General features: G+C 41.2%; 1 protein-coding gene across 2 annotated transcripts; it reads right to left on the bottom strand.

The window, feature by feature from the left end:
- Window positions 1–5485: 5485 nt before the first annotated feature.
- Window positions 5486–90968, bottom strand: RAB30 (RAB30, member RAS oncogene family). 2 transcript variants are annotated; one of them, XM_059708326.1, is made up of 6 exons: window positions 90830–90968; window positions 63431–63515; window positions 27470–27570; window positions 23573–23656; window positions 17421–17604; window positions 5486–15535 (listed from the first exon to the last, which is right to left on the bottom strand). In XM_059708326.1, the coding sequence occupies exons 3-6, from the start codon at window positions 27560–27562 to the stop codon at window positions 15285–15287; spliced, it is 612 nt and encodes a 203-aa protein (XP_059564309.1). In that variant the 5' UTR covers window positions 27563–27570; window positions 63431–63515; window positions 90830–90968; the 3' UTR covers window positions 5486–15284. The 2 variants fall into 2 exon arrangements, with proteins under 2 accessions (XP_059564309.1, XP_059564308.1); XM_059708325.1 differs by lacking the exon at window positions 63431–63515 and having other exon boundaries at window positions 90830–90967.
- Window positions 90969–104450: the final 13482 nt, after the last annotated feature.

Below are 104450 nucleotides of genomic sequence, written 5' to 3'. Positions count from 1 at the left end.
TAGTGGCTATAGTGTCGTGGTTTTCTAACTCAAATCCAATGAATTTGTCATTCCTTATTTCTGTACTTTCTCTACGTTCAAAATAACATTTTCATGGTTTCTGGTTTTTTAGTTTTGCTCTGCTTTGATCATAGCTGCCTACAAGGCAAATGTTTTTTGTAGGACCCTTGTCTCTCTATATGTGAACAATTTTATTTTTAAAGTCTATTATAAAATTTATGAGCCCAAGTAAGGAAAACTTGTTTGCCAATGAAGATATAGAATAATGGATAGAGAAAAGGTGCATGTTTCTTGTCTGATCCGTGCATGTAAATATTTTTTAGAGTATACATGCATCATTTCTTCTTCAAGCCTTGGAAATAGTCTCATGTTCTTTATTATCAAATGTGCCATTTCTAGCTAGTTTCATAATCTCCCACTACAATAAGAGTAGTAATGCTGCTATTACAATGCCATGACTGTATTGAACCATATAGATCTTGCCTCTACAGGTCCTTAATACCATTTTTTAATGCTGGTTACATCATTATTCTTATGCTGTATTCATTGTGCCTGTGAATACTGGCTTCCAATGACTCAAAGGTTGTTACTGTGCTTCATTGATAATCACCAAAAATGCAAGTCTTACCCAGAGTGTGCAGGAAGGTGTGGGTAATCATTTATTTTTTTGTCATATTTACCATTTGAACTTTTATAGCGTAAGTATAGAACACATACTCCAGCCATGTCGTCTCCTGAATGTTTTAAGCTGTAATTACTGTATTCTTCGCCACACTGAGAAGAAAAGGCAAAAGGCTCATGGGTGGAACAAGAAGAGCAGTTTTATTTGTGTAAGAATGTCATTCCTTCATCAGCATATCTTAAGCCAAATTCTGGAGAAAACAGTCACTATCAATTGGAAATGAGAGAGGACATTAATTGGAAGGGGCCAATTGGCTTGCTCAGTCCCTTGAAAGGCCTCAGATGACAGAGGTCTGGCCCAACACAAAGTGTATAACTGGCTGAGAGGAGTAGGGTAATCTCCCTGGTGCAAATGGACAGGGTAAAGAACACTGCCACCACCTCACAAGCCTGGGGGTCTACAGACTAGAGGTAGCATCATAAATGGAACAAAGAAAAGTGAGAGCTAATGAACAGCCGCCCCCCTCCTCCACACACACACACAATATAATCCCAGGTGACCTTCAGTAGTCCCGAATCCTGAATTTATACTATTTCCAATATGATAGTCACCTAAAAGCTATTCAATACCATTCTGGCAGCCTAATCTTGTACAGTTGGTACTGTTCTGTGAAAGAAATATTGCTCAGCTAGTAAGAATGGTCCACTCTTCAGACCCAGGAGAATTCTATAGGCAAAAGACCCCGAGCTCCCCCTGGCATTCAGTCCACACCAAACTTGGGTCAAAGGAGAGAAATGACATCTATTTCACACACCAAAGTGAAACTTAGAAAATCTCAAGAGGTACTTCTGACAACCAGGTCCCCCATGGGACCAAATCCAGGCTCAGGTTGGCTTGCTCAGTCCCAGGCAATGGAGGAGGATTTACAAAATCTTGAAGAAGGCAATCTAAGTCACAAGTATTCCTGACGTGTGGGGGGCTGGGGCAGGATCCCTACTTACTCAGATCTCAAAGGTACTGTCTAACCTCCCCCCACTCATTATCCTTGACTGCCTCCTATTTGCCTTAACTTAGTGTTCTATTATTGTCCCTTCTACATATACTCGTTGGTTGAATTCATTCACTCATCTATACTTACCACCCATAAGCTGTTTAATCTGAAGTCTCTTCTATCTAGACCAGTGATTCTCAACCTTCCTAATGCCGCGACCCTTTAATACAGTTCCTCATGTTGTGGTGACCCCAATTTCATTGTTACAAATTGAACATAATTAAAGCATAGTGATTAATCACAAAAACAATATGTAACTATATATGTGTTTTCTGATGGTCTTAGGTGACCCCTGTGAAAAGGTCATTCGACCCCCCAAAGGGGTCACAACCCACAGGTTGAGAACCACTGATCTAGACTTTCTCCTGAGACTAAGCATGTACATTAGTGTTTGTTATTGTTCAGTTCAAAATCCTATATAATAAAAGCCTAATATGCTAAGTGTCTGGTCATGCAGTCAGCTGTTCAATGAAAGCATAATATGCTAATGATATGCTAAGGCTGCTCAACTGCTTGCTATGACGTGCACTGACCACCAGGGGGCAGATGCGCTGATCGGTAGATTAGCTTGCAGCTGGGGTCTGGATGATTGGGACTGAGCAAGAAGGGCCAGACGCCTGGAGCCCTCCCTAGCTGGTCAATCTCCCGCATCCTTCCCCGGCTCTGATGGTGCACTGGTGCGGTCCCTCGGCCTGGCCTGTGCCCTCTCACAATCTGGGACCCCTTGAGGAATGTCAGAGAGCTGGTTTTGGCCCGATCCCACAGGCCAAGCTGAGGGACCCCACTGGTGCATGAATTTGTACACCAGGCCTCTAGTATTTTATAATTTCCATGTGGATTCTTTGATGTATGAGTTTTTTACAAATGTGCTCCTTAATTCCCAAACAGAAAAGGATTTTATATTATTTCAGCCCTTTGAAATTTGTTGAGACTTGTTTAGTGGCCCAACCTGTAGTCAGTTTTTGAAAATGTCCCCCATGTGTTTGAAAAGAACATGTGTTCTGCAGTTATTGGGCAAAGAATTTTTTTTTTAATCCTCACCCAGGGATATGCTTTCTTGATGTTTTAGAGAGAGAAAGAGAGAAGCATCGGTTGATTGCCTCCCATATGCACTCTGACAGGGCACATACCCAAGTATTTTATGTGTACTAGATACGTTAACCATGTTGCTCAAATTATATATGTACTGATTTTCCCCATTCTATTAATAACTGAAAGAGGAATTTTTAAATCTCTGTGATTGTGAATGCATATTATTTCTCATTTTGGTTTTGTAGTTTTTATTTTATTTGGAGGCCATTATTAGGTACAAATTCAATCTTGTATCTTCCTAGTGGACTAAAAATTTAAACATGGAAGTCCCGTTTCATTACTATTAATGTTTTTGTCCTTAAAACTAATTATCATTGTACTCATTAGCTTTGTTTTGGTTAGTATTTGCATGAGGTTTTTGTTTTTGTTGTTCATTTCTTTTTCTATCTGTATTTTTTTGTCTTAGATGTGCTTCTTGGAAGGCTTGAATAGTTGGGTTTTGTTCTGTTGTCCAGTTTGGCAATCTGTCCTCTTATTGGAATGTTAGTCTGTTAACAATTAATGTAATGATTAAAATATATTTGGGTTTATCATACTTTGTATTTCCTATTTATCTTGTCTTCTGAATGTTGTTTTTGTTCTCTTTTTTCCTGTTGATTATTTTTTTACCATTTCTATTTGGTTTTTTTTTTCTCCTAGGTTTGGAAGTTAAGTGCTGTTTCTTTTTGTTTTCTACCCTAGAAATTAAAACATATATGCTTAGTTTATCAAAATACATATGGCCCCTGACTTATGATGTTTCCACTTGTAACTTGTGACTTTAAGACGGTGTGAAAGTGACATATATTCAATAGAAACCATACCTCAAATTTTGAATTTTGATCTTTCCCTAGGCTAGAAATATGCTGTAAGATACTCTCTCGTGAGGACAAGCCGTGGCAGCGAGCCGCAGCTCCTAGTCAGCCGCAGTCATGAGAGTAAACAGCCCAGTACTCCGTCGTGCACTATGTTGCCAGCTTTTCCTGGATACTATATTCAGTAAAGTACATGAGATATTCAACACTATTACAAAATGGGCTGTTAGAGGATTTTGCCCAACCATAGGCTAATGTAAGTGCTCTGAGCATGTTTACAGTAGGCTAGGCTAAGCTATGATGTTCAATAGATTAAGCATATGAAATGCATTTTTGACTTATTAATGCATATTTCCAACTTACCATTGTAAGTTGAGGAGCATCTGTAATTACAAAACCAACCAACCAGAAATATGAAAATAGATATTGCCCAAGATTGTTAAAACAGAAACCCAAAAATTAGCACTGGCTGGAAAAGCATTTTCCACTCTTTGAAGATCTAACCTTAAAGTTCATGTGATTAGCAAAATAGTCATAAGTCAGCAGACCCTTAACCAGATTACTTTTCTCAAGGCTTGCAGTCCAACTGGTACCAGATGAAGGGATTGGTTGAAAGTGTTTGGACAAATATTAATTTGAACAAGCTTAAATGGACATGATTAAGTTAACTAGAGTCAAATGCCGTTGACAGTGTGTTATAACTCCTTGATCTGGGGGTATTTCAGATATAACAAAGGGAAAGTGGATATGCCTACTCTGCTATTAAACCTGTAACTCTGAGTAGCCAATTGGTCCGATTAATCAGACACCATCTGCTATTGACTGAATGTTTGTGCTCCCCTCCCCAAATTCCTATGTTGAAACCTAATCCCCAATATGATCGTATTTGAAGGGGACGCCTTTGGGAAGGATTTAGGTCATGAGGACAAAGCCCTCATGAATAGGATTAGTGCCATTATAAAAAGGTCACAGGGAGCTCCCTCACCCCTTCTGAGCACCAATAAACTTGGTAGAATGTTAGGCCACATACAGTTGTTAATTCTTATGGTTTCATCTCCAAGATCAAAGTCAGAAAGGCTAGCTAGCCTGTGTCTTTAAGCTTATTTTTACCTACATGTGAAGACATAACTATTCTCTGGGAAGCCTGAATAAATTCCAGATATGAACATTTAGATAGGAGTCTTATATAACTAACATGTGGTTTCCTGCAAGTAATGAAAATAAGATATTTCAGTTCTTGAAATATTCAGAGGTGAGCACCTGGCCAAAAGCACAGGCACATGGTGTGGTTTAAATATAGTTCCAGTTTCTATCTTTCAGCTGCAGATGTACTTGAGGGTATAGAGATAGCATATATCAGGTATAGTTTGTGGGTAGCAGATGTGGAATAATTGAGTCAACTAATGATAGTGATCCTCAAGGTTTTTCAAAACACCGATTTCCAATTTGCCCAGGAATTGCCCAAATGAGAATATAGAACCATATAATGTGTTTTAGCTAGAAAGGATCTTAAAGTTATCTAATCTAGTTTAACACTGCTCCTCAGTGTCAGAACTGAAACTAGAATTTATGACTCCTCATTCTTAGTGTAATAATACTCCTTCCAGTATGTCATCAGATAAAGCATCTTTCTCGCCATTAGAAATAATTAGCACATTACTTTCACATCCTGAGTATAGCAGAGTAGTCTTATTTAGTGTTCTAAGAGGCCTTAAAGATTATTCCGTCCAGCCCCTTGTTTTACAGAGGAGAAATCCATGGTGCAAAATTTTAAATGAATTGTCCAGGTTAGTCAGTTAGAGAATCGACAAACTCAGGCCTCCAGATGGCCAAATCCAGAGCACATTTCATGTCATGCTGAAAGACATTAGTGTACTTAAAGCTTATTTGCTTTTTACGAACTTTGATAGCATATCATCCTCCAAATGTGGGCAACAGGAAATGTTTATTTATATACAAGTACATGGGAGAGCAATTTCCATTCATCTTGTTTAAAAAATTCTGTTACAAATAAAGTTACCGATACACTCATCCTTTGCACACAAAATACATTCTTTTTACTTTGACTCTCAGTATGAATTATGTCTTAATAATAAACACTTAAGCTACAATGGACAGTCAGGTGGTTTGGCTATTTGACAATCTTTTTTTTCCAAGAAGGAAAATCCAAACTTTAAAAGACAGTTGATGTATAAAGGAAATTGTATGTTAAAAGCGCTCCTTCATTGAGTCCTAGAAGATTGAATGAGTATTTCCCTCTCCAGCATGACCTATAGCTGTTCTTTAAAACAATGCAGAGGACTTTAGAAATTCTCCATATGATGACAACTCAGTTTCTATAAGACTGAAGTGGTCTTCATGAAATTATCATATCTAAATATTAGGCTTGTAGAAAAATTCTTATGGACATATGTAGGGGTCTCCTAATTGAACAATTGATTTAAGATTATAGGTTGCATTCCCTAAATAGGAGTTTAAGAAGTTCTGCTTAAATGAACACACGACTAGATTTGCTAGACTAATTGCTTTTAAGAAAGATGTAAAAACATATGCCCACACAGGAAACTTGTACGTGATATCCATAGCAGCATTATCTATAATAGCCCCAAAGTGGAAACAACCTCAGTATCCATCCACTGATGAATGGGCGAATAAAATGTGGTATATACATATAATGAAGTATTATTTAAAATGACTATGACATAAAATGAATGTATTGATTCATGCTACAACATGAAACTTGAAAACAGTATGCTAAATTTAGAAAGAAGTCAGACACAAAAGACCACATATTGTATAATTCTATTTATATGAAATGGATAGGCAAATCTGTAGAGACAGAAAGTAAATTAGTGCTTCCCAGATGCTTTGGCGGGGGAGGTGGAGAGGGTGGGCTGGGAGGGAGGAGGAGGAGAGTGACTGCTAATGAGCATGGGATGATGGTTCTGGAGATAGTGGTAATGATTGTACAACTTTGTGAAACTACTAAAAAACACTGAACTGTACACTTTAAGGGGGTGAACTATATGGTTCTAAGTACTTTCACTATAAGCATCTTTACTCGTCACTGTGTAGGCCATTATAAGGACTAGCTAAGATTTATATATAATACAAAACTGAGAACACTTCATCAATGGGAATATAAAACCAAACTGACGACCAGCTTAAATACATTAAGTCGTAAATACATTAAGGCAATTGATCCGTCAATGAAGAAACCAAACCAACCAAACAAAACCAAACTGTCAACCAGTTATTTTATCTTTTTTTACAGTGGCTGATTTATCAATGGAGAAATGAAACCAAACAAAAGACAAACTTTTTTTATCATTTACAGCAAAATTGCCTTATGAACAATTAGTTGTAGCAAAAATGTTTCCAGCTAAGATGCTACAACAAAGATGTCTATAGCAAAAATGCCATACATAGAATTATATGGTTTGTGAATTATATCTTATTTTTAAAATTTAAAATATTTTGTTTAGATTCCTGTTTCCTATCCCTGCTTTTTAATATTGATTGAAGTTTTCATACACAATCACCTTTCTACAGAATGTTTGTAGCTAATTGTACTCAGGTCATTATAGGCTTATGTTTCTAACAGACTTTTTATTAAGGGGAAAAGAACATGATCATATAAGACATGGTACAATGTACTGCTAATATCTGATATTAACATTTAAAACCAAGTCTTATGTTTGCATTGAAGCTGATGGTTAGATTTCATATACTGGTGTATTCAGATATTACTGAGAGCATATGCTTAAAACCAACAGCCAAATATTAAGAATTGAGTTCATAAGATTTGATGACTAGCATGTTTGTCAAATTGTGTGTGTGCTAAGATCCATGTTTTAATGAAACGAGATAGGAAATTGGGGGGGGGGCTGTCAAGGGTTTTTTAAGTCTTCATAAAACAGTTTCTCTAAATATTTTTACTAGCTGCTGAGAAGACCTCCAGAATGATATATTTTGCATATTATTTCACCCCTGTACTAAAAAAAATCATGCATTAAAGTGTATGCAACAATATATATGGGGCACACTTTTCCCTTTAGATTATCAAAAATCTCTTCTTAACCTTTTATTATCTGAAATTTAGAGGGTTTATTAGTGTTTTCTTTCCTAAAAGTGTGCAATTTTATACACTTACCTTTATGTAAATGTATTGACAAATACATTTATGTAGCTCCCTTACATATTATCAAAGGAGTTCCAACAATCTGGTATGTCTAGAGGACACTTCAATGAGCAGAAATTAGAAGCCAGCATTCTAGTGATTTGAAATTTTCTACAACAGGGGATATGAAAGCCCCAACATGCCTTAAAGGGATAAGAGGATTTTTTTAAATTTTCATTTAAATGAATTAACATTCATTGTCAAATAGCCTACAAGAAAGTTCCACCAGCATTCGGCAATTGTATAGGAGAGGAGAATATTTATTCTTAATGATTACAGTTCAGAAAGCAATGGGTTTAGCAGCTGTTTTTCAGAAGGCTTATCAAGTCTTGCTATTGTTATCTAGTTCAGGCAGAAGTAACCTTAAACAAAAGCTATGCACCATTCAACCAACTAGTGACAAATTATCCTAACAACCCAGATTCATATCTTTTGTTATTCTGTACATGAATTTTTGCTTAATTAGGCGTTTGGTATTCCAATTTTTATTTCAGAATTTAGTGCACACATAAAAAAGGAAAGAAACCCAGCTAAATTTCGATGTTGGTATGTGTGTCCATCAAATAATGTCATTTATGAAATTAAATTCTAAAAGCAGATTACCACTGGAATTATGACTCCATTTTTACCAAGAGGAGGAAACAAGAGCCACACAACCAAAATAATTCTTCAGAAGCACACTTTGTTATCAATTACATTACACAAGGAAGAAAAATACATGGATAATTCAAGAGTTAACCAACAGTAAGAATATGATCTAAATATCATACCAATAAGCTAAGAGTTTATAAATACCTATCCTGACATTCCCTCGAGGAATAATTATTATCACCTTGATGAGCTTTTCTGACTGTCATTTTAAAAAATGAGGCAAAGGGGCAATAATAAATGCCAAACATGGCCCCTTAAAAAGAAGATAGGATCAACCCATTTTTCTTCCCATGAATAGGATCAGGAAGAAACAGGTTCAAATTGCACTGTGAGGTATTTCAGTAATAAGGTTAAGTTTCCTGATAGAAGAGTTTACAACCCTGGAATTACCTATTGGGAGAGAGAGAGAGAGAGAAAGAGAGAATGCCTTTCCTGAAATATGTAAAGAAATGAAGAATCTCTTGGGTAACAGTAATACCCAAAGGCAAACTGATGGATCAAATAAGCGGCTTCTTTTTAAGACCCTTTCAGAAATGGAGCTCTTTTCTTTGAAATCGTAAAGGTTTCCTTATTTTGTCCAAAGGATCTATGCTTGCATGAGATCATCCAAATTCTGCTCTTAATCAAAGATGAGAAACCTAATATTTGAGTGCTTACTGTTTACTAAGCACCATACTTTCAATTTATCTAATTTTCATAATAATCCTACAGGTATTATATGTCTATCATCAATGAGGAAACTGACACTCAAGAGATTGTGCTTTGCATAAAGTTACAGCTAACTCATGTCAGTACTAGGACTCCTGACACCTAGCCTAGTGTTTCCCCTTCTATACAGCTCCCTACATCACTCCCTTATGTGTCAGAATCACAACCCACTAAGGATTCCATCAGGAACTAGAATACAACATCTCCAAAAAATCTGCTTTAACTCAGTGGGAAAGTAAAATTTGACTCATGCACCTCAGGAAGTCAATTAATGAAGAGGTGGCTAGCTTTTATGTTCTGTCTTCTCAGCCAAAGTAATCAAAGGGTTTCACCCAAACTCAAGTGTTCCTATTGATACAAGACCAATGACTTTTTTAAAAAAAATTTTTTTTTATTGATTTCAGAGGGAAAGGGAGAGGAACAGAGGGATAGAAATATCAATGATAAGAGAGAATCATTGGTTTGCTGCCTCCTGCACTGGGGATCGAGCCTGCAAGCTGGGCATGTGCCCTGACCAGGAATCAAACCAAGACCTCCTGGTTCATAGGTCGACAACATTCAACCACTGAGCCACACCAACCGAGTGAAACCAATGACTTTTTAATAAAGGCCAATGAATCTATCAGCGTAGAAAGGATGCATATTATTTTGCAGATGGAATTATTTGGGTCATGGGATTTATTGGCAAATGTTGCTTATAGTTATTTCTGAATTTCAAAGACTGTGTTTTGTTACATTCTATATGAAGCAATTTGGCCTCCTTTCTGTTAAAATCACTTTCAGATCATGGTTGTTGTTTTGTTCAAGAGAATAAAACCGAATGTCATTTGAGATTTTTCCAAAATAGAACTTGGGGACTGTTTATGCCAGTGATCCACCAGCCCATCTCTGATGGGAGCTGTAAAACTTCATGTTGGTATATTTATGGGACCTTCAACTGAAGATGCTGCTCTAACACAAAGGCCTATCCTGAAACCCTGTAGAGACATCAATTATTTACTAACCTGAGTCTGGTTTATTTCTGGCAAGTGACAAACACACAATTTTCATGATTTCATGTAACTTCTACTAAAACAATACCTTTTTAAAAATGTCTAACTCAAGAACCAGTTAGTGATTTCAACAGGACATCAATGGATGGAATGACAGAGCAACCCCAGCCTAGGGCATAATGGCAAGTAACCCTGACCTAACAACATGTAACCAACACCCTTCCTGGAGGGTAGGATTCACTTTTGATAGAAGAGCAAAGCCCTTTTGTTTCAAATTGTTAGCTGTGGGTCAACAAATATTTAACTGAGCATGTTATAAGGGACAAAGCACTAGAACATAGAATCTTAAGTTACTAGGTCATCTGGTCCAACGCCTAATCTTTCTGGGATCCTTTCTACATCATCTTTGCTGAGCTCGTATCTAACCTCTACTTGAAAGACTATTACTGAAGCAGCCCCTTCCACAGTGAACATCTTATATAGAATGTTCTCAGACATGGAGCCCAACTCTGTGGCCCTATGGCCTCTATTTAATGGGCCTCAATACACCCCTTTGAACCAGAGCCTTGCTCTAACGCACTAATTGTATTCCCCCTCTTTCCCAAGCTAAATCTCCCAAAATCCTTCAAATATTCAAATGCCTTAAATTTTCAATTCCTTCACATCTTTGTTATGCCTCAATTTGTTTCTTATTTCAAAGTATGGCTTCCAGGAATGCTTATAACACTCCAACATCTTAGGAAAGGAGATGAAGTGTCATCTCCCTTGGTCTAACATTACTACATTAATTAGTTGCCTCAGGGGATGATAAGTTCTTAATTCAGTATACTTCCTACCCAATGTGAACAATGTAAGAGAATTCAATTTTCCTTCCAAACACAGGCTCATGTGACAGAAATGAGACCTGAAAAGAAAACATCCCTCTCTTATCCCCAAATTAGTGTTCAACTATACTGCTATGACTGAAGGATGGGACACACATGGTTTTTTCACTGCTTTTGATTTTCTAGTTAAATGTTAGAAGTATTATTAGACTTGCATTAAAACACATCTGTCTGGCCTGGCCAGTGTGGCTCAGTGGTCGAGTGTCGATCTATGAACCAGGAGGTCACAGTTTGATTTCCATTCAAGGCACATGCCCAGTTGTGGGCTCAATCCCCAGTGTGGGGCGTGCAGGAGGCAGCCAATCCATGATTCCCTCTCATCATGAATGTTTCTCTCTCTCCCTCTCCCTTCCTCTCTGAAATCAATAAAAATAAAATAAAATAAATAAACATCTGTCTGGGCTATGGTTGAGGAAAATAAGTAACCAATTCTAGATGAAAGGGCAAACCCCAGAGGAGCTCTTCCAGAGCTAATGTGGCTGGTTTATAAAAAAAAAAAAAAAAAAAAAAAAAAGATGTTTGGGTTTTAGTGGGAAGACCAATTCAAAATCACAACTGGTATTTATTCAGAATGATTCATTACCTGAAAGTGGATGCTGCATCTGGAAGAATTATGAGATGGCTAAAAGGGGAAACGAGGCAAATCATTAATCTAACACTGGAGGTCACCAGTGTCTTCCAAGGACATACATTCATGAACAGAAAATGCATCCAGTTTTCTATTAAATTCCCCCTCCACCCTCTCAGAAGTCTTTATTGGCTAAAATAATTCTAATCCAAATATCTAACTTTGGCCAGTGGCTTTTACCAAATCCTAAATCAGAAATTAAGACATCAAATCAATCCATTTGACTTTTCATTTTTCGTTTTCTTGCCACTTTACTCAAGAAGAGATGTGAACGTGAAAGACTAAAAGGGGAAAAGTAAGGCCAGGAAAAGCTAATAGGCTAATCTAAGTAATCCACAGAAAGGGTAATTGGCCCTATATAATAAAAATTAAATGTTAATATAATTCAATACATCTAATAAAAGCATATAAAGGGGAAAAAATCCTTGCATAGGTAAAAGAGAAAGCACAAAATCCTTTGAGGATGCGGTCGACACAAAGCCATAATAAATCATTAATATCAGTAAGCTGTATGATTTCACAGATGTTCCCAAACCTGACTTCATGACATGAATAGGATACATTTTTATTGCAATGTATTTAGTAACTTTATTAAATGAAAAAGGTCACACCAAAAATGGAAATAGACATGGAATCTGATAGTCTTCAAATTACTAGTAAGCCAAACTGATTTATGAGAAAGTAACTCTTTTTCATTCACCACTAAATGAGAATTCATTTGCATTTAAGGAGACTCATCTTAGCAAATATTGCCATGACAGTAAGAACTAGAAGGCAAACCAGTAAGCTTAAGCCCTGGCCTGGATTAAGAAGACCACATTTAATTAGGGTCCTTTCTCTAGGTCTTTCTGAGAAATTTCTATTTAACCAAAAAAGTTCCCCTTGGCACTAAGTTATTTATTCAGCTACACTTACTAAACACCTACCATTTTATCAGGGATTATTCTCAAACTTGAACTACATCAGTGAATAAGTGTCCATAAGGTCTAATCTAGAATTTACACAACTAAAGATAAAAAAAAGAGAAAAAGCCCTACATTCTCATGTGTCCTGCTGATGGGCCATGGATGGGTGACTGTATGTTACAGAAAGGCTAGAAGGTGTAACAGGGAAGAAAGAGGCCAAGAGCAGAGCTTTCTAATCCCCTTCTAAGTGCAGCCAAAGGTAGACAGGGGAGGGTGAGCTTTGGGGAATAAGAATTGCAGATGCTAATGAACAACATAAACTGATGAACAAAAACAGATCCAGAGACAGAGAAGGATCGATTCGACCTTCAAACCTCAGAGGGAAGGCAGGGGAGGGTGGGGGTAAGGGGGAGAGATCAACCAAAGGACTTGTATGCATGCATATAAGCCTAACCAATGGACACATACACTGAGTGGGGTGAGGGCCCGAGCAGGGGGGTGGAGGGGCAATGGGGGAATAAGAACACATATGTAATACCTTAATCAGAAAAAAAAAGAATTTCAGATGCTAGAATGACTAGAAGCTGTTATTTTACATAAATGTGTCCAATCTAATAAGGTCCTATCCTCTTAGTTCACAAAGCAACTTCAATTTCAATACACTTGCTGCTGTGAGACAAAGTTGGGTCATGATGTCCTATGGTAACTGGATGTTTGCCCTAATTAAAAGATAATAAATCTAAATATAGGGACATTTCTGTACAGTTTAAAAACAGAAGTTCTTCCCACCTTGATCAACTTGTTTTCTGAATACCTTTAGTTGTTGGCTTAGTGGGGAAGACGGAGACGGAAAGGCAGCAGTTATAATGATTTTGGTTGGTGTTTATTAAAATTATTTTTCTTTCTTGTAGAGAGAGATTCTAAAATAAAAAACCATTCAAACTTCTGGGATCTCTCTTACCCATACAATCAGGACAAACACAGTAGGGCCAACCAAAAGTTCCAGTCCCTTTAAGAATAATGTATAGTCCCCATGTGCAAGAGGTGGGTCACTCTGAAACAGGCTAGAGAATGCTAGAAATGCTTTATCAATACCGTCTCTACATGACTCATTTCTTTAAAATTAGCTTTCAAACATCAACCTATCAGGACCGAGATTGCCACCATCTACAGAATCAGTGGAATTGCATATTATATCCTTATCCCATTACTCATCCCTCAGTTATGCTAAGCAGCAAGCTACATAAACATCTGACAGCATCAACAACATACAGGTTTAATTATTTTCCCAATTTGCATTTATATCAGTGAACAAATTGGAAGGTATCAAAGTATGGCACTGAAGACATAATACATATTCAGCAGCCTGTCTTCCATTTTTGAATCCTGGTTTAAAATTGGCTAAGTAAAGGCATATACACCTCCATTTGAATTGGAGATTTGCAGTAACACATGCATATAAGGAAAGGAGGGAGTTCGGAAGAGGGAAGGAGGAAAGAAGAAAAGAAGGGAGAGACCAGAAAAGACAGGGAGGAAAAGAGAAAAGAAACAGGAAAGAAGGTATGGTCTGAAGGTGACATTACTACACAAAGGAGGTGACAAATGACAACTGAACCTGCTTCTGCAAGCAGAAACTTTCTAAGGTTATCATTGAAGATACAAAAATGGTTCGTGAGAGTTTTCATCTGTTGCTGTTTTCACTTATCACACTAAAAACCTACAAAACCCCAGGCCTTGGTCTGTCCGAGAAAGATAGTACCAGAAAGAGAAAGATGTGACCCGCTCAAGGGTTGTGCTCTGCTTGGAGCTCTGCACTGCAGTCCATGAATCCACAGTATTTTGGTCAGATCTGGTCTGTTTCCTCACACGTACTCATAGAGTCTTAGAGCTAATCTTTCATATCAGAATATTATATCAACCATTCTTGTTTTTCGTTTTTCCAATTTTTTCATTTACTCAAAGGGCAGGAAAGATGAGAAAATAGAAGAAAATGGTAAGATTTAGAGGGGAACATGAAAGGAAAGTATTCTCTTTTCCAACAAATCCACCCTAGAAAAGGTATAACAAGACTTTGAGAAAGAGTGCTGATTCATGGACTTCCCTTAATTTTTTTTTTATTTCTATGAAATACATTTAAGGACATCAATGTACTAAAACATTTGGTCTGTGAAATAGCGGAATCATTAGCACCAAAAGGAGTCATGAGCTTGTATATATCATTAAAACAATAAATGTTAACTCTTGGTCATGGGTAAAGGTTTTTTCCATCTTTACATCCCATAGTTCTTGAAAGTGCCTGTAGACAAGAGAAATAACACTTCAGAATCTCCATGGGGTCATTGACACGCACCACAGAGACAGTACTTGGCCTTCCCAGTTCTGGTTTATCTGGTGGACAAGAAAACCAAGGTCCCCAGAAGCCCTAAAGAACAGCCCCCACATGCACCCACTGGTGTGCAGGAGGGATTCCCCTGGACTGTGTTCAGGAATGCGCTTTTGCTTGCTTTTTTTTAAAAAACAAAAGCAACATGCTCTGCAGGTCATGGAGCGCCTAGTGCAATCGTCTCCTTGCTCTGACTCCAGACTGCAAAAGGATGAAACCATTATATGTTCTGCTAATCCCGGCCTGTGGACTACGCCCTTGGCCTGCCGTGCTTTGTAAACTCAGGAGTCAGAAGGTCTGAGAGCGGGAGCCACCATCGTCGCCAGATCTCCCCAGCAATTTGCGGCCCATTGGGACAGCTGATGATTCCTCTTGCTTCTCCTTGCCTCGGCCTTTAGTTGAAGTTACAACAAGTCAAATAGCTGATGCTTTTCCCTTCTCCAGGTAAGGGTGATGATACACTGTTCACAAGTGTGTTCTGCCTGGCTTCCCTGATGAGGCGACACGCCAAGTCAAGGAAGAGTTTCTCCACGTTATCCGATTCCTTGGCTGAGGTCTCCAGATAATACATGTCCTGGGCTTCTGAGAATTCTTCAGCTCTCTGCTGGGAGACCTCTCTCCTTTCAGCCAGATCAATCTTGTTGCCTAAAACAGTGGTAAAATCACAGACGGAATCATCATTTGACTTTTTGCAGGCTCGGAAACAGCAAAATTCAATTCCATATCTGAAGTCAAACCAGACAGATGGGCTTGGTAAAGCCAAGTAATAGGAGGATAATTACTGGAATGTTTATTTTAAAATACCAGTGCCATATGTAATGGCAAAGAACTGGAAACAGCCCAAATGTCCATCGTTTAGGCACTGGCTAAATGTACTATAATAGACCCGCAGTTATTTGTCACTGTGAAAAGCAATAAAGAACGTGTCTATATGCTGCCAGGTGAGACACTAGGATATATTGTTAAGTGAATAAAGCAAAGTAGAAAAAAGTGTATATAACATACAACTGTATATCTAAGAACAAGGATGAAAAATATATACACAGTTTGTTTGCTTATTTTTAATGGGACAATAAACCATAATCTTAATTTTAAAGATAATGATTACCATTAAAGGAATAAGGTTAATAAGCCTGGCCAGTGTGGCTCAGTGGTTGAGCGTTGACCTATGAACCAAGAGGTCGATTCCTGGTCGGGGTTGCAGGAGGTAGCCAATCAATGATTCTCTCTCATCATTGATGTTTCTATCTCTCTCTCCCTCTCCCTTCCTCTCTGAAATAAATAATATATATTTTAAAGGGGGTAGGGAGGGATAGGAATGAGAACTCTCTAAATATACCTTATTTTATAAATTTGACTCATAATTTTATAAATGTTTTACATAATTATGTAATTAATGATAACTATACAATTAACATGGAATTAAATTTAAAAAGCAATTCCTAAAATTGAAAGCAAAATTAAACAAGTGAGCCTGTTTATCCTGAAGCAGCACAACCACACAGAGAAACAATTTCATGTGAGTTTAAGAGACCATGATTTAACTATGCACTCCTAGTCACAGATACTCCAAGAACAAAAAGAACTGAAGGAAAGAAATCTTAAATTCTTGCAGTAATCATCTTGTCAGCAGTAGTACAGGCATTGTTATTCTGAGGCTGCTATGTTTGTTGGGGATAAAGCAAGTGAGTGATTATGCAGGTGTCACCGGGACAGGGATTTTTGGCATGAGAAAAAGGATATACAGATATAAGATTAACAAGGTTAAGTAAAATTTCTGAAGTTCTAAATTATACATGGAAGTATCCACATGAACAATTCATGGTGTACTTTATTTTTCCAACAATTTACCTGCAACTGAAATAGGTGCCCTTGACTGGGAATCGAACCCCAGACCCTTTGGTCTGCAGGCCGGTGCTCTAACCATTGCTCAGCCGGCCTGGGCTTAATGGATGTATTTGTTACCATAGAAAATCATGGGTTGTTTTTTGCTTTCCCCCCATGCTAAACAGAGGTTTACTCTCTTACAAAATGAAATAAACTGCAGAATTTCCCTCAGTAGATTCTTTCAGAAAATTAAGAATTTCTGAAGTCAGCATAAATGCAAGAAGGGACAAAATTAGCCACAGTCCATTTTTTAGGCAAAAAACAATTGCTTCAATAATGAATTCCTTATCAACTTAAGAGATACATTTTACTTCTAGACCAGCAGTTTCATGATCTCGTAATTAGGTTTAAAATAATGTTTAGCAGCCCACATAACTTCATGGCAGTCTTATCTTCTTCCCTAGAGCCTACAATGATAGAAAAATCAATCAGCAATATTTTCTACTTTACTTTCCTAAACCATCACCATGGGATAGGACTTATTTAATTTTCTCTTCAATTGCAGAACTGAAATGCTGGCTGACGGCTTGAATTATATAGCTGTAGATTATATTCTTGGAATGTACCAAGATACAAGCTTTATGTGATTATACATTCTCTGATGCCCAAAAATAAATTTCCCTCCTCATTAGAACTTACTTACCCACTAGCACAGTGATGACCTTGTTGCTGGCATATTGTTCTATTTCCCGCAGCCACTCAGGAAGGCAACGGAAGGATTCCTCACAGGTTATGTCATAGGTGAGGATCAAGGCATTGGCACTTCGATAATAACTCTGAGTAATGGACCGAAATCTCTCCTGACCTGCTGTGTCCCAGATCTGAAGCTGTAAAGGCATACAAGAAGGATCAGGTTGGAGAAGCAGAAAAGAAAGAAAGCATTTCTTGACTTTAGTTTAGAAGTGGAAACACCTTCACCCAAATCATTTCATTGTTATTTTCAGCCCTAAGAAAAAAAGCACTTACAATTTATTTTTATTTTTATTTTTTATCTGTTGTGTGTGTGTCTGGTTAGGGATAGGGGTTTGTTTAGTTTTTTGTTGTTTTGTGTGTGTGTGTGTGTGTGTGTGTGTGTGTGTTTTCTTTGTTAGATTATTTAAAAGTTTCCCCTTTATTCTTTTTTAAAAATATATTTTTATTTATTTCAGAGAGGAAGAGAGAGGGAGAGAGATAGAAACATCAATGATGAGAGAGAATAATTGATTGGCTGCGTCCTGCACGCCCCCTAATGGGGATCAAGCATGCAACCCGGGCATGTGCCCTTGACGGAATCGAACCCAGGACCCCTTAGTCCATAGGCCAATGCTCTATCCACTGAGCCAAACCAACGAGGGCCCCTTCATTCTTTTTTTCTTTTCTTTTCTTTTTTATTGAATTTATTGGAGTGACATTGGTTCATGAAAGCGTACAGGTTTCAAGTGTGCAACTCAACAAAGTATCATCTGCACAATGCATCATGTGCCCATCACCCAAGCAAAGTCTCTTTCCATCTCCATTTCCCCTCACCCTTTGCCCACCCCCGCCTACCTCCGCCCCTGTTGGCTATCACCACACTGTTGTCTGTGTCTACAAGCATGTATTATGTGTCAAGCTCCATTTCAAGCACTTTACATGTAATAACTCACTCAATCCTCACAATGACTATGAGGTAGGTACTTGAACTGTATCCAATGCTCACATGACGCACAAAGACATTAATTAACTTGCTCAACATCTCACAGCCAGTATGTTCCAGAGCCAATTCACCCGGCAGTTTGGTCCCAGAGTCCCTGCTCTTAACCACAATACAATATGTAAGAGGCAGGACAAGGGAGAGCTGTCATTCAGTCAGCAATTGGAGAGGGAGAAAATCCAACTTCACCACCTTTTCCAGTTCTAAGTTCAAATGAATGTATTAAGGTATTATCTTTGTTCATGAAAACAGGAACGGTGCCATGGCAGACAAAAATAATAATTTTCTTCTACCACTTTTAAGCTCTGTGACCTTGAGCAAGTCACTTAGTCTCTTTAGGCTTCAGCAGTTTCTTTATAAGAAGAGGTTAATAAACCTGCTGAAAGTGCACATTTTCTGAAGTCATCTATCAGTTCTATGGCCTAATAAAATAACCAAAAAAGAAAGGCAAAACACTTCTCACTTCTCCCCGAATTTCCCTGCACAGAATAGAAGATACTGAAAGACAACTGTCCTCCAGAGAGCCCACTGAGTCAGAACAAGTCAGAAGACCTTGAGAAATAACAATGATAATCTTCCCTTCTAATTGCATAAACTTCACACGTCGAGAAATGCAGTTTCACCCCCTATAAACAGAACATCATTTCCTCAGAGAAGGCCTCTGGCACCCTCGGATGAGGCAGGCTCCCCATCCCCAGCCCCATATTCTCTCCTGCAACCCACCCTATAATTCTCATAGCATCTGACATATTTGAACCATTCACTGATCTCTAATAACTTGTTTATCAGCTGTCTGCCTCACTAAACTGAAAGTTTCATGAGGGAGAAGCCAGGGTCCATTTCCCTCACAGTTTTCCCTGCACCAAACAGCATGTCTGGCAAATAATAGAATGTTCAGCTTTTTACGAAGATGGCACCAAAAGCTAAGAAGGAAGCCCCTGCCCCTCCCAAAGCCGAAGCCAAAGCAAAGGCTTTGAAGGCAAAGAAAGCAGTGTTGAAAGGCGTCCACAGCCACACAAAAAAGAAGATCCGCACGTCACCCACCTTCCGATGGCACAGACACTTAGGCTCCAGAGGCAGCCTAAATACCCTCGGAAGAGCGCGCCCAGGAGAAACAAGCGTGCCCACTACACCATCACCAAATTCCCCCTGACTACCGAGTCAGCCATGAAGAAGATAGAAGACAATAATACACCAGTGTTCATTGTGGATGTCAAGGCCAACAGCACCAGATCAAACAGGCTGTGAGGAAGCTCTATGACATGAAGTGGCCAAGGTCCACACCCTGATCAGGCCTGATGGAGGGAAGAAGGCATGTGTTCGACTGGCTCCTGACTATGATGCTTTGGATGTTGCCAACAAAATTGGAATCATCTAAACTGAGTCCAGCTGCCTAATTCTAAATATAAAAATTTTACACTGTAAAAAAAAAAAAAAAAAAAGAGTGTTCAAATATGAATCGATGCTCTGGCCTAATCCTCACAGCAATCCAGTGGGTTAGGTAGGTTCATAGGTTCATGCCTCCCCTTCCTGACCAGGAAACTCCACCTCCTAATGGTTACTCACAGAGCCGGGAATGAGACTGCAGGCCTTCTCGTTCCCAGCTTAGAACTCACTTCATACGACTGTGCTGTTTGCTCCCAGAGACTGATTTACATGGGCATCGGCATCCAGAGAGGCTGAGGCAGGTGGGGTCACCCACTGCTCACACCAGTTTAGCCGAGGAAACTGAGTGGCCGGTAGCCCCTGCTGCCAATCAGCGGCACAAAGGCTCTCTGATTTGGAGTTGCAGCTGCTCTGTGACGGTGTACATGGAAGTGTGTGCACACTGAAGGCAACCATACAGATGTTCTGGCTTTTGCCGGGACAAAGGTTATTTCTCCCCTGCCCCAAACGTACCGACGTGGTTCCCCTCTGCCAGGATCTTAGAACAACAGCCTATTGTTTTAGTGACTCATTGAGCCTCTAAAAACACCTGTGATGGGATCTAACACGGTCAGTCATTAGAAAGCAGTGTGATCTCATGACTGGCACATCTTGAGAACAGCCTCAAGGATTAAAGCCATTGAAATATTTCCTAAAAGTGTAATTGCATTGCCTTGCCAAGATGCTTTCTCATAGGAGGCTACCCATTTCTAGCCTGACAGTTGATTCTTGAGGATATCCATATTCCATTGCCTTTATCTTTTAGTTCAGTTTTGCTACGCTCTCTGCAATTTATTCATTCCTTCTCAGCATTTATAGCTCATTAATATGTGCAGGACACTGTACTAAGCACTGGCAGGATACAAAGATGAGTAAAACACAACCCCTGATCTCAAAGAGCTCACAGTCTAGAGGAAAGATAAACACAATATTAACTAACCATAATAACATATGAGATGTCCTTTTAAAGAGGCACCCGCAGGAGAAAGTGCCTCCTAGCGTTAGTCTCATGCCAGTCTGTTCTCATTGCCACAGCCAAGGGCTGACCACTCTCACCTCCGGCATGGGGCCAGGCTACTTACACCTCTGTTGTCTCACCGTCACAATAACCTACTGCAATCATTGGTTTACTAGTGTGTCTCCTTACTAGACTGAGTTCTTTAAGGGCAAGGACTGTCTCTTACTTTATACCCCAGTGCCTTCCTAACATAGTATGTGGTACACGGTGGACACATTTGAGTAATGGCTAGTGACAAAGGATTGTGGAATCACAAAAGAAGGATTAATTTTGTGTAGGATATTAAAGATGTTTTCATAGATAAAATGTTTGACCTAGGTGATAGGAAGTTACTAGGGAGCAAGGTGCTTTACCTAACACAGTGCTTGGAACAAAGCATCTACTATAATAGAGGACAGATAAATAAATGGATAGATGGGTGGTCGAATAAGCAAATATATGTGCATGCTTTCAAGACTTTCCTTTCTATGCAAAATACACCTGATTAGAGAAAAAAAAGTCTACTACTATAATTAATCTCCTAAAGATAAAATGTGGTAGGCTGGCTTAGAGTTTTACTTATTATGCATCCTATATAATAAAAGCATAATATGCAAATTGACCAAACGGCAGAATGACCAGTCAGCGGGAGGCAGGGCCAGCGAGCAGGCTGCACCAGGCCAGCCAAGGCACTTGCCAGCAGGCAGAGAGAGAGAACAGTGATGCAGGGGGAGGAAGGGGGAGGGGGGCGCTGGCAACCATCCGTGGTGAATGGGCAATTGGGGGGCCTGCCCAGTCACCTCCCACAGAGGGAGGCCACCAGTACAGCTGCGGTGGGGTGATGGGGCCAGCCCCGGGCTGATCCCACAGAGAAAGGCCAGGGGGAAGCCTCAGTGGGGTGTTGGGGGCGGTGCCATCCCCTGATTCTGATGGGCCTGCCAGGCTGCCTCCCACAGAGAGAGGCCAGACTGTGGCGTTAGCTGTCAGTAGGACATCCCCTGAGGACTCCTGGACTGTGAGAGGGTGCAGGCCGAGCTGAGGGACTCACCGTGCCCTACCCCCCGCCCCCATGCACAAATTTTTGTGCACCGGGCCTCTAGTTTATTTATGATAGACTAAAAATGATCAATGGATAGGAGAAAATTCTGTATGCTTTAGTTATATTTTCTGTGCAAGGTCACCTTCATTAATGCAGAGCACCTTAAGAAAAGGGCCTCTTGCTCAGTTTTGCCTTTATTGGCTTGGCACTTAACTTAATAGCTGTAAGAATCTTTCTAAAACTTTTTTATTTTCTGTCTTCAATCCTGGGAGCCATTGTAGAAAGAATGAGACTTATGGAGGAGCTTGGAGGGTGATGAGAAGTCAGGAGAGAAACCTCGGTTCTGGTCCTGCCCTGCCACTCGTGGATTTCAGGCCGTTTCTGTTTCCCAGAGCCCCAGCTCTCCATCACTAATGTATTTGGTGTAAATGTCTGCAGTGAGGAGACACTTGGGGGAGACACTGGAGAGCTTCTGTCCCTCACTCAGGAGCCTCATCCTCACACTCCTCTGTGTGTCTCTGGAATGCTACAGAGGCACCCTGGAGCCTCTCTGCCTTTCCCCAACCATTTGAGGGCAGGAATGCAGGTGCACACGAGAGATGCAAATGACAGGGACTCAAACTTGGAGTGCTTGGGTTGGGATCTAGCTGGGCTGATGCCACGGTTTCACTCTGCAGCTGCTGCCAGGGCTGTGGAATCTTTCCATGGGCCTCAGCTCTGAAAGACCTGACAGTGGAATTTCACTAACTCTCAGAAGCAAGTCTCTCTACCCTCCTTCCGTGTGATTCATCTCATTTCAACCTTTCCATCACCTTCTTTCTTTCCTTGCTCCAAGGTGACAAGCTTATTCTGCCTTCCTTCCCCTCTTCTTTCATGGCAGGGGAGACCCCGGGGAGGAGTGGGGTGATTCAGATCCTGCCTACCTCCTACCTCTCTTCCTAACTGTGAAGCCACAGATAAATAAGTCACTCAGCCTCTCTGAAACCTATAAAATGAAGATAATTTACTATATTTGCCTCACAACAGTTATAGTAAGGATTAAGTCAAATAGGACGACACATGCAGAATCACCTAGCAAAGGGACTGGCACATACTGGGCACTTGATAGGCACCATCTCCCTTCTGTTGTTGACACCATAGTTCTCACAGGTACCAAACTATCCAGCGACCACAAAGGGGAAGGGAGAGGTCATGCATCCCTCCTGAACCCCTCATAGTATCTCTCCCTTGCTAGGAACAGGGGGTGATGGGAGACGGGAAATGATCCATGCGACGGAATGACCCACACATAACCAGTGTAGGCATCCACTGGCTCTTCATGGGCTGCCGTTCAGAAGAGGTAGCAGCGCCTCCTGGCCCATCTCAGGAGAGAGATCCCAACAAGAAATGTCTGCCTTGTTTTTTAGCATCACCTCTGACGTGACGAAGACAGGACAAACTTGCCTTAGCCCTTCTTTCTCTGTCTTCCCATCTGTAAATGCATCACCTACAGCCCCTTCCTGCTCCCATAAAGGGAATGAGCTCTGTTGGGAAATAAGCTGTCGTGACTGAGTATATTATTTTCAATGAAGGTTTCAATGAGGAGACACGACAAATGTTATGAAAACACCATTTCCTCTCACATAGCACAGTGAAAACCTTATTGAACACTTAGCATCTTACCTTTACTTTTTCACCATTAATCTCCACAGTCTTAATCATAAAATCAACTCCAATTGTGGCTCCTTGACCTGGGGGGAAAAGACCCTAAAGAAGAAATAATGGAAAATAATAATTAAGCAAATCTTACAATTACATAAAATTTTCCCACTTCCCCCACCACCAGTCCCTTCCTTTGGGTAAGTTAACCAGCAGAAAAAAGAACCCTAGTTAGTGTCCCGGGAGCCCTGTTTCATTTAACTTCTCATGTATGTGTGTTTGGAAGGAAACAGAAAAGAGGGAGGAAAAGGGAGAGAGAAATTCTGAAAGAAAAAGAAAGAAATGGGAAGGGGGACAAATAAGGGAGAAGAAGACAGAGGATGAAGGGAGAGAATTGGGAGAGGGCAGAGGTGGGGGATCTGGTTTCAAAAAATATCAGACACAAGGCTAAGATTGAGTTGCATTGAGCCATCGGGATGAGATCAGGATTGTTAGGGGGAAGGCAAAATGGGTGGGTTCTCTAAAAGAGGTAAGATCAAGGAAGATTCAAACTAGTTCTCAATCTAGGGCATGGACATTCAGGGGAGTGGACAACAGAGAAACAACAGGAACGCAGTATGAGAAAAATGAACAAGACAATGAAGCTTTTGGATTTCCCCCTGCCCTCAGGGTGATAACCATATTATTGCATGAGATCAGGGCCAATGATACTGGGAAGATAACTGAAGAAACCAGTCATTCAGGGAGAGAGACCAGTAGAAGTAGCACTAAACCCACGGAGGTAACAGCCTAGGATCTCTGTTGACTTCAGGCAAACTAGTTACCTAATCTGGGCCTCAAATCCAGTGAGTGTGAGGCTGATGTAAGCATTTCAAAAAAAAAAAAAAAAAAAGGTTTATTGCAAACTGGAAGCGACACTAGATTCTGTCAAAATCACGTGTGTAACGTAATTGACTGTTACATAATATTCCTGTAAGCTTAGGGAGGAAGTTCTATCAAGAAAGAACACTTCACCTAGTTTCTCTTCCCTCGTCACTAACATTCCAGAATTTCCAGAAATTACAGTAAAATGGATTTTATTGGCTCTGGCAGCTAAGATTGGGCCATCTTTAATTAAATCCATTCCTTAACAAGAGAAATCTTTAATTAATGTTTAATCTTAAAAGACTGAGCTTCAAAACAACAGAAAATGTTCCATTGCATGTCTGCAAAAGATGCAAACATAAACATTCATAACTTTACTTACAAATATTGAATCAATTTTCTTCTATTTTGGTTTGGCTCAAACACGTGGCTGCCAAGCTTCAAGTTTACAGCTCCAGCTGTTTTGCAGTCTAACAAATGCCACAAAATAAAACAAATCCGTTGCAATGTCTCCTCCCCTCACTTCACTCCCCAACTCCTCCTGCCTCAGAAACAGCTGAATCCAATTCATTTTAACTGTCTACTAAATAACAAAACCACACATCATCCTGACTATGAAATGTGAACCTTAAAGGGGAGCTAAGGGACTGGGAGGGGTAAAAAGTACACAGAAATGAAAAATAAGGGGTGATGTGCTTACTGGTAAAAATCTGTTAAAAAATGCAAGTGTTTGGGTTTGTTTGTTTTTTTAACTCTAATGACAAAGTTTATGCTTTTAAAAAGAAATACAACATGCCTATGGTTTCAGAGGTTAGAACATACAGAAGATAAAAATGATCAGGCTGAGAACCAGGCGACCTGGGTCTAATACTAGCTTTGCCACTAACATTGATATGTGATACTAAGAAGTCATTTCATCCCTCTAGACCTGAGGTTTTCACCCATAAAATGAGAGGAGTGGGCTCTTTAAGGGACCTTTTGGCAATAAGAGATGGTCAAAGGAATGACTGAAAACTTCTCTACATTTCTGCAGTCTTGTCCTCCTGCCAAAAGCAGGAAAGACTGCTAATGTTGGGTGGAAGTAAAACCAGCTGGAGTTTCCAATATGACGCCACAGTGGTTTTGGCTGAGCGTAAGCTTGTTACTTTTGATTTCACAAGGCTGAGATTTAGCAAAAAGCACGAGACCTATTGTGTTCATTGTCATGGGGAAAACCCTGACATTTCCAAAGGTGACTCTCTGTCCCAATCTGTTTGTCTTATCTAATCTGCCTCTCCAGGTTTTCCCAGAACCACGGACTGTTATTGCTGTGAGGGGACTTGAAGATCACCAGGCCTCTCATGTCCGTCAGGAAGGCAGGTGGGGGGTAAACTACCCGGGCTCAGAGATGAGCCAAGGGCAGAGCTGGCACGAGGACTTGCGTCCTGACTCTCAAGCCAATGTCCTTTCCACGGCACCAACTTGCTCTATGCCTCAGATAAAAGAGCTAGTCTCAACTTGCCCAACTAGCACTTTGTGAAAACTGCTAGATGCATGCATGATAATCCCAAAAAGGATGCCATTCATATCTTTTCCGGAAAAACACAAAAGAAGGTCAACCTCAGAACAATTTCCCACAATTTCTGTATAAAACCAAGTATATAATCTCTGACAATAATTCTCAAAAGGGCAGCCCCAAAGGAAATTTGTACTTAGATCATAAGAGAAGGACTCAACCCAGAGCAGACATTTTATTTAATTCAAGTAGTCCTTCACTGTTCTCAATTCATTCCCATTTAACAGATCTAGAGAAATCAACATATTTGGTTCTGAACCAAAACAATTCCCTCCATTTTCTGGGGGACTTGAGAATGCAATCTGATTGGTTTAATTTGTATTTGAGTTTCAACAATTGAATATAAAAATCAAAATAAATGAACAAGAAATCTAATGAACAAAATAAACTGAATAACATAGAATCAGAAGCATGGAAACATGGGACAGACTGATGGAAGGAAGGGGGGAGAAGGGGTGGGAAGACATTAACCAAAGATCTTATATGCATATATGCATTACCTATGGGCATAGACTATAGGGTGGTGAAGGCCTAGGATAGGGTGAGAACTGGATGGAGGGAGGCAATTTGGGTGGGGGGGGGGAGGGGACATCTGTAATCCTCTCAACAATAAAGACTTTTTTAAAATTAATATTTAGGTTTAATTTGATATCCAGATTCATTTGTTTCCTCCTTTAGATTATTATTAATTAATAATCTATCTATTAATCTAATAATTTGTTTTTTAAATCCTCATCTGGGGATATGTTTATTGCTTTGAAAGAAAGGAAGAAAGGGAGGGAGGGAGGGGAAAAGAGAGAGAGAGAGAGCGAGAGAGATACTCAATGTGAAAGAGAAACATTGATCAGTTGCCTCCCATATGTACTCTGACTAAAGATTGAACTCGAAACTTAGATATGTGCCCTGACCAAGAATCACATCCAAAATCTTTTCGTGTACAGGATGATGTTCCAACCAATTAAACCACCCGGCCAGGGCCTAATCATATATTTCTGATGCCACACACTGAAAACAAAACTACCTGCCCCTTTTCATTAAAAGAAGCAACAAGACCATGGGAGGGTGGTGGTAACCCAGAGAGCCATGCTTCCTTGAGGTGGTTTAAAATCTCTAGCCTAGCCCTAACTGGTTTGGCTCAGTGGATAGAGCATTGGCCTGCAGACTGAAAGGTCTCAGGTTCGATTCCGGTCAAGGGTACCTTGGTTGCGGGCACATCCCCAGTAGGGGGTGTGCAGGAGGCAGCTAGTCGATGTTTCTCTCTCATGGATGTTTCTAACTATCCCTCTCCCTTCCTCTCTGTAAAAAATCTATAATATATTTTTTTAAAAAAATAAAAAATAAAAAGCTCTAGCATAGCCTACAAAAGCTGGTGCGCTTTCAAACGGAGAGTTAATAACTGGCAGCCAAGAAGCTGGCGTGGGGCCAGTCACCTATCCTGTTATTTCTCCTAACCCCACAGGCCACACCGAGAAAGCCAATCTTGGACTTCCGAGTTCTCTTACCTGAGTGAATCGTCGGACTAGGCACGTCTTCCCCACACCAGCATTGCCAATTAAAACAATTTTAAACAGGAAATCATAATCTTCCATACTCATTTACACAGCTGCAAGGCAAACAAACACAGGCAAGAGTGAGATGGGGCCTGGTCAGACTTGCCCACAGAGCTGAAGCTGCGCCGGCCCTGTCTCCTCGGGGAAAGCGGGTCTGACTCATTTGAAGAGCAATTTAATGTTCCCCTCTGGTGACTCTGTCGACGAGAGAGGAACACAGGTGTTTGGTCACAGATGGACTTTATTCCTCCCCAGCCACCTCAGACCACAGAGAGTAAATGACACAGATGTTCTTTCGCCTGGTAACCTTTACACTTCCAAGTAGTCAGGTCGCAGGTCGCTCGTGTGATAAGATGTGTTTTCGCATGGAAAGGAGATTACAGGTCTATGTGCAGAGAAGCTGGGGTGCAAGGCAGCAAGGCAAAGGAGAGTCCATCTCTTTCTCTCTGAATTTCTCATGGATCTTCCCCAAATATAAGTTAAACACCTTCATCATTCCTCTGTCCTAAACTTCACTTGCTATATACAGTTATTTGTTCAAATGTCTATCCTATCCTTGAGGAAAGGGCTTACATCTTTCAGCTCTATTTTCCTAGATCATGGGACAGAGTTACACCTAGTAAATGACGACTCTAGAACAAAATAATTCATTAATGGTCATATTGCTTAAGTCAGTGATGGTGGCGAACCTTTTGAGCTCGGCGTGTCAGCATTTTAAAAAACCCTAACTTAACTCTGGTGCTGTGTAACATATAGAAATTTTTTTGGTATTTGCAACCATAGTAAAACAAAGATTTATATTTTTGATATTTATTTTATATATTTAAATGCCATTTAACAAAGAAAAATCAACCAAAAAAATGAGTTCACGTGTCACCTCTGACACGCGTCATAGGTTCGCCATCACTGGCTTAAGTTATAGCCTTAGTTTCTCCAACTGTGCTAAGAAGAATACTATAGCTCTACCTCAGAGGACTGTTGTGAAGATTAAAAAAAAACAAACCCCACTATATAATAGAGTCTTAGAATCCATAAAGCCCCATCCTAGTGAAAATAATTGTGGTCTATTGAGTACCTACGATAGTACTGTGCTAATCACCATACAGAGATCTCTGCCTTCAAGACCAACATGACAAAAGCTAAACAACAACAAAGAAGTTCAATTCAATTCCAATCAGTAACAGGGCTCATTTCATAAGGTGCAGGCAGAACAAGCCTGGTGGACTCTGGAGGAGGAGGGAAAGGGTGACAGCAAGCCATGAGGGGAAGGATGCTTGGAGAGCTAGAGAAGCCTCAGCCAGCTGGGGAACAAATGACTCAGGGCTTCAGAACAGAAGCAGAGCCCACTGTACTGTCACCTGTCAGGTAGCAAGAGGAATAAGTTCTCTGTGTGCAATGGTTGTTCTCTATGGATCTTAATTTCAACTGGTCCTTGGAAAGATGACTTGACAACCAGGCCAAATGCAGCTGGCAGCTCATTTGGGATTCTGTCTCAGTTCAGGGGACCATGAAAGGAAAACATTTCTCTGTCAAGAACCTGGGTCCATAAGAAGTCACTGTACTTGCTATATGCCAGGCAAGGTACTTGGCACCTTATGTATATTTCCATTTGTTCTCATAAGTCTATGAGGTGGGTATTTATTTATGTTCCCTACTTTACAAGTGAGTAAACAGAAGATAAAGGAAATTAAGAGGATAGCCTGAAGTCATCAAAAGAACTCTAGCATTGGAGCCAGAGAAACCTAGGTTCACACCCTGACTGTGCTGCCTTTTAAGTCTGTGCCTTGAAGGCAAGTGAACATTTTTTAGAGTCTTAACTTCACCACCAGCAAAATGGGGTTAATAACACCTAGACCACAGAGTTGTGATGCTTGAAGTAATTAATGAAAAGCCCCAAAGACAGTATCTGGCTCTTAGTCACCCCAAATCCTCACTGTGACTCACACACTTTCCATGGTCTGGTTTCTGTCTTCATTATTGTCAGCACCATCTCTGCCCATGCTGTAGGCTCACTAGATTTTTTTTTTTTAATTGATTTCAGAGAGGAAGGAAGAGGGAGAGAGAGATAGAAACATCCACGATGAGAGAGAATCATGGATCGGCTGCCTCCTGCAAGTCCCCCACTAGGGATTGAACCCACAACCCAGGCATGTGCCCTTGACCGGAATCGAACCCGGGACCTTTCAGTTCGCAGGCCGACCTTCTATCCACTGAACAAAACTGGCTAGGGCTCACAAGATTTCTTCAGTTTCTTAAACACCACACAGAATGCAACCTCCCCTCACCACTCCCAGCTCAGGTAATTTTTATTCCTCCCTTAGCATTCAGATTAAACATTGCTCTCTCTAGTGTGCTTCTCTGACCTATGAGGGGTGCTGGGCACCTGCTATATGCTCCCACAATACCATTCTCCTCTCCCTTTAGTAGTACTCATCATGCTTTACTGTACTTAATCATATACATCTGTCTCCAACAGCATGTCTCAGCACCTCGGCCACATACACACACACACACACACACGCACGCACGCACGCACACGCGCACACACACACACACACACCACAGGACTGTGAGCAGCATGAGAGTAACGAAGTTGTTCAGTCCTGATTCCAACCCGCCCCCATCATCGTCATTTCACTCTATATTATTAATTCATTTCATCCTCCAAACGATCCTACCTGGTGGACACTATTAACAGCCTAACTTGACAGATGGGGATACTGAAGCAGAAGAGAAGGTAAATAAAAAGTTGTTAAGACCTCACTTAAGTTGTTAAGACAGCCTGGGATCATTTCCCTGAACTACTGCCCTGTAGTGCCTTTCACAGTACCTGGCTCATAGTAGGAGCTTAAGAAAGATCTGACACAGTAAATGATGAAGGTTAAGCACTTAAGAAACATGTGATTTCGTTCTCTGTTCTGGCTTCAAATCCAAAACTCTTTTCCACTGCACTGTTGTAATCTAAATAAGAATCAAGGTCAAACTCTGAACAAAAACTCACGGACAGAGTATGTTCATTAAAACGCAAGCTGTTAACAGTAAAAAGAAAAGAAAACGCAAAGACAGCACAAGGATAGCAGAAAGATTTGAGGCTCTGTGGACCACCCACGGACCACAGCTCCCTGTTTTCATGAGCCTATAAACAGGGAACACAGGATGGGGCTGCATTCTTTTTCTGAGCTTAGACTGTTTGCCACACAGTTACTTCTCCATCTTTGGCAGAGGCCAAAGAAACAAGTAGAGAATCCAGAGATCAGCGTCCAAATATAACAACCTGAGGAACAGGGCTCCTAAGAGAAGGTTAACAGTGCCCAAATCATGCCCTTCAGGAAAGGAAGGCAAAGTGTTACCTGGTCCGAGTCCACGGTCATCGTCAAGTCTCATGTAGTTGACATGAGAGTGAGCCACAGAATAAAAATTAAGGCCCTTCTCCTTTCTTTTCTTTTCTTTTTTTTTTAATATATTTTATTGATTTTTCACAGAGAGGAAGGGAGAGAGATAGAGAGCTAGAAACATCGACGAGAGAGAAACATCGATCAGCTGCTTCCTGCACATCCCCCACTGGGGATGCGCCCGCAACCCAGGCACATGCCCTTGACCGGAATCGAACCCGGGACCCCTCAGTCCGCAGGCCGACGGTCCATCCACTGAGCCAAACCGGTTTCGGCCCCTTCTCCTTTCTATAAGAAATTACTTTAATGCTCTATTGAATTTTTTTTCAAAAAAATAAACATCTGGGAGGAAAATGTTTGGACTCTTTAAAAATGCAGGCTAAGGCTGGACTGTAAACTCCAGGTTACCTGCTGTGGTTACTGTTTTCTTTCCAATAGAAAACACAAGGCTGAGTGAAAAGCTCACACAATTCTCTGGAAACTGCACTCTGAGGAAGCTCTTCTGCTTGGTAAGTAATGTAACAGCTCAGGCATCACCGATCACCAGGTGATGAGGCAGCTTCCCAGGAAGAGAAACCCATTCAGAAGCAGTCAGTTACACCCATCCCTAAACGGGCAGCAAAGTCACACCTTGTCTGGGAAGCAAGCACCTGCCAAGACATGCCACTGGCCAGGCGCTACTCTAGAAACTGTATATTCTATTGATGATGATGATGATAATAATGATGGCTGACACTCAATGTTTGTGATGTGCCAGGTTCTGTTCTACAGGTATTCACTCATTTAAGCCTCACAACAATCCTATAAGGGAGGGACTATTATCATCCCTGGCTTTCAGAAGATGAAACTGAGGCACAGAGAGGTTGTGCTAAAGATATACAGCTAGTTAGTCTTAGGACCAAGATTCAACCCTAGACCCATCAAACTCCAAAGCCCAACTCCTTCCAAAGTAGATGCCACTGTCCCTTGCCTCATGGTTAATAGCACTCTATCTGTCATGAGGGCGGAGGCTCAGGTGAATGGAAGCCCAGCCCCTTTGAACTACGGTGCTCTAGGATCTCCCCACTCTGGAAGCAGCACCCCACATTGATAGGTTCACACACTGATTCCAGATCTACAAGCACCGCTCCTCACTGTGCCCTCCGAGCTCAGGTTTCTTTTAGGAGCTGGACCCAGACTTTTCCCTGCACAGGATGCCCACAATTCCGTCATCGTTCATCCATGTAACCAAGTATCAGGCACAGGGAACAGAGACTGGATCGCTACTCAGATAAACAAGCAAAGCCCCAAATGACATGATCGCCACAATAGCTCTAAATAAATGGAGATATGCCTAAGGTTCAAAACAGGAAAATTAGACAAAGGAGAGAAAAAATGAGTTTAAAAAAGATACAGGAACCATGTACTTTGCAAAGATTAAAAAGAATAAAATTTGGGGGTTGGGGGGAGGATGGGAGCGGATAATGGGGGGAAAAAGCAAACCTATGTAATACTTTCAACAATAAAGATTTTTAAAAAAAAAGACAAGAAAAAAATTCTGGGCAATGTGATTTTGGCAACATAAATCATTTATCAAAGTGACCTTTTGAAAAACAAAACAAAATTGTTTTCACCGTTGTGCATCAGAACACTTCCCCCTTGTCCTTCTGGTCTAGTATAACAGATAACGTCAAGGCTTCTGGTGAATAAAAAGCAAAATCCCTGTCCTGCCTTCTGATCCCCAGCCCCTGCCCAAGAAAAAGATAATTTGAGGATGTGTCCTTGTTCAAAAACCATGTGCCTCACTCAGGTCCTTTCCCTCTCCCAGTCTCAACTGAGACTCTGTAAACTGGAGAGGGGGGAGCAGGAGGAAAGGGTTGGGTGGACAGGTGCCACTACCCCTCCCCAGGACAGCCATTCTCTCATACCACACAGGCAGCAAGACAGTGAAATCAGGAGCCCCGAGTCTGCTGCAGAGCTGTGTTAAGTTTCCTCCTCCATAAAATGGGGATACTATTAGAGCCTCGATCACTGAATTGCTTGGGAGGCAAATAAAATAATACGTGAAATAGTGATCCTTTTTAAAATGAAATACTCACATTTTTTAACCCTCTGACAAGAGTCATATATACAGATTACAGGACATACAGCCAAACAGAAAGGAAAGAAAATCACTTATAATCTTTCCCTCCCCACACCTCTTCCTGGGGATAAGGACAGTTAACACTGTGGTATATACATCCTTCTAGTTTTATTTCTATATACTCACATCTATGTGTATTTATTTCTATATACTCACATCTATATTTCATAAATGTATGGCTTTTAAAACAAAAATGGAATCAGCCCTAGCCGGTTTTGCTCAGTGGGTAGAGCGTTGGCCTGCAGACTGAAGGGTCCCGGGTTCGATTCCAGTCAGGGGCACATACCTGGGTTGCAGGCTTGATCACCAGTAGGGGGTGTGCAGGAGGCAGCCAATCAATGATTCTCTCTCATCATTGATGTTTCTATCTTTCTCTCCATCTCCCTTCCTCTCTGAAATCAATAAAAATGTATTTAAAAACAAAAACAAAAACGGAATCATAACATTATACAAAGTTGTTGTTGTTTTCTATAGAGAAGTATTTTCCCAAAACCCAACATAAGAATTCATGGTTTACAACTATAGACTGTCAGCATCCATTCAGCACTTGCTCCTATAACCTTAAATACTCAGAAATGGAGAGGGGAAGGATAGTGACATACCTTTGAGAAATACTACCTACTACAACCCAACACTGGAGATTTAAAAGTTTCTAAAAATTCCCACAATTAAAAAAACTGGCCAATCTTGTTTAATCCAGGGTTTACCAAGCATGATTGTAGCTCAGAATTATTTTCTCATATAACACCGTTTAACGTCCTTTGCTACTAAGGCTCCATTAAATATTAGTGTAATCAAGTCTATTTTACAGCATTTGAAATCGGGGCCATACAGGTAGGGTTGCTAGATGAAGGAAGGAAGGGAGTAAGGAAGAAAGGAAGGAGGGAAGAAGGGAAAGAAGGAGAGAAAGGCCACCAGTTAAATTTGCATTTCAGATAGCAACAAATAAATTTTAATATGTTTATTCCAAATATGACATGGACATATGAATAATTTTTTAGTATAGAAGTGTGACCCAAATATTGTGTGGGACATACTTACACTAAAAAAATTATTGGTTGTTTGTCTGAAATTCCAATTTAACTGGGCATCCTATATTTTATCCGGCAACCCCCACCCAGGGAAAATCTGAGTCAGCAAGTCCAGTAGAAACAGAGGCCCTAAACACAACACCAAGCCCACCCAGAAGCTGCGGAGGGAGATGGGCAGGGCATAAGAAGCAGTATACGCCTGATGAACCCAAACAACCAAATAGAGAGAATAAAAAGGGGCAGCACGTGACACTGAAGAAGGCATTTCTGAGCTGGGGCTCTTTAGATGCTGGGCAACACTCGGGGACTGGGCTCAGTCTGGCATTCGGGGCTCTGAAGGCAAAGTCTCTCCCTCATGGACAACCCCAGCCACTGTGGGCCTGCCTTCAAGTACATCTAGGCGCATGCACCTGCCCGGCGGAGAAGGGAGTGCTCTACATGTCTACTGCCCCAACTGTCCTTAAGGACAAGAAGCATGCTTCAACAAGACACTCGTGTCTGTATATCCCACCTTGTGCTCAAGATGTATACACTGAATTGAAAGCATTTGATCATGCTTTTGCTCTAACAAGGTTCTGTCTCAGGAAGCTCATTATTGCTTAATTACCAGAAGGCAATTACTAAACATTACTATAATCAACTGCTGCAAGCTTCCTTGCTTTACACCGGCTGTTAATTTCATATTATTGCAAGGTAATTATGCTCCTTGGCTAGGGGTATCAAACACGCCCCGCCCCCCCGCCCCTGTGCCATTCCTGCCCCTCATTCACTGGGCCATATTCTCCAGCCTTTTCATATGGTCCCTTACAGGGTACACAATGCTTTCACAGATGTGATCTCATCCAGACCTGCCAATATCTCATGGACTGGTTCTGGTCATTCAATATGCAGGTGAGGAAACTGAAGGTTTGGGTGACAAAGTGACTCACCCTAAATCACACCCTAGTGAGTTTCGAGGTAACTTCTGTCTCCTAACCACCTGGAACTTCTCCCCTTGCTGGAACACACCATGTAGTCCCAGGTTCCTGAGAATGTGGACCATGATTTGAACACTTAATATGTTCCAGGAACTATGCTGAATGTTTTCCGTATATAATCTTACTTAACCTTCTCAACAGCTCCATTAGATGATTATTATTATTCTTATTCCCATTATACAGATAAGGAAATTGAGCTTCATAGAGGCTAATTTGGTCAAAATTATAAAACTAGTTAGTAAAAGTGCACAAATCAAAATCCACATCTTTATGGGTAAATGTTAAATCGGAATTCTATCTCACTCTTTATGCTAAAATAAATTGCAGATAAATTAAAGATTTGGATTTTTAAAAATAAAAGCATGTAAGTACTAAAAAAAAGCATGCTATATACCAAATCTTAAATTGGCGCTGACCTTCTAAAACTTACTCAAAATCAAGGCCATAAGACAAGGGTGGGGAACCTTTTTTCTGCCAAGAGCCATTTGGATATTTATAACATCATTCACAGGCCACACAAAATCATCAACTTAAAAATTAGCCTGCTATATTTGGTCAAACATTTAATTAACTCACCCCTAACGCCTTGGCAGGGCCAGACCAAATGATTTCGCAGGACTTATGAGGCCCATGGGCTAGCTAGACGTACCCCACCCCTGCCATAAAATAAAGAGATTGACCAGTGACTAATTAAATCTTTTAAAAATTCTATATGGCATAACAACAAAAATGAACTGACTGCAATACATACAGCTAAAGGCTAACTTCCTTAAATGCATAAAGAGTTCCTCCTACAAATCAATAAGAAAAATTGAATAACACAACAGAAAAAAATGGGTAAGGGCCATGAGCAGATAGGTTATAAGACAGGAAATAAAAATGGCACTTACATACTTTTTTAATGATCAGCTTCACTCTTTTTTTTAAAATATAGTTTATTGATTTTTTTACAGAGAGGAAGGGAGAGGGATAGAGAGTTAGAAACATTGATGAGAGAGAAACATCGATCAGCTGCCTCCTGCACACTCCCTACTGGGTATGTGCCCGCAACCAAGGTACATGCCCTTGACCGGAATCGAACCTGGGACCCTTCAGTCTGCAGGCCGACGCTCTATCCACTGAGCCAAACCGGCTAAGACCAGCTTCACTCTTAAGAGTAAATCAAACTCTATAAAATTTATCATTCATAATTGTAAATTATAATTATGTTTTAATTTTAAATATAAATTATAATTCATAATGAAAATTATAATGAATGTTTAATCAGAAACCATTTTTCATTGCAGATTGGCAAAGTTCATTCTGTACTGGAGAGAATATGGAACAATGGGGCACTGGTACACTGCTGGTGGAGGAAAATCCACGCCACCTCTATGGAGGGCAATACTGATTTAAAACAGAAAGGCTATTACAAACCCTCTGACTAGCAATTCCACTTCTAGGAATCTATGCTACACTTATACTGATGAATGTGTACAAGACACTTGGAATAGAATATTCATTACATTACAACAGTGTTTGCAACAGCAAATGTGAAACAACCTAAAAGTCCAGCAGCAGAAAAATAGTTGTACAGTCTGTGGAAACTATACATCAATGTACCACGCAGCCTGCTATGGCAGCTGCAATGTGCAGTAAGTGAAAGAAGGAAGGTGGAAAGTGGTGTGTATAGTAGGAAAAGGGGGCATATTATTATTTATCTGTGGAAGCATGAGGCTCTCTGGAAGGATACAAAAGAAAACCAGCAAGTGTTTGCCTCTGGGGAGGCTTTGGTATCTAGTTCTTTCTAGGAAAAAGATAACCTCCAAATCCTAACAAATTATACTCTGCCCTTCTATTCATTTACAGTAATGCTTAATACAGGGAGAAAGGTCCTTTTTTAAAAAAAAAAAATCTGTTTTGGGTGCTCTGTTTCTCTGTTCTTTTCTTTGTCTGCTCTGCTGCACCCTTTCACATGGCACAGCAGGACTATCCTACCTAGACTCTGGGTACCACTGCTTCTCTATTAAACCATATCTCAGGCCCTAGCCGGTTTGGCTCAGTGGATAGGGCCTGTGGGCCAAAGGGTCTTGGGTTTGATTCTGGTCAAGGGCACATACCTTGGTTGCAGGCTCCTCCCCTGCAAAGGACATCTGCAATGTGCAGTACGTGGTCAGGGCTCATGCAGGAGGCAACCAATCGATGTGTTTCTCTCCCATCGACGTTCCCCTCTACCTTTCCCTCTCTCTTTCACTCTCCCTAAAAGTCAATGGAAAAATATCCTTGGGTGAGGATTAAAAAAATAAACAAACAAACATATCTCAGCACAGCAAGTCCCTGCACGGTAGATTCATTCCTTCAGACCGATTTCCCTCAAAACCAAGTATCCAGTGTATGACAGCCAAAACCGATGGGTAGAACAATAGTGTATCTGTGTCACTGATAAAAGTAAAACTCTGGCACATGTGTATCGAGCATTCCCGCTCTGAAATTACTCTCACTGTACTCTGACACAGAATCTTCCTGAAGAAGCACTCAAAAGAGTGAGTTGCCTCCGGCCATGCAGCATGCCAGCAACAGCCAGAAGAGCATTCCTGGTGGTCTGACACCAAATCAGAGCTGCTACTAGGATGAATAAGGTCTGCAAAGATAACTCCCTACTGAGCAAGGCCAAGGGCATAACCTCCACGGAGGCTGGCATGGAGCCATCGATGAGAGGGAGTTCAAAAACAGCCCCTGGGAATATTTTTAAAGACAAATAAAACTAAAAACAAAGTAGGCCTGAGACCTTCACAGTACTCTTCATAAAAAGCAAAACCATAAAATATCTTACTATTTATAGTCTTTGTCTATATTGTCTTTTATATTTTCCTATTTCCTGGAAATACACAATACATTTGGGATACCAGCCACATAAGAAAATTGAAAATTAAAGCTTTGAAACAGCATTTCATCAGCATTAACCAAAGCAAATGTCTGAATCCGGTTGTTGAAGTAACAATGCTCTGTCACCTTCCAGAGTGAGCAGGTGTCACTGCCCGGAGCATAGGTTGGGTCTCCTACAGGGAGGTGGAAGGAGAAGTGAGGGCCGCTGCACTGGACTCCCCCTGCGTTAACTCCCCAGGCAGAGCTCATTTGTTAGGATACGAAGCACCTGGGCGCAGGTGCTTGACAAAGAGTCTTGGATGCTCCTGGAAATACTAGCACCTTGCTTCCTGGGGGAAAAGAAAGATACCCTTCCTACTCATTAATTCCTTTCCAAGATGGAGAGATTCTATCTGCAAATCATGTTTATTGAACTGATCTAAAAAAAGGCCCTTCCAGACCCAACTTGCTGTTTCCGTCTGCACAAGCAGGCAAGGCTCCCTCTGTTGTCCTCCTCCAACAATAAACAATACCACCCATAAAGAGCTGGGTTGAGGGGGGGGGTAAGGGGGGGGTTGAGGGAGGGGTTGAGGGAGGGTGTTCCCTGGCTCTCCTTGTTGCTCTCTAAATCAGGGACTGTGTCTAATCTCTCCTCTGCAGAAGCCTTCCTGCTCCTGTCTGGCTGCACCGGAAGGGCCTCCTTATCAGCATCTTCAGTCTCCTCCCTGAGGCTGTGCACACAATGCAGCCTGGCCAAGTGGCCAGAGGTCAGGGCTGCAGCCCAGGTGGGACCTAAGGCCCACCAAGGACAGAGGTGTCTCCTTCCCTCCCAGGAGACTCTCACTCCAGCTGAACTCTTTTTTATTTTTTAAATATATTTTATTGATTTTTTTACAGAGAGGAAGGGAGAGGGACAGAGAGCCAGAAACACCGATGAGAGAGAAACATCGATCAGCTGCCTCCTGCACACCCCCCACTGGGGATGTGCCTACAACCCAGGTACATGCCCTTGACCGGAATCGAACCTGGGACCCCCCAGTCCGCAGGCTGATGCTCTATCCACTGAGCCAAACAGGTCAGGCCAGCTGAACTCTTATCAGCTGTTTACGCAGATTCCCTCTGCACTGGAAGCAATTCCCTCTGTACTGGAAGCGGACAAAGTAAAAGGGAAGAAGGTGTCCCAGTGCTCTGGGACTCACATAGATGAGGATAAACTACAGGAATTCGCGAGTCTGTGAAGCTTCTCGGAGAAAACTATCTGGAGCCTAGGAGATCTACACACACCAGCCCATTTCATCCTTGAGACAGCCCTGTTGGGAGGGGTTTCTTAGTTACTGTTACTATCCATAAGCTTTTATATCTAAACAGCACCTCAGGTTTGCAAGTGCTTTGCTAATTATCATATCTGCATCTTGACGAATACCGATGTGGAAGGTAGATATTCTTTCTCAACATGGTCCCCCAATACACACACATACACACACAGCATGCCAAAAGCCATCTGTCACCAAGGACCACAGATTTTCTTTCAGAAATGTTGCTTGAATTCCCTCTCTGTTCCAGCTTGTCTCTACCACACCCACCTGGCTCAGACCCTGGTCAGCTGTCACCCAGCCTGTCTCCTGTACACTTCTAACCAGGTGAAGTATAACATGGCACAACTTTCCTCAATAGCAAGTTTTCAATTTTCATCAAAAGCCTTAACAATGTGCATACTCTTTGACCTAGCAATTCTGCTGCGGGGACTTTTCCTAAGGAATGATTCCAAGATGTGCACAAAGATTTCTTCACAAGAAAGTTCATTCCAGTATGACTTAAAATAAACCCCGCAAATGGAGGAAGGAGTAAACTGCCATCCAACAATAGAGAAGAGATCATACTTTCATAGAGCCACATGATGTAACATGATGAAATATATACTTGAAAGGAAATACATTTTTTATTGATTTTCCTTTTGGGGTGAGGGGGAGTGCCGGGAGCCGGTCCATCCTTGCTGTTTCAAGGGACCTGGCATATATGGCATACTGTTCTTAATATGTTTGCTCACCTTCTTGGCGCTGTGTTTTAACCAAGGTCACCTCTCCGAGAAAGGTTGAATCCCCAGGTAGGGATTTTCCCCTGAAGTTAGGGAGGGAATAAAACCCCTCAACTAAGTGCCAGGCGGGTAATTAATCCCTTTAACTACGAACAATCATGCTTAAACTACATAATCTTTTCTCCCTGGAATGGAGATAAGAAACGCCCTAACCTTTGTAATAGAGATTGATAGGATTGAATCAACTGGTATAAATACAGTTGTAACAAGACAGAAACAGACAGAACTCAGAACAAGACAGCAAGAGACAGAACTCAGACAGGGCTTGGAAGACAGGACCAAGAGAGACAGAGCCTAGGCACAGAACCTACACAGAACGTTCTCTAGGGACAGAAGAACTTCGCTGGCGAGAGCATGCCGGAGGATCCTGGACAGGGACTGGCCTCGGAGCCTGGAGGCAAAGCCTGGTGAGAGAGCATGGCAGGGGATCCTGGACTGAACCTGACTGCGGAGATTGGCAAGAGAACCTGACCAGGACCTGGCCACAGAACCTGGCTGGAGATCCGAAGCAGAACCTCTCTGGAGATCGAGACCATTCCTTCTTCACCGACTCCGTCCACACCTTTGGGGACCCCTGGACCTGCTGGGGTTGGACCCCGGCAGGGGAGAGATACAGAGAGGGAGGGAGGAAGAAAGGGAGAGAGATGGAAACATCAAATGAGAGAGAAACATCAAACGGCTGCCTCCTGCACACCCCCACCTGGAGTTGTAGGGGATCGAGCCTGCAACTTGGGCATGTGCCCTGACTGGGAATCGAACTGGGGACCTCAACCACTGATTCACACCAGCCGGGCAGGAAATACACTTTTTAAATACTTACCACTGGGTGGCAGGATTATAGTTTATGTCCTTCTTTATAGGTTTATGTCTTTTCTAAATTTTCTTCAATAAATATGAAATTTAGAAATAATACACTTTGTTAAAATACCAGTGACCATCCACATTCAACTGGCCCTTCCAGAAATCATGATCTTACTTGGTACAAGCCAAAGCCATCACAGAGTTCAAAGCTGTCATGCACTAAGCTCACTGCTGGGAAATCACTTTAGGGAAAGAACTGAACCAACTCAAAGTGCTAAGTGAACAAAAATGCTCACTACGTCTTATCTAAGAGAATTGGAAACAATCCAAATGTCCAACAAGGGATAGTTCAGCGTGGAACATCAACACCCTGGAATGCAGGGCAGCCGTTAGAAATGCCAATTATGAAAACTATGTAGAAATATGAAATAATGTTGACAATGGGCTATAAAATAAAAGGAATACACAAAGCTGCATTTGTCAGGACTGCGGCTATGAAAAATAAGCATGCATGTGAACAAGGGCACGTCAAACATAAGAACATGTGTTGTATTAGGATTATGGGATTACAAGGAGCTTATTTTTTTAAGTTTTTTTCATTTTTAAGTACATTTTTAACATTGTGCATGTACCACTGACATATTTTTTTTTTTAATGTAGAAAACATAGCACAGGGGAAAATAAATTACCAAAAGGAACACAATCACTGTCAGCATTTTGATATGCTTCTCCCTGTCTCTTTTTCCTGTACCCTGGGTGGGTTTGTTTGGTTTTCATCCGTGTAATCATGTTCAAGTTTTCTGAAAAGAAGCTACAAAATCATTTTGGTTTTTTGAAGACTCCATGAACTTAGCATAAGATCTGTAAGAGAAAAACATCGTGGTGGTTTTTTTCAAGTATTACCAAGAGATCTGACCTAATATAATATCTGCGTGTAACAACAACAACAACAAAGCAGAAATATTTCACCATTGTGACAGAATAGACAGATTGGTCAAAGTTCCTAATGCTTGCAGAAAACTCTTAAGCCTATTTCAGTAGCCATAAACCAGGAACATGCGTTACGAAAGCTGATGTAGTTGGAAATTAGAAGGGATTTTATGAGACTGAAAACAGAAAGATGCAATGATGAACTATGTTTTCAGATCAGAAAAAGCTTGAAGGGAACAAATCCAATCGGTCACTGGGTCCAGAATATTTAACCTCTTTACATCTCTCACATCCATACTCTCCTATGCACTTGCCCTGACCTTCATGGGGGCCAGCCTCTCACACCTGGGCTGCAGCTGCCCTGTGCTGCCTGCTCGCTCTGCCTTCTTCTCACTTCCCCACTCATATGCAGACCTCCCTCCACTCTGCTGTCATCAGGCACAGGCCTAACCGTGCCCCTCCTCCTGGGAGAGAAACAGGGACGGGGAAATCGCATCTAAGCAACACTTGGGCTCTGCAGCCCGTGAGTGAGTGTGGGCCCTGAAGAAAGTGAGAGGGGCAGCTGAGTCTGCTGTCACCACTGAGGGGCTCAGTTTCCACAGGACTGTGACACGCTTTTGTGCTTTTCAAACACCAGGGCCCATCGAGACATGCTGACTATTCATCTCTTACATGTCTACCAGACACTGCCCTCTGTTCCAGGGCTGGGGGAAAGCCGCTGTGTTGGGCTGACTGAGACATGAAATGCCACCGCTATCGTAGCAAACCTCACTCAGGCACTCCTCACTTCTAGAAGAAATGTAACTGCACTTTTGGCCTTAGATGCTTTTATTTTATTTTTTTAATATCTCTTTATTGATTTCAGAGAGGAAGGTAGAGGGAGAGAGAGATCGAAACATCAATGATGACAGAGAATCATTGATCGGCTGCCTGCTGCCTCATTGGTGATCGAGCCCACAAACAGTCTGTGTCCTGCCTCTGCCTTTGGGGCCTTTGGGCAAGTCCCCTATTATCCTGGTGCCTAAGTTTGTTTATTTGTAAACAGGGGTAATAACAGTACCTGTTCCAAAGAAGGTTGTGCAATCAAAGGAATTAATGTAATTCAGCATGAAGAAGTGAACCTGGCACAGAGGAAGCAGTCAATAAATATTAGGTGTTGCCCAGCCGGTGTGGCGCAGTAGTTGAGCATCGGCTCATAAACCAGGAGGTCACAGTTCGATTCTGATCAGGGCACATGCCTGAGGTTATGGGCTTAATCCCCAGTAGGGGGGCATGCAGGAGGCAGCCAATGGATGATTCTCTCATCATTGATATTTCTATCTTTCTCTCCCTCTCCCTTCCTCTATCTGAAATGAATAAAAACATATAAAAAAAATAAATGTTAGGTGCAGCTCCTGTCATTGTTACTGTTGGAGAAAGTTCACAGTCCCTAGCAGGGCACACAAAGCCATCCACAACTCAGCTGCTGCTCATCTCTCTGGCTTTGTTTCTCATGACTTTTGAGTTTCTACCACCTGTTGTGACCACACAGCCACACCAGGCTCCCAGAGTGCGGAGCCTGAGGCAGGTTCATCCTCCACACCTTGACTCACACACCCATTCTCTCCTTGTTGGCTGGAGAGCAGCCACACATCTCTGAAACCCTCCTTCCCCCTCCATGTGCATTAGTCACCCACGCCTTTGTGCCTCCACTATGATCTAAGGAGACTCTCTCCATGAACACTTCATTATCCTCACCGGTTTATGTATCCTGCTTTCCCCACTAGACCTTAAGGACAGAGGCTCCTATGAATTCTTATCTGTGTCCCCAGTGCCGGGCACTCAGTTGTCCCTAAATAAACATTTATTCAATAAATGCAAAAGAAAAAGTGATCAGGACACACAAAAGCTGGAAATGCTTTTCAGAGAACCTAAACAACAGGAGAGGAAATCAAACCCCCAAACACTTTGATCCTATGGAGAATTAATTGGCAAAGATCATATAACCAAAGAGAAGAAGAAAATTATAATTTCCCAAGAGAAAGCCAAACCTTGTTATAATGCAGTGTCTCTGTGTGTATGGGGAAGTGGGGGACAAAATTAATACATTAATAATGGTTCTAAACTAGCTTATGTTGACTATTCATTGGATAATGCTTTTTAAGCCTTTTCTTCAACAAACAGAGTCATAGCTTTACTTTGTCCAGAGTGTGGGTTATTTAAATAAAAAATACTGCAGGGGGTGCAGACTGTAAGAAAGAAAGACAATTAACTAATCTTTGTTCAATGTCTATGATGAGCCAGATACTTAGAAAATAATAGTTTCCATTTATTAAATACAGTGTGCTCAACACAGAACTATTCACTTTACATGTATTATCAAATTAGATCATGCAAGTCCTCAACAACTCCGAGACATGAGTATTGGCCTTTCCATTTTACAGATAGGAAAAACATATTCACTCATTCCATCCATCTATACTGAGCATCTACTGTGAGCCAGTCAGTCACTGGTCCAGGATCCACAGTGAAGAACAGCCAAGTCCCCCCATCATAGAACATACATCCTAGGGGGGCAGAAAACAGAGCAATGAATGAATGGGGGATGAACATATAGATAAATGAACAAGAAGAATATCAGATAGTGACAAGTGCTACTAGAGAATTAAAACAGGAGGAAGGGACAGAGGCTTGACTAGGTAACTATTGTAGACCAGGCTGTCAGAGAAGGCCTCTCTGAGATGGCTATATTTAAGTTGATATTTGAATATGAAAGAGCCAAGCACATAAAGATGAAAGAAGAACATTTCAGACTGAAATAACAGCTGGTGCAGAGGCCCTAAAGTGAAAATGAACTTGGCATGTTCCAGGAATCAAAAGTAATGAAGCTGGGTACTTGGTCAATAAGAAGAGGCTAAGAGACTGACATGGGCAGGTCATAGGTCACATAGAAAGTAGTGGCCTCAGATTTGGCAATATGAAGGTCATTAGTGGACACAGATAAGAATAGTCCTGGTGGAATGATAGGAAGAGATTAGAGTGAGAGGAAGAAGTCAAAGCAAAAAAAAAAAAAAAAAACTATGGACAACTTTTAAGTTTTAGTGAGAAAATAAAATTAAAAAAAACTAAAAGATAGCTAGAGAGACTGGACAAAAATCGTGCACCTATGAATGAGGACAGTGGATGGGGAGTGAGGGAGGAGGGTGGGGTGGGAACTGGGTGGAGGGGAGTTATGGGGGGGAAAAAGAGGAACAAATGTAATAATCTGAACAATAAAGATTTAATTAATAAAAAAATAAAGTCTCTTTTAGCTTCAAAAATAAAAAAAAATAAGATAGCTAGAGAAAAATACAATGTCAACAGAATTTAAAATAAATGATAAAATTAGAAAAGGTTTGGAATTTGTTATTTTGCTTTCAGATAAGAAAGATTAGAACATGCTTATTTGCTACCAATAATTACCCAGGGATGAGGGTAAATTTAATGATGGCAAACAGAGGGGACATAATTATAAGATCAGGTCTATAAGACTAGTCTTAATGAAGTTAATAATGTGCCCTAGGAAAAAAAATTGGTAGGTAGAGGAGCTGGGGTACTAATCCAGGTGTGTTTTGACTCGAAGGTGCGTCCTCTTTCTACCACACCATTGACTATAATAAATACAGGGTGGGGCAAAAGCCAGTGTACAGTTGTTTTTATGGAAAATAAAACAATAGTAAATAATATTACAAGAATTAACTGTGTTTTGCATACTCACAACAGTAAACCTATTTTTGTCCCAGCCTGTATAACACAATAGTATTTGGAAAAATATCCCAACTCCAACCTCTGAAGTGAATCATAACAGAGATGGAAGGAATATTTAGAGAAGTAAAAGCCAACACAAACACTCCCTTCTTCTGTGTAAGCAAGTTCTATTTCTCATACAGACTTCTATTACCGCATTTTCACTCAAATGTCATGGCTTTAGTCCTACTAACTATAGGACCCTCAACTGTTGCCCTTTTATGTTCATAGTGCGTTTGAGGAGAGGATGGGGACACTGAAATTAATCCCCGTACACTGTAAGGGAGATCTCTCAAGTGACTGCAATAAGGTAGTAAAAAGATTTTTTAAATGCCAGTTGTGTATTTATAGTCAGCTAAAGTGAAGATGGAAATTAAGGAACATGATCGTTTTTCTTTCCTTCCTCTTTCCATGGATGTCTGAAAAAGCAAGTGACATGCCTGTGCCTCTTGACATGTTTCCCATGCTCACTCCTACTCTACCACATGGTGGCACAACCTCACCCCTCCAGCCCCATCTTCTGTCACCTGGCTTCCCATTATCTGTTCTAGTTTCCCTTCTCCTTCAGGACAACATAGATGCCCTCTCTCCCATGAAGTCCTCCTTGGTCTCTCCTTCTCTGAATCTGATGGCACTAAGTTCTAGCTCTTGATCATATTAATGCTCAAAACTGTTCTCTGATTCAGTAGGAAATTCAAACTATTTTCAGTAGGAAATTCAATATAATCATTGGCCATGGTTACTTTGAGAGGTCACTTAGGGAAGATTCAGAGAGATTTGAGTTGAAATTATGGCTCTGTTCAACTTCTGACAAACTGGGTAATCTTGGGCAAGTCACTTTCTGAAACTCAATTCCCCCACCTAGAAAATGAGAATAATACTACCTACTACCCACCACCTAGGTATGTAGCCAAAATGTGTCAGATGGCTCACTTTTCTGCTGAAAACTCTACAATGGCTTTCCATGGTTTTCAAAATCAAGTCCCGAACTCTTCAACATGTTTAAAACATCATCTCAACTCCTCTAGTGTCACTTCCCACGTAACTCACATTTCATACTGCAGTAACAATAAATTCCTCAGGATATTTCTCAGCCCATGCTGTTATTTATTTAGTTAGGTATTTGGTTAGTTAGTTATATTTGTGTAAGTATATGTTTATTTTTGGTCCCTTCAAACCCTGCACTCTTGTTCCACCTTGCTCAGACATCACTCTCCCAGAAGCTTTCCTGGACTTGTCACCTTCCCCCCATATACAGGTTAAGTTCTCCCATGATACCCTGGCCACAGCTTAATCACTGCAGTTACCCCACTGCAATGATTATTTTATTACAATTCATTTATTTATTACAATTATTTATTTACAAGACTTTCTAGTCCATAAAACTAGGGTCCCTTCAGGGAAAGGCCTGAGTTTTAGTCATCTTGTGTCCCCAGCACAGTGCTTGGTACATACAGGTACTTACTCCTACTTCACTTTTCTGATGCCCCATTTCTTCATCTATGAAATGAGAAGAATATCATCTACTTGAAAGGTTAGAGTTAAGGTTAAGTATTCAAAGCTGACCACAGGGTGGCTGGCATACAACCAGCCTTCAGTACATTTGATTAATGCTCTCAGCATCCCTGATTGAGCTTTCCGAATCTGTCCTTCAGGACCAGGCTCTATGCTGGCCCTGTGCCCTTGCTGTGAGCCCTCTCCCCACCCATATCCCTCAGCAGTGAGAGTCCCACTCAGCCAGTGCCCTCTGGACTCTGTGGATGACTCAGCTAGGGCACTAAATGCAAACGTTTCTTGAGCACCTTTGTACAAGGCAATGTCCCCGATGCAGTGGAAGTGATACAACATGTATATGGAATTTATATAGGGAAAAGGTGAAGGGACAATCAGACAAATGAAGGCAGTGCAATTCAGAAAAGGAAAAGGGTATATATCTCTGGGGGAGACAGGAAAGCCTTGGAGGAAGTGGCATTTGAACTAGACCTCAAAGGATGAATTTAAGCTGAGGGGCTATTTCCAGAGTTGTATGTGTTCTTCAAAACACAAAACTCAAATCACCTGCTTATCAGAAGAAAAGTAAATTTAGGGCGCTAGCCAGTTTGGCTCAATGGAATGAAGGGTCTTGGGTTCAATTCCGGTCAAGGGCACATGCCCCACTTGTGGGCTCGATCCCCAGTAGGGAGCGTGCAGGAGGCTGCCGATCAATGATTCTCTCTCATCACTGATGTTTCTATTTCTCTCTCCCTCTTCCTTCCTCTCTGAAATCAATGAAAAAAAAAATATATATATATATATTAAAAGTAAATTTAGGAAATTCTGACTACTACATAGCCCTCTAAGGAGACCCACATGCACAGTAGCAAGGCTTTGAGAAGTCTTGAAGTAAGGAACTCTATTTAACTTTGTTGAATCCAGCACCCCAAATTTGACCACAAGTTCTCTACTTCTTTCTCTCTGGAGGATCACAGCATCTTGAGTACCAAACTTTAAGAAAAAACAGGTTAAGTGTTACCGTTGCAAAGTTATATTTTGCAATAGGACCTCTCATAGATAACACCTTAACACCAGATTTTTAAGTACTGTAATCAGTAATTTTAAAAATTCTCCTGGCATTTTGCCCAAAGGGAAAAAGCAATGGAAGACTGTGCAGAGCTAAGTAGCTCTCAAAACAACAAATACCTGCCCTGTCCAGTGTGGCTCAATTGGTTGGAGCACCCTCCTGTGCACCAAAGAGTCACATTGTCGATTCCCTGTTCGAGGTGCACATGGGATGCAACTGATGTTTCTCTCCCTCTCCTTTCCTCTCTCTCTAAAATCAACAAAAAGCATATTCTGGTGGGGGGGGGTGGGAGGGGAGGCATATACTAGGGTGAGGGTTAAATAAATAAATAAATCCCCCCACCCATAAAAGAAAATAAATACCCTCCTCCTGCAGTTGTGAGGTAGACTGCAGACCACAAGCCTTTCTTTCTTTAATTTTTTTCCCATCACCATTTATCCCCCCTATCTTCCACCTCCACCCCTTCACTCCCTCTCACACACCCCTCCTCGAACCACAAGCCTTTCCATCAAGGGAAACAAGGCATCTCTGACAAAGCCCATTCCTTCTTCGGTAGGATGTTTACACTCCAATAGCCACCCTCCCTCCCTCTCCAACCTGCTGACTAAGTGAGAAACACCAGACTTGAAAGCAAAGGGAACAGCATTGCGTAACAGCAAGCCACCAGACGAGGCATGCTTTGCTCCTTAATATTTACCAAACAGTGGTGTCAATAAAAGGCGAGAAGGAAAGGGGCATTGTCTGCTGTCTGTCCCCACCCTGGAAGCACAGTGTTCAGCAATCCAGTCTGCGAGTTAACAAATGTGCACTGGCAGCGAGGCACTGTGCTCATGATTCAGAGACAAACAGACACAGTCCCACCCACAAACCCGGCTTCGCAGGGAAATAGGCAGGTAAACAAACTGCAATGCAGCACGCAAAGTGCAAGCAAACAACTCTGTAATAAGAGGGGAACACAAAACGCCAGCAAGGCACAAATGCGGGACTCCTTAACTTTGCCTAGACTCAAGGTCAGAAGGAAGGCGAGGTAAAATAAGAGGAGTGCTCAGAAGATTGAAAATGAGTTGTGAAGGCAAAAAAATAAAATAAAATCAAAACATACATAACTAAATGAAACAGGGCTCTAGGGTTGAGTAGATCAGGGTAGGATAGAGCACGACTGGGAGGGGAAGGGGGGAGGAGGCGCGAGCAGGCGACACCGAGAGCAGCGGGTCTTCCTGAGCCTGCGGCACACAGAACAGCTGCATCTCATTTCACTTGCTCCTGAAACCCACAGAAAGTAGGTGGAGTGTTGTTTTCTTCTTAATAACATAACCGTGCAAGTAAAGGGGAAAAGGAGACTGGCTTAGCAGATTCAAGAAATCTGAACCCTAAACCAGATGCAGGGAAAGCTGAGAACTGAGCCGACTGAAACCACAGAATCCTTCCAGGCCTGGACTGGCAGTCCCGTGTACCTAGGGGCATAGGATGCTACAATGACGAAGACAAGAGTGAAAGCCGCTGGAAAGCAATCCCTACATCCTCTCCCCACTGGCAGAATTCTGGATGCTTAGTCTCTGGAGAACATAAAACAGAAATGTATTTGCTTTACAACCATCTGGGAAAAGGGGTTGGGGGATACAGATGAAGCAAAAAAGTCCATGAAGTGATCACTAGTGAACGTGGGTGATGGGAACATGGGGGTTCACTGTACTAGCCTCTCTACTTCTGTAAATCTTTGATATTTTCCATAATAAAAAGTAAGAGTATCTCTGGTCCAGAAGTACCCAGCACGTCTGAAGGGAAGCATAACGAAGGGCACGTGTCTACACACGTGGAGTGCCCCACACCTTCCTGACTACCAGACACTGTCGGGTAGAACCACACACCGCAACGAGGAGCGGAAGACTCCTCCTGGGCAAACACAACCTAGGGAACCTGAAGATGCTGCCTCAGGGGCTCCCCAAAACAGCCCAGCCCAATCATGCCATAGGGAGGCTCAGAGTTAATCATCTCCATCCCATACTCAGTTTCCTGACAGCTTTTTTTTTTTTTGACAACTTTATTATGATAGAACTCACATAATCAATTCACCTTCTTAAAGTGTACAATTCAATGGTAGTTAGTATACTCACAGAGTGTACAACCATCACCACTGGGATGGTTTATTAAGATATAATTCACATACTCAATTCCCTCTTCTAAAGTGTACAATTCAGCGGTGTTTAGTATATTCATAGAGTTGTACAACCATCACCACCATCAATTTTAGGACATTTTCATCACTGCCTCCCAAAGAAAACCCTATACCCATTAGCAGTCACTCTGCATTTCAGCTACTTTCCAGCCCCAGGCAACTACTAATCTGTTTTCTGTCTGTATAGATTTGCCTATTCTAGACATTTCACATAAATGAAATCATACACTGTGGGGTCTTTTATGAGTGGCTTCTTTCACTTACCACAATGTCGAGATCTTGACAGCTTTTATTCCCCCCCCTCCCCTCCTGCAATCGGAGTGACATCTTGGGAAAGCCTCTAATAAAGACACAGACCACAGTAAACACAAAAAGAGCAACTTGAAGGAAACAGATATTATGTGGGAGGGGGAGAATGCCATTAATATTCTCACACAAAAAAATAAATAAAACTGCCTCCATGAAGTGAAAATAGGATACTATAAAAAGGAAACACTTAGAGAACAAAACAAAAACAGAGCTCTTAGAAGATGACAACTCAATAGCAAAAATTTTTAAAAAGCCACACCTCAATAAAGGGATTAAAAGATAAAGTTGAGGAAATCTGCCAGTGTAGTCAAAAGATAAAGATAAGGAAAACAAGAGAGAGAAGTTGAAAACAGGAGAGAGAAGTTAATATTCTAGAGCAAGCATGTCAAACTCCCAGCCTGTGGGCCACATGCCTGGTTTATTTGGCCTGTGTTAGCCTTTGAGTTTGACATGCTTGTTCTAGAGGACCAGTACAGGGTGTTTCCTATCAGAATAAGAGAAATTCCCAAGAGAGAACAGAAAAGAAGGAAAATCATGATGAATCAATATAATTCGACAAAACTGTGAAGAACTGAGGGGCGCAGGTTGCCAGGTTGAAAGGGCCCAGCACACAGCACAATGTGAAATGACTGTGAATTTGCAGAAACTGCGAAGAGAAGATTCTACAAGCTGGAGGATGTCCTTCACCAAGTGGTAAACAAGAATCAGAGGACCTAGTAGAGACAAGAAACTGAGGACCCCCAGATAACTACCACATGAAGAAGCTAGCCAGCCCAGAGAAGTATAACTCCAGGGAGAGACACACCGAAGATGGCCATCACCACCAACCCCTCTGCCATTAAACCCTCTTTATTCTAAATATTTAAAATGTATGATTATAAAATTTTCAAACATACTCAAAAGTAGAACCTCCATACCCATCACCCAGATTCAACAATGATGAACATTTTGACCTGTTTACTTGATCTAGCCTTTATTCTCTCTTTGTTTAAATATTTCAAAACAAACTCCAATCATATTTCAACCCTATGTACTCCTGAACCCATCTCTACATTACCCATTTTCTAACATCACAACACTACTATCATACCTAGAAAATTAACAATAATCCCTTGATATTAGTCCATAATAAAATTTCCCCAACATCTCAAAGACACCTTTTAACAGGTAGACTGTTATAGGCTGCTAAATTGTGTCCTACACACACACACACACACACACACACACACACACACACACACACACACACATTTCTATGTTGAAGCTCTAACCCCAGTACCTCAAAATAGGACTGTAATTGAAGATAAGGCCTCTAAAGGCCTAATCTAACCCCCCTGGTGTCCTTGTAAGAGGAGATTAGGACACACACACACACACCAGGTCTGCATGTGCACAGAGGGATAACCATGTACAGAGGTGGGAAGAGGGCAGTCATTTGAAAGCCAAGGACAGAGGCCTCAGAGGAAACCAACTTTTACAGCACCTTCATCTTGGGTTTCCAGCCTCCGGAACGATAAGAAAATAAACTTATCTTGTTTAAACTACCCAATCTGTGATGTTTTGTTATGGTACCTAACAAACTAACACACAGACTATCCAAATAAAAACAAGATTTATATATTACATTTGAAAATGTTCCATGTGCACTTTAGAAGAATGTATATTCTGTAGCTTTGGGGTGGAATGTTCTGAAGATGTCAATTAGTTCCATCTATTCTAGAGTGTCATTTAGGATTGCTGTTTCCTTGTTGATTATTTTGTCTAGAAGATTTATCCAGTGATGTCCGTGGGGTATTGAAGTCCCCTACTATATATATATATATAACACATTTGGTTATCATTCCTAAACCACGTTATTTTTTTCATGCTATTGACTTCATGCAGAGGCCAAGTCAGTTGTTCAACACTAACCTTGTGTGTTTGGTTTCTTAGAGTGTGACTTAACTTGTCATCCTTTCCCCTGTATTCCCAATAAATTTAAGTCAGCTCTAGAGGTTTGATCAGATGGAAAGGTCAACTTTTACGTAAGAATATTCCATAGGTGGTATACTACATACTCTCTTTTGAACCTGACAAATTATGATAAATAAACTTGGTCCAGATTCTTTCCTATTTGCCTTGACCATGTGCTGATGAAGTATCTTGCTTGTCCCCTCCCTGCTGTCTGTTTGGTTAGCTGATGGCATTCACTTCATCCACAGAGAGCTAGAGATAGGCCATAGAGATACTAGGAGTAGAAAAGACAGAGCAGTCCTCTCTCAGTGATCATATTCTACCAGACGGCCAGTGCCTGGCCCACACTACCACCCCATCAGATGCCCCAATTGTGGGTAGTGCTATATTTCCTAGGATTCACTCACAGTCTTGCCCATTGACTTCCCCATTAGGACCTTTGGAACTCACGGGGAAGCTAAAGCCAGACTATGACCCTGAGTAAGTTCAGCTTATTTTTGGATCTAAAAGTGGCAATGTCATCCTTTTCTTATAAAGCTTGCTAGATTTATGCTTGCATCTTTGTTTTAAAAAACTAAACAATGTATAGTTTAGTAATATAAACATGGGTGATTAAACCATAAAGAAAAGTACAGGAATGATGAACACAAAAATCCAGCTAGTCACTGCCTCTGGTGAGGAAGGAAGGAGACAGGATCTGAAGGCAGAGAGTACAGAAGCAGCTTCTAAGGTACCAATAATACTCAACTTGATAAACTGGATGGTAGATACACAAGGTTCATTCTATTCTTCTACTTTGAACTGTAAATGTGTATTTAAAATACTCTTTGGTATGTATGTGTTCTATATTAATTATTGTACGTGAGCAGTGTGCTGTGGCTAGAACACAGGGCTTGAAGAGTAGAGTGAAAGGGAAAAGACTGGAAGTGGAGTAGACTCTGCGGGCAACTGGGAGCCTCAGCGATGCTCTCTTGGGAGTATCTATAGGGGACATTTGTACCCAAGATCAATTACAATGGCTTTCTCACAGCCTGTCTGTCCATCAAGAATGATGTCAAAAATCTTTTTTTTTTCCTACTAAGTTACTCAAAGATGAAATGTCTAGCATTGTAAGCCTTTCCCTGGGAAACATAATAATGTGTTTGGTGTATTTTTCCAAAGAGAGAAGATTCAACTTCCTCTAGGGAATACATCTGCCTCAAATTCTTTTTTTTTTTTTAATGAAATTATTATTTTTTTAATATATTTTATTGATTTTTTACAGAGAGGAAGGGAGAGAGATAGAGAGTTAGAAACATCGATGAGCGAGAAACATTGATCAGCTACCTCCTGCACATCTCCTACTGGGGATGTGCCCGCAACCCAGGTACATGCCCTTGACCGGAATCGAACCTGGGACCTTTCAGTCCGCAGGCCGACGCTCTATCCACTGAGCCAAACTGGTTTCGGCTGCCTCAAATTCTTAAATGACAAAGTTGGGAGGGATGCAGACAAATGTTCTAGATGGCAGAATTGGGACATAGAATGGCAGGTCAAATCTAGTCCAATTTATATCAACATCTACCGTTTAATGAGAACATATGATATGTCAAGAGCTTTACATAATTTATCTCATTTTATCCTCACAACCACTGGGAAGCAGAGACCCAGAGAAGTAACTTGCCCAAGGTCACAAAGCATGCCAATGGGTCATGATTTGAACCTAGGTTTTCAGATTAAAGTTTCAATCTCAAGTGAGATTTCTTCAGCTACTAGAAGATTTGGAAACAACCTAAGTGCCCATCAGCAGATGAGTGGATTAAAAAACTGTGGTACATCTACACAATGGAATACTACGCCACTATAAAAAAGAAGCAACTTTTACCATTTGCAACAGCAGGGATGGAACTGGAGAGCATTATGCTAAGCGAAATAAGCCAGTTGGAGAAAGATAAATATCACATGATCTCACTCTTATGTGGGATATAATGATCAACATAATTTGATGAACAAAAATAGATCCAGAGACAAATGGCAGGGGCGGTGGGGGGTTTAGAGAGCAACCAAATGACTTGTATGCATGCATATTAGAATAACCAGTGGACACAGACACTGGGGTGGTGGGGGCTTGCCTGGGGTGGGAATGGCTGTGTGTGTGTGGGGGGGGGGGGGGGTGGTGTCAATCGGGAGGGAAAAGGAGACATATGTAAAACTTTAGATAATAAAAAAAGGGAAAAAATTTAACATTTAAAAACCAAATCCTCTTTACTCAATTCACTCTGTCAAACTCAGAGAACTGCCACCCAATTTCCATCTCCTTGGGCATATGAGGGTATCAGCACCTCAGAAAAATGATTAGACCAGACTGATCTCATTCATGAATGTAACTAACATTCAAGGACCCTCTGACAGCTGCCAGGAAACTCCTGTCTGCCTCAGAGCAAGTCTGTCATCAAGAGTAAGTTGTAAAAGGGTTCCCAGCTCGGCTCTGTCTGCCTCCCCATCTGTATTTAATACTTTGCCAAATTCAAGCTCTGCTGTTGTAGATGGGGGTCCCTTACACAAAGGCTGCTGAGCAAGACCCTTTAATCAGCCTGTTCCCCCACCTTCAACTTTCTCTAGCCTTCAGGGCCACTGTGATTTGATGGGTGTGTGCGGCTGAGAGAACAGCACAACCAGCTCCAACGCACAGTCATAGCCAATGGAGCAATCCCGAAAGACAGCCAGAGAATTTTAATGAAAACCAGAAAACTCCAGGCCGCAAAGTCCAACTGCAGTCCAACTGCCAGCCCCTCCTCCTGCAGCTAAGAATCCCTGAGCCAGCACGGCCCCAAAAAGCAGGGAGAAAAATCCATTTAGCATTCAGAAACCTTCCACAGCAACCACTTTCCAGGGTCATTTAGGTGAGAGGCAAGGCACGTGCTAAGTGCAATAGGACGCAGGGTACCTAAGAGGCACAGGGTGTGGCAGCAGCAGATGAGCCAACAGATTATGAAACAGTCATTTATAAAAAAATTAAAAAGCGCCTCTTTCTTCTGCCAAAGCTGTCTGAATACAGCTGCATACAAGGTTGGTGAGGAATCTTAACAAGCTTAAAGGGACCGTACTTCAGATACTCAAGAACCAGAGGTGAAGGAAAAGAATATTTTGAGCACTTACTATGTGTCAGGCGCTCTTATCTCATTTTACCTTCACCTTGTGGTGGGAATTATAAACTGCATGTAACAGATAAGAACACTGACTCAGAGGTTAGATAACTTGTCCGAGGCACACAGCTGGCAGGAGTGAACCAAGACTCAAAGTTCAGTGTGCATGAGGCTCATCAGAAATAAACGCAGAATCCTGACCTGATAAAAAGAATCATCATTTACTGAACATGGGCTATGGGCCTGTAACTAAGCTAGGATTTTTGCATGCACGATATCATTTAATCCTCACAGCAACCATATAAGCTAGGAATTATTATTATTATTATTATCTTCATTTTCAGTGAGGAAACTAAGGCTGGATGTTAAATAATTTGACCAAGGTCATGACTTTGCCAGCATTTGATCCCAGGTCTATCTCATTTTAGAGCCCCCATGTTAAAACACTCACCCTAAGAGCCTACAGAGGGGAACCACCGAGGCCATCAGGCCAAGCCAGCAAGTCGCATAGAAACTTCTGCCCCCTTCCCAGCAGGTAATCCATGTGCCAGGGTTACCCTGTAATTCCTCCGAGCGTTCCTTAGTGGTGGCACAGACGCCCTGGCTCGGGATAGGCTGACAGTGACAGTTCCCCTTTCCCATGATCTGTGGGCTCTGCTGACACTGCGTGTGTGAAGGAGAAGGCTACCACCATGATCCTGAGATGCTTGTGCGTCCAGAAGCCGACAGCTCCCTTCTGCAGGCTCTGCTCCACAGACCCACACACCTCTCAGCAGCCTCCACTCCTCCACCTGCCGAAAAACAGCTCACAGGCTATTTGTATTCTTAACAGGAGACCATGTGCCTCCTCTTAGGCAACTATGATTTCCCAAGGGAAGACAAATGTCTAGACAGAGCATCCCAATCCATCTAGACAAGAGATTTGCCACAACAAGGTCACATTTGAGCATTTAGTTTTGGGGGCTGTATTCAGTGGCCCAGTGAAGGCTCTGGGCTTGGCACCCCTGGGTTATCAGACTGAGCATCACTCCGCACAACTGATATCCAGGGTTAGAACTGTCTTCCCAGACAGGCAAGCATTACATCAGAGGAGTCACAGGCATCTTACACCTGACTGTGAGTCACACACATAGGAACACTATATAAACAGTTCCATTAATCAGGCTGAAACTTCACAGAACTCCTGTACACGTGCTCAGAATAAAGCCCCAGGCTTTGAGGTGGACTGGACATCTAATGTGCGTCTGGTAATGTGACAGGTACATTCACAGCTGATATCTTAATTAATCTTCATAACATTCTGTGAGGTAGATAAGATTGCTAGTATACAGGTGCAGCAACAAAAGCCCAGAGGTTAACATAATTTGCCCAAAGTCACACCAAAAGTGGCAAAGTTCATATACACTATTAAAAAAATATTTTTATTTATTTATTTATTTATTTATTTATTTATTTATTTATTGAGAGAAAAACCAATTTGTTACTTCACTTATTGATACATTCACCGGTTGCCTTTTGGATGTGCCCTGACTGGTGATCAAACACACAAACTTGGTGTATTGGGACGACGCTCAACTCCATTTTTAATGACTCCACAACCTTACATTCAGTCACTCATGAGGCCATTCATTATTCCTCAGACATTTATGGAGCACCTTCTATGGACAGCTACTGTGCTACTGTAGAGGATACAACTGCCAGCATTGTATCCTAGGTCCAGTCACCAAGAACTTACATTCTCATGAGGAAAGAAGGCAGGGTGATCTGAAGAATGGGTACAGGATGACGAGGTGAGGGGCTCAGATAAGGGATCAGGACAGGCCTCTCTGAGGAAGTGGCCTCTGAGCTGAGATCTGAAAGATGAGAATGAGCCAGCCATTTGCAGAGCTCAGAAAAGCAGCACACAGGCAGAAGGACCAGTGCAAGGGCCATCTGCAGGAAGACGCTGGGCGTATCAGAGAACATACAGGCCACCAGGACCAAGGTTGAGTGAGCAACAAAGAAAAAGAATGTTTGAGATGAGGCAGGCCTACTTGACCACAGAAAAGAGTTTGGATTTTGTCATAAGGGCAGTGGAAAAATCAAAAAAGTGTTTTAATTAGGGGAGTGACAATCTGATTTGTTCCTTAAAGAGAGAGTTCTGGTGGCAGAGGGAGTGCAGGGAGGGGGCAGAGTTAGGAATGAGGGCAGACACAGGAGAGGAGTTGGGCTGATGTAAGGAAGGGATGTCTCCTGGTCAGAGCTGGGGAAGTGGAATGAGGTTCCCCAGGTGCTGATGACTTTCCTGTCATTGGAAGTGTTCAAGAATAAACCAGATGACCCCTTGGCTACATGGTTAAAGAATTCAATAATTGGGTGGACAAGTCCTCCTAAGCCTAAAATCCTTCTAAACCCTAGAATTCTGTGGTTTTAAGATAAAATCTTTATTAATCTGACTTTCAGAACTGGAGTTGCCACAACTTCCTTGGTAAATCCTACCTATCAAAAGGCAACTGAGAACAATGTTAGCTTATTTCAGTCCATATAAAGTGACTCCTACTTTACTTCTTAGTGTCACGCATTTGCTGAAAGGCCTTGGTGTAAGTAAAAGGCACAAACTATGGAATCAGACAGCCCAGACCAGCTTTGAAATATCTGGCAAGTTATTTAAATCCTTAGAGTTTTAGTTTCTTTCTTTGAAAAATGGGAAAAATAATGCCTAATCCAGGATAATTGCTGTGAGGACCAAAGTCTAATGTCTGAAACATCATAATAAGAATAATGATAAATGGCATTTATTGAGCCATTACTGTATGCTTGCATGTACTATGTGATCTAGGGGCATTTTGTCATCTAATCCTTTAAAAAAAAAAACCCAGAAGGTAAGCACTATTACTATCCCAACATTAAAAATTAGGGAACTATTTCTAGAGGTTAAATAACTTATCCAAGAGTCATATAGCTATTTATTGCTCAAATTATTAAAAAAAAAACAAAAAAAAACAACAACAGGCAAAGAACAAACTTCAACAAAAGTTGAAAGAAAAAAAAACAAAGAAACCTATACTATTTATATAACTTGAGAAAAAGATGTAACCTACTGTTAAATTTAACAATCCATTTAATTCGCTGATTACACATTTAGTAAATATTTATTGAACATATAAATGAATAAATGAATGAATAAATCATTCCAACAAACCTATATTCCAACAAACCAGACAGAGATTTTACATCAATTTAATTTAGAGTTTGCCATAAAACCACAATCTTCAAACTGCAGATAAATGGCCAACATAATGACCCATAGTCCATAAAGGAAGGTCCTGCCTGGCCGGCATGGCTCAACCATTGAGCATTGACCAATGAACCAGGAGGTCATGATTCAATTCCAGGTCAGGGCAAATGCCTGGGCTGCTGGCTCGATCCCCAGCGGGGGGTGTGCAGGAGGTAGCAGATCAATGATTCTCTCTCCTCATTGATGTTTCTATTTCTCTCTCCCCCTTTCTCTCTGAAATCAATAAAAATATGTTTTTTAAAAAGAAGGACCTAAGAAATGTCATTCTCATACAGACCAAAAGAAGCAGGAATTACTGTTGTTCTTTCTTTGGAAAGTCAAACTGTTAGAGGAGTACTCAGGGCAGTTGGAAGAAGACAGAGCGCACAATAAATGGAAGCCTGGAAGAAGTGGTCTCAAAGAAAAGATGAGAAGCCGTCCAAAGGAGGCAGAATCTAAGAGAACAAAGCCTGACTTAATAACCAGGAGTTACTGATGGACTTCCTTAGAATTGTGGGAAAGGATACCAAGTTTCAAGGGCATTTGGATGAATGGACTAAAGAGGAAGGGAACATGGTCTTTTTAAAAGTTTGGTGATAAAAAGGAGAGAAAAGTCCTAGCCAGTTTCGCTCAGTGGATAGAGCGTTGGTCTGCGGACTGAAGGGTCCCAGGTTCGATTCCGGTCAAGGACACATGCCTGGGTTGCTGGCTCGATCCCCAGTAGAAGGCATGCAGGAGGCAGCCGATTAATGATTCTCATCATTGATGTTTCTATCTCTCTCCCTCTCCCTTCCTCTCTAAAATCAATAAAAAAAAAATTTTTTTTTTAAAGGAGAGGGAAAAGCAGAAGGATGCTGGTAAGTATAGAAGGTGAGGAACAGGAGCCAAAAGAAGAGAAGCTGAAGACAGAACACCGATGAAGATACAAGAAAGAACTAGGAGGACCAGACCTAAGGAAGTGAAGGGCAGGACAGACTACACAGGGAAAGGCTACCCTTGGAAAAGAGAGGTCACCTTCTGCACTTGGACAAGAATGAAGAAGGAGAGACTAATGTATGGGCATAGTGAAAGTTACTCTGATTCAAGCTTGATGAATCCAAAGAGTGATTGTTAGATAATACCATTTGAACTTAAAAGGGTATTGATTTTCTTGGGCCACTCATAAATTGCTATCGAAAAGAACAGCCATCATTTGTACCTACATTTTATACAGTTCAAAATCAGGCTTATTGAGATGTGCTTACATTCTGTTTCTTAATCTGGGTGCTAGTGCACTGGTGTGTTCAGTTTGAAAACTTCATCAAGCTATATGGTTATGTGTGCACTTCTCTGTATGTTCATTCTATTTCAATAAAGAGTTTTATTAACTTAGAATCATCACTACTGTACTCTTCATACAGTTTTTTAAAAAGTAACTCAACCTCTAGAAAATTATATATTCTTTAGACAGGCAACATTCCTTACCATTCTTTTAGATCTTCCATAGTAATAAATTCAAGATTACATATACAGTAGGTATCTAAACAATATATGTTGATGTGATTGGAAGAACTTTAGCACTTAATGTCCAGACTTAATACAAATATATCTCCAGGAGGAGACACCTTTATGATTGTGAAACCTGGCAGACCCCACCTTAGCCAAATGAGCATCACCAATAATGGAATAAACTAACATATATGCCTCTCCTTGTGAAGCTATTTAGAATTCCTGCCAAAAATGTTTAACCTATATATAACCATGGAGAAATAACTAGACAAATTCAGGTTGTGAGATATTTTAAGAAAACAGGCCTGGAATCTTAATCTTAAAAATATTAATGTCATAAAATACAAAAAAGAGGGAAACCTATGAATTAAAAGAGACTATAAAAAGGAGATTAAAGATGCATAGCAACTAAATTTAATGTGCAATCTTTGAGTAGACCTTAGATTAAAAACAAACCAACAACTACACTGTTAACATTATTAAACTAACATCATTAATATTCTTTGAACAATGGGGGTTTGCAAAAATGCTGCAATTGTTCATGCCCGTGTATCCAGGCCCCTGAGCAATATGACTTTCAGCTCCTCTCATTAAGAGGAGCTTCTGACTGGTTTTGACCAAAAGACTGCAATAGAAGTTATACTGTGCAAGCTCCAAGCCTAGGCCTCAAAAGGCTTTGCACACTTCCACTCTCTCTTAGAATCTGGCTATTTGCCATGGGACCAAGCCTAGGCAATTCTGCTAGACTTCACAGGGGTCACCTAAGACCATTGGAAAGCACATATATAATTACATATTGCTTTTGTGATTAATCACTATGCTTTAATTATGTTCAATTTATAACAATGAAATTGGGGGTCACCACAACATGAGGAACTGTATTAAAGGGTCGCGGCATTAGGAAGGTTGAGAACCACTGTGCTAGAGGATGGAAGACCCTTTGGAGCAGAGATAAGCCATCCAAACTAAGATCAACTTAGACCAGCCAGCCTCTGATAGATCCAGCAGTTGACTGCAGACTTTGAGGGGACCCAGCCAAGATCAGCTGGTCCTGATGCAAATTAGAACTATCCATATGACTCACAGAATCATGAGAATTAATAAATGGTGGTTTCACCTCGCTGGCGTGGCTTAGTGGTTGAGCATCAACCTATGAACCAGGAGGTCACGGTTTGATTCCCAGTCAGGGCACATGCCTGGGTTTGGGGCTCAATCCCCAGCAGGGGGAATGCAGGAGGCAGCTGATCAATGACTCTCTCATCGTTGATGTTTCTAACTCCCTCTGCTTTCCTCTCTGAAATCAATTAAAAATTTTTTTGGAAAAACAAATAAATGGTGGATTTGTTATACAGCAAATGTTAACTGATTAAAGATGAGATTTAAATATAGACTGTATTATGGAATCAATGTTAAATTTCTCAGGCATGATAAAGCTGTTGTGGTGATGTAAAAACACGTCCTTATACTCAGGAGATAAATACTGACATATTTAGAGATCAAGTATCATGACGTCTGCCCCCCAAAAAACATAAATCTGCATATATAAAAATAAAGCACATGTGACAAAATGTTAAGAATTAGTAAATTTAAGATTTTTTGAGTGTTCTTTGTACTAATCTATTCATTTGAAATTTTTGAAAATGAAAAGTTAGAAATCTACATGTGTACCTATCTCCAGAACATGGTGACTCTGAATGCTTATTTGGTAACACAGCAGCCAGCACATAATGAACAGATCGTTCTCCTTTTGTGCTGTCCTCCACCTCCTACCCCTTTCTTACTGAAAGCGGCTACTACTGCTGAAGAGGGAGGTGGAGTAAATCAGGGGCAAACCCTGGTAGAGTTAAAAGAAAGATTTATTAATACATAAGACATGTTTAAAAGTAGGTATTGCCCTGGCTAGGTGGCTCAGTTGGCTGCAGCATCGTTCCGTACACCAAAAGGTTTTGAGTTCCATTCCTGGTCAGGGAACACACCTAGGTTTTGGGTTTGATCCCTATAGAGGCTTGTACAGGAGGCAATGGATCGATGTTTCTATCCTACATCAATGTTTCTCTCTCTCTCTCTCTCTCTCTCTCTCTCTCTCCCCCTCCCTCCCTCCCTAAAAATCAATTTTAAAAAATATCCTCAGGTGAGGATTAAAAAATAAATAAATAAAAATTTGAAAGTAGGTATTAATAGCAAGGCATCACTGAGGATTTCTCCCTGGTATAATTAAAAAACATTTGTGGTGGTTGGCTGAAACTTGAAAAGAAAAAAGCATTGGCAAGACAAATGGGGAGGTCTCTGAAATATTTTGTGTTAGAAAACAAATATTCATGTGTTTCTATTTTAAGGGATTTCTCATATGCCTACAAATGAGAAGATTATCTTGTATTACATCTCTTCCCCCTGAAAGGCCCTCAAACAAATAAATGGTGATTTATCTTTACCAATAGAGCCTGAATCTGTTTTTCCACAACCTAATGAAAGCCTCCTTTATTTAATGTGGATTTTCCTTCAAGTGATATGCAGCAATTATTAATGCTATGTATTGACGTTATGAATCAACCCAGGGGCCTAGATTCAAAGGATATAAGCTTTCTGAGCTGAAATCCAAGAACCTCAGTTTTTCTATGCCATATAGAGATACTCTGCTTACAATGAATGGCAAACAATGCTGTTCTTTATATAAAAAGCAGTAATCTAGATAGAGAGGTTATGGTGGGTTGTTTTTTGGGTTTTTTTTTAGAACAAGCTCTACAAATGTGTTAAAAAGTCTTTGACTTCAAAAACTTCCAATCAAACAAGCCCAAATATTACCACTGTTCAGTGAGAAAAACTTTCAACTTATAAGGAAAGAACAGATCACAAGCTACTGTACATCTAATGAGTTGGTTGTTCTCATCTGTCAGAGCTAAAAGAATTAATGCAGCAAAGATATTTGTTTTGGGCATGGTTTGGCTCAAAGCCAAGTCCATGCCCACGCTTTCTTACAGAATCCCTCAGTTCTCTAGCCCACAAACCCCAGGATGCCTCAGACTATAGTTTGAAACTACAACTTTAAATTACATATTTGTGGGGGAAAAAAAAGAAGAAGAAGAAGGTACCTCATACAGAGAGAATCTTCCAGTTGCCTCTACAAACTTCAGCACATTCAGAGAAACCAATCAGGCTGTCACATCTTCAAGGAACCTTTGATGTTCAAAGAGAATTCTACTGTGCACATTAATTCTCAAAACTGTTCAGTGACACCATAAAGACAGCTGCAGAACAATACACTTTCCTGGCCCACATCTGCATATTAGCATATACAACTGGTGACGGGATAAGTCATCAGAAGACCTGGGCATGGCTCTAGCTCACCACTGAGTTCCAATTCACTTGTCCCTAAAAGTGTCAACTGCCTGACTCATTGATTCACTCATTGTGCAAACATCAATTGGGCAAATTTTACTTAATCTATTCAAGCTTAGTTTCCTCAGTTTTAAAATAAGGATGGTAATTGTACCCATTACATTGGGTTATTGGCAGAATTAAATAATACATACTACTACACATGTCAATAAACTTTCAATAAATATTAGCTATAATTATTATTCCTTATCTGGGTGGATATACTAGATATCTTTTAAAGTCTTTTGCAACCCTGAGATTCATTCTATGAATTAATTGTGTGACCCAGAAATTTAACATCTCTGAGCCTCAAGCTCTTTATATGTAAAATGAAAGGGTATATAGTTACGTGATCTCTAAGGTCCTTACAACTCTAGAATAGTAAAAGGCTCCATGGTTGATATTATATGATTTCAGATGTGTCTCAGTGCCACTGCTTAGATAAACTGGTATGTCAAAGCAACTGCCAAATAAACCATCTTTCTCTGGTGTCGGTCTGAATCTTCTTTCACTTTTGTTCTTTTAATATCATAACCCACCCCTGCATACATAGGATGTATACAAGGTATGAGTCCTCAAAGAGAAAAACAAGCAAGTGGGGAGGAAGCCAGACCCTGTCCCCTTCCTTTAGGCTGGGCAGTGCATCCAAAACACAATTGGGGGAGGTGCAATGAATGAATGAACTCATTCATTCACCCACAGAAGCATCTACATACTGAGGGTGGAGTGACTTCCTGTGCCTCCCGGCACCCACCACTTGTCTCCATATGCACTTTCCACACTGCCATCTTATCTGCGCCAGTTACTAAACTGACTGATGCCTGGGACTTTGTCATGCTAAATTTGCATCCTAATCCGAGGCACAGTGCCGCCCTAGAAGAATGTGGTAGGCATTCAGTAAGTTAAAAATGAACTAAAATTCATACTTCCCTCAGTACCAAAACTAGCTGTTTGCAAAATGACTAGGCACTTTGGGGATCCTTACTTAAGGGTCACCAATCCAACAATATCAAGAACTAGCTGTGTGACTATGGGAGCGGGGGGCAGGTGGACAATGAGGGGAGTAATCATTTCATCATCTGGCTCTCAGTTTCCCCTTTGATTAAAAAAAAAAAAAAACTGGAGGAGAATTTAGATCAGGGACTGGCAAAGTATAAAACTATGGCTCATGGATCAAATCCAGCCTATGTGCCCCCTCCCCCCGGTTTAGAATAGTTTTTACTCTTTTTTAAAATCCTCACCAGAGGATATGTTTATTGATTTGAGAGAGAGAGAGAGAGAGAGAGAGAGAGAGAGAGAGAGAGAGAAAGAGAGAAAACATCAATCAATCAGTTGCCTCCCGTACATGCCCCACCAGGGATAGAACCCGAAACGTAAGTATATGTAAGTATATGCCCTGACAGGGAATTGAACCTGCAACCTTTTGGTGTATGGGACAATGCTCCAACCAACAGAGCCACCCTGCCAAGGTGGCTCGCATTTTCAAATGGTTATGAAAGCAAACAAAGAATAATATACATCATAAACTGTTTGTGGTCCCCTAAAATGAATACACTTATTCTCAGACGCGTAGATTATCTCTAAGTTTCTTTCAAACCGGGAATTTTAGCATTCTAATTCTGCTGGGTTTCCTTGAACAGTCCAATTCCGGCTTCTTGTACAGAGTATTCTCCCGTCTGAAGAAATACTGGAGGCAAAGCAGGAACTCAATTGATATTTGTTTAATTGAATAAATGGATTCCGCAGCAGTAATCCTAAGAACTAAGTCTTCCACCAAAAGGGTCGATGCGTATCAAATGACCGCCGAGTAAAATACCTCCACAATCGACTGCCCGCAACAAGGGGAACATGCAGCTCGATTGGCCCTTTGGATGAGAACAGTCCCTGTACCAGCCTGGAGCTCAGATAACCAGGATTAAGACTTACCTTGTTTTAGCAAATAAAAAATACATGTAGCCATCCCCTGAACAAACCCCTTGGGCAAATTATAAAGCTATCTAGAAGTAGCTATCAGAAACACAGATCATCTGAACAGATCATCTTAATAGCCGTGGACCCACGAGAATAAATTCCATCCACAATAAGGCACATAGAATCATTTAGCACACAACATTCTGTTTCTCTTTCCCTCTGTTGTTAAGACTACATAATACTAAAACGAGGAATTCAAACAGTTATGTCAGGGCAGCAGGCCAAGGAAAGTCTAGAATATATGACCCCATTAACACTAATGGAAGTTGGAGCAAGGTAAAATAGAAAATAAAGCTCCCTGCCTCCATTCTCACTGCCCATACTTTAAAATAAACAGCCAACAATTATTCTTTTAATGTTCCTCCTCTGTACACACATAAATCACTCCCGGGGATATACCTTTTGCTGATTTCAAAAGATGAGCTTCTTGTTCTCTTTTTCCCCCTGCCCTTTGTTCTTGCTCTTCCTGTATGCCTGCAAAGCGCTTTCCTGAAGGGGGCGAGGGCTGCTTTTCTGCCATCTCTCATCGAGTACCTCCAGTACAAATAGAGCTCACTCCAACCTCGTACTGTGTCAGACTGTCCTGAGAAACTGCAAGGTGGATGTAGAGATTCCATCCTCTTTACTTTCCTCTAAAGAAGCTACTTGGAGCCCTGGACAGTTTGGCTAGTGGATAGAGTGTCAGCCTGGGGACTAAAGCGTCCTGGGTTCGATTCCAGTCAAGGGCACATGCCTGGGTTGCAGGCTCGGTCCCCAGTAGGGGGCGTGCAGGAGGCAGCCAATCAATGATTCTCATCATTGATGTTTTAATCTCTCCCTTCTCCTTCCTCTGTGAAATCAATAAAAATATATACACACACACAAAGAAGAAGCAGCAGCTATTTGGAGCTCTCTCCTCTCAACTGACCAGAGGCCTGAAGGCCCCCCTTGACCAATAATAAAGTAGATTCACACGTTTCACTCCCCAACTCCATGCACCATGCTCCAGACACACTGACCCGAAAGGTTAAGGAATAAAAGCCTTGTATGCTCAGTGGTTATTTCCAGGCTCTTCATAAACCAGAGGAGAGAATAATAGTTAGTTAAAGATTGGATTGTCTTCCTGACTCATTAGGTAAGCTTTTTCTAAGAGTCAGAAGACAGACAGACACTAGCCCTCTGCGGTCCTCTGTATAAACCTCAAAAAAGTCCCTTTATTTCCCAGTCTTCTTGTTGTTTTCATGAGCTTTTTAAATGGATCAAAATGGGTTTATGTCCTGGCTGATGTGGCTCAGTTGGTTGAGCATCCTCCCATGCACCAAAAGGTCACAGGTTGGGTTCCTGGTCAGGGCATCTGCCCAGGTTGCAGGTTCAGTCCCCGATAGTGATGGGTACAGGAGGCAACTCATCAATGTTTCTCTCTCACATCTATGTTTCTTTCTCTCGCTACCTCTCCCATCTTCTCTCTCTAAAATCAATGAAAACGTATTTTTTAAAAGTGGGTTCAATCTTAGCTGAAAGATAAGGATAATCTTTGCTTGAAAGAGAAGGATCCAGTACTCGGGTTACAGTGTTGGATTCTGGGATTCTCTAAGGAAAAGCCCAGCAATGGCTGTCCACTGATCCCTGGTTCCGAACAGCCTCACCCACATTTTCTCCAAATCCCACCACTGTAAACCTTGTTTCACGTGGGCCCAGCACGGCCCTGAGTGCCTGCATCAGCCCTTCTTGGCGGCTCCTGCTCTTCTCCTGCGGAGCATGTGATCCAGAGCAGCCACTTGGGCCTGAAAAATCATCAGTGGGTGAAAAAGCATCTCTGGAAGGAGCCTAGGTGATTAATGTACAGAAATGCAGGCTGTCTTCACTGCAAGATAAAACTGCTACCTACTTACTTTGTCTCTATAAAGAGCTTCACAGACTATTCATTAATACTTGCATAAAGAAGAGACCCACATGTGCCTTTTGAATGTGAAGTTTAATAGGAAGTTTGAGATGATTCAAACAGGCGTTGGAAAACACGTTGGCCTACTTAATATTATCATGTATATATGGGGAAACTGTATATTAATACTCAAAACAGACTACTGTTTATTCTTTTAACAGTGTACAATCCTCTTGGTAAACACAGTACAGCCATTCTTACTCTTCAAAGCAGAATTGACCATTCCCTCTGCTTTACGGCCCCATGTACCCTTTAAGAACTTTAATATCCAGACCTGTGACCCTTTATTTACACATCTGTTTCTATGATTGTCTCCCCACACCCTACAGCTTCTACTACCCCCGCGGTATGTCCCTTGAGGACAAGGACCTCATCTTATTTCTTCTTGAGCCCTTAGTGCCTAACAGAGTGCCTAGCACACAGCAGATACTACATAACATCAGAATGGAAAACGGGGGGAGGTGGTAAACAATAAGAGGGTGGAAACTGAATCTGTCTTATTCATTGTTACCTGGCCTATAAATACTTTAAAAATATATATATATATATATATATATATAGAGAGAGAGAGAGAGAGAGAGAGAGAGAGAGAGAGAGAGAGAGAGAGATTTCAGAGAGGAAGGGACAAGGAGAGAGAGACAGAAGCATCAATAATGAGAGAGAATCATTGATCGGCTGCCTCCTACATGCCCCGCACTGGGGATAGAGCCCGCAACCCAGGCATGTGTCCTTGGCCAGAATCGAACCTGGGACACTTAAGTCCGCAGGCTGATGCTCTATCCACTGAGCCAAGCTGGCTAGGGCCTATAAATACTTTTTAATTAATGGATGGACTAAAGAAACAAAGGAGCAGTAGTACTGAGGCATGAAAGTATAGGTTCTGAAGTAATAAATATCATCTTTCATTCATTCTAAAAACATTTTTCCTTATATTTTGACAGCCTGAAAATTAGGATGCACTTTTCAATGAAAGGCATCTTGGCATTGTGTCCTAGTTTATTTGGAACCTTGTTTTTTCTTTCTTTCTCAGTAACACATAGAATATAGTCATGCACATTATAAATGATGAAGTCTTAGATTCAGTGAAATACAATCAGTTAATGTAGCTGTGGAAAGAAGGGCTAAAAAGATGACTATAAAACTGCACTGAAAAAAACAAAGAAGGGGAAAAAAAGCCCGGTCAGTGTGGCTCCATGGTTGTACATCAACCAAGGAACCAGGAGTTCACGGTTCAATTCCAGATCAGGGCACAAGCCCAGGTTGCGGGCTTGATCCCCAGTAGGGGGCGTGCAAGAGGCAGCCAATTGATGATTCTCTCATTGAAATTAAAAAACAAATATATCTTTAAAAGCCAGAGGTTCTTTAAAAAAAAAAAAAAAAGCTCAGGAACAATCCTGGTCATGCTCCCTGCTGTGTAGGAGAGAAACAAAAGCAAGAAACAGAATATTGACATCATTTGAGTCCCTGTGTGGCTCAAACTAGCTACATGCTCACCAAACCTGCTTCTTTTTCTTTCTGGGCAAACAGGCCATATTTCTCAGCCTTGCTTTATCATTATGTGAGCCATGTGCTGAGTAGTAATTGATGGAATAAGGACAGAAGTGATATAAGCCACTTCCAGACTTGGCCCATGAGAACCTCCCACATGAGATCCTTCAATCTCCTTCTCCATCTGCAGGTTAAAAGGAGAGAACTTTGAGACATCTAGAGGCCAGGGGATCCACAAGATGGAAGGATCCTGGCTTCCTGAAACATAGAAGGTAGCCTAACCAGGACACATCAAATAAACTTTGTGTTAAGCACCGAAACTTGAGGGTTGTTATATCTCTAATGTCTCCTGATTCCAGCTGCACCCATCCTTCCGTGGTTACATGAAATACCCTAGTGTTCTTCCCATAAATTCCCTCTTTGCCCAAGCCAGGTTGAGTTAGGATCTTGCATCTACAACATAAAAGAGCTCTGAGAGCTTAGCTGGTTAGAACATCCTCTCAATATCCCAAGGTTGTGGGTTTGATCCCTGGTCAGGGCACATACAAGAATCAACCAATGAATGTATAAATAAGTGGAACAACAAATCAATGATATTCTCTCTCTCTCTCTCTCTCTCTCTCTCTCTCTCTCTCTCTCTCTCTCTCTCTCTCTTTCCCTTCCTCTCTAAAATCAATAAATAATTTTTAAAAAGAGTTTTGAGGAACATAGTCAAGAAGAATAAACTGCAATCATTTGAAATGGCATGAAGATTGAAGTAAGCAATCCCCAAATGTCTAGAAAATTTCTCATAACAGAGTAATAATTCCAACAAACTGATGACAATCCACAAAAGACTCTTTTCAGTTTCAAGAGTTACTACTAGCTCTAAAATCATGAACCACTTAGCCCAACTGGTGTGGCTCTGTGGTTGAGCATCGACCTATGAACCAGGAGGTCGTGTTCTATTCCCAGTCAGGGTACATGCCTAGGTTGTGGGCTCAATCCCCAGCAGGGGGCATGAGGGAGGTAGCCAAGCAATGCTTCTCTCTTATCATTAATGTTTCTATCCCATTCTCCCTCGCCCTTCCTCTCTGAAATCAATAAAAATAGATTTAAAAATAATAAAAAATAAAATCGTGAACCATTTACAGTGTGATACACTCTCTTCCTTCTCATTTTATTACCAGAAGCATGTACCAAGTTGTAATAGCCCTCCCTCAGGGTTTACTTACTATCAGATACCCTCTGGAATCCTCAAACATACAGAATCCTAACTAGCAAGATAAACCTCATTTATCATACATAGCCAGCTCTGCTGTCCCATGATTTATTGGGAAATGGATCGACATAGAGCTCTAAGAATTCAAATAATTACTCTGGGCTAAATAGCTCTGGGTATAAGTATACAACCCTGGCCAGAGTTTTCAAAGATAAATATTCAAGAATTAGCAAAGCTTCTGGGAACATTTATAAGACCATAAATGAAAAGATTACAAAATAAACAGGAGAGTGATGTGATGAATGCCTCCTTGAGCACTGAAAAGGTCTGCCAGGAACTGGGGGCCAGTGATGACAGAGCATGCATCCTGTTCAGTTCCCAGAAACGTTTATCATTAAGCTAAAATTGTTTTATAACAGCAAGCACTGACATCTGTGATATATTCTATGGGCTTGTTATAAAGCACTTTTATACTATACATTGAGTTATTTGATTCTCAGAACAACAGTGTGAAGATGAGATTGTCATCAGCCCTTCATTGACAGCTAAGAACACAGGCTCAGACAGGTCAAGTGCTCATGGCCCCAGGGTTTGTGACTTGAGCCAAGACTTGAGATCCGGTCTCCGAATTCCAGAAACTCTGTCCATTTCACTATGGACTTCCAGGGCAGAGGAATGGCCTGGCTGGGCAAGATTTTTTCCCAGTGCCATAATTCTTCAACCCATGTTGGAGGTTAGTTTGCTCTATTTCATGTAGTCATATGTGGGAACTTTCCAGAGGGTTAAAGGGCCTGGGATAGATGCCTGGCCTACCTCCAAAACCAGCTGGGAAAATATTCCCTGACAAGATACCATAGCTTATGCCCACAGGGAGGCCTTGCGCGAGGAGGAGGGGGCCTGAGGCATGGGTTAGAAGTGCTGAGACCTCCATGTGATTTTCTCAAAATCGCATAGTTGGAGGCTTCTGAGACCCAGACAACAAGGTCTCTCAGGACTCCAAAGATAGACGACAGGGCAAATGAGTTAAAGGTACCCTTTGTTGGAGAGGGAGAGGGGATCAACTACATAGACTGAGCTGGCCTCAATCAGCATTCTCTAACATGATTTTTTAAAATGATTGTAAAGAGAGAGAGAGGGGGAGAGGAAATCATCAATTAGTTGTTCCATTTATTTATGCATTCATTGGTTGATTCTTGCATGTGCCCTGACGAGAGATCAAAGCCACAACCTTAGCATATCAGCTCTAACCAACTGAGCTACCTGGCCAGGGCTCTCAGATGATTTTTTTTTAAAATATATTTTATTGATTTCTTACAGAGAGGAAGGGAGAGGGATAGAGAGTTAGAAACATCGATGAGAGAGAAACATCGATCAGCTTCCTCCTGCACACCCCCTGTGCCCACAACCCAGGTACATGCCCTTGATGGAATCGAACCTGGGACCCTTCAGTCTGCAGGCCAATGCTCTATCCACTGAGTCAAACCGGTTTTGGCTCAGATGATTTTTAAGAGCCACTTGTAAGAAACAAATTTGTCAAAAGCAAACATTCATATACTGCCTGAGAAAGGCAAGAAAGGGAAATAATTGACATTTTAGTAAGAGCATTTATCCCTGGAGGCTGGTGATCTATCAACTCAGAAGGAAGACACAGGACATTCGGGGAGCTGTCTTTCAGCATGTTGAAAAGTGTGAAGAGCTGGCCTCTCCTGACTACTGTTACTTCCTGGGCTCCAAGGATGAGAGGGAGGTCCCATATACCAGTGAAGTTCCTCCAGAAATAGAAAATGCAAGATCCTGAAGAAACATGGGTTAGTGTAAGGGGCAAAGGCTTTGATTTTAACAACCTGTGCTTGAACCACTGCTCAGACTCTAGTCAGCTGTGACCTGAAGCAAGTCACAACCTCTTTGAGCTTCAGTTTCTATATCTGTAAAGGATAAGAATGCTTATTTTATAGGACTGTGGGGAGGATAAAACAAAATTATGAATCTAAGGGGCATTGCACAGTGCCTGATACACAGTAGCTGTGTATCAATAAAATGTTAGCTCCTAAGTTTTCCCCCTCGATCAATCCCCTAATATTGGAATTCTAATACTTAGTCATTCTAATTATTATTAATCTACTGGCCCTTAGTAATATTGAAAGAATCACATATATTATCCAATATCTTTTTTTAAATATGTTCTACTGATTTTTTAGAGAGAGTGGAAGGGAGAGGGATAGAGAGATAGAAACACCCATGATAAGAGAGGAACATCATCTATCAGCTGCCTCCTGCACACCCCCCATAGGGGATCGACGCTGCAACTGGGCATGTGCCCTGACGGGGAATCAATCCAGCGGCTTCTGGGTTCCTGGCTCAATGCTCAACTACTGAGCTACATCAGCGGGGCAGTTATCCAATATCTTGACCATTTCACTTGCCTCTTTGAAATATAACCATCAAAAACAACCAAAAAGACAGACAAAAAGTAAACAAAAGAATGAAATATAAATCAAATAACTCTGGGCCCTTGGGCCTCTTACTAGTCTACTTTATGCTTCAAGAAAGAAAGGAAAGAAAGAAAGAAAGAAAGAAAGAAAGAAAGAAAGAAAGAAAGAAAGAAAGGAAGGAAGGAAGGAAGGAAGGAAGGAAGGAAGGAAGGAAGGAAGGAAGGAAGGAAGGAAGGAAGGAAGGAAGGAAGGAAGGAAGGAAGAAAGAGAAGGAAGGGAGGGAGGGAGGGAGGGAGGGAGGGAGGGAGGGAGGGAGGGAGGGAGGGAGGGAGGGAGGGAGGGAAAGAAGGAGGGAGACAACTCAAAGGTCTCTTTTCAACTTTATAATATTCCTCCAATCTGAAAGAGAATCCAAACCTTATAGATCTTTGGCACATAGCTGTACTTAACAATGGTCAAATTCAACTAAACTTTCCACAAGGCTTAAAATAAAAAGGAATTCTGACTTTACCAATGTTTTCTTAAACTTAATAAATACGGCCATAGGGACAAGAGGAAGGATGTACAGTTCTTGTGATCTTTTTTTATGTTATCTTCCTGATCTGTAGAACCATTTCTTCTTGACATCCTCTATCCAAGACAGGGTCAGGCACCCCTCCTCTATGCTCCAGTATTCTGTTTATACCACTACCAGCACTATGACCATACTGTACAACAATCATCCATTTTATGTCTCCTTCTCTAGGTTACACTCTCCTTTCAGGCAAGAACAGTGCACTGTGAAATATCAATTACCAGTATCCACCAGCACAGTAACTGGTATATAACAGATACTAAATTAGTGTTGGATGGATGGATGGATGGATGGATGGATGGATGGATGGATGGATGGATTGATGGAGGAAGGGGTGAATGGGATTTTTAATATGGGAGAAACATTAGAAATAATCTCGTCTACAAGGTCTTCGTTTCACAGATAAGGAAGAAGCCTCAGAGCTGTGAGATAATCCAGCCAAGGTAGCCTCATAAGCAGCTAGAAGATGACAAGTGGTGGCAGTCACATGCCTTTTTGACTTTGAGTTCAAAGACAGATACCATTTATCACTCACCACCAAGGGGAGGCAGTAAAGCTTGGAGGACACAGCATAGGCTCCACAGGCAAAGTCTTCTTGTTCCTGCTGCCTGTCAGTCATGTGACTTTGGGCAAGTTACTTCATTTCTGAGTCACAATTTCTGCATCTGTTAATTGGGACTATTAATAACTTCAGAGTTGTTGGGGGTATTAAATCTGCCAACATACACAAAGTGCCCAGCATAGCACTATGTGCTAAATAAATGTTTACTGAGTGAATCATGAATAAGTCCCTGTCCAACATACCACGACCTCATGAATGTGGTTTAGACTTTGCATTTGAGTCTCTGCCCACATGGAAGGTGGCTGGGACACCATAATTACAGGACCATGTACTTGGAGATTTGTTCCTTGCTAGAATCGGATCTTAAGGCAGCACCAAGCAGCCCCAGTAACTTTGCTCACTGTTCCCTTCACCTGGGATGCCCTTCCCACCTTCCTCATTGCCACACAAATCTTACCCATCTCCCACTGCCCAGCCATATCCACCCTATGAAGGAAGCCATCTCTAATTCCTATGAATTCATTAGACATTCCTGACTCATAAGTTAGTTTCCACCACATAGTGGAAGGGTATATCTGTTTGGGGTTTATAATTTGTGGTTAAATACACATAATATAAAGTTTACCATCTTAACCACTTTAAGTGCACAGTTCAGTACTGTTAGGTATATTCATACTGTTATGCAACTAATCTCCAGAACTTTTTCATTTAGCAAAAGTGAAACTCTATATCCATTAAACAATAACTTCCCAATTGCTCCCTCCACCCCAGCCTCTGGCAACCACCATTCTACTTTCGGTTTCTATGAGTTTCACTCCTCTAGGTAACTCAGTAAGTGAAATGATAAAATATTTGCCCATTTATGTCAGATTTATTTCACTTAGCACAATGTCTTCCAGGTTCACCTATGTTTTAGCATGTGTCAGAATTTCCTTCCTTTTCAAGACTGAATAACATTCCACTGTAAGTACATACCACATTTTGCTTATCCATCATCTGTTGATGGACACTTGGGTTGCTTCCACCTTTTTAGCTATTGTGAATAATGTTGCTATGAACATGGGTGTACACGGGTGCATCTGTTTTTCTCTTTTACTTGAATGTGAACTTCTTAAGGACAAAGAAAGGGTCTCAATCATCTTTACAGTTCTCAAGGTGGTTGACAGGTAATGGGCACTCAATAAGTACCTATCGAGTAAATAAGACAGGGCTGCTCCAAACATGAAGTGAAAAAGTAATCAGCTTCCATACAAATTTGCAAAAGGGCAGAACCACAGCAGAAAAGCACAGACTTTGCAATAAGACAGTCTTGATTTCTGATCTTGGATCTGCCTCTTACTAGTCATAGGACCTTATGCATTCTATTTTTTTAATATGTTTTTATTGATTTCAGAGAGGAAGGAAGAGGGAGAGAGAAATAGAAACACCCATGATGAGAGAGAATCATGGATCGGCTGCCTCCCGCAAGTCTCCCACTGGGGATCGAGCCCACAACCTGGGCATGTGCCCTTGACCGGAATCGAACCTGGGACCCTTCAGTCTGCAGGCTGACACTCTATCCACTGAGCCAAACTGGCTTGGGCAGGACCTTATGTATTTTAATAAGCTCTCAGAGTTTCAACTTCCTCATGTGGTTTTGCCACAATTAAATGCTATAACTTAATGTAAAGCAGCACAGATCTTGGCACATCACAAACTTTGAAACCTTGCCAATATTATTTTATAAAGTTATATAATAAAACTCACTTACTTCACATGCAAACATACCACTTAACTTCCTGACCATGATAACTTTAAAAGCAAAGAGCATGGAGTATTCTGAGACCGAAGAATTTATGGCAAGAAACAGTCAAAAAAGGCACTTTCGCAGCAGTAACAATGAATCCAATTGGTACCACTGAATGTGGAATCTTGAGCTATACGGTTACAACTCTAGTAGCTGGAAATCACTTCAAAGGCACAGACCTAAATGTTATACTAAGGGTCATCTCACTCAGCACAGCAGCCTGTCCAAGATCTCATAAATGTTTTTTAATCAGGATTACTTGAGGTTTTTGTTTTATTGGTACCTCGGCTAAATTGATTTTGAATTTAATCATTCATGTTGTAAAGCTTTTAGCAAAAAGATGGAAGAAATAAATAGCCCTTTATTACTATTTCAGACAGAAATATTTATTTTAATCTGTCTCAAAGGAAACTGAACTCCCCACTCTCCTCCCAGTTCCTCTAGGACATGAATTCCTTTTGAGGTTGCTATCTGCATTTTCCAGACCAGAAACATTCCTTCCAAGGTTAGCTCTTAGAAAGTAGTTTTTTAAGTATTAGAAGAAAAAGCTTATTCAAGTTTCTGTCTGCCATAACAATTAACATCTGACATGGCTAATTAAAATGGCTCTCTGAGACAAAAATAGGAAACTTGATTGTGTGGTGGAGGAGAGGGAAGGGAAGGAAAAGAAAAGGTAAATGGAAGTTGCCTGAATGCTAATATCAGCCCGAATGTGGCCCTAAGTGAACAACCCCTAACTTTCCTAGAACAATCATGACTTCATGTAAATGTAACACTATACTAAGATGATTTGTTACATGAAAAACAAAATGAGATTTAATAAATGTATTTGTAAAATTTTGCAATTAAGTGAATTTATAAGTAAAGAAAAAAATTCTTTGTCAGACCATGAATTACAATTTTGGATTCAGAACAATGCTGTCACCATATCTCATGTGTCAATTTTAATTTGGCTCCCCAGCAATGGCTAAGAGCTACTGGCTGCCTTGTCCATCAAGGTCCACCAGGTGAAGGGTACCATGCTAAGACTTGACAATCAGGGGCCTATTTTATCTTCACAACAACCCTATGCTCTAGGTATTGGCATCGCCTCTCCCTCCTTTTCTATCTTTTTATTTTAAATTAATTTCAGACATACCAAAAGAAAAAAAAAGGCAAAAAAATGAGGAATTCATATATATATTTCACCCAGATTACCTATAGGTTAATATTTTCTCACATTTGCTTTATCATGCTCTCTCTGTAAATAGATATTATATTACCACTAACTACTTAGCATTTCCTTGAAAATGAGGACATTCTCACCCTGGCTTGTGTCGGCTCACATGTGGAAGGATCTCGGGTTTGATTCCCAGTCAAGGGCACATACCTGGGTTGCAGGTTTGATGCCTGGCTCCAGTCAGGGCATGTGTGGGAGGCAACCAATCTGTGTCTCTCTCACATCGATGTTTCTCTCTCTCTCTCTCTCTCTCTCTCTCTCTCTCTCTCTCCCTGCCTAACTCTCTCTCCCCCAACTTTTTCCCTTCCACTCTCTCTAAAAATCAATGGATGCCAAAACTGGTTTGGCCCAGTGGATAGAGCGTCGGCTTGCGGACTGAAAGGTTCCAGGTTCGATTCCGGTCAAGGGCATGTACCTGGGTTGCGGGCACATCCCCAGTAGGAGATGTGCAGGAGGCGGCTGATCGATGTTTCTCTCTCATCGACGTTTCTAACTCTCTATCTCCCTCCTCTCTGTAAAAAATCAATAAAACATATTTTTAAAAATCAACGGAAAAAATATCTTCAGGTGAGGATTAACAAATAATAATAAGGACATTTTCTTATATTTTCACAGTATGATTATCAAAACCAGAAAATTAATATAAATATTATGCTATAATCTAATCCGAGCCCTTATTCAAATTTCACCAATTCACCCAATAATGCCTGTTAATGCCAAAAAAATTTTTTTTTCTGGTTCAATCTGATTTAGGATCATGTGATTTATTTAGTTTCTATGTGTCTTTAGTCTCCTTTAATCTAGAACTATTCCTCAGTCTTTGTCTTTCATGAACTTGACATTTTTGAGAAATACAGTTCATTTATTTTATAGAATGTTTCTCAGTTTATCTAACATTTCCTCATAATTAGGTTCAGATTATGCATTTTCCGCAGGAATGCCACACAAGTGATATATCCTCAGATGTTGATTTGTCTCATATTGAAATTAAAAACGGTGCCTGCCACTGTTCTCCACTGTAAAGTCACTCTCTCCCCCTTTGTAATTAGTAAGTACCTTCTGAGGAGATACTTTAGGTTCCTTTATTACAGATGAGGAATCCCTCTCTCTCCTCCCCACTCCCTCCCTTCCACTCTCTCTTAAAAAAAAAAAAAAAAATCAATGGAAAAAACATCCTCGGATGAGGATTAACCAAAAAAAGAAAGAAAAAAGCAGAAGAGGGAAATGTATATGCATCAAGACACCAAGCCAAACAAGACAAACCTTATTCATTCCTACCCTAAGGCCGTCTCACCACACCCTGACCCTTTGGCTGGCCATCTGAAACTTCTTTCTGAGCTGTCATTTCTTTCTAATTTCCTGTTTTAATTTAATTTTATTTTTGGAATAAATATTACATAGTAATATATTCATGTGGTTCAAAACTCAATGTGATATACCCAAGCAAAGGGTTATAATAAAAAGAGCAGATAATAACAAGTGTTGGCAAGGATGCAGAGAAATTGCTGGAGGAGATGTAAAATAGTGCAGCTGCTCTGGAAAACAATTTGGCAGTTCCTCAAAAGTTCATACATAGAGCTCTCGGTTGGCCCAGCAATTACACTCCTAGATACAGATGCAAAGTAAATAAAAACAAATGTCCACTTAAAAACTTGTATGCAAATGTTTAAAGCAGCATTATTCATAGTGCCCCCAAAATGGAAACAACCCAAATGTCCGTCAATTAACAACTGAATAAATAAAATATGGTATATTCATACAATGAAATATTATTTGGTAATAAAATAAGAATGGGCCGAAACCGGTTTGGCTCAGTGGATAGAGCGTCGGCCTGCGGACTGAAAGGTCCCAGGTTCGATTCCGGTCAAGGGCATGTACCTGGGTTGTGGGCACATCCCCAGTAGGAGATGTGCAGGAGGCAGCTGATCGATGTTTCTCTCTCATCGATGTTTCTAACTCTATCTCTCTCCCTTTCTCTCTGTAAAAAATCAATAACATATATAAAAAAAATAAGAATGGAGTACTAATTTATGCTACAACACGCTAAACCTTGAAAGATTATGCTAATGAAAAAAACCATTTATATAAAATGTCCAAAATAGGCAAATCTATAGACAGGAAGATTAGTGGTTGCCTGGGGCTGAGGTCCTGGGGTGAAGAAGATGGTAAATGACTAATAATGAGTGCAGAATTTCTTTTTGGGATAATGAAAATGTTCTAAATTGAGTCTAGTGATGTTGACACAACTCTGTCAACACACTGAAAACTACTGAGTTGTATACTTTCAATGAGTGAATTGTGTGATGTGTGAATTATATTTCAATAAAGCTATTTTAAAAGTCAGCATTACATAAAATAGTAAATCTTAAGAAATCTCATTACACACACACCACTCACCCCTACTGCCCTGTACAAGTAACCAATTTATTTTACACCCTTCCAAGGAATCTTCATGCAAACTGAAATATGTGTAGCCCCATTTCTTTCACAAAATATGCCATGTTCTGCCACCTTCTTTCTTTCACTTAACATATCATTGGAGATCTCTCCATATCAGTACCTCAAGAATACCCTAATTCTTGTCTGTAGTTTCATAGTTTCCCCTCTGTGAACGTATCCATTCATTTAACCAGTTTCCCACTGATGCACACTTAGGCTATTCCCAATCATTCGCTATCACCAACAATGATGCAATGCTTTTAACCTGGTCTCATCAGATGACTCTCTGTTCCTGGACTGCCAGGAAGCACTGAGTAGCAGGAAGCAGTTAGAGTTAGTCAGAACTGAGTTTGCATCTGGCCCTGTCTGCTAACTAGCTATGTGACCAGGGAAGATTATCTGTACTTTCTGAGCCTTAATTTTCTCACTTATAAAATGGTCAAAATCCCACCTACTTTATTAGGTTGCTTTTATTTTTATTTTTAAATATATTTTATTGATTTTTTACGGAGAAAGGGAGAGAGATAGAGAGTTAGAAAAATCGATCAGCTGCCTCCTGCACATCTCCTACTGGGGATGTGCCCACAACCAAGGTACATGCCCTTGACCGGAATCAAACCTGGGACCTTTCAGTCCTCAGGCCGACGTTCTATCCACTGAGCCAAACCGGTTTCGGCTAGGTTGCTTTTAGAGTTAAGTAAGATAAGACAGATACCTTGTGACCAAGGTTGAAATAATTTGTGTGTCAAAAAGCATAAGGTTGGGGGCGGAAAAGAAGACAGAAGGTTGGTAATGGATTATAACAAACACATTGGGTGGATAAGAGAATCCAGAAGTCCAAGTGATACAAAAAAAAAAAAAAAAAAGGGAAGAAGAAGAGGAAAGCTGAAAGCTAACCGATCAGGAAAACACCAATAGATACCCATTGACCAAGGCAAGGATTATCAATACGTAGATGTTAAAACCATTGGATGAAAGTTGCAGCGGAACAGGATATCTAAACAAGCTCAAATGATAACCCCACAGATAATGTTATTAATTACAAACAGAAAACATTATCTTTACAATGCAGAGATCTGGCAACACCACCTACTCAAACGATCAAACCTCCCATACCAGTGATGTTACAAACTCACATTATGTGTCACCAAATATGATGCAAGGGAGGGATGCAACATTCCCTATGGGGAATTCTTACCACAAACGTTTAACCTGAGTCTCATAGTGAGGGGGGGAAATCAGACAAATCCAACTTACAGTCTACAACAAGGCAACAGACTTGGAATCTTCAAAATTTCAATGTCATAATAGACAAAAAAAAAAAAAAAAAAAGGCAGGGGTACTGTGATACGTTAAAGGAAACTAAAGAGACACAACTACGGTGTGTAATCCTTCTTTCCATCTTGGGTTCCAAAACAAAGGTTATAACAACGTCGGAACAACTGGGAAAGTCTGAAAAATATTATTGTTTCAATGTAATGGTGTTGTGGTTACACAGGAGAATGTCCTTGTTCTTAAGAGATACATGCTCCAGTGTTTGGAGATAAAGTGTTGTCATGTCTACGACTCAGTTTCAAGTAATTTGGAATTGGGGGCGGGGGGGGGGAGGGAATGTGTGTACATAGATAAAGAAAGCAAATGAATCTAGATGAAGGGTGCATGGGTGGTTGCTGTAATATTTTTGCAATTTTCCCATATGTTTGAAAATGTTCAAAATAAGTTGGGGGAAAATCAAATAAAACACGTAAGCCATCTAGTACCCAATAGATGCCATGACAGTTCACATCATGGCTTCAGCTAACTCAACAAATCTACAGAAAGCTCCTTCCCCCATGCGTCTAGGACTAGGTACAATGACTCACATTAAAGGAAAGGCCACCAGCCAGTCCTTACCTTCATGAAGTTTATATTTTTGATCAGAAGTTAAGGCAAAAACAGGAAGCAGCTGAAGAAGCAGTATGGGTTTTGGTTCCAGAAAAATCTACCTAGTACCTACATCTGCAAAAATTTTTAAGCTAGGTAACTTTAAAAAAACAAAACAAGTTACCTAACCTCACTAAGAATTGTTTCCTCATTTATATGGAAAAACTGAACTCAAATCTTCTACCTAGGACAGCATACATAACACGCCATTGTGAAGCATCTCTTATTTTAGAGATTCTCTTTAAAAGATATTAGTCTCCTAGAATAAAAGTGGGGGAGAAGGAAAACTGGATGGGTCCACCTTTGTTTCCCTATCAGAACACCCAATGCAGGGCCTTGCATTTAGCTTATGCTCACAAATATTGGTTGAAGAAGTAATGAGAGACTGACTGTATGAGACAGATGCTTCTTAGGCTGCAAATTGCATTAAAGAAAATATCAAGAGGAGCTGGCCCAGTCAGAGACAGCAGCACCTTCACAAAAGCACATACATTTGCCAAAATCTTTTATACACGTTATCTCATTTGAGCCTCACAATAATCCCCATTTCATAGATGAAGAAACTGCAGCTTAAAAAGATAAATTACCCACTTAGCACACAACTCAAATGTGTGCTTGCTCCACTCAGACACAAAAGAAAGGGAATAACTGGCTAACAGAATTGAAATAATTCACAGCCTATGATCCTTACAATCTCTTCCTCAGGGTTTCTGCTGGGGCAGAATGAGTCACCTGAACTCATACCTTTTTTACCAGAAAAATGCCGAAAACCTGCCCTCGGATTGCTTCTATTGATATTCAGAAAGAGAAACAATCAGGCCTTTTAACCACCTGCTTCAGATATTTAAAAGGGGAGCTTCAATTCCCCTTTCTATTGTGGTTGTGTGACTGAGATGGAGCGGAACTAAGCAGAAGAGGTTATTTTCATCTCAAGATTGACGGTGTCCACATTTTAGTGAAGTGAACCATAACTCAAAAATAAAATTTCCTGCAGAATTTTCTGGGGAAAACTCTTGGCTGCTTTATTCTTTCAGTTCACTTTTTAAACATCATGCTGTGCTACAGCTTAGATAATGTATTTTACTTTTCCAGAGGTTTCCATGTTATTTACATATCAACCTTTTATTACAGCCATTTCAAAAACCAGCAGGAAGTCTGCGATTCCATTTTTGCCCACCTTCTGTCTACCCATCACAAGTTTCTTCCCTTAGTAAAAGAGTTTCGCTCCAGTGGCTAAGTAACTTGACAAAGGTATATAGAAATGGCTCTCTCAAAGACCGTTAATAGGAATTCAATTGTCAAGGGACAATTAAAGGGGAACTGTTCATGCCACCTGACCCAGTATTTCTACCCTTAGAAAATGTATTCTACAAAAATAGTCCTACAAATTCATCAAAAAAAGATGCATATGCAAATATTCACTGCAGCAGTGCCCAACAGCCATTAAAATGGATAAATCAGAGCAACATGCAAATATGTGGGACAAATGCCCAAAATATATTAAGTTAAAGGAAGCAAGCAAAATATGTATACAGTATATATATATATATATATTATACTAATATCATTAGCATATGTGTAGGAAAAAATGACAGAGGAATATACATAAAAATCTCAACAGGGTGAAATTAAGGGAAACTTTTCTTATGTAGTTCATTGTGTATTTCTATAATAAATTTTGATTAACCTTATATCTAGAATTTTAAAAAAATAAAATTAACGTATATATTTATGTGCCCTTCCTCATCCTTTCCTCTTCACTTTGGAACCAGCTAGTTTGCAGCTCCACCTGCATTACTACTTCTAATAATATCAAAGGTAGAATGCCAGCTGTAGAAGTCTGCATTCTTTTTTTAAATATGTTTTTACTGAGTTTAGAGAGAGAGAGAGAGGAAGGGAGAGGGATAGATAGAAACATTGATGAGAGAGAAACATCAATTGGCTGCCACCTGCACGCCTGCCACTGAAGATCAAGGCTGAAACCTGGGCATGTGCCCTGATCTGACCGGGAATCAAATAGCGACCTCTTTGGTTCATGGGTCAATGCTCAACCACTGAGCCACCCTGGCCAGGCAAAGTCTGCATCCTTATAGAATACTAGAGGCCCGGGGTGCACAAAATCGCACGTGGTTAGGATCCCCAGACCTAGCCTGGCCTCCATCGCATGGCCTCTGCCGCCCTGCGACACGACACTACGTGAAGCTCCCGGCCCCAGGACCTCCACGATGATACTTGTAGCCCCTCGACTGCTCCGTGAAGCTTGCTGCCACCCCGCGAAGCTCGCCACTGGACACTCTGTGAAACTCCCCCCGCCCCACGACTGCTTCGCGAAGCTCGCTGCCCCCCGGGTGACTGCTCCGCTAAGCGCATGGCCACCCAGCAAAGTAGCCCGCCACTGCGGCTCAGCAGTCCCCAGTCCCGCCCCACCGCCAGCCCACCCTCATGGTGAGCGGCTCAGGGGCCGGGGGAGGGGGTGGACCGAGAGGTGCTCCATGAACTTCATGGTGACTGGTCGCCCGTTCGGTCGTGATGGCACCTAGCTCTTTATGTATATTAGGATATACAGGATCATGTTTAGAAAAGATACAAAGATCACTTACAATGCCCCCCAACAAATGGTATTCCAGCACATAGGTTGATTAAGTACTTGTAGGGACCAAGAAAATCACTACCTTCTGAAGCAACCCTTGATGTCTTCTAGCTTTGCTGGAACAAAGACCAAGGCCATAACATGTCAGGCTAAACAGAAGGTACCATTACCACATTCAAGAAAACTAACATTGTAACTGATTATCTAATCGGCAGCTCCCATTCAATTTCCCAAAATGTCCTTTATAGCTTTTTAAGTCGGGGATCCAACCAAGGATTACATGTTGCATTTGGTTGTCACAACTTTTTAGTCTCCTTTAGTCTAGATCAGCCACCCACACATTTTGTTTTATTTCGTTTTGTTTGTCTTTCATGACATTGACATTTTCAAAGATCGCAGGCCAGCTGTTTTACAGTATGTCCCGCAATCTGGATTTCACTGATTATTTCTTCATGATTAGATTTAGGTCAAACATTTCTGGCAAGAATTCTACATCAATGATGTTGTATACTTTCCGTTGCATCCGGTTTTCTAGTTACACTAAGTATATTTTATTCGTTTTATCACTGTGGGCACTAAGCAAGCTTCAGCCAATAAATAAAATATTCAAAACAATAAATGCATTTAATGTTAAAAACAGCTACCATGAGCACCAGGCATATTGCCAGACATTTAAAATATATTATCTGCCCTAGCCCAACTAGCTAGTTTGGCTCAGTGGATAGAGTATCAGCCTGCTGACTGAAAGGTCCCAGGTTTGACTCCCATCAAGGGCACATGCCCAGGTTGCAAGCACAATCCCCAGTAGGGGGCATGCAGGAGGCGGCTGAGCAATGATTCTCTCTCATCATTAATGTCTCTCTCTCTCTCTCTCTCTCTCTCTCTCTCTCTCTCTCTCTCTCTTCCTCTCCCTCTCCCTTCCTCTCTGAAAGCAATAAAAATATATTTAAAATATATATATACATTATCTCATTTAACCCTCACAACAATCTTGTGAAGAAACAAAGGTTCAAAGAAGTTAAGTAACTTGCCCAAGGACACACATGTAGTGACAGAAAACATGTGTATGCACATGTGAACTCACACAGACACACTTTAACATATGATCTCAGGGGTTCATATTCTCCCTGAGAATCCTCCATGGACAAGTTAAGAACCCCTGCCTTAGCCTACTCTTGCAGAGGCCTATCTAGTTTTAAATGTTGGATTCCTATGAAGAAGAAACTGAAAATAAATTAGCTATGGTCCACATAAAATTCTTTCATACTTGGAAATGTTCTTATTTGGAGATGGGCCACATTTTCATCACAGCCAAGAATATAGGACAGTGGTTCCATGAATTATTATAATATTGCCCTCGTCGCCGGTTGGCTCAGTCGCTTAAAGCATCATCCCCATATGCCAAGGTTACGGGTTCAATTCCTGGTCAGGGCATATGCCTGAGTTGCAAGCTCAATCCCCAGTTGGGGGTGTGCAGGAGGCCGCTGGTCAATGATTCTCTCTCATCATTGATATTTCTATTTCTCTCTTCTTTCCTCTCTGAAATAAATAAAATATAGATATGTATTTTTAAATAAAAATTTAAAAATAAATCTAATCCATATTTATTTTTAAAAATCAATCAATGAATACATAAATAAGTGGAACAACAAATTGATGTTTTAAAAATTATAATACTGCCCTAACTGGTTTGGCTCAGTGGATAGAGCATCGGCCTGAGGACTGAAGGGTCCCAGGTTCGATTTCGGTCAAGGGCATGTACCTTGGTTGCGGGCACATCCCCAGTAGGAGGCGTGCAGGAGGCAGCTGATTGATGTTTCTCTCTCATCGATGTTTCTAACTCTCTATCCCTCTCCCTTTCTCTCGGTAAAAAATCAATAAAATATATTTTAAAAAATTATAATATTGTGTTTTTATTGTTTGTCTTCTTTAAAATTTTTTTATATATTTCTTTATTGATTTCAGAGAAGAAGGGAGAGAGAGATAGAAACATCAATGATGAGAGAGAATCATTGATCGGCTGCCTCCTGCAGGCCCCCAATTGGGGATCAAGTCCGCAACCCAGGCATGTGCCCTTGGTTAGAATCAAAGCTTGGACCCTTCAGTCCACAGGTTGACGCTCTATCCACTGAGCCAATCCAGCTAGGGCTATTGTTTGTCTTCTTTAAACCATTCTCCAACAAAGTAAGAAAATAAAGAAAATGTAAAAAAAAAAAATTATAAAGCTAAATATATTCTTAATTTTTAAATTATGCTCTTCCTACAGCTTTTGGTAGTAAATGTCCTTTATGAGATAAAAGTCAAAGGGGACATTAAAAAAATAACTATTGTCAACCAACTCACCCCCCCCCATTATATCTCATTTTTTAAAATTCTACATATCTATAAAATTCAAAAGTCTAAGACCCATTGATTTAGCGAACTATATACAGTTAACATTATTTCTGAGAAACTAACTTGAATAAAGGAAGTGAAGATCAAAAGGAAACCAGATTTGAAATATTTCTGAATTTCCCCAAATTCATCCACAAAACATCTCAGAGGCTTCAGATCTCAGGAATACATGTCAATGGACTTGTTAAAAACATTTCACATTTGACATTTGCATTACTAATTGCTCTCTTTCAATATTTTGATATTTCCTGCTTTTGAATGGGCCCTTAGTAACCTAGGTTAGTTCACTCAATCAACAAATATTCAGACTCCCTAATTTATGCAAGGTACTCTATTAGGTGCCTGGGGGCACAGTCTAGAGCAGCGGTTCTCAACCTGTGGGTCGTGACCCCTTTGGGGGTCAAACGACCCTTTCACAGGGGTCGCCTAAGACCATTGGAAAACACATATATAATTACATATTGTTTTAGTGATTAATCACTATGCTTTAATTATGTTCAATTTGTAACAATGAAATTAGGGGTCACCACAACATGAGGAACTGTATTAAAGGGTTACCGCATTAGGAAGGTTGAGAACCACTGGTCTAGAGAGTTCTTTCTTACCTCATGTCAAAGATCAAATGTCACAAGCCACCGTAGACACAATCCCTCCCCCCCAGGAAAGAAGAATAAAAGCATCTCTTGGGGCTGTGCTCTTCTATCGAGGCCTACATACCTCTCTGTATGTGGTTATTTGTCTTTCTCCCTCAACTCTTCCAAAGCAAACACTATCTTATCAGTGCTATCTTCCTAGCACAGTGCACATACAGCTGGAGATCAGTATAAATTCGTGGAATACATATATTTTACAGATGAGAAAAACAAAGGTCAGAAAAAGAATATGACATGTCCAACATCATACAGCTAATAAATAAGTGGTACCCGGTCTTAGAAAGAGCTCTCACCAGAGCTCCAGTCTATTCCACCATGCCACATCATACGTGCGGACAGGGTGAGAGAAAGATCTTAGATGTCTTCCTGGAACTTCAAACTCAACATGTCCAAAAGTCACTCCTTCTTGAAAAAAAACAAACAAAAATCTGGTCCCCCCATCCAGTGTTCTCATTCTCTATACATGACATCCTTAGTGGCTCAAGAAAAAACTCAAGTTAACTTGACTCTCTTCTCCCTATCCTCACATCCAGTCAATTAATAATCTTATCAATTATAATCTTCAAACTTTGTGTCTCTCTCATCTCATCCCTTCTCTCCAAGCCCTCTGCCACCACCCTGGATCCAAGCCACCATCATTATTTACGTAGACAACAAAAATGACTTACTACTTGGTCACACATTCTGTTTGGTCAATTCTCTCCAATCTCTTCTTCCCCTAACAGCCACAGGGATGTTTTTAATATCTTTCTACATATTACATTGAACCAACTACATATGTAATTGAACTTCCCATTACCATCCTAAAGTACTTGAACTCACTCAAGTCTCTTGAAATGTCACTTTCTACTGGAAACTTTCCCTGACTCCTCATCACAAGGGGAGAGCACCAGTTCGGCACTCCTGTTCCACCTTGTAATACACCCCCCTTGTCAGTAACATTCATCACACTTGCAATAACGTGTTTAATGACTGTCTCCCTATAAGAATATAAGCTCCATGAGGGCAAGAGAAGCTTCTCTTTTCCCTGATGTAGCCACAGACCTTAGAACACAGTAGCTGCTCAATTAATATTTATTGTCAGAATGATAGGCTGGGCCCAGATTGTAGCAGGCCAAGTAAATCAAGGGGAGAGGATCATTATCCCTTTGTAAAGATATAAACTAAAATAGAAAGAACTGCATAGTTATTCAAGAGCACAGAAATAGCATTTCTCCTCCCTAAAACACTAAAAAACGTGGTTGGGAAAGGGAGCATCTTAGAAGAAGAATACTAGAAATGAGAAGGTGGTATAGAGAGGTCTAGGATGACAGCTTCTGAAACTGCCTGTCATACTAGTTGCTTCTAGATAATTAGACATTGGACTTTCCATGCCTAGAGAAGCACTCATGTTAAACAAATATAACTACCACCACACTCTTCTTCTAAAGAGGGGGAAATAAAATAACAAACTTTGGCCGAAGCCGGTTTGGCTCAGTGGATGGAGCGTCGGCCTGCGGACTGGGGGGTCCCGGGTTCGATTCCGGTCGAGGGCATGTACCTGGGTTGCGGGCGCATCCCCAGTGGGGAGTGTGCAGGAGGCAGCTGATCGATGTTTCTCTCTCATCGATGTTTCTAACTCTCTATCTCTCTCTCTTCCTCTCTGTAAAAAATCAATAAAATATATTTAAAAAATAAAATAACAAACTTTGCTTCTAAAATAACAAATTAGAAACCACAGGAGAAAAAGATGTCTTTGCTCAAGGTGTTCCCCCTGGACAATGCTCCTCAGCAATCAACAGAGAAGGGAGCGGGGGAAAGGCAGACTTCCCACCACTTACTGGAACAGGGATAAGGAGGGGGGAAAGTATTAAATGAGGCAAAAGCCATTTGAAATCTATTTATTCCTTGGGAATCATGAGAACATTCCAGGTAAAGCATTTTAAAACCTTGCTAACCCATTGGCAGTTCTTAATAAAGGTAGCAATACAGTTGGCATGAGCTCTACTGCAACATGTCACTGTCCACATGCTGCCACAGAAGCCACAAAGCAGGCCAAGGGGTCAGGCTCGTTGTTGCTCATCCTGCCAAGCACCAACTGAAAGAAAGGGAAAGGACAAAGCCTCCTCAAAGAGAACTCTGTGGGATAAATATGCACACTGCCTCCATGTAGCCTGGAGTTTCTGGGTAGGGTAGAGAATGGGCGGGGAGGGTATTCAGAGACTGGAAAGAAACTTAAAGAAATAGATGTGATATACCGGTGATGAGAGGGAGATTCTGAAACACAGAGGAAAAATGAGAATTGCAAATGGAGACATGGGAAAAGAAACTGAACGAACTTCGAGTGATGTAGAAGGGTCAGGAAAGGAAGGTACAGGGGAAACGAGTAAGGTGCCCCCAAAAAGCAATAGAGAAACACAAAGCAGACAGTAAGCAAGAGAGAGGCAAAGCCAGGCAGCCCATCTTTTCCCAAATCCAAAAGCTGGTCACTGCATTCCAATAAATCACTCTACTACAAAGACCATACAATGGATTGTCCTTTGCATTCAGTAACAAGCAGCATTAAATGAAGCATCACCCAGCTGTAACTTTGGAGATCTAAGGATCAGAATTAAAAACGAACAAAATCAATTCAGCAGCAGAAGATAACCAGTAAAGACTTCCCCCCAATGCCTGGCTTGACTATAAAAAGGTTTGGCATTTTAGAGTTAAGTGTAAAGTGCCTGGCATTTCTCCTTCTTTTGACATTCTAAGAGGGGGGTGTGGTTGACCCCAGGTCTATTCATTTCCAAGGGTGTAGATCTCTCAGCTAAGACTGGCCCCATCTGTTCTCGAGTCAGCCAGTTGTTTATGTCAAAGTAACATATTTATTGCACTAATCATCCTAATTACTTACAAGAAGAGAGCCAACATCATACAAGATAGAACGCTTTCTGTCCTGTTAAATGTGTTGGTTCCTTTAAGAAGAAAACAAAACAAAATAAACAAACAAAAAATAACACTACTATGCTCCTTGGTTTCCTTGGCCAGGATCACTCTTCAGTGGGTACCTTTCAGTAAAGGCAAATGAAGGTTAACGGTGCTTCTAACTTTCCCTTCCTTAACGCCTTACAATGAACCCAGGTTTCCTTAATGATCCCTTCTCCAAACCGTTATTCGTGCCTGGTGACTGTGCCTCAGGAAACAGCAGCTCATTATGGTACCGCTGCCAGTGGCAAGGAGCCTATTGCCATGTAATTTAAAACACTCACACAAGCACAAATCTGTCAGCTCCACTCCCAAACAATCCTGAAATCCTGCAGTCGGGAAAAGAACGCTGAACGAAACGGCTGTCTCCAGCAGTCGAAGAGAAGCTTCCCGAGACACGTGAAACATTTCTGACTGGCACGGAGTGCACCATTAAAGGACACTGTCACCTCAAATCCGCAGAAAAGGCGAGGCAAGCGACATAGACACACATGCAAAATAGAGCCCCACAAAACTTAGCCCACTGAGAAGCAGCACGCTCCGCTTAAAAGCGAAGAGCGTGTGCTCGCCCAAGCGACACAGAAATGTTCTAAAGTAGTGCGAGCACATTAAATCACTGTCTCCATTTCTCCCCACGCATCGCCCCTTCCCACTCAAACCTCAGCACGCGGGCCGTTGGTGACAGGACTGCAGTGGTCCCCCACCTCAGCCTTCTTCTGATTCTCCAAGAGCACTTCCCAACATCCTCCCCAGCCCAGCCCCCTCTCTCGGCTTCAGGAAGGTTGAGGGGAGTTGCGACTGGAGAATTGGCAGGCATCGGTCCTCCCGCGGGGGAAGGTTGCCGGAGTTGTTCTGCACAGTGACCCAAATTGCACAGAGCTTTCGGCTTAGCAGCGCTTGCGAGCACCTCCCCAATCCTTCCCCCGAACCCCCATCTTCCCAAAAGAAAAGCCTTGAGAATTAAGCGGGAGGAATAACTTGGTAGAACCATTTGAATAAATCACTTCAACTCACCTGGTTTGGGATATTTCTCCCCACCCCAGGCATAAACAGAAATGATATGCGAACGAGTCACGCACGCAACGTAAGGTGGTGCGAAGCCTTAGTCCAAGGGCTGGAGTCAGTCCCTGCCCTGATGCCGCTGCTACTCTTAGCTCAGCTGGAGCGAGCGGCAATCACAAGCCCAGCAGCGGCAGGGGGGTGGATAGACCGTAGCACAATGAATGCAGTGGGGTTTTTGCAATGACATCATCCCTCTGTCCAAAAGGCCCCAATAGCCATGCTCAGGAGCGCTGCATTCTGGGAATTGTAGTCTTCTTCAAGCCTGTTCGGAATCTTGAGGCTGCTGTCGGAACTACAATGCCCAGAATGCACCGAGGTCGGACGCACCCAGAGCGAACTGAGGCAGCGAACGAATCTCGGCCGCCATATTGGGGGAGCCTGGCGATTCTGCTGAGCCGCAGAGGCTTTAGGAAGCGCGGGAGGCGAGTGGTGGAGCACTGGGGACGGTGAGGTGGAGGATAAGCCCGTAGGAGATCGGGGGCCGGAGTCTGGGAACCGGGAGGTGGAGGTTTCATCTGGAGACAGATGTAGGGCGGGCCTGGCTGGAGGAAGCTTCCAGAGGTCGAATGGGCCTCGTCCTCACGGCTCTGCGGGGCTTGCCTAGGCCCCCTACGCCTCTTGCTCCATTTTCTAAGGAAGCTACTAAGGGAGTCAGTTCACGTCTGGGCTCGGAGCATCATTTAGACCCTCTGACAGGACCGTCGGGGGGGGGGGTCGATATCTTTGTTGGGGTGCGGGGGCCCCGGACGGCGACCTTCTCGCCTGCGGTCGGAGGAGATTCCACCCACAGAGTTGGGCTGTCCCCTCCAGACGTATGTTTAACTTCTTAATTTACTTTCCTTACTCCTTCCAAAGGTTTCGGACCCTCGTTGGTTTTTCATGCAGAGTGATTTGCAAAAGGGTCTAAGGAAGTCGATGCTGGAAGGTAGACAAGCTGCAGAGGGTCGGACGGTGCTTCGGGGCGGACCGCGCTCTGGCCCCGCGGTTGAGGAAGGATAAGGAGCGGCCGAAAGGATGAGCACACCCGGGACCCGGGTTAAAATGGCATCCTCACACCTGCCGGCAGAAGCGGGGAGGTGTGGGAGGGGGTATTATGACGGCGGGCGATCGTTTCCCGAGTAGCTCGGCTTCTTGGGTAAAACCCAGAGAGCGTTCGCCCAAATCCTGCGGAGATGGGATGCTCATTACTTAGCACGGATCACCGACTGACTTAAGTGTGTGGCGCTCCCTAATTACCACTGCGTAACAACTGATTTTTTTAAACGAAGTAACTGAAATCAAAAATCACTGGTCCTGGAAGTGATTTTGTCTAGTGCCTCGAATGACCCGCGTGTCAATCGTGTTACTAAAGCAATGCTGTGTGTTTATTTTTCAGAGCCTGTCTGCACTGTGGAAAGATGGGCGCCTTCTCTTCCTCCAAGGGTGTCTGAAGGGTTAAAAATGCTGATATACTCTATGCTGTTTGTCTTCCTCCGTTTTGCACCTCATGCTGAAAACAAAAGTAACTAGTTATTTTGGGTCAGTAAGGTAGGCACTTCACACTACTAGAAGTTAATAAAACTGTAGCTGATAAACAAATCCTCTTACCAAAGAAAGGCTCGGGCACGATGATTCCAGACGATGAACGCATGGTAGAAATAGTCTCTTCAATGTGAGCAGTTTTATGAGGAATGATCTTATATGTCACGTTTCCGGGGAACAAGTCACAAGATGAATGGCTTTGTTTTATTCTTAAACAAAGATAACACCTATTGGTCTCATTTATCTATGAATATAACAATGGGAAGGGCTCATGCAAATAATTCTGTTACTCAAAAATACCTTTGAAGGTAACGATGGTAAGTATACAAAAAGGAACAAAGTGTTTACTATTTTATTCCTGACCTTCAGTATAACTATAGAAGTGTTTCAAGCTTAATAGATGTAAAATAGATTAGACAGGTTTACATTTAGGCTTAATTTCAAAACTTAAATTATTTTTAGGAGTTGGTTATACAAAGTGTTTTTGTGTCTTATACAAAATTATTGTGACTTGCTCATTTATATTTCTTTAAGCAATAACCTCCTCAATTTGAGTTACTATGGAAGACAAATTTGTGGGGAGAAGAAACACCAACAAATTTCTTAGAAATGTGTGAGAGTGAGACCTATGTAATGCACTGATTTCTGTAATTTGTCATGTGTTTGGGTAGTTTGAAGTTTTTCTAGCCTTATGTCCAATGGACATCTAACCATGGAGAAATGAAATGAATCTAGTTGATAGCTACAGTAAGTAAGATTTCATGAGTTAACCCTTAAGTTTTTGGGGGGAGGGAGGATCTATACTATTTTTTTAGAAATTTCATTTACAAAATTAATATTTGAGGAGTCAGTGTTGTCAGCTTTTAAAACAATAACCTCAGTGTCCCAAAGAAAACACTGGGTTAGGAAAACTGAAAAGTGGAATTCAGACGGCCTTAAGTAGATACAGAAACCTACTCTTCTCATCGCTCAAAAGAGAATTAGGGGGGATAAATGTGATGGAAAAAAATACAATAGGATTAGTACATTGATTTTTATTATAATTATAGGTAGATCATTAAGTAGTATTGTATTGTCAGTTGCTTAAAGAGCAAGGATTTTTTCCAACAGGGTTAAGTGTCAGGATCACCTATAGAACTCGAAAAATACATAGTTATTGCCCACCCATCCCTGCCTAATTCTGTAGGGTTGGAACTAATTATTGTGTATTTTTTAAATTATAGGTGACATGGTGGATATCTATAATACTGTAAACAGTATTGGCAAAGATTTTAGGTTTATTACAAATTATACCCATAAATGAATTGTGATATATATAGATGAGGAAATCACCCAGGGATCAATTTATACTTGATAGTTGGGGAGAGAGAAAGAATACCAAAATATCGACTTACCTGGATATTTCTTAGAGTAAGGATTTAGTCTAATGCTAAGGAAGTAATAATAAGAGACACTTTTCGGTAAGAGTGTAATGCAATCACGAAATTATGGTAAAGCTATTCAGATATTTAAAAGAAGACTCTAGACAGGCAGCCAGATACTAGAATTTTCTGAAAATAATTTTTAGTAAGTCCCTAAATTTTAAAAATTGTTGATTTAATCTTAGTACTCTTTTTTTTAAAGGGAAGAATGATGATTTTTATTTTTTAAAAATAGATTTTATTGATTTTTTTACAGAGAGGAAGGGAGAGGGGATAGAGAGTTAGAAACATTGATGAGAAAGAAACATTGATCAGCTGCCTCCTGCACACTCCCTACTGGGGATGTGCCTGCAACCAAGGTACATGCCCTTTGACCAGAATTGAACCTGGGACCCTTGAGTCCGCAGGCTAATGCTCTATCCACTGAGCCAAACCGGTTAGGGCTTAGTACTCTTGATATTTGGGTGCAACATATGTAATATAGTATCTTTAAAAAAATAAATAGATTTTTATTGCCCTAGCCCAGGGGTGGGCAAACTTTTTGACTCGAGGGCTGCAATGGGTTCTTAAACTGGACCGGAGGGCCGGAACAAAAGCATGGATGGAGTGTTTGAACTAATATAAATTCAAAGTAAACATCATTATATAAAAGGGTACAGTCTTTTTTTTTTTTTTTTTTTTAGTTTTATTCATTTCAAACGGGCCATATCCGGCCCACGGGCAGTAGTTTGCCCACGGCTGCCCTAGCCGGTTTGGTTCAGTGGATAGAGCATGGGTGCACGGACTGGAGGATCTCGAGTTTGAGTCCAGTCAAGAGCAGGTACCTTGGTTGCAGGCTCAATCCCTGGCCCCTGTCAGGGTGTGTATGGGTGGCAACTAATTGATGTGTCTCTCACATCGATGTTTCTCTGTCTCCCCCTCCCTTCCACTATCTCTAAAACTCAATGGGAACATATCCTCAGATGACAATATGATTTCAGAGAAGGAGAGAAATATAAACATCAGTGATGAGAGAATCATTGATTGGCTGCCTCCTACACACTTCCTATTGGGGGTGGAGCTGTAACCTGGGCGTCTGCCCTGAGCAGGAATCAAACTGTGACCTCCTGGTTCATACTCAACCACTGAGCAACACTGGCCAGGTATAGTATCTTTTTTGCTCCAAATTTTACTCCGTTACTAAGTTTGGAATCTTCACATTCAAAATCCTGTAGCATTCTTTGATCTATATCTGCTAAAGAATAAAGATAAGACTCGAGAGAACAGCATTTGAAATGTTTAAAGCAGCCCTAAGATTCACACAGTTAGGGTCTGTCTTCTTTAGAGGAAGGAGGTCCTCTTGGAGATGGTAAATGAAGACTGACTTTAGAGTTTTGGAGAATATTAGTGACCTCTGGCTTCCTACTGCTTCAGTTTGAAATCTGTCTTGAATGCCTTGCACAGTATCACAGAAATTAGTAACATTCTTTGCCTTGGTGATAATAGCCTCAGGGTGTGGGAGAGGATTAAACAGAATAATCTATATAAAGCATTTAGCCTAGGCCTTGGGAACAGATAAGTTTGTGTGTGTGTGTGTGTGTGTGTGTGTGTGTGTGTTTACATTTTTAGGAAGTAGCCCCTGAGTAGTTAGGATCAAGATACCTTTTCAGGCCTCACCTTAGGTGGAGTTGAATGTTTTCTGAAGTGTACATTTCTATAAGCGGACACAAATGAGCAATACCGTACAGGGTTCAGCATTTGGAGTTTCACTCATTCTGTAAACTTTTTAGTATTTCACATTTTAAACATTTTACTTTGAGTTAATATTCAGGAAAAGAAAATATATTTTCTAGTCTTGTTTAGTTGACCCACTGTTGTATTTGTAGCAAATTGGCATAATTTTAGCTTCAGGCTTAATGTGCAACTTAAAGGTAAATGCTGTAAATATCCCAAAGTCAAGATTTGAAATCTAAATGCCTGTAATTACTGATTAACCGAAAAGTCTGCCCTCTATTCTGTGGTTTTCTTTCTTTTTGTAGGTTTCGATGATTGAAAACATTTATTTTTAAGAATTAAGTATATGAACATGAACTTAATCAAATATAAATATATCCCTGAATATATCCACTTAATAATAAACTCACTAGGTGATTCTTCTCCACCTAATTTTACTTGAAAACACCAAGGTAAAATAATTTACCAAAGTCAGGCCTCTTAAGTGTAGCCCCCTCTTTTGTGTTCCTAATTCAGTCTTCTTTCCATTGTGCTCAGTACATCTTATTTTTGTTGAAATTTCAAGACAGTTACCAATTTTTTGTTGTTAATCCTCACCCAAGGATATGTTTTCCATTGATTTTTAGGTGGGGGGGCGGGGGGGAGCGGGGAGAGAAACTATGTGATTGAGACACATTGATTGATTGCTTCTTGAGGCCAGGGAGCAACCTAAATATGTGCCCTTGACCAGGAATCAAACCCTCAACCTTTGGTGCTCTGGCCAATACTATACACAGACACACTGGCCAGGCAAATGCCAAATATTTTTTAATGTTTTTTTGTACATATATATTCAGTGAAGAATGTAATCCAACCACATGAACAAGTATTGCTTAACCAAGGTGTATCATAGTTTTCTTAGGGAAATGAGCAAGTTATATGATCCATGTCTTTAAGGCATTTGATTAAAAATATTTTTGGATAAGGAACCCTATGGTACTCTTATAGACATTCAAAGTATCAATATTTGGAGAGTGCCGTTTAACCAGTTGTAAATCCATTTCATTCCTTTTTTTTGTATATATATATTCCTTTCAGAAAGGGGGAGGGAGAGAGAGAGAAACATCAGTGATGAGAGAAATCACTGATTGGCTGCCTCCTGCATGCCCCATACTGGGGATCAAGCCCACAACCTGAGCATGTGCCCTTGACCAGAATCGAACCTGGGACCCTTCAGTCCGCAGGCCAATGCTCTATCCACTGAGCCAAATCAGCTAGGGCCATTTCATTCTTTAAGTATGGAGTAATTATCAGGTACAAGGCTCAGGATACAACAAAGACTATGATCCTTCAGACCATTAGACTCAACCTTTTTAGTGTCATTTTCAAAAGAAATTTTTAAAGAACAGTATGTTGGGTTACAAAGGGAGCCAATATTGAAATATCAAAAATTGAAATTCGTGGTATGCTGTATTAACTCATTAAGATCTAGCACTGGCTGTAATTTCAACATTGAACATAAAATACTTCAAGTTGTCAACATTTTCTGTGGACACTACTCTGGTCTGTTACCTACATTCAAATTTTATTTTATTTGAAGTTATTAAAAATAGAGATACAAAAAAAATAATAATAAAAATAGAGATGTAATTTTTTCCCATCCAAGTTCATGGACCTCCTGAATTCTGTGACCCCCTGATGCACAGCCCTGTTTTAAATTTTTAATGACAGGAACTTTCTCTTTTTCACTGTTGCATGTCAGACCTGATTAAGAACTTCAGAGACCTGCTCACTGAAAAACTTGTGATGCCTTGCTTCTATTTCAAAGTCAGATTATACCACAAAGTGGATTTAAGGAAGTTCTCGTATTTCTCATGGTGGAGACAGACACTTTTTAGGACATACCTCCTTTTGTTTTATTAGGAATAGGCAGGGAAAGTGGCTGCTTTACTATTGTCTCAAAGTGTGTGTTTAGTATCCAAGCTTGTCTGTATCCACTATACTTGGTACATAGTAAAAGCTCAATAACAGTAGGATGAATGAATGGACCTTTGACATAAGAGGTTCACAGTTTTGAGAACATCGGGTACAACATGAAAAAGGGAATACTAGAGTAAGGACTAAATGCTTTATTTGCTGTATTAAATGAACAGTTTGCAGGGGTTGTTTGTAAATCACTGTGTCCTAGACAGAATTAAAAGATAGGGTGAACATCTTCGAGTGGTCCCACTGGTGTGTAAGCTCCATGAGGTAAGGTGTATGTGTTTTCATTATAGCTGGTGGTACTACAAAAGCCCAGGAAAGTGCCTGGCACACCCAACAAGTTTATCTTCACCTAATCAGCCTCAATTCTGGTACCTTCCTAGACACTGCTCAAAACATTCCAGCATTAACCTACCTCCAGCTGTGGAAAGTAAGAAACCTCTTAGACATTCAATAAGTAAATGAGGTATTTTCTCCTTAATAGAAATCTAATAACTGCTACAAGTATATTTTTAGCTACCATTTTCATTCAACAGTACTTAGGTAAAAATCACCTCCATTTTTTAAAAATTTTTTTTATTGATTTCAGAGTGAAGGGAGAGAGAGAGACGTCAGTGATAAGAATCATTAATCAGTTGCCTTCTGCAAGCCCCACACTGGGGACCGAGCCTGCAACCCGGGCATGTGCCCTGATCAGGAATCAAACCCTGACCTCTTGGTTCATAGGTCAGCACTTAACCAGTTAGCCACACTGGCCTGGGTCACCTCCATTTTTAAATTAAGGCACAAATCTCAAGTTCACCAATTAACAAGTAGAGGAATTAAGAATAGAACTCACGCTCTGGCTGGGTAGCTCAGTTGGTTAGAGCGTCCTCCGAATACACGAAGGTTGCGAATTTGATCCCTTGTCAGGGCACATACAAAAATAACCAATGAATGTATAGATAGGTGGAACAACAAAATGTTTTTCCTTCTAAAATCAATAACAAAAATTAAAAAGAGTAGAACCCAGGTTGTTGACTTTTTTTTAATATATTTTATTGATTTTTTACAGAGAGGAAGGGAGAGAGATAGAAACATCGATCAGCTCCCTCCTGCACATCTACTGGGGATGTGCCCACAACCCAGGTACATGCCCTTGACCGGAATCGAACCTGGGACCTTTCAGTCCGCAAGCCAACGCTCTATCCACTGAGCCAAACCGGTTTCGGCGACTTTCAATATCTATATAAGAACTGCTACTAGTATCTTAGGAGAAATGAGAAAGTAAATGTCCCAGACTTAAAGTATCTCCCATTTGGCGGAAGACTGTTCTTTCCCCCCGCATTTCCCAAGGAAATAAAACAACCATATGAAACAAAGACCATATGGTGAAACAAAAGTTCCATAACTATTTAAAGCAAGTTTTTAAAAATAGCTAAGCTAGAGTTCATCCTGCAATTTGCTCTGCCTTCACAGTGTACTTGGTATCTTTTCATCTTTTCTACCCTCTAAAAAACATTTCAAGTTTTCTGGGGTTTGTGTTGGTAATTTACAGCTGAAAGGATTTAATAGCTTTTCTCTTCCTCCCTCTCCACCCCTTAAGGATATCACTGGGTTTGTTTCTTCATAGCTTGTATAGGTAGAAAGCTGTAAAGCAGTTAAGACAAAAACATTGGACTGAAAAAAAATGCTAAAGTGAATAGTGATGTTCAAGACCTTTTGATCCACATGGGGCACACTAGATCAATATTTAAATTAGTACATCAATATTTGTCAACTTCCAACTTAAAGAAGTAGAACTTTGCTTTGCCAATGAGGAAATTGAGCATCTTGGAAGTACAATTTGGCCTGATCTGTGCTGATGTAAAGCTATTTACAGGCTGAGCATTCACTTCACTGCAGACGTATTGTTTGATACCGGTGTGCTGACTTAGACCCTCCTGGGGGCATTTCGTAATACAGTATGTTAGAGGCACCTCTCAGACACCAGAGAGGTGTTACCGGACAGCGCCCTGAATCCTTGGGAGCGGGCTGTCCCCAACCTTGATCCTATCTTCTCATATAAGTGAATTTATATGAGAGACCTTTATTGTTTTGTATGAGGCCAATTAAAACAATTCAAGCATGCAACTTTATTAGAGAAGCAAAGCAAGCAAACCTATACATCTGGTTTACGAAGCGCAGATGGCTCTCAGCTAATCTCGAGTTAGTTGGGGGTCTGAGGCATTATCTACCCTCCTGTCTATAGGTTTCAAAATTCCTTTGCTGAGTATTTTGATACAGATTAATTCTCAAGGTCCCTTTTTACTTTGTTGTGGACTTCTCAGAATTCATGAGAAGCACCTGGCAACTTTATCTTGCCACGCCTTGAGACTGCTGGCTTCTCTGCTTATGGAGTAAAACCCCTGTTTTTCTTTCCCCCTTTGTGCATTCTCTCCTCAGGGAGGTTTTTAACCATTTGCTCTCAAGGGTCCTTGGCTGGAGAAGATAGGCTTGTTAGAACGTTGCAAATTGGCCACACTGGCCTGCTTCTGTTAACCCATTCCTCCTGCCCTGGAACTGTAATACAGTATAAGGACCTTCCAGGGATTTCTGAATTCTGCATCACACCTGTTCTCAAGGGTTTAGGATAAGGGATTGTCCACCTATAGTTATTTCCTTTTCACAATAGTCATCTAGGTGATTTGGTACTAAAAGCATAGACACTGACAATGTGCCTCAGACATTACAGAACAATTTTAATTTTCAGTATTTTTTAACTTGTAGTTCTTGTGCAGGCTACATGACACAATTTTATATTTTGAAAATAATTATGAATATACTGAATCATTTAGTTCTTGACCTGGAAAAGGTAGAACCAGTGACTAGTTGTAGGCCAATGAAGAGAATTAAAAGCTACCTTTAAAATTAACAGTGTTCCCCAAGAGCTGATTACCATGTCTAGGACAATTTGATTCTACCTTCCAACTCCCTGTTAGCACAAAGTTGCAAAATAACTGGCTCATAAACCAGAAAGTTGCCTTTGGTGGCCAGATGTTATTTTTACCTGTAGTTAATACACACTTCTGCCTGGCACTTACACAGTAGATACGCAGCAAATTGTTTAATGGATCAACAAGTTGTAAGTTGTTAAATTATAACACTAATGGATTGTTTAATCCTTTAAGCAGTAACTGACATCACCCCTTATCACCTGATTATTTTGTGACAGATTCTGTGCTAATGAAGTAGACTTTGAGACAATGAAGGAAATAGAACATTGCTTGATGAAGTTCTTCAAGTTTTGGACAGGGAACTGAATTGGAATCCTTGATTCCCAGTGCAGAGAAGACCATGAAATTTGAGAATAAAATATTTATTGATAGCGGGGCTTTATGCCATTATGTGTTCCATGTCATGACCACAAAGCCATTATTGCAACACTTAAGTTAATTTTCTAAAGGAAACCTGCAAAATTACTCCAGAATGACTGTTTTGGTGACATTATTTACTGTTTTCCTTTGGGACCTGATTCTTTATGTAAAAAATTTTAAGATGCAACTTTGTCAAAGGCTGTACCATCCTCAATTTCTTTAAAAAAAGAAAGAAAGAAACATATACTCTGCAATTAGGTAAAGCATTTTTAGATAGACTACCTCCATCTGGTCTGTTCTGTCACCCAGTAAGGTGTTTTATCATCAGCCACAGTGCTATGAGGAGATATTAAAGGGTCTCCTGTTGTACATTATAGCACTAATGATCATAACAAAATACTAAGATACGTTGAAGATTTCCATCATCAGCCTACACTCAATCTTTCCCTACCTCTGCCCTCTTATTTCCCACTTGTTTGTATACCATAAACGATATTTCGAGTATATAGCCACTACGTTGTTAAATTCCTTTGAGAGCAAGAACTATACCATACTTACTTTCACATTTCCTTCTGTGCTTAAACACTTTCGTTTCTTCAGATATTCATTGAGTATCCACTAGGTGTCAGATATACTAGGCAGATTCTGGGGGCACCAAGATAACTAAACACAAACATGCCTTTAGGAGGCTAACAGTCGTGGGGGTGAGGAGTCGGGGAATAGATCTATAAGCCAAAAAAGCTGCAGTATAATATATTGTAGTGGAATAGGAGATTTCCTGGTTTAAGAGAACTACCATCATTTCCAAAAATATCGCCCTAATAAGGCAGCCTCTTCTGTGACCAAATTTCCACCATTATAATATTTTTTATAAGACTACTATTGCCTCTGGGCAGGAAAACTAAGGGTTATTAATGAGCTATGAAATTACTTTTTCCCCTCTTTTAAAAATTTTCTGTTAATTTAAAATGTTTAATACAGTAAGACTTATTCTTTTGATGTATAATTCTATGCATTTTAACAAATGTGTAGAGTTGTATGATCACTACATAGAACAGTTCCATTACCCCCCAAAATTTATTGTGCTGCCCCTTTTGTAAATTTTTTTGTGGTAAAAAATAATTTTATTTTTCAAAAACTAATGTTTGTTCCATGTACAACTTATTCAAAAAAGGCATTTGGGACAGTATCTTTTCTAATAAGCCTCTATAGAAATATATATATCCAAAGAGGGGCTAAATTGCCCTGGCCAGTTTGGCTCAGTGGATAGATGGTCGGCCTGTGGACCAAAGGGTCCCAGGTTCGATTCCAGTCAAAGGCACATACCTTGGTTGCAGGCTCCTCTCCGGCCCAGGCCCTGGTCAGGGCTCGTGCAGGAGGCAACCAAACAATGTGTTTCTCTCACAGTGATGTTTCTCTCTGTCTTTCCCTTTCTCATTCACTCTCTCTAGAAAAAGCATGGAAAAAATATCCTTGGGTGAGGATTTAAAAAAACAAACAGAGGGGCTAAATCATTACACCATTATTAGTCATCTTCACCTCAGTTTATAGATCAAGCTGTTAGAAATAAGATTCACAAAGGTATATGTAGTGTTGTATGTGTGTTAGGTTAGGAGGAGGATGGGGTGAGTGGATGGAGTTGGAGATTAGGGTTTGACAATGTGTTCTGAACAATGTGCATGCAATGACAGATACAGGAAGTGTGTTTTGAGTAGTATTAAGGGCCCTTGGTTCTCAAAGATAGGGGGCACCAAAGAAAGGAAATGAGCCCTGAAGAGGGCTGGCCTTCATGTAAAGTTTGATCTGACATACAGAACTGGGATTCCAGTACTGACTTGGCCAGTAATTTGTCTTGAAAAGTCACTTCCCCTTTCTGGGACCCAATTTCATCATTTATAATAAACTAGGGGCCCGGTGCATGAAATTCGTGCACTGGGTGTGTGGGGGGGGGGAGTGTCCCTCAGCCCAGCCTGCCCCCTCTCACATACTGGGAGCCCTCAGGCGTTGACCCCCATCACCTTCCAATCGCAGGATCAGCCCCTTGCCCAGCCTGACGCCTGGGCCAGAGGTGTCAGGCCTGGGCAGAGGACCCTCATTTCCCCCCATCACAGGTTCTGCCCCCAGCCCAGGCCTGATGCCTCTGGCCCAGGCGTCAGGCCTGGGCAGGGGACCCCCAGACCCCTCCGATTGCTGGCTCTGCCCCTTGCCCAGGCCTGACGCCTCCACCAGAGGTGTCAGGCTTGGACAGGGGACCCCCATCTCCCGCCGATCACTGGCTCTGGCCCCCGCCCAGGCCTGATGCCTTGGCCAGAGGAGTTGACCCTCATCACCCTCCGATCACCAATCACCGGATCGGCCCCTTGACCAGGCCTGAGGCCTCTGGCAGAGGTGTCAGGCCTGGGCAGGGGACCCCCAGCTCCCCGCGGTTGCAGGCTCCGCCCCTGCCCAGGCCTAACGCCTCTGGCTGAGGCGTCCAGCTCGGGCAGCGGGAACCCGCAGCTGCAGCGGCCCCGCAATCGTGGGCTTCGCTTTAGGCCCAGGCAAGGGACCCCTAATTCCCGGGACTGCCAGCTTCGACCGTGCCCAGCTCCCATCGCTGGCTCCACCCCTACTTCCTGCTATCACTGGCCAGGGCGGCAAAGGCGCCTGATTCTCCGATCATGGCTGGGGGGGCAGGGCAAAGGCGGCCCCAGGGCCGCCTTTGCCCTGCCCCCCAGCTCTTAGCTCCCCCCTGGGTTTCCGATCACTGTCAGTGGCAGGGGGCTTCTTCCTGCTTTCCCTTTCGCCTCCCTGCATTGTGCCTACATATGCAAATTAACCGCCATCTTGTTGGCAGTTAACTGCCAATCTTAGTTGGCAGTTAATTTGCATATAGCCCTGATTAGCCAATGAAAAGGGTATCGCCGTACGCCAATTACCATTTTTCTCTTTTATTAGTGTAGATAAGGTTAGATTAATTATATTCCAAAGTCTAATTCAGTGTTCTCCAATTACAAGTAAAAGCGTGTGTGTGTGTGTGTGTGTGTGTGCGTGTGTGTGTTTCCTGAGTTTCTACCTTTTTTTTTTTTTTTTGAGAATATGTTTATTAAAGCTGGGGAAGTGAAACAAGGGAGGGCTTAGGGTAGAAGAAGCAACAGAAGAGAAACTAGGCAGGGCCGCTTTGGCTCTCTAGAAAGTTATGGGAAAGAAGCCAAGGCGAGGCCACCGTCAGCTCTCTGGAGAGTCAGAGAAAAGGGGCCTTGGGGACAGGGTCAGGAAGTTAGCCCAGGATGAGCTGCTGCTGCTCACTGCTCCCCGTAGAGTTTAGGAGATGCACGCCTGTGGGGAAAGAGTAGGAAGGGAAAGGCGAGGGCATGCTCCCAGGAGGGTGTACCTGCTCTGTCCAATTTTAACTGAAGAGACACATATGTAGATGACAAAACCAAATTCTAGCAAGCATTACGATCTCTTAAAATTTCATGTATGTTGCCCTGGCCAGGTAGTTCAGTTGGTTAGAGTATCATTCTGATACACCAAGGTTGTGGGTTCTATCCCTGGTCAGGGCACATACAAGAAGCAACCAATGAATGCATAAATAAGTGGAACAACAAATTCATGTCTCTCTCAAATTTTTTTTTAACT

The sequence above is a fragment of the Myotis daubentonii genome, chromosome 9 (genome assembly GCF_963259705.1).
Source record: "Myotis daubentonii chromosome 9, mMyoDau2.1, whole genome shotgun sequence".
Classification (NCBI taxonomy): Eukaryota; Metazoa; Chordata; class Mammalia; order Chiroptera; family Vespertilionidae; genus Myotis; species Myotis daubentonii.
The sequence above is the reverse complement of the archived record's forward strand: the minus strand, read 5'-3'. Positions and strand labels throughout refer to the sequence as shown.

Coding starts and splice junctions, on each gene's coding strand:
- RAB30 (XM_059708326.1), bottom strand. CDS start 27,562: ATGAGTATGGAAGATTATGATTTCCTGTTTAAAATTGTTTTAATTGGC. Junction 17,605..23,572: donor TTAATGGTGAAAAAGTAAAG/GTAAGATGCTAA, acceptor ATGCCTTTACAG/CTTCAGATCTGGGACACAGC. Junction 15,536..17,420: donor GGTCATCACTGTGCTAGTGG/GTAAGTAAGTTC, acceptor CCACTGTTTTAG/GCAACAAGATTGATCTGGCT.